Source organism: Nerophis lumbriciformis, linkage group LG03 (genome assembly GCF_033978685.3).
Source record: "Nerophis lumbriciformis linkage group LG03, RoL_Nlum_v2.1, whole genome shotgun sequence".
In the NCBI taxonomy this organism is placed as follows: Eukaryota; Metazoa; Chordata; class Actinopteri; order Syngnathiformes; family Syngnathidae; genus Nerophis; species Nerophis lumbriciformis.
The window spans coordinates 48,022,057-48,147,500 of NC_084550.2; the positions used below are offsets into that span (position 1 = coordinate 48,022,057).

Sequence of the window (125,444 nt, forward strand, 5' to 3'; positions counted from 1 at the left end):
TAGTCAAATGTAATATGTGTTTAGTCAAGTTGAATATTTGATTAGTCAAATGTAATATTTGTTTAGTCAAGTTGAATATTTGATTAGTCAAATTTAATATGTCTTAGTCAAGTTTAGTATTTGTTTGGTTTAATCACGTTTAATATTTGTTTAGTCAAGTTGAATATTTTTTAGCTAAGTATTTGATTCGTCAAATGTAATATTTGTCTAATCAAGTTGAATATTCCTTGCGTCAAGTTGTTCATTTGTTTAGTCAAATGTAATATTTTTGGTCAAGTTGAATATTTTTTAGCTAAGTATTTGATTCGTCAAATGTAATATTTGTCTAATCAAGTTGAATATTCCTTGCGTCAAGTTGTTCATTTGTTTAGTCATATGTAATATTTTTGGTCAAGTTGAATATTTTTTACTCAAATATGATATTTGTTTAGTCAAATTGATTATTTCCTTAGTCAAATTTACTATTTATTCAGTCAAATTTAATATTGGTTTGGTTAGGTTTAATATCTCTTTAGTCAAATGTAATATTTGTTTAGTCAAGTTGAATATTTGATTAGTCAAATGTAATATTTGTTTAGTCAAGTTGAATATTTGATTAGTCAAATGTAATATGTCTTAGTCAAGTTTAGTATTTGCTTGGTTTAATCACATTTAATATTTGTTTAGTCAAGTTGAATATTTTTTAGTTAAGTATTTGATTAGTCAAATGTAATATTTGTCTAATGAAGTTGAATATTCCTTGAGCCAAGTTGTTCATTTGTTTAGTCAAATGTAATATTTTTGGTCAAGTTGAATATTTTTTACTCAAATTTAATATTTGTTTAGTCAATTTTTTTTTTTTTTTTTAAGTCAAATTGACTATTTATTCAGTCAAATGTAATATTGGTTTGGTTAAGTTGAATATCTCTTTAGTCAAATGTAATATTTGTTTTTTTAGTCAAGTTGAATATTTGTTTCGTCAAATTTAACATTTCTTAAGTCATAGTCAACATTTATTTAATCAAGTTGAATATTTGTTTAGTCAAATCCAATATTTGTTTAGTCAAGTTGAATATTTATTTAGTCAAATTGAATATTTGTTTTGTCAAATGTAATATTTGTTTAATTAGTTTGAATATTTGATTAGTCAACTTTAATATTTGTTTCGTCAAATTGAATATTTGATTAGTCAAATCTAATACTTGTTTAGTCAAGTTGAATATTTATTTAGTCAAATTGAATATTTGATGAGTCAAATCTAATATTCGTTTTGTCAAGTTGAATAATTATTTAGTCAAATCGAATATTTGTTTTGTCAAATGTAATATTTGTTTATTTAGTTTGAATATTTGATTAGTCAACTTTAATATTTGTTTCGTCAAGTTAAATATTTGTTTAGAGTATGGATATCATGTCATAAATTCCACTCGAGCAGCTTTGGTTGAGGGCTGTCATCTTTATTTCTACCAATGTGTGTGTGTGTGTGTGTGTGTGTGCGTGTGTGTGTGTGTGTGTGTGTGTGTGTGTGTGTGTGTGTGTGTGTGTGTGTGTGTGTGTGTGTGTGTGTGTGTGTGTAAAAAAACACATCATGCTATCAAGAAAATGTTGAAGTACATGAAGATAATGCGTCGATGTTGCACCATGACAGCGTGAATGAGTGATTACAGTCATTTTTTTTGATAATATTGCTTTCAGAGGTCTTGTGCGACATGAAATAGTTTGGTATTTATTGAAATGCCATATTTCATCTTATCTGCCCCATAAACGCTCATAAAACGTATAATCTCCAACGTTAATGTTTACCACGCGATGACGCATTCTCTGTCAGAAATGTTATATTGCTCATTTTTCTCAAATACTCTGAATTCTACCATCTACTGTATGCCGGTTATATTGTTCTCTATCAGTTCAGTGTGTTGAGTTCAAGTATGGAGATAAGCTCCATGAGAACATGCAGTAATAAATAACTGTACTGAGGTTATAGTGTTAAAACAATGTATGGAAGACTTTTACATACATCAGTATCTTACAGTATGCATACATTATTTTACAGTATGCATACAGTAAGTACACAGCATCTTACTGTAAGTATATAGTATTTTACAGGATAGTATGTGAAGTTTTATAGTGTAGTTTTTTTTGACAGAAATGACTTCTTAAAGGCCTACTGAAACCCACTACTACCGACCACGCAGTCTGATAGTTTATATATCAATGATGAAATCTTAACATTGCAACACATGCCAATACGGCCGGGTTAGCTTACTAAAGTGCAATTTTAAATTTCGCACGAAATATCCTGCTGAAAACGTCTCGGTATGATGACATCTGCGCGTGACGTCACGGATTGTAGAGGACATTTTGGGACAGCATGGTGGCCAGCTATTAAGTCGTCTGTTTTCATCGCAAAATTCCACAGTATTCTGGACATCTGTGTTGGTGAATCTTTTGCAATTTGTTCAATGAACAATGGAGACAGCAAAGAACAAAGATGTAGGTGGGAAGCGGTGTATTGCGGCCGACTGCAGCAACACAAACGCAGCCGGTGTTTCATTGTTTACATTCCCGGAAGATGACAGTCAAGCTTTACCATTGGCCTGTGGAGAACTGGGACAACAGAGACTCTTACCAGGAGGACTTTGAGTTGGATGCGCAGACGCGGTACCGTGAGTACGCATGCAGCTGCGGCTTTCAAACATTTGATCGCTTGCTCGTACGTGCGTGCCGCTATGTGCATGTCACGTACGTAACTTTGGGGAAATATATGTGCTGTATGAACTTTGGGGAGGTGAACGGTACTTTGGGCTGTGGGATTGAGTGTGTTGTGCAGGTGTTTGAGTTGTATTGGCGGGTTATATGGACGGAAGGGGGGCGGTGTTTGTTATGCGGGATTAATTTGTGGCATATTAAATATAAGCCTTGTTGTGTTGTGGCTAATAGAGTATATATATGTCTTGTGTTTATTTACTGTTTTAGTCATTCCCAGCTGAATATCAGGTCCCACCCGCCTCTCACAGCATCTTCCCTATCTGAATCGCTCCCACTGCCCTCTAGTCCTTCACTCTCACTTTCCTCATCCACGAATCTTTCATCCTCGCTCAAATTAATGGGGAAATCGTTGCTTTCTCGGTCCGAATTGCTCTCGCTGCTGGTGGCCATGATTGTAAACAATGTGCAGATGTGAGGAGCTCCACAACCTGTGACGTCACGCTACTCGTCTGCTACTTCCGGTACAGGCAAGGCTTTTTTTATCAGCGACCAAAAGTTGCGAACTTTATCGTCGATGTTCTCTACTAAATCCTTTCAGCAAAAATATGGCAATATCGCAAAATGATCAAGTATGACACATAGAATGGACCTGCTATCCCTGTTTAAATAAGAAAATCGCATTTCAGTAGGCCTTTAAAAAACTGTTTCTATCCTACTCTGTAAAAAAAGTCAAAATGGTTGCTTCGGTTATCAGTAGACTACCATGGAAAATATGGTTGCACTGTAAAACTAAACATGATATACAGTAAAAACAATGATAATAATGATAATAATAATGGATTAGATTTATATAGCGCTTTTCTAGACACTCAAAGTATAGGCAGGGTCACTCCTGGCTAAATTGGGGCCCTAAACAGAATTTTATTTAGAGCCCCGTCCAGCCCCGATTAAAAAGAAGTGTGCAATTTTTTTTTTGCAATTCATGTGAAACGATTTTTATACATCAATCAAAGTTTACTTATATAGCCCTTAATCACAAATGTCTCAAAGGGCTGCACAAGCCACAACGAAATCCTCGGCTCAGATCCCACATCCTGCTCATGGGAACAACGAGAAGATGTGGGGTTTAACGATAAATCAATCACATTGCAGCTGATCAATGACTGTAGTAATTGTGGTGGCAATCACTTGGCAAACAGAAATAAAGACCCATCTTTTGGCCAACAATGCAATGCATGCAAGCAAATTAATCACTCCGGTAAATCCAAACTGCAATTTGTCAGGCAAATACTAAGAAAGACACTAAACCAAGTGGTTATGAGAAAAGAGGCGAGTGACATTGAAACCTACCATGTAAATAGAGTAACACTGGACTTAACAGTAGATTCAGCTTGCAAACAAACACAGGAAGAAGAAGAGACTTTCATTATCTTACAGATTAATGACAGTTGAAATAAAAGACGACACCCGTGCAAAGTCCTCTCAGCAAAGACTTTGGAAATAGGGAAAAGAAAAGAACAAATACAGCCATGCAGTGAGCCTACTAACCTTGTTGCATATGGTGGTAGTAAGATTCAGACTCTGGGATTTGTTGGCCAATGCTGTCCTCTAGGGGCCAAATGTACTTCCATTGCTTGGTCTTAATGCTTCATTATGGATGGGACTTGTATCTCTCAGCAAAGAAGTCCACCAAGTGAGTAGCGCTGCTATTCACTCAGCAAATTAAAAGTGAATGTAATGACCTTTTCACAGATGAGCTCGGAAATCTACCTGTCACATATTCAATGACTCTTGACCCGGAGATGAGACCTGTAGTTCGACCCGCACACCGAATTCCTGACGCAATGAAAGACCAAGTCAAAGTTGAACTAGACAGAATGCAGTAATTATGTGCCAGCACACCGATCTCAGAGCTCAAAGACTGATGATCTTCTGATATCAACAAAAAGGTAAACAGGATCCGCATCAATCCTAAGGGCCTACACACAGCTCTGAAAAGACCGCATCACCTAATGCGCACAGTGGCATCACAAATGACTAATGCCACAGTTTTCTCAGTTGTCGATGCAAAGAACTTATTCTGACAAATCCTCAATGCTAACAACTTTCAGCATATGTTTTGGTCGTTATTGCTTCATGCGGAGGCCATTTGGAATCAGCTTTGCCAGGGCTTTTTTTTTTAACGCTCTGTGGAGCAGATCTTCACTGGCTACTAATGTGCAATCTAGGGCTGCAACAACTAATCGATTAAATCGATTAAAATTGATTATAAAAATAGTTGGCGATTAATTTAGTCATCGATTCGTTGGATCTATACTATGCGCATGCGCAGAGGCTACGTTTTTTTTTTTTTAACCTTTATTTATAAACTGCAACATTTACAAACAGCTGAGAAACAATAATCAAAATAATAGGGGTGTAACGGTACGTGTATTTGCATACTTGCCAACCCTCCCGGATTTTCCGGGAGACTCCCGAAATTCAGCGCCTCTCCCGAAAACCTCCCGGGACGAATTTTCTCCCGAAAATCTCCCGAAATTCAGGCGGAGCTGGAGGCCACGCCCCCTCCAGCTCCATGCGGACCTGAGTGAGGACAGCCTGTTTTCACGTCCGATTTCCCACAATATAAACAGCATGCCTGCCCAATGACGTTATAACTGTAGAATGATGGAGGGCGAGTTCTTGGTTTCTTATGTGGGTTTATTGTTAGGCAGTTTCATTAACGTCCTCCCAGCTGGTAACAACACACAACAACAGCAGTCACGTTTTCGTCTACCGTAAAGCAGTTTGTCTGCCGTAAACAGCAATGTTGTGACACTCTTAAACAGGACAATACTGCCATCTACTGTACATGCATATGTGACAATGACATCTAGGGCGTTTAGAGAGTGCATTGCACAACTGCTCACACAACAAGGAGACGAAGCAGAATGCATCATCAGAGAGGGTGTTCAGCATGGTTAGAAAAATAGTGACAGAGAATAGAACAAGGATGGACAATTCAACCCTTAACTCAACAATGAGTAGATGAGTGTTATGCATGTGTATATGTGTAAATAAATGAACACTGAAATTCAAGTATTTCTCTTATTTATATATATATATATATATATATATATATATCCATCCATTTTCTACCGCTTATTCCCTTTTGGGGTCGCGGGGGGTGCTGGAGCCTATCTCAGCTACAATCGGGCGGAAGGCGGGGTACACCCTGGACAAGTCGCCACCTCATCGCATATATATATATATATATATATATATATATATATATATATATATATATATGTCTTAATAAGGTTATCCAAAAAATAGTGCTCGATACCGTAGTAGAGCGCAATATATGTATGTGTGGGAAAAAAATCACAAGACTATTTCATCTCTACAGGCCTGTTTCATGAGGGGGGTTCCTCAATCATCAGGAGAAAATCTCCTGATGATTGAGGAACCCCCCTCATGAAACAGGCCTGCAGAGATGAAATAGTCTTGTGATTTTTTTTCCCACACATACATATATATATATATATATATATATATATATATATATATATATATAGCTGAGATAGGCTCCAGCGCCCCCCGCGACCCCAAAGGGAATAAGCGGTAGAAAATGGATGGATGGATATATATATATATATATATATATATATATATATATATATATATATATATATATATATATATATATATATATATATATATATATATATATTAAAATAAATAAATTATATATATATATATATATATATATATATATACATATATATATTCGACCTGACCAATCTAAGTCTATGAGCCTGAACGGATGAAGCCTACTCGGATGAGAGGCGAAACGTCTTCTAAGACGAACACAGTCCAGTTGCGATCAATTGAATCAGGCCCGGCCCTAATCAATCTGGCGCCCTAGGCAAGATTTTAGGTGGCGCCCCCCCACATCGGCAGTGAAGTGTATATACTCACAAGAACCCGAATAGCTTTGTCTTTGACCTTTTTTTTTTTACTTACAACTATACCTAATATATAAAGGGGTGGAAAAGTGACTATTACCTGCAGGGCAAACATTAACTAACCAGAAGGCAATAATGTAAACAAAAAACACCTGCTTAAAAGATCTAATACAAATGTCCCTGAGGCAGGCCCGGCCCTAATCAATCTGGCGCCCTAGGCAAGATTTTAGGTGGCGCCCCCCCAGATCGGCAGTGAAGTGTATATACTCACAAGAACCCGAATAGCTTTGTCTTTGACCTTTTTTTTTTTACTTACAACTATACCTAATATATAAAGGGGTGGAAAAGTGACTATTACCTGCAGGGCAAACATTAGCTAACCAGAAGGCAATAATGTAAACAAAAAACACCTGCTTAAAAGATCTAATACAAATGTCCCTGAGGAATGTAAGGTGGGAGTACTGTAATTACCTAACGTTACATTATTATTTTCCATAACAATTTAGCCCCCTCCACAATATTAACCCGACGTTAAAACAGAACTAGCTATTTATTGATTAGCAATTGCCGAATCATGTAACATTAGCTTAATGCTAAAAAGCCAGGTTACTATCACATTCTGTAACAGACAAATAATTTCATGTAGGCTAACGTTACCTACCTGCTACCTCTGTCTTTTCTCGTTTCTCCTCTTCTTTTCTCTTTTTTCTTCCCTGGGCACCTGACAGTTTTGGCCGTTTTGACATCTTGTGTTGATTTTTTGATGTGGTGACGTCCAAAAAGAGTCATGATACGGGAAGGGAGGGGGCGCACCGTGCGTGGGGAGGAGGGGGGGCGTAATGTTGTAACAAATAATATTTCTATTAAATAGGCTTTACTTTGCATTTTAATTAACGTGAGATTATTTTTTGTATTTAGAAATAATAGTAACAACTTTTTTTTTCTTTTTTTTTTTCTCCAACATTTGTGGCACTGGCATGGCGCCCCCTGATGGACGGCGCCCTTAGCATTTGCCTATACGGCCTATGCCACGGGCCGGCCCTGGATTGAATGCCCTGAGAATTGGGGACTCACGTCGACTGTGTAGCTAAGAACAAACAAACATACAACACACATTAACAAAAAAGCCATTCCAGTTGGTATGTAGCGTAATTAGTCCGAAGTTCTATTGAGTGTCCTTATGGCAGAGAGGATGAAAGTGTTAGTGAATCTTGTAGACTTGGCTGGCAGTGATCTGTAGCGCCTCCCTGAGGGCGTGAGAGTGAACAGCAGGGGTAGTGGATGTGTGGGGTCAGAGGTGATCTTATGGGCTCTTTTAGTGATGCTGTGCTGGTACAGTGTGTCTATGGAAGGGAAGGGTTGACCTGTGATTGTATTTACATAATGTATTATTAACATTTTAAATGTATAGATTTTTTCTTAAATATATATTTGAATAATTGGAAGTTTTAAAGCAGTTATCTTCATTCAGTTTATATTAATCCATTTTTTTGTGTAGTTACATTTGGTTATCTAACATTTTAATTTTAATTAAATATTTTAAATTGTGCAATCATACTGATAATCAACTAACTGGCGACAAATTCACACAATTATTGAGTGATTATGACATTTCAACAAAACCCAAAACCAGTGAAGTTGGTACGTTGTGTAATTCGTAAATAAAAACAGAATACAATGATTTGCAAATCCTTTTCAACCTATTATTTCAACACGTTGCAAAAAAGTTGTCACAGGGGCATTGTTTACCACTGTGTTACATGGCCTTTCCTTTCAACAGCACTCAGTAAATGTTTGGGAACTGAGGAGACCAATTTTTTCAGCTTTTCAGGTTGAATTCTATCCCATTCTTGCTTGATGTACAGCTTAAGTTGTTCAACTCCGTTGTGGTATTTTAGGCTTCATAATGCGCCACACATTTTCAACGGGAGACAGGTCTGGACTACAGGCAGGCCAGTCTAGTACCCGCACTCTTTTACTACGAAGCCATGCTGTTGTAACACGTGGCTTGGCATTGTTTTGCTGAAATAAGCAGGGGCGTCCATGATAACATTGCTTGGATGGCAACATATGTTGCCCCAAAACCTGTATGTACCTTTCAGCATTAATGGTGCCTTCACAGATGTGTAAGTTACCCATGTCTTGGGCACTAATACACCCCCATACCATCACAGATGCTGACTTTTCAACTTTGCACCTGTAACAATCCGAATGGTTCTTTTCCTCTTTGTTCCGGAGGACACGACGTCCACAGTTTCCAAAAAAAATTTGAAATGTGGACTCGTCAGACCACAGAACACTTTTCCACTTTGCATCAGTCCATCTTAGATGAGCTTAGATGATCCTTTACACACTGATGTTGGTTTTTGATGCAGTACCGCCTGAGGGATCGAAGGTCTGTAATATCATCGCTTACGTGCAGTGATTTCTCCAGAACCTTTTGATGATATTACGGACCGTAGGTGGCGAAATCCCTAAATTCCTTTCAATAGCTTGTTGAGAAATGTTTTTAAACTGGTGGACAATTTTCTCACGCATTTGTTCACAAAGTGGAGACCCTCGCCCCATCCTTGTTTGTGAATGACTGAGCATTTCATGGAAGCTGCTTTTATACCCAATCATGGCACCCACCTGATCCCAATTAGCCTGTTCACATGTGGGATGTTCCAAATAAGTGTTTGATGAGCATTCCTCAACTTTCTAAATTTTTTTGCCACTTGTGCCAGCTTTTTTTGAACGTTTAGCAGTTTGAACGTTAAATTTCTTGTCTTTGCAGTCTATTCAATTGAATGTAAGTTGAAAAGGATTTGCAAATCATTGTATTCTGTTTTTATTTACAAATTACACAACATGCCAACTTCACTGGTTTTGGGGTTTGTATAATAGTACCAGTATCAGCGGTATTTCCTTGATATCAGGTCGATACCAAAATTCTTGGTACAATAATAAATCAAACATTACAGTTCTTTTGGTTTTTAAAAGAATGCATTTTATTGCGTTTTTGAAAGGCTGTGAAATGTTTTCCTACTTTTTAGTCAATACTAACAACATTGATGAGATCCATGAGTCAGCACTAAGAACACTGACGATATCAAGGCCAGTTGCAGCACTTGCAGGAGTCGTAGTAGATGAGGCCTGGCTGACAGCGGTGCAGGTACGTGTTGCCCTGGAAGCACTGGAAGTAGGTGCTCTTGTCAGCCGCGTTCACGTACAGGCCATCAGGACGGCCATAACAGAAGGCGGCCACAGGGTCCCTAGTGGTGGTGGGAGCCGGTGTGGTGGTCGGTTTAGGGGGGAAACCTGCACACATGGAAGATATTTAGAAATACCGAGAAAAACCTCTCTGGTTTTTACAAATTGGTTATTTTTTTATGATAATGATGATATTTTCAGTGCTGCTAAACTGTGATTTTGTTGTCTTAAAGAAAGCAATGACAAAGAACTTAATTCATTCATTCACTTTACTATCTTGCGTTTCAAATGATACATTTTTTTTAAGTATTTAGTTTCATTTGACATGTAATATCTTATATTTGTCGATATTGACCATGTCATTCATATCCGTCGGAACATGAACATAGACTATGATGACTGGAAAAAGGCGTTTTGGTAGAAATTGCGTGTGAATGTTGGAAAGCGGAATTGAAATGCTAAAAGTTACATAGCGTGAACAAAATATACAACTTAATTGTATACCTAAAAAAAGACATGCTAACAGTTAGCATATATGAAATAACATAATTCACCCTTATAGTGTATTCCTGCAAAATTAGCTAAAATGTGGTTAGCACGTGTAAGCTAACATAACAAAATATTTGACTCTAACTGTAAAATTAGCGAAAAAGCAATTAGCATGTACAAAATAAGATATTTGACTGAAATTAGCTTTAAAAATCTAACATGCTACCATTAACATGCTAACAGTGAGCATATATGAAATAAAATATTTCACCTTTATCGTGTATTCCTGCAAAATTAGCTAAAATGTGGTTAGCATGTATAAAATAACATAACATATTTGACTCTACCTGTAAAATTAGCAAAAATACAATTAGCATGTACTAAATAAGATATTTGACTGCAATTAGCTTAAAGAATTTCGCATGCTACCATTAACATGCTAACAGTTAGCAGATATGAAATAAAATATTTCACCCTTATAGTGTATTCCTGCAAAATTAGCTAAAATGTGGTTAGCATGTGTAAAATAACATAACAAAATATTTGACTCTACCTGTAAAATTAGCATGTACAAAATAAGATATTTGACTGAAATTAGCTTAAATAATCTCACATGCTACCATTAACATGCTAACAGTTAGCACATATGAAATAAAATATTTCACCCTTATAGTGTATTCCTACAAAATTAGCTAAAATGTGGTTAGCATGTGTAAAATAACATAAAATATTTGACTCTACCTGTAAAATTAACGAAAAGCAATTAGCATGTACAAAATAAATCTGACTGAAATCAGCTAAAAAAAAAATCTAGCATGCTACCATTAACCTGCTAATAGTTAGCATATATGAAATAAAATATTTCACCCTTATAGTGTATTCATGCAAAAATAGCTAAAATGTGGTTAGCATGTGTAAAATAACATAACAAATTATTTGACTCTACCTGTAAAATTAGCGAAACAGCAATTAGCATGTACAAAATAAGATTAATTGACTGAAATTAGCTAAAAAAAATCTAGCATGCTACCATTACATGCTAACAGTAAGCATGTCTGAAATAACAAAATTAGTCAAATCTAAAATGTATACCTGCAAAATTGGATAAAACACTAGCATGGTAGCAGTTAGCATGTATGAAATGTAAAATAATTGACTTGGGTCTATTCCTGCAAAATTTGCTAAAAAGTAGCTAGCATGCTAACAGTTAGCATGTGTGAAATAACCCAATATCTGACTCTTAGGTGTATACTGTACCTGCAGAATTAGCCAATAGCTTTTAAATGAGCTGAAAATTTGTTTTGTTTTTTAATTAGCTGGAATGTCCAGGATGGGTTGAATGTGTTGATGGTTTCAATTAATTTATTTTATATGGGAAAAATGTCCCGCAAAATGTGAATTTATGGAAATGTGGTAATTTTTGGAAAATGAAATTTTTTTCGTCGTGAACATTGGCTTTTCAGCATACACACAATAATAGTATAATCAATCATCCATCCATCCATCCATTTTCTACCGCTTATTCCCTTTGGGGTCGCGGGGGGCGCTGGAGCCTATCTCAGCTACAATCGGGCGGAAGGCGGGGTACACCCTGGACAAGTCGCCACCTCATCGCAGGGCCAACACAGATAGACAGACAACATTCACACTCACATCCACACACTAGGGCCAATTTTTTATTTTTTTTTGTGTTGCCAATCAACCTATCCCCAGGTGCATGTCTTTGGAGGTGGGAGGAAGCCGGAGTACCCGGAGGGAACCCACGCATTCACGGGGAGAACATGCAAACTCCACACAGAAAGATCCCGAGCCCGGGATTGAACCCAAGACTACTCAGGACCTTCGTATTGTGAGGCAGATGCACTAACCCCTCTGCCACCGTGAAGCCAGTATAATCAATCAGCACAATAATAATATAATCAATCAGCACAATAATAATATAATCAATGGCAATAATCACCCATTGAGATCCTGAGGTGGGAGATGAGAGGGTAGGCTCCAGCCGAACAGAAGGAGCCACTGAAGTCGTCCATGTCCAGAGTCCACACATGAGCACCTCCCATGTTGACGCCTGTCATAAACTGCACCTAAAGTACAGAAAATAAGACAAATGTGATACATATAAGACATATAATTCACTTCAATTCACAATTTCAGGCCCAAAATATGCAGAATATGGTTACATTTTTTCTCTCTGAGCTGCCACCTTAACGTGGTAGAGGAGTTTGCGTGTCCCAATGATCCTAGGAGCTATGTTGTCCGGGGGCTTTATGCCCCCTGGTAGGGTCTCCCAAGACAAACTGGTCCTAGGTGAGGGATCAGACAAAGAGCAGCTCGAAGACCTTTATGAAGAAAACAAACAAGGAACCCAGATTTCCCTTGCCCGGACGCGGGTCACCGGGGCCCCCCTCTGGAGCCAGGCCCGGAGGTGGGGCACGATGGCGAGCGCCTGGTGGCCGGGCCTGTCCCCATGGGGCCCGGCCGGGCACAGCCCGAAGAGGCAACGTGGGTCCCCCCTCTAATGGACTCACCACCCATAGCAGGGGTCATAGAGGTCGGGTGCGATGTGAGCTGGGCGGCAGCCGAGGGCAGGGCACTTGGCGGTCCGATCCTCGGCTACAGAAGCTAGCTCTTGGGACGTGGAACGTCACCTCGCTGGGGGGGAAGGAGCCTGAGCTAGTGCGCGAGGTGGAGAAGTTCCGGCTAGATATAGTCGGACTCACTTCGACGCACAGCAAGGGCTCTGGAACCAGTTCTCTCGAGAGGGGCTGGACTCTCTTCCACTCTGGCGTTGCCGGCAGTGAGAGGCGACGGGCTGGGGTGGCAATTCTTGTTTCCCCCCGGCTCAGAGCCTGTACGTTGGAGTTCAACCCGGTGGACGAGAGGGTAGCTTCCCTCCGCCTTCGGGTGGGGGAACGGGTCCTGACTGTGGTTTGCACTTACGCGCCAAACCGCAGCTCAGAGTACCCACCCTTTTTGGATTCACTCGAGGGAGTACTTGAGAGTGCTCCCCCGGGTGATTCCCTCGTGCTACTGGGGGACTTCAATGCTCATGTTGGCAGCGACAGTGAAACCTGGAGAGGCGTGATTGGGAAGAATGGCTGCCCGGATCTGAACCCGAGCGGTGTTTTGTTATTGGACTTTTGTGCCCGTCACAGATTGTCCATAACGAACACCATGTTCAAACATAAGGGTGTCCATATGTGCACTTGGCACCAGGACACCCTAGGCCGCAGTTCCATGATCGACTTTGTAGTTGTGTCATCGGATTTGCGGCCTCATGTTTTGGACACTCGGGTGAAGAGAGGGGCGGAGCTTTCTACCGATCACCACCTGGTGGTGAGTTGGCTGCGATGGTGGGGGAGGATGCCGGACAGACCTGGCAGGCCCAAACGCATAGTGAGGGTTTGCTGGGAACGTCTGGCAGAGTCTCCTGTCAGAGAGAGTTTCAATTCCCACCTCCGGAAGAACTTTGAACATGTCACGAGGGAGGTGCTGGACATTGAGTCCGAATGGACCATGTTCCGCGCCTCTATTGTCGAGGCGGCTGATTGGAGCTGTGGCCGCAAGGTAGTTGGTGCTTGTCGTGGCGGTAATCCTAGAACCCGTTGGTGGACACCGGCGGTGAGGGATGCCGTCAAGCTGAAGAAGGAGTCCTATCGGGTTCTTTTGGCTCATAGGACTCCTGAGGCAGCGGACAAGTACCGACAGGCCAAGCGGTGTGCGGCTTCAGCGGTCGCAGAGGCAAAAACTCGGACATGGGAGGAGTTCGGTGAGGCCATGGAAAACGACTTCCGGACGGCTTCGAAGCAATTCTGGTCCACCATCCGCCGCCTCAGGAAGGGGAAGCAGTGCACTATCAACACCGTGTATGGTGAGGATGGTGTTCTGCTGACCTCGACTGCGGATGTTGTGGATCGGTGGAGGGAATACTTCGAAGACCTCCTCAATCCCACCAACACGTCTTCCTATGAGGAAGCAGTGCCTGGGGAGTCTGTGGTGGGCTCTCCTATTTCTGGGGCTGAGGTTGCTGAGGTAGTTAAAAAGCTCCTCGGTGGCAAGGCCCCGGGGGTAGATGAGATCCGCCCGGAGTTCCTTAAGGCTCTGGATGCTGTGGGGCTGTCTTGGTTGACAAGACTCTGCAGCATCGCGTGGACGGTACCTCTGGATTGGCAGACCGGGGTGGTGGTTCCTCTCTTTAAGAAGGGGAACCGGAGGGTGTGTTCTATCGTGGGATCACACTCCTCAGCCTTCCCGGTAAGGTCTATTCAGGTGTACTGGAGAGGAGGCTACGCCGGATAGTCGAACCTCGGATTCAGGAGGAACAGTGTGGTTTTCGTCCTGGTCGTGGAACTGTGGACCAGCTCTATACTCTCGGCAGGGTCCTTGAGGGTGCATGGGAGTTTGCCCAACCAGTCTACATGTGTTTTGTGGACTTGGAGAAGGCATTCGACCGTGTCCCTCGGGAAGTCCTGTGGGGAGTGCTCAGAGAGTACGGGGTATCGGACTGTTTGATTGTGGCAGTCCGCTCCCTGTATGATCAGTGCCAGAGCTTGGTCCGCATTGCCGGTAGTAAGTCGGACACGTTTCCAGTGAGGGTTGGACTCCGCCAAGGCTGCCCTTTGTCACCGATTCTGTTCATAACTTTTATGGACAGAATTTCTAGGCGCAGTCAAGGCGTTGAGGGGATCTGGTTTGGTGGCTGCAGGATTAGGTCTCTGCTTTTTGCAGATGATGTGGTCCTGATGGCTTTATCTGGCCAGGATCTTCAGCTCTCACTGGATCGGTTCGCAGCTGAGTGTGAAGCGACTGGGATGAGAATCAGCACCTCCAAGTCCGAGTCCATGGTTCTCGCCCGGAAAAGGGTGGAGTGCCATCTCCGGGTTGGGGAGGAGATCTTGCCCCAAGTGGAGGAGTTCAAGTACCTCGGAGTCTTGTTCACGAGTGGGGGAAGAGTGGATCGTGAGATCGACAGGCGGATCGGTGCGGCGTCTTCAGTAATGCGGACGCTGTATCGATCCGTTGTGGTGAAGAAGGAGCTGAGCCGGAAGGCAAAGCTCTCGATTTACCGGTCGATCTACGTTCCCATCCTCACCTATGGTCATGAGCTTTGGGTCATGACCGAAAGGACAAGATCTCGGGTACAAGCGGCCGAAATTAGTTTCCTCCGCCGAGTGGCGGGGCTCTCCCTTAGAGATAGGGTGAGAAGCTCTGTCATTCGGGGGGAGCTCAAAGTAAAGCCGCTGCTCCTCCACATCGAGAGGAGCCAGATGAGGTGGTTCGGGCATCTGGTCAGGATGCCACCCGAACGCCTCCCTAGGAAGGTGTTTCGGGCACGTCCGACCGGTAGGAGGCCACGGGGAAGACCCAGGACACGCTGGGAAGACTATGTCTCCCGGCTGGCCTGGGAACGCCTCGGGATCCCCCGGGAGGAGCTGGACGAAGTGGCTGGGGAGAGGGAAGTCTGGGCTTCCCTGCTTAAGCTGCTGCCCCCGCGACCCGACCTCGGATAAGCGGAAGAAGATGGATGGATGGATGGATACATTTTTTTTTTTTTTGCACTTTCCATTCATTTTTTTTTGTACACGTTTGATTAAAAAAGTATATACATCGTTTCACATAAATAAAAAGTGTAAAAATGTGTGTGGGTGAAAAAATGGGTGAGAGTGTTTAAAATAAAATTCCCCTCAGGGCCCTAGTTTATTTATATTCAAGCCAAAGAAAAACAAGATTGGGGTAGGCTCCAGCCTCCCTGCGGCCCCCACCATGATGGATGATTGATGCTGTCATTACCTTGGAAGAGAAGCTGCGCAGGTCATCATAGCCCAGCCAAGCGCTGCCAAAAGTGGCGTAAGGAACGCTCTGCTGCTCGATCCATCCCGTGGTCGCGCTGGTGAGGAAGCTACACGCCTGGAACGTAACAAACATCAACATCACTCCCTTGTACGACAATCTGTTTGGACCACAGCATGTTCGTGTGCTGTTAGTTACGTTCATTATTTTTAGTTAGCGACCTATGTTACGTCATGTTATTTTATGTTACAATACGTTACATGACCTTACGTTTTGCTATGAATTGTTACGTTACCCCTAATCAGTAACTTTAGTTTGTTTCCATGCCATGTGACGTTACGTTATATTACAATACATTATTACGTATTACGTTACATTATATTTTGTTATATATTGTTACGTTACCTTACCCCTAGTTAGTAACTTTAGTTAATTTATATGCCACGTCATGTCAAGTTACGTTATGTTACAATATGGTACGCAATGTAATGTTGCAACATTATGTTTTGCAACATTACATTATGCAATGTTACGTTATGTTACCGTTTGACCTTGCATTACGTTGTTGCACCTTATGTTTACGTTATGTTACATTATGTTACATTACATTATGTTACGTTACATTATGTTACGTTACGTTACGTTACCTTACCATTTAACCTTGCATTACGTTGTCGCAGCTTATGTTTACGTAGTGTTATATACAATACGTTACATTATGTTACGTTACATTATGTTACGTTACGTTACATTATGCCACGTTGCGTTATGTTACCGTTTAACCTTGCATTACGTTGTCGCAGCTTATGTTTACGTTATATTACATTACGTTACATTACGTTACATTATGTTATGTTACATTATGTTATGTTACGTTATATCATGTTATGTTATATCATGTTATGTTATATCATGTTACGTTACATTTTGTTACATGACATGAAGTTACATTATGTTACCGTTAAACCTTGCATTAAGTTCTTGCAGCTTATATTTATGGTATGTTGCATTACATAATGTTGCATTATGTTATGTTACATTATGTTATGTTGCATCATGTTACGTTATATCATGTTACATTACGTTCTTACCATTTGACCTTGCATTACGTTGTCACAGCTTATGTTTACGTAATGTTATATTACAAAATGTTACATTACATTATGTTACGTTACATTATGTTACGTTACATTATGTCGTGTTGCGTCATGTTACCGTTTAACCTTGCATTACGTTGTCGCAGCTTATGTTTACGTTATGTTACATTACATGAAGTTACATTATGTTACGTTACATTATGTTACGTTACGTTATGTTACCGTTTAACCTTACATTAAGTTGTTGCAGCTTATGTTTATGGTACGTTACATTACATTACATTACATAATGTTACATTACATTGTGTTATGTTGTATCTTGTTACGTTATATCATGTTACATTACGTTGTTCCCATTTAACCTTGCATTACGTTGTCGCAGCTTATGTTTACGTAATGTTATACAACATTATGTTACATTACATTATGTTACGTTACATTATGTTACGTTATGTTATGTTACGTTATGTTATATTCTGTCACGTTACGTCATGTTACCGTTTAACCTTGCATTACGTTGTCGCATCTTACGTTTACGTTATGTTACATTACATGAAGTTACGTTACGTTATGTTACCATTTAACCTTGCATTACGTTGTTGCAGCTTATGTTTATGGTATGTTACATTACGTTACATTATGTTACGTTACATTATGTTACGTTATATCATGTTACGTTATATCATGTTACGTTATATCATGTTACGTTATATCATGTTACATTACGTTGTTACCATTTGACCTTGAATTAGATTGTCGCACCTTGTTTACGTTGTCGCACCTTGTGCTTACGTTATGTTACGTTGCATTACGTTACATTATATTACGTTGTATTATGTTACATTACGTTATGTTACATTACATTATGTTACCGTTTAACCTTGCATTACGATGTCGCACCTTATGCTTACGTTTTGTTACGTTGCATTACGTTACGTTATATTATGTTACATTACGTTATGTTACATTATGTTACCGTTTAACCTTGCATTACGTTACGTTATATTATGTTACATTACGTTATGTTACATTACATTATGTTACCGTTTAACCTTGCATTACGTTGTCGCAGCCTATAATTACGTTATGTTACATGATTTTACTTTACATGTCACATTACGTTATGAATTGTTACCTTTCCTTACCTTCGGTTTATGTTACACGCTTCAACTTCTATGTGTGTTTATGCTAGTGGCCCCGCCTCCACCCACAGCTCCACACTCCATTTCTTTTATGATTTTAATGAAACTTTCAGGAAATTTTAGAAATGGGAGGGGCTGATTCAGGATCCCCAAATTTGGATTTGTGACTTATTATTCTGCCACAACAAGCGCTAATCAAACGTAAACAGTACAATATCCAAGTGCAATAGGAGTGATGTGCACTAAATAATACATGATTTACATTTTGTCAGTGGAAGTCCACAACCTTTGAGCCCAAACTGACCTCATAGTAGGACCAAAAACCAGCAGTGCGAGTGTAAGGTCCGGCGTCGGCCGGTCCGTTGCTGGGTGCTCCCAGGCCGCTAGCAGCAGTGCTTAGGCGGTAAGTTCTGCCGTACGTTGGCAGACCCAGCAGCAGCTTCTCGGCTGGAGCTCCAAGGTCCAACCAGTGAGACACAGAGGAGTTCTAGCATTTTGGAAAATGACATACATTGTTCACGGTATGTTTCATGCTCTTCAAATAAAGCTACAACATGTCCAAAATGAATACGATTCTTAGCATAAACATGTTAACTAAACATGACCTGACTTAAAACATGAACATATACGGAACATTAACATATCATTATCAAAGTACAGTAAATCCTCATTCATCGCTGTTAATTGGGTCTGGACTCGCAAAGTAGTAATGAATAATTATGAATGGAATATTTTCATAGCAAGAGGATAATAAATACATGTTTACCACATTCTACTGTAAATACGGTTTTGTCTTTAACATTAGGAGAATCTTCCACTTAATTTAGGCCAAAGTAACCTATTAACATATAGCTAACTCATTAACATATATTTAACTATTAACATAAATGTAACCTATTAACACATACCTAACTATTAACATTCATGTAACCATCAACATAGACTCTACCCGTGACCACAAATGTGTTCAGATGAGAACTATGGAACCAATGGAATGACTCATTAATGTATTTATTAATTTATCATTCATTCATTCAAGCATTCAATTATTCATTGTTTATTCAATCATTCATTCATCATTCTTTTGTTCAAACAGTCAATCGTTTATTCATTCATTCATTCATTCATTCAAACATTCAATTATTTATCATTCATTAAATCATTCAAACAATTATCATTCATTGAATCACTCATCCTTTTATCATGCGTTGATTCATTCATTTATTCATTCAATTATTCACTCATCATTCTTTAATTAGTTCAATCATTCATTAATCATTCATTTATTCAAACATTCAATCAATCATTCAGTATACATTAAATTAGTCATGCATTCAATAATTAATTAATTATTCATTTATTCATCATTCAATCAATAATAATAATAATAATAATAATAATAATGGATCAGATTTTATATAGCGCTTTTCTATTAGATACTCAAAACACTCACAGAGAAGTGGGAACGCATCATTCATTCAGCAATCCTTCATCATTCATTCATCATTCCTTCATTCATTCAATCATTAATTAATTAAAACATTCAATTATTCATTCAATCATTTATTTATTCAAACAATTGTCATTCATTCAATCATTAATTCATCATTCCTTCATTCATTCAATTATTCGTTAATCATTAATTCATTCAAACGTTCAATAAATCATTCAGTATACATTCAATTATTCATTCATCATTCATTCATTCATTCAATAATTGATTAATTATTCATCTATTCATCATTCAATCAATCATCATTCATTCATCATTCCTTCATTCTTTCAATTATTAATTCATTCAAACTTTAAATTATTCTTTCAATCATTCATTCATTCAGTCAAACAATTGTCATTCATTCAATCACTCATTCATTTATTCATGCATTCAATTATTCATTCATCATTCCTTCATTCAATCATTCATTCATTCAAACGTTCAATTATCATTCAGTGATTCATTCATTCAATTATTCATTCATCATTCCTTAATTCATTCAATCATTCAGTAATCATTAATTCTTTCAAATGTTCAATCAATCATTCATCATCCATTCATTCAATCATTAATTCAAACATTAAATTATTCATTCAATCGTTCATCCATCCATCCATCCATCCATTTTCTACCGCTTATTCCCCTTTGGGGTCGCGGGGGGCGCTGGAGCCTATCTCAGCTACAATCGGGCGGAAGGCGGTTTACACCCTGGACAAGTCGCCACCTCATCGCAGGGCCAACACAGATAGACAGACAACATTCACACTCACATCCACACACTAGGGCCAATTTAGTGTTGCCAATCAACTTATCCCCAGGTGCATGTCTTTGGAAGTGGGAGGAAGCCGGAGTACCCGGAGGGAACCCACGCAGTCACGGGGAGAACATGCAAACTCCACACAGAAAGATCCCGAGCCCGGGATTGAACCCAAGACTACTCAGGACCTTCGTATTGTGAGGCAGATGCACTAACCCCTCTGCCACCGTGAAGCCCATTCATTCATTCATTCAAACAATTGTAATTCATTCAATCACTCATTCATTTATCATTAATTAATTAATCAATTATTAATTCATCATTCAATCATTCATTAATCATTAATTGATTAATTTATTATCATTAAATCAATCATTCATCATTCATTCATTTTTCATTCATCATGCATTCATCATTCATTCTCGTGGATTTTTTTCTTGTAAAAAAATGTTGCAATGTAATATTGTGAGTTGATATTATACAATTTCACACATTTGCTGTATCAAGTGAGATATAAGGGAATATGCCAGAGAAACATAATGTTATCTAATCTTATCAAATCCAATCCCAGTTTAACAAAGAACAAAAGCCCTGTGTAACTTCTCTTGGTTATTGAAATAATGAGAAATGTAGTAAATTGTGTGTTCCTTACGATATTGTGATGGATCTGAGATCCAGAGTCCATGGAGCTCTCATACAAAGGACTGTTGTGTCCGGTAGATTCCTCCCAGTGTCCGTGGTAGTCGTACGTCATCAGGTTGATGAAGTCCAAATATCTGTGGTGGAAAAATGTATTTTCTCTCAGTCCATTCCGCAGAAATGTTCAGTTTTATTCTACTTGTGTGCGAAGTGCGAAGTCAAGAAGTCCTGATTCCAACTTACGTCGCAATCTGGTCGACCTCATAGGCTTTGTCAATGTTGGTTCTGATGGACGCCACGTTGGCCGACAGCAACAGCTGAGTCTTCCTGGAGTCTACGGCATCCTTCTCAAAAGCTGCGGACAACTCCTACACAAAATGACCCAACGTTCGCTTAAGGGCGTATTTCCTCAACAACAGTTTATATCCAGAACACGGACTTTTTAAAATAACTTTCAATGCATGAGATGCATGATTTATAACCTAGCTCTTACAATAACAATGTTGCTATAGCTTGGCTAATATGGAGACCTCGACGGCGGAACAGGCGGAAGACGGTAGATTTTAAAGGGGAACATTATCACAATCTCAGAAGGGTTAAAACCATTAAAAATCAGGTCCCAGTGGCTTATTTTATTTTTCGAAGTTTTTTTCAAAATTTTACCCATCACACAATATCCCTAAAAAAAGCTTCAAAGTGCCTGATTTTAACCATCGTTATATACACCCGTCCATTTTCCTGTGACGTCACATAGTGATGCCGATACAAACAAACATGGCGGATAGAACAGCAAGGAATAGCGACATTAGCTCGGATTCAGACTCGGATTTCAGCGGCTTAAGCGATTCAACAGATTACGCATGTATTGAAACGGATGGTTGTAGTGTGGAGGCAGGTAGCGAAAACGAAATTGAAGAAGAAACTGAAGCTATTGAGCCATATCGGTTTGAACCGTATGCAAGCGAAACCGACGAAAACGACACAACAGCCAGCGACACGGGAGAAAGCGAGGACGAATTCGGCGATCGCCTTCTAACCAACGATTGGTATGTGTTTGTTTGGCATTGAAGGAAACTAACAAATATGAACTAGGTTTACAGCATATGAAATTCATTTGGCAACAACATGCACTTTGAGAGTGCAGACAGCCCAGTTTTCATCAATTAATATATTCTGTAGACATACCCTCATCCGCTCGCAGATTTCTTTGACTTTATCGTTGGAAATGCATCTGCTTTGAGTGTCGCAGGATATCCACACATTCTTGCCATCTCTGTTGTAGCATAGCTTTCGTCGGTAAAGTGTGCGGAACAAACGTCCAATTTCTTGCCACTTTCGCATCTTTGGGCCACTGGTGCAACTTGAATCCGCCCCTGTTCGTGTTGTTACACCCTCCGACAACACACCGACGAGGCATAATGTCTCCAAAGTACGAAAAAACGGAAAATAACAGAGCTGATTTGACTCGGTGTTTTAGAAAATGGCGGATTGCTTCCCAATGTGACGTCACGTTGTGACGTCATCGCTCCGAGAGCGAATAATAGAAAGGCGTTTAATTCGCCAAAATTCAACCATTTAGAGTTCGGAAATCTGTTAAAAAAATATATGGTCTTTTTTCTGCAACTTCAAGGTATATATTGACGCTTACATAGGTCTGGTGATAATGTTCCCCTTTAAGAACTACCACAACGGCTGCAATGACGGAAGAAGGCTGCAGCAGAAAAGGGTCCCCAGTCGTCTTGGACTCCATGCCACTGGACCCTGACCCGATTCTGTTAAGGACCGTGTGGTGACTGTCTGTGCACCAGTCTCCCCACGTTAAACTAAGTCACGCACAGGCATCCTCCATAAAAGGGATACACCCCTACCAGGAGGATTGTCATACTCGTTCGAGTGACCGCCGATGATGATGGTTAATATGTAGGTTACTGCATGTAAATAGAGCTTTGTTGGCAGTTTTTGGATGTTTTTTTTTAGAGCGCTTTATTGGCAGAATGGATTAATCCCATTACCTGCATTGTTAGCCGCATTCTACTAGCAGTTTTTCACTATTTAAATTAAAGGTTAAGATGTGTGTTCTGGACTCATATTGGGACTGTGGACGATGCAACATTTTTCCAAAAATGCACTTTTCCTTCAAGTTGCACATGCTAACTTATACCATGAATTGATTAACGTGGACCCCGACTTAAACAAGTTGAAAAACTTATTCGGGTGTTAATATTTAGTGGTCAGTTGTACGGAATATGTACTGTACTGTGCAATCTACTAATAAAAGTTTCAATCAATCAATCAATCAAACCTTGACCAGCAGCGTGAATCGTTGTTTGTCCTCCTGTGGGCTGCCGTTGTGCGCGGGATATTCCCAAGCCAGGTTCAGTCCGTCAAAGTTATGAGTTCGCAGGAAGTTAATGGCCGACTTGACGAAGACATCGCGGGTCTCGGGTCTGCCGACCATGGCGATGAATCTGGGGGGGAGACACACAAAAGTAGAGCGTGGGTCCGAACAGGATGAGAAGAATGTTGGACTGTTCGAACCAGACTTACGGACTCATTCCATTGACTGTTCCTCCAACGGACAACAGAGTCTTCAGTGCAGGGTTTCTAACCACATCCAAGACGAAAATAAACGTCAAAATCATCCTTGAGATGTTTAAGTACCTCCTCGTCGACTATAACTTACACATTTTTCAGGTTGTTGAGTCTGTTGAACTGCTGCACGTCGTTCCACTCGATGGTGTTGATCTGGTTAAAGCTGTTGATGGTGGCCAGAGCGTAGATGACGTGCGTGCACAGGAAGGGGTCGATGTTGTCTGGGGTGAACTTTCCATTGCCGGGCCTATACTGGGCCCAGTTGGTCATGTGACACACCAACTTGCTGGAAGTGGCTGACGAGAGACCAGACATGTTGTCTTTTATGTCTTATGTTCCAAGGCTACGAAGTGCTAAATGCAGCGTGTGCAAAGTAAAACATTGCAGGCACTACATGTTGCAGGTGATCTACTAAGACTGCATGCGCATATGGTAACGTGGTATATTCGTTCGTTGTGTGATGGGTGATGAGTCAGGAAGACGCCAACGAGGAATCGTCGAACAAAAAGCTTTATTTGTTTCAATGAGCCTCAGACTGGAATTGCAGCTTCCAGGAGAAAGAGAATGGGCCTGATTATTCTTCTCCTCTCGGACCACCTTTTACAATTTGTTGCTTAAATATATTTAAGCAGGTTTTCCTGCTCTTCAGGGGATTTTTTTTTTTAAATTGAAGGTAAAAAGGTCAAATCCCCTGAAGAGCAGGGAAACCTGTGAAACAGGCTTGTCGGGATGAAATAGCCTCTGTGTTTTTTCCTGACCTAACATATATTCCGCTTTACTGTATAACGGAAAAACCACAGAAAACTCGACTGCGTGTGTGTGTGTGTATATATATATATATATATATATATATATATATATATATATACACACACACACACATATACATTGACGATGCATATATAATAATGTACATCTCCTATGGTATATCCCTATGAACAAACTTTATTGCGCAGATTATTCCAATATTCTCAGGAGAACACCCATATTCTTGTATTTGTCCACAACCACATTATCTGTATAATCTGTAAATATCTGTTTAATATTTTTGATACTTAATAGGACTTACCGATGTGCAGCATCAGAAGAAGACCCAGACCTGTAGGAACACAACGTACAGCTCAGTATTATCGGGTATACATTCTAATACGCATCGATATTGATAACTACTCCTCTTGTTGTGTTGACTTCATTACTATGAGAAGTGAGTGACAGTGCATAGTAGAATCATACCTGTTAGCATTTTGGCCATGGTGCTGTTTGACAGAAACCTGCTGGGGCGATGAACCTTTCTTTACCTTTCCTGGAGAGGAGCGCAGGCACCAGTGCAAAATGTCACCACTTGGAGCAAATTTATATATTTCTCTTCAATGACTTCTAGACGGTGACAAAGTGCAACTGATAAAGAAGGAGTGCTTATTGAGTTAATATCAGCGCACGATGGAACGTCAACAAAGGAAACAACAATGGCTCATTGATAAAGGAGGTGTTGTAAAAGCATTATTATTAATCAATGAACACTTGTTCCTGTCATTGCAGTGCACTTTAGTACACGACCTGTGCACTTTGCACACTTCAAATACTTCATCAGCTGCACCTGTACTGTTTCATAACATCCATGTTCCTTTTTTTAACCATCAATAATCCTTTTCATACATTGCCACACATTGACATCAAATAAAAAAAATATACACTATATTGCCAAAAGTATTTGGCCACCCATCCAAATGATGAGAATCAGGTGTCCTAATCACAGGTGTATAAAATCAAGCACTTAGGCATGGAGACTGTTTCTATAAACATTTGTGAATGAATAATGATAGGATGCCACCTGTGCAACAAATCCAGTCGTGAAATTTTCTTCAACTGCCGGCTTTTATAAGAAAAGTGAAGTTTGGGAACAACAGCAACTCAGCCACGAAGTGGTAGGCCACGTAAACTGACTGAGAGGGGTCAGCGGATGCTGTAAGCACATAGTGCAAAGACAATCTGCACAGTCAGTTGCTACAGAGCTCCAAACTTCATGTGACCTTCCAATTAGCCCACGTGCAGTACGCAGAGTGCTTCATGGAATGGGTTTCCATGGCCGAGCAGCTGCATCTAAGTCATACATCACCAAGTCCAATGCAAAGCGTGGGATGCAGTGGTGTAAAGTACGTCACCACTGGACTCTAGAGCAGTGGAGACGCCTTCTCTGGAGTGATGAATCACGCTTTTCCATCTGGCAATCTGATGGACCAGTCTGGGTTTGGAGGTTGCCAGGAGAACGCTACATTTCGGACTGCATTGTGCCAAGTGTGAAATTTGGTGGAGGAGGATTTGTGGTATGGGGTTGCTTTTCAGGAGTTGGGCTTGGCCCCTTAGTTCCAGTGAAAGGAACTTTAAATGCTTCAAGATACCAAAACATTTTGGACAATTCCATGCTCCCAACCTTGTGGGAACAGTTTGGAGCGGGCCCCTTCCTCTTCCAACATGACTGTGCACAAAGCAAGGTCCATAAAGACATGGATGACAGAGTCTCATGTGGATGAACTTGACTGGCCTGCACAGAGTCCTGACCTGAACCCGATAGAACACCTTTGGGATGAATTAGAACGGAGACTGAGAGCCAGACCTTCTCGACCAACATCAGTGTGTGACCTCACCAATGCGCTTTTGGAAGAATGGTGGAAAATTCCTATAAACACACTCCGCAACCTTGTGGACAGCCTTCCCAGAAGAGTTGAAGCTGTAATAGCTGCAAAAGCTGGACTGACATCATATCGAACCCTATATGCGAGTCAAGGCTGGTGGCCAAATACTTTTGGCAATACAGTGTAATACCTGCAGCAAAATACTACACAAATATTCGCTTTGATTTAATTCCTCAACATTACAAAGTAGAAGCAAAAAGAAGTTAGATTACTTCAACTTGACTGAATACTGAAGAAGTATCATCAAATATGTGATTCATGACAGCATTATTGTATTCATGGTGTCATCTAGTGACCGTGTTCTACTATGTACAGTATACAGAGTAGCTGGTGTTGCATAAACATACACAGCATACTGTACAAGACACAGTATTTCTCAAATAAATTGCACACATACGTGCTTATTATTCAGTCATATTTACAAAGTTCACACTGTATATACAAAACCCAAAACCAGTAAAGTTGGCACGTTGTGTAAATGGTAAATAAAAACAGAATACAATGATTTGCAAATCCTTTTCAACTTATATTCAATTGAATAGACTGCAAAGACAAGATATTTAATGTTCGAACTGCTAAACTGTTATTTTTGCAAATATTAGCTCATTTGGAATTTGATGCCTGGAACATTTTTCAAAAAAGCTGGCACAAGTGGCAAAAAGAAACTGAGAAAGTTGAGGAATGCTCATGAAACACTTATTTGGAACATCCCACAGGTGAACAGGCCAATTGGGAACAGGTGGGTGCCATGATTGGGTAGAAAAGCAGCTTCCATGAAATGCTCAGTCATTCACAAACAAGGATGGGGCGAGGGTCACCACTTTGTGAACAAATGCGTGAGCAAATTGTTTAAGAACAACATTTCTCAACAAGCTATTGCAAGGAATTTCATCATCTACAGTCCGTAACATCATCAAGAGGTTGAGAGAATCTGGAGAAATCACTGCATGTAAGCAGCAAGCGTGAAAACCAACATTGAATGCCCGTAACTTTTGATTACTCAGGCGGTACTGCATCAAAAACTGACATGAGTGTGTAAAGGATATCACCACGTGGGCTCAGGAAGACTTCAGAAAACCACTGTCAGTAACTACAGTTTGTCGCTACATTTGTAAGTGCAAGTTAAAACTCTACTATGCAACGCGAAAGCCATTTATCAACAACACTCAGAAACGCTGCTGGCTTCGCTGGACCCGAGCTCATCTAAGATGGACTGATGAGTGTTCTGTGGTCTGACGAGTCCACATTTCAAATAGTTTATGGAAACTGAAGACGTCGTGTCCTCCGGACCAAAGAGGAAAAGAACCATCCGGATTGTTAGAGGCGCAAAGTTGAAAAGCCAGCATCTGTGATGGTATGGGGGTGTATTAGTGCCCAAGGCATGGGTAACTTACACATCTGTGAAGGCACCATTAATGCTGAAAGGTACATACAGGTTTTGGAGCAACATATGTTGCCATCCAAGCAACGATATCATGGACGCCCCTGCTTATTTCAGCAAGACAATGCCAAGTCACGTGTTACAACAGCGTGGCTTCATAGTAAAAGAGTGTGTGTACTAGACTGGCCTGCCTGAAGTCCAGACCTGTTTTCCGTTGAAAATCTGTGGCACATTATGACGCCTAAAATACCACAACAGAGACCGCGGACTGTTGGACATCAAGAAAGAATGGGAAAGAATTCCACTTAAAAAATTGGTCTTCTCAGTTCCCAAACATTTACTGAATGTTGTTAAAAGGAAAGGCCATGTAACACAGTGGCCATTAAATTCTAAGTTAATGATTATTTGCAGAAAAAAAAGATGTTTCTCAGTTGGAACATTAAATATCTTGTCTTTGCAGTCTATTCAATTGAAAATAAGTTGAAAAAGTATTTGCAAATCATTGTATTCTGTTTTTATTTACCATTTACACAACGTGCCAACTTCACTGGTTTTGGGTTTTGTACAAAAGTACACACTATGTTGAAAAACAAAACATGATAAGTGATCTATTTGTCTTTAATTTCCTATATAACTAACAAAGTGTCAACTGTTTTTTTAAAACAGTATAATAAATGTGTCATAAAATATAAGCTTAATGTCTGAACGAACACTCATAAAAACACTACAAGTTGAAGCAAATATTACTTAGTGAGTTCCTGGTACTGTGCCTCATTGGATACCTGTTGGTGACCCCTGACTTGTTATGGTGAGTCGTTCAAAACTGTCGTATAGCAGACCCTCCTATTTTCATATACTAATTATGTAAAAGTACAGTACAAACTATGCAGTGGTGCTAAAGTAGCAAAAATTGTTCTCAAGAAAGAGTACTGTTACTTTAGAGTAAAAAGTAGTCTTCCAAAAAAGCTACAATACTTGAGTAAGAGTAAATATTCAGGAAAAAATAATCAAGCACAGAATTCAAGTACTAGAAAACAGTCACTAAGGACGTTAAAACAGGGCTAATGTGCAGCTAAAATATTAAAAACATCGACAACTTACTGCAACATATTTTCTCTAATTGGAAGTGGAATTTTTGTAGGCTGAAATTTCTACTGACACAGATGACAGCGCATGATATCAATGTTCTTTTTCATACTTTCTAAGTAATCACTGGAGAGTTATGACTTCATGTCAATATTTACAGTGTATAGGATGAGTGCGGTCATGTGACTGCATGGCTCGGTTTGATTGGTGAAATAGAATCAAAAGGTCGCCAGTGCTATCGTTGAATTGGTGGAACAGAGTCATGTGACCGTGCCCGCTGGAAAAAGTCTCTCTGAAGAGCAAAAAGTACGTATTAGCAAGAAGTAAATCAATAGATTACTATAAATATCATAATAATATGAATAAATGTATCAATCAGAATGACACCAAAAGTAGTGTTTCTTCTTCACAAAAAGACTTACCACCACAAACAAAACAAAAGCTAATAGGTGTCAATAAGTGGTGGTGACGAACCCCAAGATGCAGCGATGGCACGCTTGATGCAGGACACAGCTTACAACACTCCAGCACTGACTGGAGGGCAAGGCAGGTATAAAAAGCAGCCGGCTGATTGACACCAGGTGTGGCCAGGTGCCAATCAGCCACAGCTGAGGGGAAACAGCGCTCAGTGAGACAAGCAGGAAACTGAACAAAAATAAGAGCGCTGACAGGAAATGAAACACACCGAGGAAAAACCAAAACATAACCAAACTGTCAGTGACAAGCCTAACAGTAGCCCCCCTTCCGACAACGGATACCAGACGTTCTAGATCAGGGGTCCCCAAACTACGGCCCGCGGGCTGGATACGGCCCCCCAGCGTCAAAAATCCGGCCCGCAAATATTGCATTTCCTTTGGAAATCGAGGTCCCAGAGTCTGGAGGAAGACAGGAGAGGCACAGGATCCACGTTGCCTGAAGTCTAGTGTAAAGTTTCCACCATCAGTGATGGTTTGGGGTGCCATGTCATCTGCTGGTGTCGGTCCACTCTGTTTCCTGAGATCCAGGGTCAACGCAGCCGTCTACCAGCAAGTTTTAGAGCACTTCATGCTTCCTGCTGCTGACCTGCTCTATGGAGATGGAGATTTCAAGTTCCAACAGGACTTGGCGCCTGCACACAGCGCAAAATCTACCCGTGCCTGGTTTACGGACCATGGTATTTCTGTTCTAAATTGGCCCGCCAACTCCCCTGACCTTAGCCCCATAGAAAATCTGTGGGGTATTGTGAAAAGGAAGATGCAGAATGCCAGATCCAAAAACGCAGAAGAGTTGAAGGCCACTATCAGAGCAACCTGGGCTCTCATAACACCTGAGCAGTGCCAGAAACTCATCGACTCCATGCCACGCCGCATTAACACAGTAATTGAGGCAAAAGGAGCTCCAACCAAGTATTGAGTATTGTACATGCTCATATTTTTCATTTTCATACTTTTCAGTTGGCCAACATTTCTAAAAATCCCTTTTTTGTATTAGCCTTAAGTAAAATTCTAATTTTGTGACACACGGAATTTTGGATTTTCATTTGTTGCCACTTCAAATCATCAAAATTAAATGAAATAAACATTTGAATGCATCAGTCTGTGTGCAATGAATAAATATAATGTACAAGTTACACCTTTTGAATGCAATTACTGAAATAAATCAAGTTTTTCAAAATATTCTAATTTACTGGCTTTTACCTGTATATATATATATATAGCGTGCGGCCCCCAGCCAAATTGTTTTACCCCAATGCGGCCCCGGAGTCAAAAAGTTTGGGGACCCCTGTTCTAGGTAAACAGGAGGAGGACAAGGACAAGGCGGTGGGCCGCCAGGCCAAGTGTCCCCGCAACCAGCGGGGAAGAGTCAGATGGCGACGGCGAGTTGAACGCCGCCGCAATTGGTGAGGCGGTCGCTCATGGAACGGCCACATCCGTGGCCGACGAGAGGGCTGCATGCCGGTGCCTGATGGCCGCCCGTGCGTCAGGCCAGCTGGAGGTCGCGGAAGAGACAATGCAGGAGACGCTGGCGAAGCCGTGGGACGGCCTGCCAGTGACGAGGAAGCTGGCGACACTGTGGCACGGTGTTCACAAACTGACTAAACATATCCTGTCAGATTTGCAGTCTGGGTTCAGAACTAGCCATCACCGCTACTCTTAAGGTCCTTGATGATATCATCACTTCCATGGACAATGAACAGGTCTGCACAGCTGCTCTCCAAGAACTTTGATTCAGTAACCACTTTATAAATATGGTATGGTATGGTAGAACATCTTCTTAAGTAGACTCTTTAGTATTGGTTTGTCCAAGAGGTTGCAGCAACGGTTCTGCCAGCTATCTCAAAAACCGCGTACAACGGGTGAAGTCTGAAAATATTGTGTGAGATCCACTCATCATTTCAAAAGGTGTGCCCCCAGGTTCCATCTTGGGCCCGACGTTATTCTCACCTTTTTCCAAAACACAATATAGAATGTGAGATATAACAGGATAATGCATACCTTATTTTTCGAACTATAAGTTGCAGTTTTTTTCATAGTTTGGCGACTTATACTCAGGAGCGACTTATGTGTGAAATTATTAACACATTACCGTAAAATATCAAATAATATTATTTAGCTCATTCACGTAAGAGACTAGACGTATAAGATTTCATGGGATTTAGCGATTAGGAGTGACAGATTATTTGGTAAACGTATAGCATGTTCTATATGTTATAGTTATTTGAATGACTCTTACCATAATATGTTACGTTAACATACCAGGCACGTTCTCAGTTGGTTATTTATGCCTCATATAACGTACACTTATTCAGCCTGTTGTTCACTATTCTTTATTTATTTTAAATTGCCTTTCAAATGTCTATTCTTGGTGTTGGCTTTTATCAAATACATTTCCCCAAAAAATGCGACTTATACTCCAGTGCGACTTATATGTGTTTTTTTCTTCTTCTTTATTGTGCATTTTCGGCAGGTGCGACTTATACTCCGAAAAATACAGTACATTTATCATTTGTTTTCAAAACGCTTACAAAAAAGTGGGACCCTAAAAATTTACTGTGGGACCCCATTTGTATGACTTGATGGGGTTGTTGGGACCCCATTTTGAAAATTCCTAGCACCAACACTGATGGGAGTATTCGTGCGTGCAAAACAGCAGCAGGCGGCTGTGGCCTGCGGGCCGCTTCTAATACTAATCAAATATCGTCCCGGGGGCCTTAGATCCTTCATTCATGGGCTGGATCTGGCCTGCGGGCCTTGGTTTTGACACCCCTATCTTATGGGGTTCACTGTGACAATCACTACGCCAACTAGTGGTGTGGAGGCTCATAACACCCATTTTTGGTCCACCTTAATGCATAACACTTAGCCGAGAGACGGCTTTTAAAAACCCCAAAAGAGACATAAGATAAGGTACTCGTAACCCAGGGTAACCGCTGTACTTGAGTCCTGTGTTGGACAAGTGACCGGTCCAGGGTGCCAGCTGGGGTGGGCTCCAGCTCACCACAAGCCTGAACAAGACACGTGTTTGAAAATAAATCAACGGATGACTACATGAACGAATAGTCCACAATGATTTGGACACTCTTGTCTTTATTTTCGTCTTTTGTGGGAACTTATTTTTCGTAACTTACAAAAACAATTGTGAAGAAAGAAAAGTTTAAACATTGACTTCATATATCCTAAACGAAAGAAAAAAAAAAAGAAAAAAAACCCCACCAACAATCTTTCTGCTGTCATAAATGTGACAAAGGTTTTATGTAAGAGTTGATAGATGACATGATTACAATGACAGGAAGATGTATTATCAAATGGTGTCACACCCAACGTAATAAAGCAGCAAACCCGTTTACAGCCGTGGTCAAAAGTTTACATACACTTGTAAAGAACATAATGCCAATCATTTCTACAACTCTTACCTTTTTGTGCTAGAGGGATTAGAGCACATACTTGTTGGTCACAAAAACATTCATGAAGTTTGGTTCTTTTATGAATTTATTATGGGTCTACTGAAAATGTGAGCAAATGTGCTGGGTCAAAAGTATACATACAGCAATGTTAATATTTGGTTACATGTCCCTTGGCAAGTTTCACTGCAATAAGGCGCTTTTGGTAGCCATCCACAAGCTTCTGCTTGAATTTTTGACCACTCCTCTTGACAAAATTGGTGCAGTTCAGCTAAATTTGTTGTTTTTCTGACATGGACTTGTTTCTTCAGCATTGTCAGGACTTTGGGAAGGCCATTCTAAAACCTTAATCCTAGCCTGATTTAGCCATTCCTTTACCACTTTTGATGTGTGTTTGGGGTCATTGTCCTGTTGGAACACCCAACTGCGCCCAAGACCCAACCTCCGGGCTGATGATTTTAGGTTGTCCTGAAGAATTTGGAGGTAATCCTCCTTTTTCATTGTCCCATTTACTCTCTGTAAAGCACCAGTTCCATTGGCAGCAAAACAGGCCCAGAGCATAATACTACCACCACCATGCTTGACGGTCGGGATGGTGTTCCTGGGATTAAAGGCCTCACCTTTTCTCCTCCAAACATATTGCTGGGTATTGTGGCCAAACAGCTCAATTTTTGTTTCCTCCAGAAGGTCTTATCTTTGTCCATGTGATCAGCAGCAAACTTTAGACGCTTCTGGAGCAAGGGCTTCCTTCTTTGATCATGTATGTTGCTGTATGTATACTTTTGACCCAGCAGATTTGGTCACATTTTCAGTAGATAAATTCATAAAAGAACCAAACTACATGAATGTTTTTTGAGACCAACAAGTATGTGCTCCAATCACTCTATCACTAAAAAATAAGAGTTGTAGAAATTATTGGAAACTCAAGACAGCCATGACATTATGTTCTTTACAAGTGTATGTCAACTTTTGACCACGACTGTATATAGTCACTAGTATTATTATTACTAGTCAGCAATATTACATAACACAGGAATACTTTCTCTATTTCAGATGTTGTGTAAAAAAACAAGACCCTTCCAATTAGTATTTTATATGTATAATCAAGCTTTAATCGTTAAAATTATGTTTTAAAATACTTTTTATAGTTATAATTGTTATGAGTAAATACTGTTATGTCATAAATGTTAAAATCATAATTGTTATTAGTAAATAGTATCAATAATGAAATTATAATGGTAAAAGTCATTGGTTAACAGTGTCAATAATCACGCTATAATTTTTAAAGTTATAATTGTGAGTAAATAATGTCAATAATCATGCTATGTTAAAATCATAATTATTAGTAAATAGTGTCAATAAATGATAATTGTTAAAATTATAGCCATCATTAGTAAATGTCAATAATAATAAGAATTATTAAAATTGCAATTAGTAAATTGAGTCAATAAAGACGTTATAGTTGTTAAAATGATCATTGTTATCAGTACATTATGTCAATTGTAAATTATAAATAATATAAAATATAAAGTTATGAATTATAATTTTTGTTGAAGTAATAACTGAGCATACAATGAATAATATTTAATTCTCAAAATCCTCGTAGAGCAACAATGTTTGTATACTTTGAAAACTTTACTTGTTGCTTTAGTGTGTTTGATGTTGACTTTTCCAAGTGTTTGTTTAGGTTATTAAACTTTTTGTTGGCTGCATTTATGTCTATGACAGCATATCAGAACCAATAAATCAGTGTCATACTTCACCCCAGTAGCAACAATTAGGATAATACTGTACTTATCAATTAATCTGTATTTAATCATTACCATTTCTAAATGGTCAGGTGTATATTTTGTGTAAATGTAAGATGAATAAATTAAATTAATAGTGACTACTGTAACGTTTTTCTTCTCCAAATACTATGTACACTGTAAATACTGTGGCTGGAAGTCCCATGTCATGTTTCTCATACGATCAACCAAATACAAAAGTAAAATGTGTTGACAAATGCATTTTCCCCTTTAAAAAAAAAAAGACTGTTTTCTTTAGTATCCTCGAAGAAAACTTTGCCAGCTGCCAAAAGCCACTCAAAAAGTGTCAACTCAGCGAAGAAAAAAAGTCAAAAAATCTGACGTCACAGTACTGACAATAAAAGAATGGCAGAAGTGAGGATTGAACAACTGCACGCTACTGCCTTGCTCTGCACCATCATGTCCGTTCCTGAAAAACACACCACAAAGCAGTCATCAATAACATACACAACAACATAACTACTCATTCTGGTGTATCCCCTCAATTTGACAACACCTCCACTTTTGTGAGTACTTTTGCTGGAGGATTTGTGTTAACAGTATGGAAGGGATGGAAGAATGCTTGGTAATGGATGACTCATCAACATCAACACATGCTTCGCTTCCTCCATGGGTATGGTTTGTTGTCTTCACTTTAGTATTCAATACCATATTTTCTGGACTATACAGCGGTATGGAAGCCATCAATCAATCCATCCATTCCTCTTCCTCTTATCCGAGGGTCGGGTCGCGGGGGCAGCAGCCTAAGCAGAGAAGCCGAGACTTCAATCGCCTTTGCATCCTTATTAGCACGTAGGAGAATTCTGCTGGAGTGGAAGTCACCAGTCTGCCCCAAAGCCTCCTTATGGCTTAAAGACCTTATGATGTATTTAGATCTGGAGAAAATAAAGTTCAATCTTAGGGGGGCACCTGGGAAGTTTTATTCTGTTTGGGGCTGTGTGGTTGACTACATAGCTAAATTAAAGACGCTACAGGACACATGAAAAGTTCACCTTTCATAAACCAGCTTCCTTTTTGGTAGTTTTTTTTTTTGTTTTGTTTTTTTTTATTTATATTTATTCTGGGTGTATATTTACTATCTGCCTATGTTGAGAAGAAAGTGATGTACTAATTATTTTCCATTTGTGACTGTACCTTTAACTTACTGTATGTAGGACCTGGGGGGGTGGGGGTTATGTGTGTATGGGGTATGTGTCGGGTTGTTGTTCTTGGAAGTGGGTGGGAAAAAAAGGGGAAAATGTGACTACTGTTCTATCGTATATTGTAATACCTGTCAAATTTAATAAAAACATTTATTAAAAAAAAAAAAAAAGAGAAGCCGAGACTTCCCTCTCCCCCAGCATACCTGCCAACCCTCCCGAATTTTCCGGGAGACTCACGAATTTCAGTGCCTCTCTCGAAAATCTCCCGGGACAACCATTCTCCCGAATTTCTCCCGATTTCCAGCCGGACTTAAGGCACGCCCCTTCCAGGTCCGTGCGGACCTGAGTGAGGACAGCCTGTCGTCACGTCCGCTCTTTACTTCACACAGTATGAAGTAAAGAGACGTAACTTCGTCACCTCGCCTGGTTATTGACTCCAACCCAGAATATTACACTGCCCATACCTACGCTCCTTCAAAGGCTGTGCTACTGGCTGCAAAGCATTGCACTTTCAAATACAACAATGAGTAGAGAGGAGTGTTATGTGTGTATACGTGTAAATAAATGAACACTGAAATTCAAGTATTTATTTTATTTATATGTATAAATATATAATAAAATACATATTTATATATACACACCGTATTTTTCGGAGTATAAGTTGCACCGGAGTATAAGTCGCACCTGCCGAAAATGCATAATAAAGAAAGAAAAAAACATATATAAGTCGCACTGGAGCCCGGCCAAACTATGAAAAAAACTGCGACTTATAGTCCGAAAAATACAGTAGCTAGAATTAACTGAAAGTCAAGTATTTATTTTATTTATATATACATATATAAGAAATACTTGAATTTAAGTGAATTCTAGCTATAAATATACTCCTCCCCCTTAACCGCGCCCCCTGGCCCCGCCCAATCCGACCCCGCCCCCCCAAATCTCCCGAATTCGGAGGTCTCAAGGTTGGCAAGTATGCTCCCCAGCCACTTCATCCAGCTCCTCCCGGGGGGTCCCGAGGCGTTCCCAGGACATGTTGGGGAGACATAGTCTCCCCAACATAGTCTTCCTATGGCCTCCTACCGGTCGGACGTGCCCTAAACACATCCCCAGGGAGGCGTTCGGGTGGCATCCTGACCAGATGCCTGAACCACCTCATCTGGCTCCTCTCGCAGTGGACTAACTTTGAGCTCCTCCCGAATGACAGAGCTTCTCACCCTATCTCTAAGGGAGAGCCCCGCCACCCGACGGAGGAAACTAATTTCGGCCGCTTGTACCCGTGATCTTGTCCTTTCGGTCATAACCCAAAGCTCATGACCATAGGTGAGGATGGGAACGTAGATCGACCAATAAATTGAGAGCTTCGCCTTCTGGCTCAGCTCCTTCTTCACCACGACGGATCGAGACAGGGTCCGCATTACTGAAGACGCCACACCGATCCGCCTGTCGATCTCACGATCCACTCTTCCCTCACTCGTGAACAAGACCCCGAGGTACTTGAACTCCTCCACTTGGGGCAGGATCTCCTCCCCAACCCGGAGATGGCACTCCACCCTTTTCCGGACGAGAACCATGCCATGTCACCATGCCAGTCGCTTCACACTCAGCTGCGAACAGATCCAGTGAGAGCGGAAGATTCTGGTCAGATGAAGCCATCAGGACCACATCATCTGCAAAAAGCAGAGACCTAATCCTGCATGCCCTCAATGCCCTGACTGCGCCTAGAAATTCTGTCCATAAAAGTTTTGAACAGGATTAGGTGACAAAGGGCAGCCTTGGCGGAGTCCAACCCTCACTGGAGAGGAATCTGACTTACTGGCTGCGGACCAAGATCTGACAAGCCGCACCCACTAAATTTTAGAAGGAAAAAGGTAGTTTCCATATATTAGCCGCGCTGGACTATAAGCCGCAGACATATACGTTGTGAGATGAGTGATTTACACTGAAAGATTTTGTAAATGTTTATTTACATACCTTAAATCAGTGGTTCTTAACCTTGTTGGAGGTAGCGAACCCCACCAGTTTCATATGCGCATTCACAGAACCCTTCTTTAGTGAAAAATAAAATGTTTTATTTTTCAAATTCAAGATAAAGTTATGTTTTATTACTGGTGCACAAAATGAACCGTGCATGAACATCACCTTGTTCAAAGAACAAAACCAACACAGTGCATGAACACACAACAAATTACACACCTGCAAATCAGATGGAAAATTAGAGGAGACATTCTTTGGGGGTATCCATAATACGCCGATAGGAAGATGTTTTTATTTACATTATGAGTCGCTCCGCCGAACCCCTGAGGCCGACTCACCTAACCCCTAGGGTTCGATCGAACCCAGGTTAAGAACCAATGCCTTAAATGTTTCCAAACGGTGTCTGTAACAAGGCAGTAAAACGGCTGACCAACCAAAACAGAAGTCATCATCATGGACCCACTAGCTGTGGGAGCTAGCTCTCTGATAAGCTAAACAGACTCAATAACGTTTTAAATGTTAAACTCTTTTGCCGCTGGCTTAGCTGGTACTGACTGTGACAATGCTGACACACCAACAGTTGTTGTTATATCATCCTCTCTCTAACGCTTATTAATGAACTTGTTCATTTCCTGTTAATATCTGCCTACTTTCTGCTGTAACGTGATTTCAAGTCGCGAAGCTCGGTAGCTACACTTCCCAGTAGTTTGGCAGTACCTTCGCTACTTTGCATCTCTATCCTCCTTCAAAACCCTCCCCCTTCCACATCCCACCTCCTCGGATTGTAAATAACCAAACGTATTTCTAATGTATATACTTGTTCTTATGCTATCTGAACTCACTATGTTCTCTGCTCGCTGTACATATCCTACCAAGTCAGACCTACACTGTTTCAATGTCCATTTCTCGGATGATGCAATTGTTGATGACTGAAGTGCTGATATCAACAAAACCCTCCTCATCCCACCCCCCGGATTGTACATAATGTAAATGATTCAATGTGTATACTCTGATGATTAACTTGTGTGATGACTGTATTATGATGATAGTATATATTTGTACCATGAATTGATTTAAGTGGACCCCGATTTAAACAAGTTGAAAAACTTATTGGGGTGTTACCATTTAGTGGTCAATTGTACGGAATATGTACTGTACTGTGCAATCTACTAATAAAAGTTTCAATCAATCAATCAAACAATTGTGAACGAGTAGCAATTTCCACGGCTTAGCTACTTTTAGACCCGTGTAGTGAGTTGTGTGACAAAAGTTTTGTACTTTTCCTTTGGCCAGGTTATTATTTTTGCCACTGTGGCTTCTGTTAAACTGGTAATTTTTCTTGTGCTGAAAAGTCTCTATTATTATTATTATTATTGTTTCATTTCATTTTTTTTATGAATTAGTTTCCTGTGTTTTTTCCCTCACTTTGTACATGGTACGCAACTTTAAAGAAACGTTAAAAAGCTTCTAGATTGTGTTTATTATTATAAACATTCAAACTGAGCATGTTTCTCTTGTTTGGTGAAAAGTTGTACATTAAGTTATATATTTACATGAAGTAGCTTTAATATCGCAAGCTACATTTGTCGTGTAGCTTGTTACAATTCTCTGGGGATAGCTTCCCCTGTGGATTAGCTACATTTAATCGAGAGTAACTTGTAGCTCAGTGTCAGAATAATTGTATATAAGTTATCACACAACTTGTTTGCTTGCAGTTCAGGTTGCTCTGCGTGGTTACTATCTACTAGTGCTCACAGAGCTGCCCTTGTTCTTATCAAGCAAAGGCGGACAGCTTGTAAATCTCCACTGTGTGCGCCTCGCCGTAGAAGTGTCTGTTTTGGACAGGGGCTGTCCATATTTCTGAATCCCGAAGTCTCCAAGAAGATAATGCGGACGAGCAGAGAGGGGGTGAACTCGACACCGCTCCAAGCACATTTTGTTTTGACTGTTTATGACCCAGTGCTGGGCTGCTGCATAATGTGACCTCTCCCCTTAGAAGCAGCTTCAGCTATGTAATCAGGGAATGCCCAAATAAATGGGGAGGCGCTGGAACTTTTTCCTCAGAGCGTGGGGTGACACTGTACGAGGGTACTAGGGATTCCTAGTCGACACTACTAGGATTCCAGTCGCACTAGACAGTGAAGCATGGACGGCAGAAACCAGCCTTTCGCTGACTGACACGATGTCGGCTCGCTACCAGACCATGGTAGCGAGAGCTACCATGGTCTGGTAGCAAGAATTGACGCGGAGCGAGGCGTTGATGCACTGCGTTGATGAACTGGAAGCACACTGGAAGATCCAGTGTGCTTCCAGTTCAAAGATGGCTCACCAAGTCATCTGACCTACTCTCGCTCGGCACACAGATATCAAAACTAATTATGTGATTATATTCAATGTCAATCAATTTATTTATATAGCCCTAAATCACAAGTGTTTCAAAGGGCCACAACGACATCCTCGGTACAAAGCCCACATAAGGGCAAGAAAAAACTCACCCCAGTGGGACGTCGATGTGAATGACTATGAGAAACCTTGGAGAGAACCGCATATGTGGGTAACCCCCCCCTCTAGGGGATATTATTACTATTATACCACTATTATTATTACTAATTATATGTTTTACCCAAACTGTATTTATTAAACAGTTATTAAGCAGTGGCACAAACATTAAATTTAGCTCTCCTCATGAGCTAAATTGAATGATGTCTCTCTTTGATTCCTTGCTTCTTGTCCTGTTTAATAGATAGTTCGGTGCTTGAACCTGACACTTAGCTTACTACATTTTCCAAGTAGCTTGCCCATCACTGGTGACACGTTGAGGCTCGTCCTCCAGTGGTAATGACATCTAAGATAAAGAGATGCAGTTTATTTGCAGTAATGGAGGTGATTATTATTATATTATACACTGTGTATGGAGACACATGATTAGCTGCCAGCCACTTGTCATCCATTATTTTTTAAACAAGAATATAAATTGGTGTATTACCTGATTCTGATGACTTGCATTGATTGGAATCTGACAGGATTCGCAGTAATGCTGATAACTTTCACATTTTTGAATTTACATTGTGGAGGAGAAAAAAAGTCCTCCTTTCCGTCCAAATACCGCATGAAAGTGGTTGGTTTTTGCCATCTTATTTGTCCAGCTCCCATACTCCTTTTTATACACTTTACAAGAAATACATTGACGGCAAAATCTGTAGCTTGCTAGCTTTCCGAGACTCTTTATTTTGTTAGCACAGGCAGGATGGACCGGCACTTTTATTGTGAAGACAGGAACTGTGCGGTCTGTCTTTAGGGTTTTGACAACAGATACGGCGCGGGAGTCTGTTGAAATAAAACGTGTTTCTTGCCTTCCTGTCGGTTGTTTTTTTCTAATACTGAGTTCGCAACAGCCAGCGTCATTCCACAAGATCCTCGGATAGTTAAAATTGATGAGCGCTAATTTTTAGGTCTATTTTTTTAATGCCTGGCTGGCGATGGACTGACACATCCTCCGCCATCCGCCGGTAGCTTGCGATCAACCTAGTAGGCACCCCTGGTTTAGCACATTTCTAATTAAAAGTGAAAGAGCTGTGTATTTATTCTCTAACCAAATACAAGCGGTCACAAAAGCATTTTTGAGTGAGAGCGTAGATCCGCTACCACAAGCCCAGGAAGTGTGCAACAATGCAGAAAACAAGACAAAAGCCTTTTTTGTAGGCTACAACATAGCACTTTGGTTGTGACGATGGTGGTGACTTACCTGAGTCGCGAGAAACAATAATCTCATGCGCAGGCCCGTCGCCTCCTTCACCCCAGGAGCGCACCTCCAGCACCACGTATTGGTCGTCTTGGGGCAGCGGCAGGTTCACTGATGTCTTCGTCTTGTCCACTACCTTCAGAACCGTCTGACTGTCATGCTTGTACAGAATCTGCCATCATGAAAAACATTCACCTTTAAACTTGTTTTGTCCTCATAAATAATAATATCTGATCTTGTATTTGCACTTTCGTGATACAATATGTAATATCGTGGAGATGAAATACAATGCATTTCAAGTGTAATGAAACGATCACTCGAGTGTGGATATGTGATAACGATAACAATAATGCATTCTTTCAAAAACACGTCAAACAAATTTCTAACATCAGCACATACTTCAAAGTTGACTTGAGCAAGGTGTGTAGTGCTTGTACTGCACACTTAAACATTTACACAACAGTTGTGTTGGTGTTTGCACGTTCGTTCTAACTTACTTTATGTAACAACTGCAGGGAAACTAAAGAAAGGATCTTGAACAAAACAGTCAGCAATTTTCATTTGAGCAGACTCTTTTTCCTGAGGAAGCTTAGGTCCTTTGATGTGTGCAGCAAGCTGTTGGGAGATCTTTTTTCAGTCTGTTGTGGCCAGTGCCCTGTACTTTGTAGTGCTTTGTTGGGGGAGCAGCACCAGAAAAAGGGACTTAAACCGGATTGACAAACTGATCTGGAAAGCCGGCCAAACTATTGGCACGCAGTTGGAGGCGTTTGTGTCAGTGAGGGACAGGAGGACACTGGACAAACTGCTGGCCATCATGGACAATCCTGCCCACCCACTCCACCTGACAATTGAGGGACAGTGGAGCTCATACTCCAACAGGCTCCTTCAGCTTCATTCCCACAGTGTTCCATTCAAGAACTCCTTCATTCCGCACTCCATCCAGCTGTATAATCACTCGCCATACAGCAATAGATGATATCTGTCTATTACATACTTGCCAACCTTGAGACCTCCGAATTCGGGAGATTGGGGGGGGGGGGGGGGGGGGGCGGAGTTGGGGGAGCGAGGTTTGGTGGTAGCAGGGGTGTATATTGTAGCCCGTAAGAGTTAGGGCTGCAAGGGATTCTGGGTATTTGTTCTGTTGTGTTTATGTTGTGTTATGGCGCGGATGTTCTCCCGAAATGTGTTTGTCACGCCTTTAATATTGTTGTCCGGGTGAAATTGGGAGAAATTTGGGAGAATGGTTGCCCCGCGAGATTTTTGGGAGGGGCACTGAAATTCGGGAGTCTCCCGGAAAAATCGGGAGGGTTGGCAAGTATGGTCTATTACCTGACACCTTCTATGTTAGCTACCTCTCTTTGTTTATAATGTATATTTTCTGCTGGATCTACTCTCTATTTTATGCTGCAGCTGTGACATGTACTGTAATATTGTTCATGGTAATTGGGATTTGTTATATATTATATACAAACATTATATAATATAATAATATAATATATCATTATATATTATATACTGTATATATAATATGTAAATATTACATATATGTTATAATTCATATTGCTACTATGGTACATTTTTAGTCTACTTTATACCTGCGTTACCCTTTCCATCCTTTGTAACTGAGCTACTGTGTGGAACAATTTTCCTTGTGGATCAATAAAGTTTGTCCAAGTCTAAGTCTAAGTCTTTTATGGCTGGAAATGACACATGCTAATGGAATATTAATAAGATATCTATTTTTTTTTTTTTTTTTAAATACAATATTTTTGAGTAAATGCAAACAACCTAGTAACTTGCAACATAAAGAAAAACTGCACTTTTTGAGGGGAATTTTGCCCATCATTCACAATCCTTATGAAAGACAAGAACGTACGTGTTTTGATTTTTTATGCTTTCTAGGTGGTTTAACACAGCAAGTACAAGATGGCTAACGATGTAGCTAATGGGAGTAAAATATTCCGCTTATTAAGCCCTCTAAACAACACCCAAAAATAGCCAATTTACATGACCTGAATATTAACCAAGTATTAGCAACATTGTTAATAAAACGCTAAGGCAGACAAACTATTTTAGCGGCGCCGTAATCACACAGTGCTAACTACATTATGCTGCTACATTGACATATTGAGCCGGTGAGCTGCTGCATTGGCTCTAAATTGATAAAAGTTCATTTTAGATGATTAATTATGCCTCTCACCTGGATAGTAGAAGGATGTGGCCATAAATCGAGAAGTTGGTCAACTTTGACATCCAACTTAGAGATGGTGAAAAAGACTTGAAAAGCTGCTAGTTTGCTGCACATTTTTTTAAATTAACCAACGTCATGATTATGATTAATTCTTCATCTAAACGGGAATATATGAACATCTCATAAGTGGGCGTTCCAGTGAGTGCAGACATTGTACAGTAAGTGGCATAGTCAAGATGGCGTCAGTATGTGCTGTGCCCTGCCTCTCGCTGTCAGCTGTTTGTTTTTGTGCTGTTCGCGTCTGTTGTCTTCTGTCAGCTCACTGCTCGTGTATGACCGCCAAACGCTGTTGGATCTTGGCCCCTCTCCAACGGATGTGGTTAATTTCGACAGTGGTTTTTTGACGTCCCAGTCGTCTCACTCATCCGGCTAGATTCCTGCCTTCCTTTCCCGCCCCCTGGCTCTTCTCCCCCGGCGGAAGCGTCGCCGGCGCCATGCCAAACGTGGCTGCCAGCTGGTGAAAGTTAGGGCCCTCTTGGCCCGGCTTCCTGAAGGAGGAATGGTGCGGTACCTTGTCTCTTCCTGCACCCGCGCTTGCTGGATCCCGTCGGTTCCTGGCTTGTTCCTGTCGTCGGTTTGTAGGTGGAGGCTCGCCCCCACCGCTCCAGCTCTCCCACCACCTGCGGGCTCTGTGTCGGGGCCCACCCGGATCAGCTGCGGTTTCGGACGTGCCGGCCCCCGTCAGGTTCGGTCTTGTTAACGCAAGATCTTTGACAAACAAAACGTTTATCCTGAAGGATTTCTTCAATCCCCGCGGACTGGACTTACTCTGTGTGAGTCCGCCCCTCTTAATGAACTTTCACCACCGGAGTGCCCCTACTTTAATTCTCCGCGGTCGTCCGGTCGAAAAGGAGGAGGATTAGCAGTCATTTTTAAAAGTGACTTTAAATGCCGTCAGATCCGCCTGCAATCCTCCTTTTCAAGCTTCGAACTGTGCATGTTTGACCTGGGTCTTTGTGATGTTGTCCTGTGTGCCGTCGTCTATCGACCACCCAGGTACCATAAATACTTTATAACTGACTTTTCTGAATTTCTGGCTGAAATCCTGCCTAAATATGATTGTGTCCTTATTGTTGGTGATTTTAATATTCACACCTGCTGTCCAGACGAGCCGCTCTCCAGGAGCTTCCTGAATGTTATTGACTCATTTAACTTTGTACAGTCTGTGTCTGTTTGGACACATGAACGCGGGCATACACTCGATTTAGTGCTCTAGTATGGTTTGTGTGTTTCTAATTTGGACATTTACGACGCTGTGTTCTCGGATCATATGCCGATCCTGTTTGATATCCCCACTCAGTGTCCGGTTAAACTGTGCGCTGCTCCTCAACGCTCTTGCATGTTTAATTCCTCGTCTCCTGCTCTGTTCTCCTCTACTTTTCTGACTCTCTGTGATGATAACGCTGCAGCCTCTGTGTGTCTGAATACTGAAGAGTTGGTTTCTGGGTTCAACTCTATTTGTTTCCAAACACTGGACACGATCGCTCCTTTGAAGTTCCGCCGCGCCAAACCCACGCCTGATCCCTGGTTGAATGACGTCACTCGTGCTGCCAGGCGCGAATGTAGGAGAGCAGAGAGAAAATGGAAAAAAGACAGGCTGCATGTGTCTTTTGCCATTTTTAAAGAGAGCCTGTTGTCCTTTCAGACGACTGTAAAAGCAGAGATGAATACATAGCTATCAGAGACTATAGTTTCTAACTGTAAAAACCCCAGCGCTCTGTTCAAAACCATTTACATTGTCATTGATGCTCCCAAATCTGTTGGTTTTGATGCTTCTTCTGAAATCTGTGAACATTTTCTCCACTTTTTCACTGACAAAATTGTGTCAACTAGAGCCAGTTTATCTCAGCCTTCCTATGACACTTCTATTCCTCTGCACTTCTATTCTGTTTTCCATCAGTTTGAGCCGGTGTCCTTTTCCTTTCTAAAGGACACAATTAGTCATATGAAGCCCTCTGGTTCTCCTGCAGATGCCCTCCTACCTTGCCTATTCAAGTAGGTACTTGCTACTATTGGATCAAGTGTCCTTAACATTATAAATAGTAGCCTCTCTTCTGGTACAGTACTAGCGGAGTTTAAACATGCAGTGGTACGTCCTTTACTTAAAAAACCAAGCCTCGATCCCTCTCTCCTCTGTAATTTAAGACCTATCTCTAATCTTCCATACATTTCCAAAATATTAGAGAAAGGTTGTCTACAGTCAGTTGTTGCCCTTAGTAGATATTGGTATCACTGAGCTGTTACAGTCCGGTTTCAAAGCCCTCAGCACTTCTAAAAGTATCTAACGATATCCTCCTGTCAACAGAGTCCGGTAAATATGTTGTCCTGGTGCTTTTAGATCTGTCTGCTGCGTTCGACACTGTCGACCACGCCACCTTAATCACTCGTCTTGAGAACTGTGTGGGCATTAAGGGCGCCACCCTCAACTGGTTCCGGTCGTACCTGACTGACAGGAGTTAAAGTGTAAAAATAGACAGCTTTGTGTCTTCCACAGCTCTTCTTCCACATGGGGCTCCCCAGGGGTCAATCCTTGGCCCTCTTTTATTTGCGCTTTACCTTCTCCCTCTTGGTTCTGTTTTCAGGAAGCACTGTATTGCATTTAATTTTTATGCCGATGACTGCCATATCAATTTTACCATAGCACAAAACAACACGGTCCAACGTCTCATTGACTGCCTGCACGACATCAAAGCCTGGCTTTCAGTTAGGTCACCTCAGCAGTCAAGAAGCAGATTAGCAACTCTCCGACAAGACAAACACTTATTGTATTCATTTGAACTTTGCTTTCTGTTTTTTTTATTGCTCACTAAAATGAAATCTAAATGAGGGTGGTTAATAATTATTATTAATAGTTAGCTAATTATACAATTATTATATTCCCCAGCAAAGATGTGTCATTATGATGCAATTGGAGTAATTCATTCTTATTAAGTGTGCATTTAAAGTACTTCCAAAGCTTAGATGTTTGTAGTGTCATATCAAACGAAACGTAATCAAGAATCATTAAGACCGGAATCCAAATGAAGAATCGGAATAGGAACCAGTATCGCTTGAATCCAAACCATGCCCAACTCCAGTGTTGCACGGATTATTTGTTTATTTTTCTCTGTCTTACTAAGAAGTTTGGAGCGTGTACGTGTAGATCTGATCGCATGTCCCGCAGCCCTTTTTAAATAATGGGGTGGGGTGCTTTTTTGCCTTACCAGAATAGAATGTTCCTCAGCATCTTTCTGCACTTCCTGTCTAAAGCCAACACTTTTGAACATTTCGTCCGCTATGGCGTCCAAAAACGGATGTAAGAAATACAAACATATTGTCTTACACGCGGGTCAGTACTGTTAATTGTACAGTTTGTGCGGTCCTTACGTCACGCCGGAAACGCCCCAGCCAGACCAGCGCAGCGAAAGACGCTCTTTTCAAAGACACCTGGGTTGTTGACTACAGGCTTATGGACAAAACACGCACTCGTGGACAAATATAAAACAGGCTTATAGACAAAACACGCACCCGTGGACGACTATAAACAGGCTTATGGACAAAACACACACCCGTGGACAAATATAAAACAGGCTTATGGACAAAATACGCACCCGTGGACGACTATAAACTGGCTTATGGAGAAAACACGCACCCGTGGACAAATATAAAACAGGCTTATGTACAAAACACGCACCCGTGGACAAATGTAAAACAGGCTTATGGACAAAACACACACCCGTGGACAAATATAAAACAGGCTTATGGACAAAACACGCACCCGTGGACGACTATAAACTGGCTTATGGAGAAAACACGCCCCCGTGGACAAATATAAAACAGGCTTATGGACAAAACACGCACCCGTGGACGACTATAAACAGGCTTATGGACAAAACACGTACCCGTGGACAAATATAAAACAGGCTTATGGACAAAACACGCACCCGTGGACAAATATAAAACAGGCTTATGGACAAAACACGCACCCGTGGACGACTAGAAACTGACTTATGGAGAAAACACGCACCCGTGGACAAATATAAAACAGGCTTATGGACAAAACACGCACCCGTGGACAAATGTAAAACAGGCTTATGGACAAAACACACACCTGTGGACAAATATAAAACAGGCTTATGGACAAAACACGCACCCGTGGACGACTATAAACTGGCTTATGGAGAAAACACGCACCCGTGGACAAATATAAAACAGGCTTATGGACAAAACACGCACCCGTGGACGACTATAAACAGGCTTATGGACAAAACACGCACCCGTGGACAAATATAAAACAGGCTTATGGACAAAACACGCACCCGTGGACAAATATAAAACAGGCTTATGGACAAAACACGCACCCGTGGACGACTATAAACAGGCTTATGGAACCAGAATAGTATGTCACACTTGGCTTCACTATAACCACGGTGGAAAACGAGGTGGGAGACGAGGAAACCCTGGTAGGTTGTTTCATTTCCATCCATCCATCCATTTTCTACCGCTTATTCCCTTCCGGGTCGCGGGGGGCGCTGGAGCCTATCTCAGTTACAATCGGGCGGAAGGCGGGGTACACCCTGGACAAGTCGCCACCTTATCGCAGGGCCAACACAGATAGACAGACAACATTCACACTCACATTCACACACTAGGGCCAATTTAGTGTTGCCAATCAACCTATCCCCAGGTGCATGTCTTTGGAGGTGGGAGGAAGCCGGAGTACCCGGAGGGAACCCACGCAGTCACGGGGAGAACATGCAAACTCCACACAGAAAGATCCCGAGGCCGGGATTGAACTCACGACTACTCAGGACGTTGTTTCATTTCATTTCATTTAATATTAATAAGCTTACACCGTTATGCAGAGGTACAGTTATAACAATTTTATAGACAAAATACACTATTTATAGTCACTGTGGAGAGTGGGGTGGCACTAAATATTTTCTTCTTCCTGGGGAAGAAGCACTGAACTACAGGTAGAAGAGTTGTAGAAGCGTTCGTGTTGTTGAAGTTTTAGACAAAGTAAAAGATTCAGTTTGAGCTATGACGACAGCGGTAAAAAAGTGGAGGATAACAATCAGTCAAATCTGTGGTGTTCATTTTTTCAAAAGACAGAAATACACAAATTCTGATGACATGTTGAACTGTATACTGAGTGGTCACTAGGTGTCAGTAATGTAACATGGATGTGGATCTGGCCGTTCCACTAGGATTCTTCCAAAGTTAAAAGAAATTCAGAAAAGAAGTAGAAGCATTTAAGTCCCATCTTAAAACTCATTTGTATATGCTAGCCTTTAAATAGACCCCCCTTTTAGACCAGTTGATCTGCCATTTCTTTTCTGCTCTGCCCTCCTGACCACAGATGAATCGCTAGCTGTTCAAACTAAGAACTCCGGCTTATTAGTGATTCCCAGAGCCCCAAAAAAGTCGGCGAGCTATCGACCGTTTTCTATTCGGGCTCCAGTACTCTGGAATGCCCTTCCGGTAACAGCTAGAGAGGCTACCTCAGTAGAAGCATTTAAGTCCCATCTTAAAACTCATTTGTATACTCTAGCCTTTAAATAGAACCCCTTTTTGTCCAGTTGATCTGCTGTCTCTTTTCTGCTCTGCCCCCCTCTCCTGCGTGGAGAAGTTATCAGGTGACCACAGATTAAGCGCTAGCTGTTCAAAGTCGGGACCCGGGGTGGACCACTCATCTGTGCATCAGTTGGGTACGTCTCTGCGCTGCTGACTTGTCTCCACTCAAGATGATCTCCTGCTGGCCCCACTATGGACTGGACTCTCACACTATTAACTAGATCCACTCGACATCCATTGCACCGGTCGCCCGGGGGGGGGTCCCCACATCTGCAGTCCCCTCCAAGGTTTCTCATTGTATCCCATTGGGTTGAGTCTTTTCTTGCCCTGATGTGGGATCTGAGCCGAGGATGTCGTTGTGGCCTGTGCAGCCCTTTGAGACACTTGTTATTAAGGGCGATATAAATAAACTTTGATTGAATGAAACTTTAAAAGGAATAGAGTTTTTCATTAAAGTGATTAAAACAGCGACTTTTTCCACCACAAAAAAGGCTAACCCGCGCTGATAAACAAAATGGAAAACGCAGAGATTGGATAGTTAAGAAAGGTTCTAAGCTCTGATGTAGCACTGAGAAGACATCAAACTTGACTAAAGGAAGTAAAAGTTGCGCTAAAGGATCATTGCTTTTGCCAGAGGAGAACAACAGCGTCATACCAAAAAGCCTCCTGTCCCCCCATCAGAGACGTCCGAATCGAATCGACAAAGTTTTGACTATTTGAAGACAGCCCAAACGTGCACTGTGCAACACCTAGTAGTGGCTGCACATTTCCTTCAAGGTTAGGGAACCTTGGAGGATTGCATTTCCAGTTCCTTGCTTTGATTCTGGTTCCCAACAATTCTCTATTGCGATTTTTTTAAGAGGCAGGGTCAAAAATTTACAATTAATTTCTTACAAGGCTATTTTCAAACAGTATAATATATCAATAAATCAATCAATCACATTTTATTTATATAGCCCTTAATCACAAATGCCTCAAAGGGCTTTACAAACCACGACATCAGATCACACAAAACCAAATGGGAACAATGAGAAACCTTACAAGGAACCGCAGATGTGACCGAAATTGATAATTATAGATTTAAGGGAGCAGCTCTACACAGTGTATGGAGCTACAGTTAGCTGCTTTGCTACCCCTGTGCCAGTTAATTCTTCAGGTCGGTGGACTGGGTTTTCAAAATAGGAATCGAAGTAAAAAAAACTTTGGACACTTCAGGGGGAATCGCTACATCCAGCTCTGGGTCACTTGGAAAGACTCTGGACGACTGCTACGCGCTTGACCTTGCCGTCTCGAGGGCCATGGACTAAGTGCTGAGACTGAGACATGACTGAACTCACTGAATCCAACTAAAAACCAGGACCACAAAACCGGGATATGATCTAAACTGGATTTTGTGAACCATTCCACCCAGAAACCCTCACCTTGTATCCCAGAATAGCAGACTCATTGTGCAGGGACTTCACATGGTCCCAGCGCACAATTACCCAGGAAGCATCAGTCCTCCAGGACACATTTCCAGGAGGACGATTAGGAGCTGGAAAACAAAACAGTGTATATGTCATATATTTAACTTCATTTAACAATCCAATTAAGATATACTGTGCTGTTAGTTAATTATCATGTCAACACTACGACAATTAAGCGTCAATAAACAATAGACAGTCTTTACTGTCAAAATTAGGGGTTTCCCGATCCGATATTGATATAGGATATCATCAATAAATCCAAAAATGATTTATATAATCTTTCTTATACTGCGGCAAGATGCAACACAAAGTACTTTAAACCAATTTAAAAGGAAAACACGCGTGCACGCGCACGCGCACACGCACACACACACACACACACTCTTGTATTTGTTACCTTCTTGAGACCTCCGAAAAATGCCTACCTCTTAAGGACCACCCTTTCTAGATATATAAAGATTTGTATTTACAACATTAATAATATATACATCCATCCATCCATTTTCTACTGCTTATTCCCTTTGGCTGGAGCCTATCTCAGCTACAATCGGGCGGAAGGCGGGGTACACCCTGGACAAGTCGCCACCTCATCGCAGGGCCAACACAGATAGACAGACAACATTCACACTCACATCCACACACTAGGGCCAATTTAGTGTTGCCAATCAACTTATCCCCAGGTGCATGTCTTTGGAGGTGGGAGGAAGCCGGAGTACCCAGAGGGAACCCACGCAGTCACGGGGAGGACATGCAAACTCCACACAGAAGGATCCCGAGCCCGGGATTGAACCCAAGACTACTCAGGACCTTCGTATTGTGAGGCAGATGCACTAACCCCTCTGCCACCGTGAAGCCCATAATATATACATACTATGCAAATATAAAAAAGCTTGTCGTGAAAAATGAGTTGGAATTTCTCAAGAAAAAGGTCACAATTTCACAAGAAAAACTTGGCAGTATTATAATAAAAGTCGGAATTTTACTCAACGCAAGTAAAAATTTTACAAGCAAAACTGAACATCTGTGCAATATTATGATACGAGTTGGAATTTTACTCAATAACAGTCAAAATTTTACAAGAAAAGCTTAACATTTTGACAATTTTATGAAAAGAGTGGTCATTTTACTCGACAAAAGTCACAATTTTATAAGAAAACTTAAAAGTTTTGGCGATATTATAATAATATTCTGAATTTTACTTGGCAAAATTATGACAAAAGTCATAATTTTACTCAAAAAATTTCACTATTTTACAAGAAGAACAAAAAATTGGCAATATTGGGATAAAAATCTGAATTTTATATGACAAATGTCATCATTTTGCATTAAAAAGTAATAATTTACATAAAAAAGTAATAAATTTACGAGAAAATATTGCAACTACAGAAAGAATATGAGAAATTGTTCCCGATTTTATAAGAAAAAAAGTTGACACATTGTGAGAAAAAGACTATTTTAGACTCTTTTTTTTTGGTTGTAATTGGTTTTTAATCTTCATTATTCACTTCAAGTTATTACAGTTTGTCTCTATATACATATTTATTTTATTTTTTAATAAATTGTGACCAAAGGGGGCGCATTTCAATTCCTTACACACACTTGTTATTACATATGTTGGCCAGAGGGGGGAACCATTTTTGAAGTGGAATTCTTTCCCATTCTTGCTTGATGTACAGCTTAAGTTGTTCAACAGTCCGGGGTCTCCGTTGTGGTATTTTAGGCTTCATATTGCGCCACCCATTTTCAATGGGAGACAGGTCTGGACTACAGGCAGGCCAGTCTAGTACCCGCACTCTTTTACTATGAAGCCACGCTGTTGTAACACGTGGCTTGGCATTGTCTTGGTAAAATAAGCAGGGGCGTCCATAATAACATTGCTTTGTTTTTATTTACGATTTACACAACGTGCCAACTTCACCGGTTTTGGAGTTTTTACATTCATCTAAGGAGAACAACAACAAAACTAACAAGGGTCATGTCCGGGGAAGACCGGTCATGACAACACTGTTAGTAATACAATACAATTCTGGCGATTAAGCTTACAGTTTTGTACTGTAAAATCTACTGACTTTTTTTTCCAGTGTAGGTCGCTGTGTGCGTGTGTGAGTATGGTAGACATACGTGGTTTCCTGGTGGTCACAGTGAAGCGTGGCGATGGCGGTCCTGTGCCTGCACTGTTATATGCCATAACTGCAACATGGTATCGAGTGCTAGGACGAAGTCCAGACACCCTGGCTGTTGTCTCGAGTCCCGCTGTCCGCACTCGGTCCGCCGCCGCCTCCCGTTCATGCTGGCGCCAGTATCGGATCTAAAGGAATGCCAAATGGACACACAATAAGTCTACAAAAAAATCCACAACATCCATCTTTACTCATCTTCAAAAACAACTATGTTTTGACGCTAATTGTCTGCTGTTTGAAATTTTTCAAGTTTTTCCATTACCTCGTATCCTCTAATGATGCCGTTGGTGTTGGGCTGCAGGACCGGCTCCCATGACACCTGGATATCGAAAGCTGTCAATGCCGTGACGTTGATACTCAAAGGGCCAACTGTTGGTTCTGTTCAAAGAGAAATAAGTACATTTTATATTCAAAGAACTTAAGAGAGTACATGAAAACACTAAAGGGGGCTCACTTTCCAATGTGTAATCATTGCATCTGTCCCTCCTGTGGTTTTTAGCACATAATGGCGTAACTTCACCCATATATTACACGTGTATTAGCATTGTATGTTGTCAACTATCCATCCATCCATCCATCCATCCATCCATTTTCTACCGCTTGTCCCGTTCGGGGTCGCTGGAGACTATCTTAGCTGCATTTGGGCGGAAGGCGGGGTACACTCTGGACAAGTCGCCACCTCATCGGAGGGCCAACACAGATAGACAGACAACATTCACACTCACATTCACACACTAGTGCCAATTTAGTGTTGCCAATCAACCTATCCCCAGGTGCGTAATGACAGCAATTTGAGTAGCTAACGTTGTCTATTACTGAGTGTATATTCTATCAAAACAACAACAAAACTGCAAATTGTTAGAAGGTTCCCTAGGACTGCTTTTGTGTAGGTGCATGTGCTCCCTGCATGTACGTGTAAACAAGACAGCACTGAGTAGCCCCCAAACTAATTCATCAGGCCAACAAGCAATTTTTATTCAATGTACTATAATTACACTGCAAAAAGTCAGTGTTCAAAAACAATAAAAAAAATAATAAAAAAATGAGGGGTATTTTATTTGAATTAAGCAAAATTATCTGCCAATAGAACAAGAACATTTGGCTTGTCAAGACTTTCCAAAACAAGTAAAATTAGCTAACCTCAATGAACCCAAAAATACCTTAAAATAAGTATATTCTCACTAATAACAAGTGCACTTTTATTGGTAGAAAAAAAAGAGACCTTTTTGCACAATATGTTGAAAAATATTCTTAAATCAAGTAAATGCTAGTGCAATTATCTTGACATAATGATATGCGCTCGGCATTACATTTCTTAAAACCAGCAAACTTATACTAAAAACTAATTTATTGTTCTTAATGGAAAGGCAACAAGGTAACCGCTTGTTACTCTTGTGGTCTCCTAGCCGCTCAGGCAAATCATATGGTCTAAGAATGCATTTTTCCATCGATAACATGACATCATCGCGCCACGTGCGTGCTCTTTCAGTAAATTAGTGGGCATATATACAGCCCGGCCCCCGGTCAAATTTTTTTTAATTGTAATTTTGAAGAATTTATCTGAATGTGCATGAACTATTTCTGTTCAAAATTGTTTGAAATGTCACATGTTAAATGTTTTTTTTTTCATGCTTGAAATAAATTATTACTTTAAAAAAGTAGTTTTATACTTGTGAGTGTTGATGACACAGCTTTGCAACAGTTTATATTCTAGTTTCAAGCATGTTTTTGTCACACCGTGAAGGAAGTCTTGTCTTGGTTTTTTCTGTCTTGTGATTTACATGTTTTATTTTGAAAAGCAACTCCTCTTGTTTCAGATCACGGGTCCTTCCTCTTGTGTCACCAGTCTGACGTCATTCCTGACCCTTGATTGTTTCCACCTGTTTCCCATTACCCTCATGTTCTTTATAAGCCCAAGCCTCCCCTTGTTCTGTGCCAGATTGTCTCGAGCTTTCGTGCCTGTCTTGCGTTCCATGTCCCTGTTCATGTCCATGCCTTGCCTTGTCTCATGTCTACGTCCTTGCTCCCAGAATATCCCACGCTGTAATTTTGAATTGACTTTTTTTCCTCCCTCAGAGCGACTTTTGTTATCCTACCTTTTTCTACCGCAGTGGTGAGTTATTTTTTTTCCTTAAAGATTTTTTCCTCAAAGTTTGTTGAGTGGTTTTTTGTTTACATTGATTAGAGTAGTTAAGTTTTATAGTCTTTATTTTCTTCCTCCTGTTTGGAGCGTTTTTTGTTAAAGTTTTTGATAACAGATACGGTGCTATTTATATCGTCCTTATTTTTGTATTCCTCCTTTTTTTTGGAGTGATTTTCGGTTTTTCCCTTTTGGAACATTTTGTCGATAGTATTTTTGTCTTTCATAGTAATTGAATTTACTCGGCTCTGGAGGCTTAAAGAGTATTTCAAAATAAAAGCTTTATTTGGAATCACCTCTCTGCATCTGAGTCCCTTCCTCCGTCCAAGCCTGACATTACAATCTGGCTAGTATGGACTCAGCAGAGAAAGGACATTTTTCCGCCGCCATACAGGATCAGGAAACACGCCTCTCACGCCAAGAGGGTTTCCAGACGGCTATGGCCGAGCATATGGCCCGACTAACCACCCAGCTGCAGGAGATGGCCATGCGGATTCCGCAATCCGCCGCATCGGCACCCGTACCTGTCCAACCACCGCCTACGTCATTCGCCGGAGCCGGAAGTAAATTGGCACCTCCAGCATCATATTCAGGTGAAACAGGACAAAGCAAATCATTTATGATAAACTGTTCAATTCATTTCGAATTTAATCCTCACGCCTTCCCCACTGAGAGAGCGAAGATTGCTTTTATGATGTCTCACTTGACGGGTAGAGCCAAGGCCTGGGCTTCCACCGAATGGGGCCGAGGTTCAGCGGTATGCAACTCACTCACGGATTTCCAGACTGCACTACGAATGACATTTGATCATGTCACCAACAACCGAGAGAAGGCACAGGAGCTGAGCAGACTGAGGCAAGGTCGAGACTCTGTTTGTGATTATGCCATCCGATTCCGCACGCTATCGGCAGAGAGCGGGTGGAACTCCGCTGCTCTTTATGACACTTTTTTGAAAGGACTGGCCATCCCTATTCAAGATCTACTTGTCCCACTAGACTTACCTGCTGGGTTGGACGAGCTTATTGCGCTCGCCGTCCGTACCGACAACAGACTCACGCAGCTCAGACGACATCGGAGCGCACGAACCTCCACCACGGGAGGAGCGGCACATTACCAGACGCAACACGGACCGGATTTCTACACCACTCCACCTGGGTCGAGTCGTTCCAGCCCCCTGATGGAAGGTGAGGATCCCATGCAGCTGGGGAGAGCGCGGCTGACACAGGAGGAACGCCAAAGACGACAGCTAGAAGGAAGGTGTTTCTACTGCGGGGAACCGGGTCACCTCGTCGCCACCTGTCCAATTAAATGACCCATAGGAGTGAGTCTACCAACTACTTCTACTCCTAATAAGCGTACCCTCACCAGGATTCAGGTAAAACATCACACAGTCACAAACATTGGGGCGCTCATTGACTCAGGGGCAGACGAGAGTTTGATGGACTGGTCTTTGGCTGCAAAATTAGGGATCAAAGCTGAACCATTAGCTCGACCAATTAGAGCTAAAGCTCTTGATGGGAAGGAACTGTTTGTAATTACTCATGCCACAGAACTCATCCGCATAAATATTAAAGACCATGAAGAAAAGATTCGCTTATCTATTCAAAGCCGCCTCACACACTTTGATTTTGGGACTACCTTGGCTTTTTCAACACAACCCCCAGATAGACTGGAGGACAGGTGAAATTAAAGCATGGGGAAAGGACTGTATTAATGACTGTTTTTTAGGCGCTACACACAAAAAAACCTGTTCTCTGCAAACCCCACCACAGAATCGGAGTACCCGGACTTGAAATCCGTACCCCCATGCTACCACCAGCTACAAGAAGTCTTCAGCAAAACCAAAGCCATGTCTCTTCCTCCACACCGTCCATACGACTGCGCCATTGACTTGATCTCAGGATCCAACATACCCAAAGGTCGTCTGTATTCTGTTTCCGGTCCAGAGAGGACGGCCATGAAGGAATACCTCACAGCCTCATTAAAAGCGGGGCTGATCCGTCCTTCCTCATCACCAGCGGGTGCCGGTTTCTTCTTTGTGGGCAAAAAGGATGGATCCTTGAGACCGTGCATCGATTACAGTCCACTCAACGACATCACCATAAAAAACCGGTACCCTCTTCCTCTCATGACATTAGTATTTGACCAAATCCAACAAGCTAAGGTATTTACCAAACTTGATCTACGTAATGCCTATCACCTGATTCGTATAAGGGAGGGGGATCAGTGGAAAACTGGATTTAATACTCCCAGTGGACATTATGAATATCTGGTCATGCCATTTGGACTCACCAATGCACCCGCTGTTTTTCAAACTATGATAAATGATGTACTCAGAGACTTCCTTGATCAATTTGTGTATGTATACCTAGATGACATTTTAATTTATTCACCAGACATTGATACCCACCAAGTGCACGTGACTAGGGTCCTTAAAAGACTACTAGAAAATCAACTATATGTCAAAGCTGAAAAGAGTGAATTTCATGTTAATACTATCTCCTTCTTGGGTTTTATAGTAGCTCCGGGAAAGGTCCAGATGGATCCGGCTAAGATTAGCGCAGTTACCGACTGGCCCACTCCTGATAGCCGCAAAAGGGTTCAGCAGTTCCTAGGATTTGCTAATTTCTACAGGAGGTTTATTAGAGGTTTTAGCACTATAACGGCCCCTCTCCATGCCCTCACTTCCACTCAGGTACAATTCCAATGGACTCCAGAAGCTGAAAAGGCATTCCAGAACCTAAAACAGCGTTTCACTTCGGCTCCTATTCTCACCATGCCAGACCCGCAACGCCAAATTGTGGTGGAGGTGGACGCCTCCAACGAAGGAGTCGGAGCCGTCTTATCACAACGATCTGAGAAGGATGGCAAGATGCATCCCTGTGCCTTCCTATCTAAACGTCTGTCCAAGGCAGAGAAGAACTATGATGTCGGCAACCATGAGTTGTTGGCGGTCAAACTCGCCCTTGAAGAATGGAGACACTGGCTTGAGGGGGCCGATCTTCCGTTCATTGTCTGGACAGACCATAAAAATCTAGAATACATAAAGAAGGCTAAAAGACTCAACTCTCGCCAGGCCAGGTGGGCACTTTTTTTAAACCGTTTTTCTCTCTCTCTTACAGGCCGGGGTCTCAAAACGTCAAGCCAGACATCCTGTCTCGACGCTTCGACCCCGAGCTTGTTGCCAAGGAACCAGAAACTATCCTTCCACTGTCCCGTGTGGTTGGAGTGGTTACCTGGCAAATAGAAGATGAGGTGAAGCAGGCAAATGGTGGAACCCCGCCACCTAGTGGGTGCCCAGGTAATCGCTTGTTTGTTCCGACTGGGTTGCGCTCACAGGTGATCCATTGGGCTCACACCTCCCCGCTTTCATGCCACCCGGGAGTGCGGAGAACGATGTTCGCCATCTCTCGGCGATTTTGGTGGCCATCCATGGAACCGGAGGTTCGGGAGTATGTGGAGACATGTTCGGTCCGCGCTCGGAACAAGACATCATCCGGGTCCCGTATGGGTTTGTTGCAGCCCCTACCTATTCCCTCCAGACCGTGGTCCGACATCTCCATGGACTTCGTCACGGGGCTCCCGGTCTCTCAAGGTAACACCACTATCCTAACTGTGGTGGACCGTTTCACCAAAATGGTGAGATTCATTGCTTTGCCTAAGTTGCCCTCCGCCAAGGAGACGGCAGAAATCATGATGGACAATGTTTTCAAGATTCACGGCTTCCCGAAAGACATTGTCTCTGACCGGGGCCCCCAGTTTGTATCACGGTTTTGGAGGGATTTCTGCAGACTCATCGGAGCTAAGGCCAGCCTGACCTCAGGCTATCACCCGGAGGCCAACGGCCAGACCGAACGCCTCAACCAGATACTGGAAACCAACCTCCGGTGCCTGGTGTCCCAGAATCCCTCTACATGGAGTAAACACCTGGTCTGGGTTGAGTATGCTCACAATGCACTACCTACATTTGCCACAGGGTTTTCTCCGTTTAAAACTGCTTATGGTTTCCAACCTCCAGTCTTTCCAGACAATGAGCCGGAAGTATCGGTCCCCTCGGCACATGCCCTGGTCCGACGCTGCCGACGCATCTGGGCAGCAGCTCGTCAGGTGCTGATCCGACAAAGAGACCGGATGAAGAAGACAGCGGATCGTAAAAGGAAACCCGCTCCTGCATATCAGCCAGGGCATAGAGTATGGCTCTCGACCAAAGACATGCGACTCAAAGTACCATCCAAGAAACTTGCACCACGATTCATAGGTCCATACTCTATCACCAAAGTCATCGGACCCTCTGCTGTACGACTCCGTCTGCCCCGATCCCTGCGTGTATACCCAACCTTCCACGTCAGCCGAGTGAAACCCGTCAAAGTAAGCCCGCTGGTTCCAGCCACCACATCCCCTCCACCACCCGAGATGATTGAGGGCGGTCCTGTTTACAAAGTAAAGAAGTTGTTAGCAGTTCGCAGCAGGGGCCGGGGCAGACAGTACCTGGTGGACTGGGAAAGGTACGGACCAGAGGAGAGACAGTGGGTGCCTTCTCGGCATATCGTGGACTCCACCCTCATTGAGGATTTCAATAGAAACCATCCCGGACAATCTGGGCCGTCAGGTGTCGGCCCTAAAGGGAGGGGTACTGTCACACCGCGGTGAGGGAAGTCTTGTCTTGGTTTTTTCTGTCTTGTGATTTACATGTTTTATTTTGAAAAGCAACTCCTCTTGTTTCAGATCACGGGTCCTTCCTCTTGTGTCACCAGTCTGACGTCGTTCCTGACCCTTGATTGTTTCCACCTGTTTCCCATTACCCTCATGTTCTTTATAAGCTCAAGCCTCCCCTTGTTCTGTGCCAGATTGTCTCGAGCTTTCGTGCCTGTCTTGCGTTCCATGTCCCTGTTCATGTCCATGCCTTGCCTTGTCTCACGTCTACGTCCTTGCTCCCAGAATATCCCACGCTGTAATTTTGAATTGACTTTTTTTCCTCCCTCAGAGCGACTTTTGTTACCCTACCTTTTTCTACCGCAGTGGTGAGTTATTATTTTTCCTTAAAGATTTTTTCCTCAAAGTTTGTTGAGTGATTTTTTGTTTACATTGATTAGAGTAGTTAAGTTTTATAGTCTTTATTTTCTTCCTCCTGTTTGGAGCGTTTTTTGTTAAAGTTTTTGATAACAGATACGGTGCTAATTATATCGTCCTTATTTTTGTATTCCTCCTTTTTTTTGGAGTGATTTTCGGTTTTTCCCTTTTGGAACATTTTGTCGATAGTATTTTTGTGTTTCATAGTAATTGAATTTACTCGGCTCTGGAGGCTTAAAGAGTATTTCAAAATAAAAGCTTTATTTGGAATCACCTCTCTGCATCTGAGTCCCTTCCTCCGTCCAAGCCTGACATTTTTACTCAATATAGCTCATCAAATCTCAGCAACAAGCTGTAATATCTTACTCAGATCATTTAGGACCAAAACCCTTAAAACAAGTAAAACACTCTAACATATAATCTGCTTAGTGAGAAGAATGATCTTATCAGACAGAAAATAAGCAAATATCACCCTTATTGTAAAAAAGAGACACTTTTAAACAGCAGTGGTGTGCCGTCAGGGCCAGCAAGACCTTCTCTGCTGGCCTAACAACCAGAAATCATGATCATAATTAAACATAAAGGTAATATTTTATTTACTTTCCCTAAATCTACCATTCATAAGTAAAATAATTGAGAAAGTTGTCCTCCAACAACTAAGTCACTTCTTGGCTTCTACTGGCTGCCACAACAACTTCCAGTCAGGATTTTGACCTCTTCATAGCACAGAGACGGCCCTTCTTAAAGTTATAAATGACATCCGTCTAAACACAGACTCTGGCAAAACTTCAGTATTAATGCTATTAGACCTCAGTGCTGCATTTGACACTGTCGACCACTCAATACTTTTGGACAGGTTGGAAAACTGGGTGGGGATCTCAGGCACAGTTTTAAGCTGGTTCAAGTCATATCTACAAGATAGGAACTATTTTGTTTCCATTGGTGACTTTGTATCAGAACCGTGTGGAGTCCCCCAAAGTTCAATCTTAGGGCCGACTTTATTTAACATCTATATGCTCCCACTAGGACAAATCATGCAAAATAATAACATTGACCATCATTGCTATGCCGATGACACCCAAATCTATGTAGCACTATCACCAAATGACTATCGCCCCATAGATCTTCTGTGAGTCAAACACTGGATGTGCCAAAATTTCCTACAACTAAATGAAGATAAAACTGAGATAATTGTTTTTGGTGCTAAAAAAGAAAGGTTTAAAGTCATCCAACACCTTCAATCAGTGTCCCTGAAAACCTCAAATAAAGCCAGAAATCTTGGGGTTATTTTAGATTCTGATTTACATTTCGACAGTCACATCAAATCAGTAACAAAATCAGCCTACTATCACCTCAAAAATGTAACAAGACTTAGAGGGCTCATGTCAGCTCAAGACTTAGAAAAACTTGTACATGCCTTTATTACCAGTAGGCTAGACTATTGTAATGGTCTCCTTGCAGGTCTTCCCAAAAAAACTGTCAGGCAGCTACAGCTTGTTCAGAACGCTGCTGCTAGATTTCTAACAAAGACCAAAAAATGTGAGCACATTACACCAATTCGTAAATCCTTACATTGACTCCCTGTACATCAGAGAATTGATTTCAAAATCCTCCTGCTCACATATAAATCACTACATGGTCTAGGGCCGAAGTATATCACCGATATGCTCCCACTATATAAGCCCTCTAGATCACTAAGATCTTCTGAGACCAATCTGTTAGCGGTTCCCAGAGTAAATTCAAATCAAGGGAGAGCATCATTCAGTCACTATGCAACAAATAGCTGGAATAAACTTCCTGAAGATGTCAGACTTTCCCCAACTCTGACTACTTTTAAAACTAGACTGAAAACTTTTATGTTCACCTTAGCTTTCAGCTAAATCTTTTAATCTTTTAACGTCCGCACTACTTTTATTTTTATTGTCTGCATTTTAATTTTGCTTTTATTTTCTTTCATTTCACTTTGTTGTCTTTGAAGCACTTTGAGTCTGCCTTGTGTATGAAAAGTGCTATACAAATAAAGTTGCCTTGCCTTGCCTAAATATCTAAAAGTATTCATATTCTCTTCATGTCATATTATGCTCATTCCAATGCTGTTGTTTTCAGGTTAGAGTTTCTGCTTGATTGATGTGGGATTTAGTTGGTTCTTTTCAATGTATGAAGAGTGTAGTTGTAGACCTGCACCATGTGACCCTTTTGTTGAAAAGATCCAGGTATGTTAAACAGTTTTACTGTATTTACACTTCTGGCATTCAATTGACTCCTATTTTTTTATGATCTGCTCTCAGCTTTATGTTGGCTGTTTAGGTAAAAATTGTTGACATCATATTCAGTGTTCTGGTCTGTTGGTGCAGTCAGCTTTCACACTACAGCAAACAGAGCAGTTTGTTTTGACTGGACCAACAAATAATGGGTGTGAATGCACATCGTGAAATATTTGAGATATACTGACCTTCCTCAGCTGAGTGGACAACAGCGATCTGGCTGAATGGACCTTGTCCCCTGCGGTTAAAAGCTTTGATCTTCACCTCAAAGGGCGTGTATGGCGTCAGGGTGACGTTGGAGTACACGTAGCGGGATGACTCCACCAAAGGAATGCGCACCTCAGTCCACGATGTCGTTTCTTCCTTCCTGAATTTCAGGATGTAACCAAAATCATCACCATTTTGGTATTCTCTGGCCATGGGCTGAAAGGTTGAGCAGAAGATGATGAATACATTAATAAAGGTTTTCATGTCACTTATCAATAAACTTTCAGGAATACATGTCAAATTGTGCAGAGTAATTAGAGTAGATTTTCCTGAGCCTTTGAGTAGAGAGCGAGGAAGCAGAGTAAATAACATTTCACATTTCATTGTCATGGACAAAAAAGATACAAAACCCAAAACCAGTGAAGTTGGCACGTTGTGTAAATCGTAAATAAAAACAGAATAAAATGATTTGGAAATATTTTTCAAGCTATATTCAATTGAATAGACCGCGAAGGTGCCGACCGAGATACTGGTGCAGTTCTACTCAGTCTTCATCGAGTCCATCCTCATCTCCTCTATCACCGTGTGGTTTCACGGCGCCACAGTACGGGACAAGCATCAACAGCAGCGCATCGTACGTGGTGCTGAGAAGTTTATTGGCTGCAAACTCCCATCCGTCCAGGACCTCTTCTCCTCCAGGACCAGGAGGCGTGTGGGTCTGATCACAGCTGACTCTTCTCACCCTTTACACAAACTATTCTCCCCTATCCCCTCAGGCAGGAGACTACGGTCCATCCGATCATACTTGCCAACCTTGAGACCTCCGATTTCGGGAGGTGGGGGGTGGGGTGGGGTGGCGTGGTCGGGGGGGGGCGTGGCTGGGGGCGGGGTCAAGAGAGGAGGAGTATATTTACAGCTAGAATTCACCAAGTCAAGTATTTCATATATATATATAAGAAATACTTGACTTTCAGTGAATTCTAGCTATATATATATATATATATATTTTATTATTTATATATATATATATATATATATATATATATATATATATATATATATATATATATATAAATAAAATAAATACTTGAATTTCAGTGTTCATTTATTTACACATATACACACACATAACACTCATCTACTCATTGTTGAGTTAAGGGTTGAATTGTCCATCCTTGTTCTATTCTCTGTCACTATTTTTCTAACCATGCTGAACACCCTTTCGCAGGTACCCAGAAAGGTTTCGAGTACCACCAAAAAAACTGAATCTCTGAAGACGGTATAAAAATCTGTTAAAGGTGTACAAATACTGTTTGTATAATAAGCATGTTATTTTTTTACAAATGAGGGTTAAGAGTTCAGTACTCAAAAAAAAGAAAATAATGTGGCTTAAGTACAGTTTTTTAATCGAGCTGCTGCATTTTTTGGTTGGGTTGTTTATTTATTTTGAGTAACTTCTATACATTTCTAAAAGGGGAGGAATGTAATAGTGATCTATGTTTGTCTGTTGCCATCTCCTGGTGAATGTTGGCTATAGCATACTGGGGTTACTTTTTGGTTGGCCAACGATTTACGTGGTGTTGCGCACCTGACGTCACTCAGGTCCGCATGGAGCTGGAGGGGGCGTGGCTTCCAGCTCCGCCTGAATTTCGGGAGATTTTCGGGAGAAAATTTGTCCCAGGAGGTTTTCGGGAGAGGCGCTGAATTTCGGGAGTCTCCCGGAAAATCCGGGAGGGTTGGCAAGTATGGTCCATCCAGACCCACACCTCACGCCACCTGAACAGTTTTTTCCCCTCGGCCATCAGACACATGAACAATAACAAGATCTGATAGCTCAGTTATAGCTCATGTTATTCTATTCTGTGTTATATGTGTTTTATGTTGCACGACCGTACCAAGTAAAACTCCTAGTTTGTGAACCCGTTCTCAAACAATGGCAATAAAAACTATTCTGATTCTGACAAGATATTTAACGTTCGAACTGGAAAACTTTGTTATTTTTTGCAAATATTAGCTCATTTGGAATTTGATGCCTGCAACATGTTTCAAAAAAGCTGGCACAAGTGGCAAAAAAGACTGAGAACGTTGAGGAATGCTCATCAAACACTTATTTGGAACATCCCACAGGTGAACAGGCTAATTGGGAACAGGTGGGTGCCATGATTGGGTATAAAATCAGTTTCCACGAAATGCTCAGTCATTCACAAACAAGGATGGGGCGAGGGTCACCACTTTGTGAACAAATGCGTGAGCAAATTGTCCAACAGTTTAAAAACATTTCTCAACGAGCTATTGCAAGGAATTTAGGGATTTCACCATCTACGGTCCGTAATATCATCAAAAGGTTCAGAGAATCTGGAGAAATCACTGCACGTAAGCGATGATATTACGGACCTTCGATCCCTCAAGCGACATCAGTGTGTAAAGGATATCACCACATGGGCTCAGGAACACCTCAGAAAACTACAGTTTGTCGGTACATCTGTAAGTGCAAGTTAAAACTCTACTATGCAAAGCGAATGCCATTTATCAACAACACCCAGAAACGCCGCCGGCTTAGCTGGGCCCGAGCTCCTCTAAGATGGACTGATGCAAATTGGAAAAGTGTTCTGTGGTCCGACGAGTCCACATTTCAATTTGTTTTTGGAAACTGTGGACGTCGTGTCCTCCGGAACAAAGAGGAAAAGAACCATCCGGATTGTTATAGGCGCAAAGTTCAAAAGCCAGCATCTGTGATGGTATGGGGGTGTATTAGTGCCCAAGGCATGGGTAACCATTAATGCTGAAAGGTACATACAAGTTTTGGAGCAACATATGTTGCCATCCAAGCAAGGTTATCATGGACGCCCCTGCTTATTTCAGCAAGACAATAACTTAGCCATTAAATTCTAAGTTAATGATCATTTGCCAAAAATAAATTAAGTTTCTCAGTTCGAACATTAAATATCTTGTTTTTGCAGTCTATTCAATTGAATATAGGTTGAAAAGGATTTGCAAATCAATGTATTCTGTTTTTATTTACAAATTACACGTGCTAACTTCGCTCGTTTTGGGTTTTGTAAATTAATCATTAATCTTTGCGTATATTGCTCATGTTTTGATGTAATTTCAAAGTCAAAAATAAGAACCTCGATTTAGGTCTTGATCGTTCGAGTAACTTTAATCCTTTTAAATCCATGCTTAAATCTACTTGTACTTTCTTTCCGTGTTGATTTGTGTCCTTTTTTATGTTGTTTAAAGACGGGAAATAGTTTAGGGTGATATGAAGCTGCCAATAAAGTGCATACATCTTAAACAACTCAAAACATAAACACCTTAAAGCATTCAAACAAATAAAACAAAACAAACAACTCAACCAATATGAATAAGTAAACCAACTCAAACAACTAAAACAAAACACCATAAAAAAGCCCTCAAAGAATTCAAACAAAAAAAAATTCAAATAATTCAAACATAAAATAACAAAAAGAACAATAAAAAATACATCAAACAATTCAAACAAAAAAATTAATAATTCAAAGAATTCAAACTAAGACAAACGAAACATTTTTACAAAACAAACAACTCAAATAAGTTAAACAACTATAGAAAGACAACAAATAAAGAAACAAAAAAAAACCACAACTCAAACAATAGCAAAATAAAATCAAATAACTCAAACAGCTGAAACAAAACATCCATCCATCCATTTTCTACCGCTTATTCCCTTTGGGGTCGCGGGGGGCGCTGGAGCCTATCTCAGCTACAATCGGGCGGAAGGCGGGGTACACCCTGGACAAGTCGCCACCTCATCACAGGGCTGAAACAAAACAAAATAACTCAAAAGACAAACAACTCATAACTAAATTAAAAAAAAACAACTCAAATGATTTATACTATAAAAACAACGAATTTCAAAACAAACAATAACAAAAACAATAAAAATAACTCAAATAATTCAAACAAAAAACAAAATATTTCAAAGAATTGAAACAACTAAGACAAGCTCACAAAACAACTCAAAGAACTTAAACAAAAAAAATCAACAATTAAAAAACAAACTTGGACAATGACACAAAAATAACAATAAAAAAAAAAGAAGTAATATTTCAAACAAAAAATTAAAAGTCCCAAAAATAAAAAACAACAACAAACAAATCAAACTGTTCAAAAAACCCAGACAAAAAAAGCAACAACATTTTAAAAACAAACAACTCCAACACGGTGTCGCGTACAGGTGTACAGGTGCGCTACTTACTGTCCATGTAATGATAAGTTCATTTCCATATCCTCCTCCTCCTCCCAGTCCACTTGGAGCCACTGAGGGAGCTGAAGACCAAGTGCATGACACGATGATGTACAATATAGAGTAAAAACTGTCATATATCAGGCACTTTTAATGTCAGGATGACATTTCTGTTTGAATGTGGATTTCAGAATTACAGATGGTAGTCAAATATTACATTTCCAAGAACATGAACTATTGAGCTCTTACATAGCGAATATATCCTCAACCCAATACAGTAGCGAAGTGAATTAATTAACTCATATTATGTTCAACACTTGGTGAATTTTTATATTCAACATGGACAAAGCGAACCACCAGGTTTAAGTAAATAATGGTTGAGCCCATAATAAATTATGGAGCCTTAGTTTGACATTCGCATGTGGACTGGGTTAACTCTCTCACGAGAAGAGGCAATAAATTCAGACTTCGGAATGCAAAAGTGATAGCTCTATCCTGGAGGAGAGACTCCTTGTCTATCTTCACATCAACTTCTAAGTTACAACACACAGAGGTTGTTTTCCGGTCACTTAAATATGAATAACTCCTTACATGGTGAGGTTGTACTCTCCTGAATGAACACACACCCAGACAGAGAAAGAAGGAATATAAAACTGTGGTTTGGCTCCTCCAAGTTAGGAGTGCCTCATTTTCTTTGACTTGACCTCCTCCAGGTACTGCATGCCTGTATAATGACGCTCGCTTGTAATAAAGCAACTTTTTTTTCAGAACAGCGTCTCAGATGTCTCTTTTTTACCCAGCCGCATTGCCGTGTCACCCTTCTGTCTGGACGAGGATGACAAGACCTGAAATACACATCAGTAGAAACCCGCATTTTCACGAGTCAGCATTTGTGACTATGCAAATTTGAAGATTTTTGATAAGTTATTTTTATCTTAAGGAAAACCCACCCACTTTTCCTTTACTAAAACTAAAGCAGACCTTTTTAGTGAGCAGAAAACCCATTTCCATTACGGTTTCATCAGTTATGATTCATAAATGTGTGTTGAGAACGCATGTCAGCATAGTACATAGCTGTAGTATAACAACTTGCCGTCGCACAGGAAGGCAAACCTCAATTTACTTCAAGACAATATTTCATTTGCTAATAGTAGCTTACAAAGCACTGACCCAAACAGTAAGAAAAAAGAGAGGGTCGTCAACTCCACCCACTCATCTCAGTCACGGTACGATAAACGCAAACACAAGGCATGCTGGGAATCCCACGACAGGAAACTCCCTTTTACTTCAACATGCAGTTTTTAAACTTGTGTTATTTTCCCAGATCGTGGTGTTATCTCCGTTCTTGTTTTCACTTTCTTTATGTCTTTCATTTCCTGCCACCTTTCCTCGGGCCTGAGCGCTGCCTCTCTCACCTTATGGAAATCAGGAAACACCTGTTCCTGGTTACCAATCGGGTTGCTTCATATACCAGGCTTGTTTTCTGGACTGGGCTCTCATAGCTTTTCTCTTTTTAGTGTTTGTTTAATGGTTAGCTTTCTGTGCACTTCCTGGCTGCACTAGCTTTTCATCAAATATACGTTTTACCTGCATTCCGCCTGCCGTCTCTGCCTGTGTGTTTTTGTCTGATTATAATTGTAATCCAAAATATAATCATTCACTGATGTTGAATTTGAATAATCAGTATCAGCATTGGTATGACCAATACTGCCCCTGCAACTACTTGGTATCGGGTCCATACCCGAATTTGTAATAGCACCCAAAACGAATGTTACATTTCAACAGAAGTATAGATAGAAACATGTTTCAACAAAAAGTAATCAGATATTAACAGTACATGAGCAAGTAGTTTAATAATAATTTTGAGAAAGTGATACAATAGGAAATTATGTAATGTTACTGCATGTCAGCAGCTAAATTAGGAGCCTTTGATACCCATTTTGAAATGGTTTTATTATCATTCACATAAATCATATTTTGTGTATATACTGTATATATCGTTATCGCAGGAGTCTGCAATAGATATCGTGATGTAGATTTTAGGCCTTATTGCCCATCCCTACAACAACATACAACACACCACATGTGACAGACAAGGCAAAATCCCAAAACACACACGTGTATGGGTGTGTGTTTATGTGTGTGTGTGTTCTTGTATTTCTACCCTTCCTGAGACATCAACAAGGAAAAGTACCTTTCATATGAGGACCGGTGAACAAGTTAGGACATAAATCATGGTCCTAATACGGAAAACCATTGCATCTAATAGAGAATGTCTCATTTGCACCCCTGGTGGTGAAATATATCAAAATTAGGGTGGTCCCGAAAAGGAAGGATTTTCCAAATGGACTGTGTGTTGGTTTTAAAAGTGCTTCCCCTCTGGTCAACATATGTAATAACAAGTGTGTGTAAGATTCGAAGTGCTCCCCCTCTGGCCAACATATGTAATAACAAGTGTGTGTAAGAAATTGAAATGCGCCCCCTTTGGCCAAAATTTGTTAAAAATAAATAAATAAATAAATAAATATAGAGACATACTGTAATAACTTGAAGTAAATAATGAAGATTAAAAACCAATTACAAACAAAAAAATAAATAAATTAACTAAAAGCTGTCTTTTTCTCACAATGTGTCGACTTTTTTCTTATAAAATTGGGAACAATTTCTCATATTCTTTCTGTATCTGTAATATTGCAATATTTTCTCGTAAAATTATTACTTTTTTATGTAAAATACATTTTTAATGCAAAATGGTGACATTTGTCATATAAAATGCTGACTTTTATCCCAATATTGCCAATGTTTTGGTTGTTCTTGTAAATTAGGGAAATTTTTTGAGTAAAATTATGACTTTGGTCATCATTTTGCCGGGTAAAATTTCCGATTATTAGTATAATATTGCCGAAATTTTAAAGTTTTCTTATAAAATTGTGACTTTTGTCGAGTGAAATTACGACTCCTTTCATAAAATTGCCAACATTTTAAGTTTTTCTTGTAAAATTGCGACTGTTATTGAGTAAAATTCCAACTTTTATCATTATATTGCAAAAATTTTCAGTTTTTCTTCAAAAATCGTTGAGTAAAATTACAACTTTTATTATAATACTGCCAAAATTCTAAGTTTTTCTTGTGAAATTACAACGTATTTTTTACAACAAGCTTTTTTTTATATATTTGCATAGTATGTGTATATTATTAATGTTGTAAATACAAATCTCTATATATCTAGAAAGGGTGATCCTCCAGAGGTAGGCATTTTTCGGAGGTCTCAGGAAGGTAACAAATACAATAACGTTTGTGTGTGTGTAAATGGTAAATGGGTTATACTTGTAGAGCGCTTTTCTACCTTCAAGGTAACCAAAGCACTTTTACACTATTTCCACATTCACACACATATTCACACACTGATGGCGGGAGCTGCCATGCAAGGCCCTAACCTCGACCCATTAGGAGCAAGGATGAAGTGTCTTGCTCAAGGACACAACGGACGTGACAAGGTTGGTAGAAGGTGGGGATTGAACCACCTGTGTGTGTGTGTGTGTGTGTGTGTGTGTGTGTGTGTGTGTGTGTGTGTGTGTGTGTGTGTGTGTGTGTGTGTGTGTGTGTGTGTGTGTGTGTGTGTGTGTGTGAGTGTGTGTGTGTGCATGTGTGTGCATGTGTCCGCATGTCTTTACCTGACTGCTGTGTGCGAATGGTTTGTGAGGGCACGCTTGGCTCTCCACTGCCCAGGATGTTGCTGGCGATGACCTGGAATTCATAATCCATCCAAGGTAACAACCCGACCACACTAGCAGACTCTGCATTTCCTTCTATATTCACTGGATCTGAATTCAAACGATAATAATCATAATAAATAAAATACAAGTGTTTATGTATCATTTAACAAATCCCTAAAGTCATTGGCATCAAACAAATCCAGCATGAGGGTTGTTGATTTTTGAGATGTATGTTAAAATGTATTGGTCCTCACAGAAACATTTTTACAACAACAGATTGACAGCGGATTTCACACACCCGTTCTCATCTGCTTCCACTGTGGTGAGAGAGAAGATCGTCCTAAGATCACATAGTTGCCGATAGGACTGTGGTTGTCATAACCACGACTCCACTTCAGTTCCACTGATGTCTCTGCAACATTCCTTACCAGTAAACCTCCAGGAGGTCCTGGGGGGCCTGAACACAACAAGAAACTTAATTACTGTCCACAAAGTAACTTTTCTAATAAAGTCTACACATCTCTAACCTTATATACAGTCGTGGTCAAAAGTCTATATACACTTGTAAAGAACATAATGTCATGGCTGTCTTGAGTTTCCAATAATTTCTACAACTCTTATTTTTTTGTGATAGAGTGATTGGAGCACATACTTGTTGGTCACAAAAAACATTCATGAAATGTGGTTCTTTTATGAATTTATTATGGGTCTACTGAAAATGTGAGCAAATCTGCTGGGTCAAAAGTATACATACAGCAATGTTAATATTTGGTTACATGTCCCTTGGCAAGTTTCACTGCAACAAGGCGCTTTCGGTAGCCATCCACAAGCTTCTGGCACATTTGAAAGTCAAAAAGACGACAACTGGCCAAGTTATACAAGTTGTGAGGTGGCAATTAAATTGTCTGGTTAAATTGACTTGAATTGGTGTATCTGGACAATGGCATACATATGGGCGTGTGTGGAAAAAATCAAAATCACGATGAATTCTTCTACCTCAATTTCGGTTAATGCACGATTATTCTAATCCCAACTATTGCTCTACTTATTGGTCTACGACATACTTATTGCACCACTGTGTGTCTACACAACTAAGGCAGAATTCCCTGTGGGTACAAACAGCTCACATTGACTGTTGGCTTGGTGTTTCAGTTTTCTTTCATGTTTCTGTGGTTTTTCTTTTGCTCTGGCTCCTGACGAAGGCGGTCGCACTCCCTCCCTCTCTGTATCTCCCCTGCCTGCTTCTTTGTCGTGTCTTAACTTTAAGAGCCTTTCTTTCAGCACTGTTCTCTGAAATATACGTAAACATGGATATGAGAAACTGGACCCTCAACTCAATTGACAAGATTTTCTCAAAAAGAAGCAAAGGTTCAGAGGAACCTCCCTTTCCTTCCAGTAAATTTTCTGCCGGATACATAAAGGGACTCTTGGGAGAAATGGCGAGTAATGTGCCTGTCAGTTCTTTCCGTTGAGGACGTGGGAGATATCTATCTATTTGGAACTGTGATATGTGCATTGCTTTTGTGTATCGACTAATTCAAAAGATGATGGCAGCCGTTCCAGGAGCCAATGACCGTCCACAGATCTACCCTTTCCGTCCATCACGACGGGCAAACAGACTGCAGCGATCTCAATCTAATCACAACTGGATTAACTGGATCTTGCAGAGGCTTTCTGAAATACAAAGATTGATCAACTTGAGGAACAGAATTGACAATTAAGATCAGACAAACCATTGGAATGTGTCCAATTCGACTCCCTCTGCAAATGGCCTTGGCCAGGCCGTGCGTAAACATCCCAGTGAGTCTAGCACAGGGATAGTCTGCACCATCCTCTCCTCTTCAAGAACAGCTGGGACTGACTCCAGGTTTATAGACATAACACACTAATGGACTGCTATACAACCTTGCAGTGTAAAGATTGACTTCAAACTGGAAACGACCACCCCCGTTGCAAGTCTTGTATTTTCTGTGTGTCGAAACATGTGTTTATATGTGCTAATGTGGCTAGAGGTTTTTTCTGGCCCCAAACTAAGCCCCCCCATAAAAGCTTAGTCTGGGGTTGACTTAATTGCTTGGTTAAAAGCTCTCAATGTTGGTTTTGATAATTTTTTGAGAATGGTCCAGCCCTATTACATATCCTCCATTTTATGCTACAATGACTATTTTGTGATTCCAAACTTACCTCGCACTACTAGCTTGGCTGTTACTGAAGCACTGTCCACCACCGTCTGAGCGCTACAGGTATAAGTACCTGCCTGACTCAGCTGAGCATTAACAATAAGAAGGTCTCCAATGGTTTCCTTCTACAAGAGTGCAGGAAAGAAGTAAAACAAAGCAAAGCTGTGTTAAATAAACAAATACATTTAATTTCAAAATCATACAAAAATCATTGTAAATTTACATTTGTACCTGATCGACAGCAATTCAGTTTATCTTCAAATACATGATGAAGTGTATTTCAAGGGGGACCTAACGTTATTCAAAACAAATGACTATGTTTTCTTATATTCAAAATAATTAAGAATAAAATAGTTGAGGTTTAGAACCACTTTGGTTGTATACAACACAAACTATGACTAACATAACTGTTTTTATCACACATTCAATCAATCGCAACAGGACTGTTCAGTTTGTCTTTGAGGACTTACATTGGGCAGTCTAGCCCAGGGGTGCCCATTAGGTCGATCACGAGCTACCGGTCGATGGCGGAGGGTGTGTCAGTCGATAGCCAGCCAGGCATTAAAAAAATAGTCCTAAAAATTTGCGATCATAAATCTTCACTATAACGTCACTTTTGTCACTTGATTGACATTCACGGCACCCGAGGGTCTTCTGAGAGGAAGCTGGCTGCTGCGAGCTCATTATTAGGAAAAAATGACCGACAGGAAGGTGAAAAACACTTTTTATTTCAACAGACTCTCCGCCGTACATGCCGTCAAAACTCTAAAGACCGACTGCACAGTTCCTGTCTTCACAATAAAAGCGCTGCTTCATCCTGCCTGCTCTAGCAAAATAAGTCTCAGAAAGCCAGCGCACACAAGCTAGCATGTATTTCTTGTAAAGCGTATAAAAAGGAGCAAGGAAGCTGGACAAATAAGATGCCAAAAACCAACCACTTTCATGTGGTTTCGGACAGAAAGGAGGACTTTTTTTCTCCTCCATTAGAAAATGTGGACGTTATCATCACTACTGTCTGATTCCAATCAATGCAAGTCATCAAAATCAGGTAATACAGCAACTTATATTCTTGTCTTCATGAAAGAAAGGAATCTATATGTGTTAAACATGCTTGTATTATCATTAAACACCTTTAACTTGTTAACAAAAACATCTCATTCTTAAATAAACAAATATAAATTATATATATGAATGAGGTAGATCCCCTCGACTTGGTCAATTGAAAAGTAGCTCGCCTGCAGAAAAAGTGTGGGCACCCCTGGTCTAGCCTAAAGCTCACCAATGGAAGTCCCAACTAAATCTGACCATTCTTAGTCTCGACTAGATCTGGCCAATCTAAGTCTATGAGCATAAACTGATGAAGCCAGCTCGGATAAGAGGTGAAACATCTTCTAAGACAAACGGATTAGTCCATTTGTGATTGATTGAATGCCCTGAGAATACAATGACCATATATAGATATATCCTGTCTCAGTGGCAGAAAGTTTGTTTTCATTGCGTTCCTTCTCTATGTCTTCTTCCACGACAACTAGTCCTCGCCTGTTCCGAGTTGTATTTATTGTAACCTTTTTTTGTTCTTTGCCACTCCTGCCTTCTCTGTTCTACCATCACAACCGCTGATCTTTCATTGACACTTAACCCAAAAACCTTGCTAGTTTTCCTCCAGAAAACCACAAACTCCACCAAATAATCAGTAAAGCTTTACAGTCACCACTCGTGCACTGAATTTTGCAGCTTCACTCTATCATGGTTGTATTTTTCGTAAAGCAAATTTTATGTATTTTTATGTTTGTTATAGTACAGTATTTGCCTCATTTTCTATTATGTTGTGGTGCTCACAATAGATATCCACCAAGGAGGACTTCTGTTTTTGAGTTAAAGGAAACTTGCGTTTCCATGCCGATGTATCCATTGTTTACGTGTCTGTTTTTGGTGGTGAGTAAAACTGTTAAATTTTTTACTACTGCCTCATCAATAACACATTTCCACATTGGTGAGCTTTTTGACGCGAGCGATATTAAAAGAGATGATGCAAGACTTACCAGTACTGGGGCGCTACTTAATGCTAACAACAATGCTTTTAGCAGTTGTCCAGGCAGTGCTACGTGGAGATGAACTCTGTTGATGCACTTTATCTTCAACATTATCAGCTCCAGGTGACATTGGTGAGCCTTTGGCTTAAGCAATGTGGAATGACAACATTGGAGACACAATGCCAACAACACGGAATTCTAACAACACAGCTAATGGTTGAAGTTGACCAACAACTTATGCCCTCGTTGGAAGCCTAGTGCTAACATCACTGGAATTACCCAGGATGTGATTAAGTATTTCCACGTAGTGGTTGTGTTTTAGTGGCTCGGCTACTCGTGTGTACTGTAATCTCCAGTACAACACACTAACGGTTACGGTTAAATTACTATATGGGTGTTATTTCATATTTAGATATAACTATGTTAGAGATGTCCGATAATATCGGCCTGCCGATATCATCGGCCGATAAATGTGTTAAAATGTAATATCAGAAATTATCGGTATCGTTTTTTTTTATTATCGGTATCGGGTTTTTTTTTGTTTCATTTTTTTAAATTAAATCAACATAAAAAACACAAGATACACTTACAATTAGTGCACCAACCCAAAAAACCTTCCTCTCCCATTCACACTCATTCACACAAAAGGGTTGTTTCTTTCTGTTATTAATATTCTGGTTCCTACATTATATATCAATATATATCAGTGCAGTCTGCAAGGGATACAGTCCGTAAGCACACATGATTGTGCGTGCTGCTGGTCCACTAATAGTACTAACCTTTAACAGTTAATTTTACTCATTTTCATTCATTACTAGTTTCTATGTAACTGTTTTTATATTGTTTTACTTTCTTTTTTACTCAAGGAAATGTTTTTAATTAATTTATCTTATTTTATTTTATTAATTTTTTTAAAAAGTACCATATCTTCACCATACCTAGTTGTCCAAATTAGGCATAATAATGTGTTGATTCCACAACTGTATATATCGTTCATATCGGTATCGGTTGATATTGGTATCGGTAATTAAAGAGTTGGACAATATCGGAATATCGGATATCGGCAAAAAGCCATTATCGGACATCGCTAAACTATGTTGAAAAAAAAAAATTATTTAGAAGGTTGTAAACCGTTTTGTATGCTCGAAAATATGAGATGTATTGATAATAATAATTTGTTTGCCACGGTCAGGCCTGGAACCAACCACGATAAGCGAGGGTCGACTGTTCTAATTATGTTTGTTTTATTAATGCACTTTGTGAATTAGGGTTTCAAAATAATGCTGCTGCAACTCTCTTGCAATCTGTCATGCACTTACGCCCTCCACTCGATGGTAGGGTCCAGTCGATTCCTCCAGGTCGAGCAGAGCCCCGTTGAGGGCCCAGGTGAAGGTCAGATCCATGGTAGGATCATGGGAGGCGTGACACTGCAGAGTTACATTCTCGCCCTGATTGATGTCAGCGTTGGAGGGAGCCAGTGTGATCTTGGTGGCGTCTGTTTGGGCAACATAACAAGTAACACTTATAGACGTTGAAGGAGACGAATAAAACAAACTTCAAGCGCGTAAAAAAACACTTTAACGCAAATGGGGGAATAATGAATAATTGTGATAATAATCGTTATTTTAATTTTGTAAAAAAATATATATATTTTGATTATTTTATGGGCATAATTTGCAGTCTTACTTCAAATATGTTGTATTGTCAATTCCTTCAAACATGCAAGACATAATCCACCTCTGCCTACTGGCAGACCTGCTCGCACCCGTATTGTCTTTCTCCTGGGTTCCATTTAGGAAAAAAAACAATTCTGTTGTTACCCTGACATCCTCTGTGTTTCCTGTGGCCGTTCTTATCACCACTCCCTTTTGTTACCATTTTTGCTGGTTTTAAACCGTCTAGCTTGCTTTTGGTTTGTGGACATTTTCTATTCAGTATGCTTTGTTTCAGACTTTTTGTCTGCTTTTGTGGCTTTTAGTTTGACTTTTGCACGATCTTCTTGCTACTCTTCTTGTTCAAATGAGCCTTGAATATATCTTAATGTTCACTTCATGGGGGCCTGTGATGATGTTCCTCTTATAAATGTTACAATGGTACATCTATGTGTCAAATCATAAATGTAATGCATTCGGGCATGAACTTGCACGCAGTTTTGAATGCCAGCTTACTCCCTCTCTGCTGAGCAGACTCTGCAGCATCACATGTCATTCCTTCTCATTTCATGCTGTACCGCCTGCTCTGATTGCTACTAAATAAGTACTTCCGTGTTTATTTGTAAGGACATTTTACACATGACGGTTTTATCAACTTGGATCAGCATGAAGATGGATGAGTATTATGTTCATCTAATCCTGGCATGCGTACAATAACGCCGACATGCGACATGCAGTGACATAAATGCTGGTAAAAGCAATTTTTTTCTAATATGCGGCACCAGGTGTACCTATTGTTTTGACTGATGAATCTATATAATGTTTATGAAATTTATTTTCAATGGTGTCTGAAAAAAAAAAATAGTGGGGATATTTTCTTCAAGATACAGTGCACATTTGCAAAAGATACATTGGATACTTTTGGAGAGGGTGGGGCGTGGAGGGCTTTATTTTCAAGATGAAGAGAACGTCTCCAAACACGAACTGCAGACTGACTCAAGAGAGGGTTATAAATATGACTGTGGAGCAAAATTTACCCCAAAGCATATCCAATACATTTTATCTAGACCACCAGCGTTTCTGGGTGTTGTTGATAAATGGATTTGCATAGTAGAGTTTTAACTTGCACTTACAGATGTAGCAACAAACTGTAGTTACTGACAGTGGTTTTCTGAAGTGTTCTTGAGCCCATGTGTTGATACCTTTACACACCGATGTCGGTTTTTGATGCAGTACCGCCTGAGGGATTGAAGGTTCGTAATATCATCGCTTGTAAAGTGATTTCTCCAGATTCTCTGAACCTTTTGATGATATTACGGACCGTAGATGGTGAAATCTCTAAATTCCTTGCAATAGCTCGCTGAGAAATGTTGTTCTAATCCTGTTGGACAATTTGCTCACGCATTTGTTAACAAAGTGGTGACCCTCACCCCATCCTTGTTTGTCAATGACAGCATTTCATGGAAGCTGCTTTTATACCCAATCATGGCACGCACCTATTCCCATTAGCCTGTTCACCTGTGGGATGTTCCAAATAAGTGTTTGATGAGCATTCCTCAACTTTCTCAGTCTTTTTTGCCACTTGTGCCAGCTTTTTTGAAACATGTTGCAGGCATCCAATTCCAAATGAGCTAATATTTGCAAAAAATATCAAAGTTTTCCAGTTCGAACGTTAAGTATCTTGTCTTTGCAGTCTATTCAATTGAATATAAGTTGAAAAGGATTTGCAAATCATTGTATTCTGTTTTTATTTACCATTTACACAACGTGCCAACTTCACTGGTTTTGGGTTTTGTAAATGAAGATTACTCTTTAATAAAGACCTGGTTATTTTTCGTCACACCAGTGCCTGGCATTCTGGGTTCCAACTTACACACCATGCACCAGTACCAATCATTTTACCTGCCACTTCTTCTGCCAACATGGCGATGAAACAAAATAGTCACGTGACATGCGAATTTCACGCCAAAACCAACCTGGATCAGTATTAAGATGGATGAGCCGCTAAATCCGAAAACGTGCAATTGCAACGTTACAATTTGGTTTGAGAAAACAAAGGAGAAAGGTAGGACAAAGTATTATGTTCATCTAACCTTGGCATGCCTACAATAACACCAACATGCGACATGCAATGACATAAATGCTGGTAAAAGCAATTTTTTTTAATGTGGCACCAGATGTACCTAATGTTTCGACTGGTGAATCTATATAATTTTTATGAAATTTATTTTCAACTGTGTCTGAAAAAAAAATAGCGACCACAAGGAAGTGTTTTAAATGTAGATTACGGTTTAATAAAGACCTGGTTATTTTTCATCACGCCAGTGCCTGGCATCCTGGGCTCCAACTTACACACCACGCAATAGTACCAATCATTTTACTTGCTACTACTTCTGCCAACATGGCAATGAAACAAAATAGTCACGTTACATACGAATTTCACACCAAAACCAAAAAAAACAGGAATGATAGCATCCCACTAATTAGATATATTACTGTGAAAATGGTTTGTTGTATACAAATGGGATTTGCTGAATATGACCATAATTAAAATATGTAAAAATTTACATATGCAAGCACATATGCATACATACACTCAAACATATAATCACAATTCATCAAACATGTCATGTCTGTGTAATCATGTTTTGTTTTAAGTCATGTTTTGTTTAGTTATAGGACTCTTTAGTTTCTGTCTTTTCACTCCCTTGTCTTGTTTCCATGGTTACCCCATTAGTTTCACCTGTTCCACGTTTGGACTCATTGTGCACTTTTGTTTGTCACCATAGCAACCATTAGTTTTCACCTGTCACGTCACGCACCTGTTTCACGTTTTGAGTCACGCACCTGTTTTCGTTAATCATGTCCATAGTTTTTAAGTTCATTCTTTTCAGTTTGTCGTTCTGACGACCTCACCACATTTATGCTCTGTCCATGCCTGGCACTTCTTCCCATGTCCATTCTTCATGCAACTATTTTTGTCTAAGCCAAGTAAGTTTTTGTTCCATGTTTATAGTCTTTTTGTTTTTCATAGTTTGTTCTCCGCCACTGTGCGTGCCTTTCATTTGTACTTTTTTGCTATAGTCTTTTGGTTTCATAGTTTATTCTCCGCCACTGTGCGCGCTTTCATTTATTCCTTTTTTTTGATAATAATAAATAAATCATGTACCTTCATTCCCGTCTCGCCCGAGCCAACTTTCCGTTGCACCCCGGAAAAGCACACACCCAAGACCCAGTCATGACAGTAGGTCGTCAGCAGACCCGCTTTTCCGCACGTAAGTTGGCCGAGTTGGACAATTTGGACGAGGCTTCTTGGGCGGTCCTGTGCGCGATGGAGGAGGAAACTCTGCGCTACTCCTCCGTGGAGTACAGAGACTCCATTTGGTCCCAGGAATGCGGGGACGCAGCGCAGTGCCGGAAGCGCCGCTCCCGACGAAGGACGTCAGGTAGAACTTCCGCGAGCCTGCAGGACACGCCGCTCCCACATGCCCCTCCCCCTCCGGGCGGAAGCAAGCAGCAGCCAGCCCGGCTTCGCCCTAATGACTTCAAAAACCAGGATTTTTTTTTTCTGAATTCTTTTTCTTTTGATTCCCCGCCCCCCAGGACTCAAGTCACGCCCAAGTCACAAAAAAAAATTTTTTCACCCACAATATCACAGGTAGAAAATAGACATTTTGGACAATTTAAAGGGGAAGTTTCTGCTTCCCTCCGCCCACCCCTAGAGAGAGTTCCAGACCGCAGGGAGCGCGTCTGGTATCCGCCCCTTGAGGGGGGGGCTAGGGCTGGGAATTGTTCAGGTGGGGTGGCTCAGCATGACCATGCCAAGCCACAGCCTCCAGCACGGCCGCCAGCACCAATCTTCCGACCTGCCAAGCCACAGCCTCCAGCACGGCCACCACCACCGGTCTTTTGCCATGCCAAGCCGCAACCCCCAGCTAGGCCACCTCCACCTGCACCAGTAGCAGCACCACGGCTAGAACCACGGCTAGCTGCTCCAAGGCTAGTACCACGGCTAGCTGCTCCAAGGCTAGCTCCACGGCTAGCACCTGTCGCAGCACCACGGCTAGCACCTGTCGCAGCTTTACGGCTAGCATCTGTAGCTGCTCCACGGCTAGCACCTGTCGCCGCACCAAGGCTAGCACCAGCTCCTCCACGCCAAGTCCAAGACCAAGACCCTCCATGCCAAGTCCAAGACCAAGACCCTCCACGCCAAGACCAAGACCCTCCACGCCAAGTCCAAGACCCTCCACGCCGAGACCAAGACCCTCCACGCCAAGTCCAAGACCCTCCACGCCAAGTCCAAGACCAAGACCCTCCACGCCAAGTCCAAGACCAAGACCCTCCACGCCAAGTCCAAGACCAAGACCCTCCACGCCAAGACCAAGACCCTCCACGCCAAGTCCAAGACCAAGACCCTCCACGCCAAGTCCAAGACCAAGACCCTCCACGCCAAGTCCAAGACCAAGACCCTCCACGCCAAGACCCACCATTCCAAGTGCCGCCAGTCGCAGCTCAACGACGCCAAGTGCCGCCAGTCGCAGCTCCACGACGCCAAGTGCCGCCAGTCGCAGCTCCACAACGCCAAGTGCCGCCAGTCGCAGCTCCACGACGCCAAGTGCCGCCAGTCGCAGCACCACGACGCCAAGTGCCGCCAGTCGCAGCTCCACGACGCCAAGTGCCGCCAGTCGCAGCACCACGACGCCAAGTGCCGCCAGTCGCAGCTCCACGACGCCAAGTGCCGCCAGTCGCAGCCCCACGACGCCAAGTGCCGCCAGTCGCAGCCCCACGACGCCAAGTGCCGCCAGTCGCAGCCCCACGACGCCAAGTGCCGCCAGTCGCAGCTCCACGACGCCAAGTGCCGCCAGTCGCAGCTCCACGACGCCAAGTGCCGCCAGTCGCAGCTCCACGACGCCAAGTGCCGCCAGTCGCAGCTCCACGACGCCAAGTGCCGCCAGTCGCAGCTCCACGACGCCAAGTGCCGCCAGTCGCAGCTCCACGACGCCAAGTGCCGCCAGTCGCAGCTCCACGACGCCAAGACCCGCCATGCCAAGACCAAGACCAAGACCCGCCATGCCAAGACCAAGACCAAGACCCGCCATGCCAAGACCAAGACCCGCCATGCCAAGACCAAGACTCGCCATGCCAAGACCAAGACCCGCCATGCCAAGACCAAGACCCGCCACTTGGGCTGGCGACCCACCGCCATGTCCCCCTCCCGCCCTCCCATGACTCTTGTTAATTTTTTTCTTGGACATCTGGGATCTGTCCGTAAGGGGGGGTTCTGTCATGTCTGTGTAATCATGTTTTGTTTTAAGTCATGTTTTGTTTAGTTATAGGACTCTTTAGTTTCTGTCTTTTCACTCCCTTGTCTTGTTTCCATGATTCACCTGTTCCACGTTTGGACTCATTGTGCACTCTTGTTTGTCACCATAGCAACCATTAGTTTTCACCTGTCACGTCACGCACCTGTTTCATGTTTTGAGTCACGCACCTGTTTTCGTTAATCATGTCCATAGTATTTAAGTTCATTCTTTTCAGTTTGTCGTTCTGACGACCTCACCACATTTATGCTCTGTCCATGCCTGGCACTTCTTCCCATGTCCATTCTTCATGCAACTATTTTTGTCTAAGCCAAGTAAGTTTTTGTTCCATGTTTATAGTCTTTTTGTTTTTCATAGTTTGTTCTCCGCCACTGTGCGTGCTTTTCATTTGTACTTTTTTGCTATAGTCTTTTGGTTTCATAGTTTATTCTCCGCCACTGTGCGCGCTTTCATTTATTCCTTTTTTTTGATAATAATAAATAAATCATGTACCTTCATTCCCGTCTCGCCCGAGCCAACTTTCCGTTGCACCCCGGAAAAGCACACACCCAAGACCCAGTCATGACAAAACACATATTAACGTTGTTGCCCTAGGGGAAACTGGGTAACACATGGCACACTGACAAAGCTAAGCCTATTTCTACTATAACAATCTACAAGGTTAATACAGTTCGCTTCTCTTTCTTCATCTCCATTTATCTGCATTCTTTTGTATTTCAAGTTATCATTACATATATGTATTGTTGCATTTGAAACAATTGCATTGTTGATAATAGAGGTAATTATTGTTATTATTCATAATCAATAGTGCTATTTCTATTGGTATTTGTATTCCTCCAATTTGTAGTGTAATAATGCTCATTGTCATTTCTGTGTTATTAATATTTATTTCACTAACTGTTTCTTTGCTATCACTTTTACCATCATATTTGTACATATCCTACTTTCTGATGCTGTTATGTTGTTGTTATTGTTGGGTTTGTTGTTTTGTCTTTGTCTTATCCCCTTCCTGTCCCCACAATTTCCCCCTCTGTCTTCCTTTTTTTTCTCTTTCTATCCCCTCCTGCTACGGCCCTGCTGCTACAAATAGTAACATAAATCCATGTAATAAAGTCAGATACAAATAAGGTAACAAAAGTTAATGCAACGAAATTTCGTTCTTATCTGTACTGCAAAGTTCAAATTTGAATGACAATAAAAGTAAGTCTAAGTCTAAGTCTAAGTCTAAGAGAAGTATCCCACACTTGTCTTTTTTAAAGTAAATCTGTACAGCTGATATGGGCATTTACATCAACTATATGATTTGCTCGAGTAGCTGGACAGGACCAAAAAAAAAAAAAAATTTAAAAATGTGCATTTTCGGCAGTGCGTATACTGTACCTCTGACAGACAGGTGTCCTGTGCTGTTTGCTTTGCCCAGGTAGTTCTCAGCGAAGCAAGTGTATTTGCCTTCATCTGCCCTGCTGATATTCGTAATCCACAAGATACCATCTGGAGTCACTGTCAGCCTGTGCAGACGTTGGACATGTGTCACAAACATAACAAATTATAAATGTAGTAGAATTGTTCAAACATAGTCTATATATCCATCCATCCATCCATCCATTTTCTACCGCTTATTCCCTTCGGGGTCGCGGGGGGCACTGGAGCCTATCTCAGCTACAATCGGGCAAGTCGCCACCTCATCGCAGGGCCAACACAGATAGACAGACAACATTCACACTCACATTCACACACTAGGGCCAATTTAGTGTTGCCAATCAACTTATCCCCAGGTGCATGTCTTTGGAGGTGGGAGGAAGCCGGAGTACCCGGAGGGAACCCACGCAGTCACGGGGAGAACATGCAAACTACACACAGAAAGATCCCGAGTCCAGGATTGAACTCACGACTACTCAGGACCTTCGTATTGTGAGGCAGACGCACTAACCCCTCTGCCACCGTGCTGCCCTAGTCTATATATATTTTGTATATTTAGTAGAATGGTGAATACTTAGTTTATAGATTGTTTTTACATTTTGTAGAACATACATTTATGGGGTCAAAATGAGTTTTAGAGAATGTTCCTGAAAGTGTGGTTCCTGCATGAATGTTAAATTCACACGTTATGAAAGTCAATCAGGGATTCCACAATGTCGCGATCGCACTACTTCACACAAATTCAACCAATCCCCGTAACTTTTTTGCCAATATTCGTCAATTTTGGCCAATCAAAGAACTCAGGACTCAAACGCAACATGTTGGCCTAACCCAGGGGTCGGCAACCCGCGGCTCCGGAGCCGCATGCGGCTCTTTGACCACTCTGATGCGGCTCAGCTGCATTCTTGCCAACCCTCCCGATTTTTCCGGAGACTTCCGGATTTCACTGCCTCTCCCAGGGCAAACATTCTCCGATTTTCACCCGGACAACAAAATTGAGGGCGTGCCGTGATGGCACTGCATTTTGCGTCCTCTACAACCTGTCGTCGCGTCCGCTTTTTCACCTAAGAAACAGCGTGCCGGCCCAGTCACATTTTGTATGCGGCGTCTGCTCACACACTAAGTGACAGCAAGGCATACTTGTTCAACAGCCATACAGATCACACTGACGGTGGCCGTATAAACAACAATAACACTCTTACTAATATGCGCCACACTGTGAACCCACACCAAACAAGAATGACAAACACATTTCGGGAGAACATCCACACCGTAACACAACATAAACACAACAGAACAAATACCCAGAATCCCATGCATCCCTAACTCTTCCGGGCTACATTACACACCCTGCTACCACCAAACCCCGCCCACCTCAATCTACGCACGGGGGTTGGGGGGTGTTGTTGATGTGTGGGGGGGCAGGGTTGGGGTGGCGGGCTTTGGTGGTAGCGGGGGTGTATAAAGTAGCCCGGAAGAGGTAGGGATGCATGGGATTCTGGGTATTTGTTCTGTTGTGTTACGGTGCGGATGTTCTCCCGAAATGTGTTTGTCATTCTTGTTTGGTGTGGGTTCACAGTGTGGCGCATATTAGTAAGAGTGTTAAAGTTGTTTATATCGCCACCCTCAGTGTGATCTGTATGGCTGTTAACCAAGTATGCATGCATTCACTTATGTGTGTACACGTGTACATGTAACTGGGCTGGCAAGCTGTTTGTTCAAGCCGTAGAGGGCGCTAAAGGTAGTGGCATCACGGCACGCCCTTATTATTGTTGTTTGGGTGAAAATCAGCATACATTCGAGAGAGTAGTTTCCCTGAAATTCGGGAGTCTACCGGAAAAATCGGGAGGGTTGGCAAGTGTGACGCTGTCAAGTGCCCTTCATATAAAACTCGCGGGCCGCACTAACATTACATTTCCATATTAAGGTGCGGGCCGCGTGTCTGAGACCCCTGGTTTATACATAGCACAAAGCAAAAAAAAACTTTGTATGTAGTGTTATTTCATTTTAAATTTCAAAAGAGTTTTGTGGCTCCCATTGTTTTCTTTAATTTGTGGAAACGGGTCAAAATGGCTCTTTGACTGGTAAAGGTTGCCGACCCCTGGCCTACCCAATTGAATGTCTCCTTTTACAGAGAACTTGGTGTGTACTGTAATGAGAATTGTATCATCGTCTCTCATTTACCAACAAACTCACAAATATCGAAAACACTCTGCACAGATATCCAATGTTCCCACCTGGTAAAGTGCAGGTAAACTACGTGAAATGGACTGGTCACATGAGTAAACCTGCCATCAGATAGAACACACTGTTGGTTTAGAGACATAGTGAAGTCTCTTGCTAGTCATCCACTCTTTTTGTCTCTGTGAGTGGCAACTTTTGTACTCACGTACAAAAGTTGAGGGTTGTAACATAAATGTAAGGTGACGGCCTACAATATTATCAGCTGTTCCTTATTCCATTTCTGACAATTCCTGAAAGTTTAATCAAAATACACCCAGTACTTTTTGAGTTATGTTGAAAACTGATTAGGTAACTGGCGACAACGATTACATGACCTACTGTCAGAAATAGTTTTTTATGAGGTTTTCAAAAATAAAGATTGTGTCTACTCCTGTGGAAAGAGACTTAATAGCGTTTTTATTCAATTTCAAACAGTGGTGTGCCGTTAGGGCCAGCAAGGCTTTCTCTGCTGGCCTAACATAACCAGAAATCATGATCATAATTAAAGATAAAAGTAATTTTTGATTTACTTTCCCTAAATATCTAAACTTATTCATATTCTCTTCATGTCATATTATTATTCTTCCAGTGCTGTTGTTTTTAGGTTAGAGTTTTTATCCAATCAGAATTCAGCCAGCTTATGTTGCCATGTTGTACGGAATCTGCCCGGGGCCATCAGAATCAACAATGCGGGCGTCTGTGCACTGTAAGTGAACGGGCACATACAGTTGATAGACAATTGCCATAGCCAATCAGATCACAAGTTGTTGTCAGTAAGGCCTTTTAGCTGGCCTCACATTGAACGTGACATTTGCGCGTCCTGTGATTGGATACTCTCTTGGGAGTCCCAGGTGAGTATCCAATCATAAGTTGCGAAAACAGGAAGTGGCACCGGAGCCATACGAGCCATAGATAGCCACAAAAAACTCACCGGTACTCACTTTTTTAACCCACAAAGAAGGAGAGCAAAATGTTGATTAGGTGGCAGATATATATGTGCAAGACCATTTTCAAGAAGGATACTTAAGAGACACTAGATCTTGTGAGACGAGGTCGGCCGACACCGGAAGCTGGTGAAATGGTTTGCCCGCCACTTTCCCACGAATCAACCGACTACGAGGGGTACCACTGGCTTATACGGCGTCGGATGGGTGCTATAAATTGTGAGTTCAAATATTTTATTTCATTTGTTTTATACAATTATTTTAATTATGACAGTACCACGTAAGATATGTTTTAAGTACCGAATGACGTTTATTGAATGTCAACTGCGCTGAAAAATAGACCATTTTGTACACTGTTGAGGGGATTCAATGCCAGTAGTGTGCAAGTGTGTTTCTGTATAGTATTTCCAGCCGTATTTATGTGGTGACAAATTACGGTATTTTGAGAGGTGAAGTCAGACTAAGTAGGACACCACTGAAGGCCTAGGTGAGAAACGCACGGCCAGTCACTGATTTCAAAGGTTCAATATTTATACTCTGGTTAAAAAAAAACAGTAAAGAAATTATATTAAAGTCTATAACTTTCACTAAAGAGTTAATTTAATTTAAAAAAGAATAATGGAGAAGATAATAATTTTACTACAAAAAGAGTGCCTTAATTTAAATCATGCAAACTTCCTGGAACCTGCCTAGGGAATTGGAATCAAAAATATTTAGCAACCGTAATTAAAATTAGTAATCAACATTTGAACCAGAATCCTTCCAATTCAACTGATACCCAACCCTTATAAGTACCTGCTACTGTTGGTGAGCAGCTCTGTCCCACGACTCCAGAACAGGCTGGGCTTTGGGGCAGCTCGAGGGCGACACTCGATCATCACTTGTCCCCCTCTAGCTGCAGGGATCAGTTTCCGCACAGGGTTTAACCTAAAGTCTGGGGCCTGAACTGAAGTAGGGACAAGGTGCAAAATGAAGTTAATCTTACATGTTTCTTTCTGACATTTGATTTGATTGACAGCTGACTTCATCCTACCTTGAACTCTGAGCTCAGCAGTGGAGTAGATGGTCCCATGCTTGTTCTCAGACACACACTGGTACATCCCGGAATCTTCCAGGGCGAGGTTGCTGATCTTGAGCTGAGCTCCATTCACTTGTACTCTTTCCTGGGGAGTTCACGGGTTCGAAGGTAGAGACACAGCGAGAGTGTTAAGGGGGCATACTTAGTGAAAAGAAACAATTATGTTCTTTCCACACATTGGAAATGCAAGTACAGTGGTATCTCAACAAGTATTTTTAGCAACCAACTATCTCTTGACTTGTTGTCAGGCTTGAAGTTGCGAAATTAATTTGAGTTACGGGTCTCTCCACTGTCAGTTGAACTAGTGACTGTCCAAGGATCGACACTATTCTCCCCTCCAACTAAGAAAGTTACTGCGAAGGAGAAGAAGCGGATGACTGGATCAGAGGAACAACAGGTCCTATCGTTTAGCCGACTCGGCGAGTCCCTGTAGCCACAACCTTTCAAAGGATGGACATTTATCCATGAAAATAAGGATAAGCTGCCAAGGCTGTTTGTCATGTTTCAGTTTTTTCGGTCTCCTGACTTTACAAACCGGACGATGAAGCATTACCAGTAACTTGAGGGTTGCAGGTTTGCTCCCCGCCTCTTGCCATCAAAATCATTGCCGTTGTGTCCTTGGGCAGGACACTTCACCCTTGCCCCGAGTGCCGCTCACACTGGTGAATGAATGATGGCCGGTGGTCGGAGGGGACGTAGGCGCAAACTGGCAGCCACGCTTCCGTCAGTCTACCCCAGGGCAGCTGGGGCTACAAATGTAGCTTACCACCAAAACCAGGTGTGAATGTGGAGTGAATGGTGGCTTCTCACTTCTCTGTGAGCGCTTTGAGTATCCAATAGCAAAGCGCTATATAAATCTAATTCATTATTATTACCTTAGGTACACAAACTTACTGTCAACTCTGCCCTCTCTGGTACATTACTAAAATGGTAGGACCGGTACTTTTCAGAGGCGGTATAGTACCGAATATGATTAATTAGTATCGTGATACTATACTAATACCGGTATATCGTACCACCCTAGTTCTAACTTATATCTGTCAGTAAACTCCATATGAAAGCACTAAAAAGTACACCATTGCTGACCGGGAGAAGACGCAGTTGAAGTGGAGGCACGTAAATAAGACCTACAAAACGGCGCATCCTAAAGAGACGATCAGGAAGCGGCTTAAAAACGGTCTGTAAAATATAATCTATGAAACATTTGACCAAAATGTTATGTAGACCACAAGTAAGTGTTTTAAATGTATGAAAAAGGTACCACTGTACTACTATTATTATTATTATTATCACTACAACTAGTGAGTGTGCCATACATATACTGAGGCATAATTTAGCCATCAGCAGTTACAGGACCAAAACACACCTGTGTAGTGAGAGGCTGCCCATTACGCAGCCAACCAATGGAAGGTCTTGGTTTACCAGATGCCACACAAACCCATTGAAGCTCTGAACTGATCTCCACTTCCGAGTCGCTCATCACCTGCAACCACTCTGGCTGAGCTGGAGAGAAAAACGTGACACGGACAATAGAGTTGCAAGAGGAAGAAAACAGAGCAAAACGTGAGTGCAAAGAAAAGCCGATTAAAAAGACCTTGCACGCTGATGCGGCCCTGGTACACATCAACTCCCTGCGAGTTGGAGGCTTCACACTCGTAGACGCCTTCATCGTCAAAAGAAAGGTCTGGCAGGATGAGAGTGGGACTAACAGCACTAGAACCTGCCTTGGACGGCATTAGTCCATCCACCTTTCGCCATCGCAGTTTTGGGACAGGACTACAAGAGGAAATATAAAAAGACTAAATGATTAATACTGTCACATGTTTTTCATTGATGCACACTGGTGTGACTTGTTACTGCTGTTGTACTGGATATTGAATATTAAGGTAAATCTAAGTATATAGGAATTATCTAGTCATGTATATTTATCTCCAAACCCCGAAAACCAGTGAAGTTGGCACGTTGTGTAGTTCGTAAATAAAAACAGAATACAATGATTTGCAAATCCCTTTCAACTTATATTCAACTGACTAGACAACAAAAACAAGATATTTAATGTTCGAACTGAGAAACTTAATTTTCTTTTGCAAATAATCATTAACTTAGAATTTAATGGCAGCAAAAGATTGCAAAAAAGTTGGCACATGGGCAGTTTTACCACTGTGTTACATGGCCTTTCCTATCATCGCTTACGTGCAGGGATTTCTTCAAATTCTCTGCACCTTTTGATGATATTACGGACCGTAGATGGTGAAATCCCTAAATTCCTTGTAATAGCTTGTTGAGAAATGTTTTTCTTAAACTGTTCGACAAATTGCTCACACATTTGTTGACAAAATGGTGACCCTCGCCACATCCTTATTTGTAAATGACTGAGCATTTAATGGAAGCTGCTTTTATACCCAATCATGGCACCCACCTGTTCCAAATTAGCCTGTTCATCTGTGGGATGTTCCAAATAAGTGTTTGATGAGCATTCCTCAACTTTCTCAGTCGTTTTTGCCACTTGTGCCAGCTTTTTTGAAACATGTTGCAGGCGTCAAATTCCAAATGAGCTAATATTTGCAAAAAATAACAAAGTTAACCAGTTCGAACGTTAAATATCTTGTCTTTGCAGTCTATTCAATTGAATATAGGTTGAAAAGGATTTGCAAATCACAGGCGGTAGAAAAGGGATGGATGGATGTATTCTGTTTTTATTTACGATTTACACAACGTGCCAACTTCACTGGTTTTGGGGTTTTGTATCTTTTGTATTCTGTGACATTCTTTTGTAGACAACCTTAGTTCATAAAAGATGGAGGATAAGGGTTTAAAAGACACTTACTTCCCATAGGCAAAGCACTCCAGCTGGGCGGTGTGCCCTGCTAGCACGTACGTCTCTGCAGGAAAGCGAACTTTGATGCTTGGAGCTGACTTCCTTTGATTGACTGAAAACAAACATTTTTACATGATGTTTGGCTTTTAGTAATTTATATAGAGTGCAGTGTAAAATTCAGCAAAATATGCTGCCTTACAAATATTTCTGATAATGCACACTATGATATGCATTCAAAAAAGAACAGCACTGTTCTACAGACTGCCTGTATATCAAAACAAACAATACTTTGCTCATAATTATGCTCATCAATAACAACAATAGTCGACTATTTTACGTTTTTAAAAAACAGCAGTGGCACGCAGCTTTCAAGTATAAAAAACAAACAATATTGTAACTATTATTCTTTCAGTATTTGTGTTGTTTATTTTATCCCTACAATGTACCATAAAAAAGAGGTGCAATAGGCAAATGACCCCCAGGTCACACTTTGACTTCCTGGAGAAATAAGTGGTGTTCAAAGTGTTGCTAAACGACAGAAGAGTGTCTCTAAGTTGTGTTTTCTACCGTAGCATTTATAAAAGTGATAAAGATAGGAATGCACGCTTCTGCAGGTTTTCTGCACACTCCCTGGGCTTGTGGTAGCGGATCTCTCCTCTCTCACGTGGCAATTACTTTTGTGATCGCTTGTAATTGATTAGCAATTAAATGCATGATGCACCTCTCTTTCACTTTTAATATGTTCCTCTACTTGCTAAATATAGCAACAAAGTGGCTAAAGTGCATCAAATATATTTTTTGCTACGTCTTCGACCCCTTCTACACTAAGGTTATCCAGGCTATATCCCAACTTGCCTTATCCTTGTCCACACACACACAATGCCACCGTTTAAGACCCCCTGCCCCCTTTGTCCGCCGGCGCAACGTGACCTAGTACGCATGCGCGAAAAAATATATGTCATAGTTACCTCTGACCTGGAAGTGTATCCTTACCCTGTGTTTCAATGTAGCATTTTGCCACATTTCTCTTAACAGTAAACCTTGCTTGCCTCACCATCAGCAGTTGTTAAACTGGCCCTATTGTAGTGAATCACACCTGAGCCATCATACATGAATCATATCTTTAATGGACATGTGAAAGTAAACAATGTAATAAAGAACAACAATCAATATAGGGATCTAGATATCTGGTCATGACACTGTGCTTGTAGGCTGGAATTGGTGGTCGTACTTGGCGGCTGCAACCACTTCATGGCTTCACAATAGTTATGGACTACAAAACTAAACCTTGAGTAATCGCTCGACATACATCGCAGACCATATCTGATTTGCCAGTCCAAATGCATTCGCTGTTTTCCATAGTACTCCCTCGTCCACGGGAGGCCGCATTCTCATTGTCTCCCTTTCGACAAATGGACAAAGTTTTTCGCTAAGTAGAATCACAGCTGACCTGGACATTCGAAAGTTCTCTTTGCCGTTGTTGTACAGAAATCTGTTACCCATCGGAATTTGTAACTCCAGGGGGCGATGTTCCCATGGCGTTTGTTTGATGGTTAAACGGCAAGCCCAAAGAGGAGGAGAAGAAGAACGCTTGCGTAAATGGCGTAAACTATCCTTAATGCTGAAACGTCAGTTGTCAGAATTTCAGCATTAATAAATTACACATATTCTGGAAATCAATTACTTACTTTCATTATAGTATGAGTCCATTGTATCAGCTGTTGATTCTCTCTCACACACATACATTTTCCAATATAGATAAGGCTATACATGCACATGCGGTTGTTCTGTTTGTTATGGCTGTATGTTCCCTATTCTTAAGCCAGGCACCTAAATTACCATTTCCTGCCCTTTTTACACCCCCCCTCCCTTCATCTCCATTCACTTTTTCTCATTTGGACACCCAGAATCAGGACGCACTTGGGTTACATTTTCCGATAAACTGTGACTTGGCCGTCAGATTTCGAGACCTTACTGTATGTTCCCTATATATAAGTCATTGATTTCCAGAATATGTGTAATTTATTAATGCTGAAATTCTGACAACTGACGTTTCAGCATTAAGGATAGTTTACGCCATTTACGCAAGCGTTCTTCTTCTCCTCCTCTTTGGGCTTGCCGTTTAACCATCAAACAAACGCCATGGGAACATCGCCCCCTGGAGTTACAAATTCCGATGGGTAACAGATTTCGGTACAACACCGTTCCTCTGGCACAACACACTCTTTGACAAACATATCCCACCAGGCTGGCGTTCTTCCAGGCCTTATCCAAAACCGTCGCTCAACATTGCTAAGTTGCCGTCTGAGATGTGTTGTATCCCAAATAGCTGCAATCGTGCGTTTCCTTCTCTTAAGACTTTCATGTGTGATTTCCACAAGCGTCTGTTATGAAGCTGGCTGTGACGCGTTCTTTCTGACGTCACTTCCTGCGTGGGGCACGGTCTTTCTGGCGTCACTTCCTCTCCGAACTCAGTTTGTAAACGATCGATGAGTCCATACAAAGCTAAGAGCCGGAGATTCAAGAAATACACGGCGCACTTAGCCGTGTAAAAAATTATCCAAGGAGGGGCACCTTAAACGATTGGTTTAGTGTGGCTGACACGGGGCTTAGGCTGAATAATTATTCATTTAAGGAGTTATCCTGCTTAATGTAGAAAGGGCCTATTCTCTGGCAAACCAGGCGCGTTTGAGGTGTGTTGGGAAGCAGAATAGCACCACACCTATGGTTATGCTACACTGACACACTTCCCATTATTTGTTTATGATAAAGGGTGAACCGAAAGTGCCAAATCTGCATTCGCTACAGGCTTTCACAATTAAATAAATATATACGGAAACACTGGATATTTTTTTTTAAGAACGCAGGCGTGTAGTATTCGGTACCAACGATACTAAAAAAATAAGGTTTTGATTAGGGATGTCCGATAATATCGGACTGCCGATATTATCGGCCGATAAATGCTTTAAAATGTAATATCGGAAATTATCGGTATCGGTTTCAAAAAGTGAAATGTATTACTTTTTAAAACGCAGCTTTGTACACGGACGTGGGAAGAAGCACAGAGCGCCAATAAACTTTGAAGGCACTGACTTTGCGTGCCGGCTTTTGACACACTCACAAGTGAATGCAAGGCATACATGGTCAACAGCCATACAGGTCACACTGAGGGTGACCGTATAAACAACTTTAACACTGTTAAAAATATGCGCCACACTGTGAACCCGCACCAAACAAGAATGACAAACACATTTCGGGAGAAGATCCGCACCGTAACACAACATAAACACAACAGAACAAATACTCAGAACCCCTTGTAGCACTAACTCTTCCGGGATGCTACAATATACTCCCCCCGCCACGCCCTACCCTCCTCCCCCTCAACCCCCCCCAACCCCGCCCACCTCAACCTCCTAATGCTGTCTCAGGGAGAGCATGTCTCAAATTCCAAGCTGCTGTTTTGAGGCATGTTAAAAAAAGTTATGCACTTTGTGACTTCAATAATAAATATGGCAGTGCCATGTTGGCATTTCTTTCCATAACTTGAGTTGAAGTTGTTCTCTTTTTTGGGAAAACCTTGTTACATTGTTTAATGCATCCAGCGGGGCATCACAACAAAACTAGGCATAATAATGTGTTAATTCCACAACTGTATATATCGGTATCGGTTGATATCGGAATCGGTAATTAAGAGTTGGACAATATCGGAATATCGGATATCGGCAAAAAAGCCATTATCGGACATCTCTAGTTTCGATGTATTTTTTGCGTGTTGGTATCGACTTATTATCAAAGTATCAACCCTACGAGCTCGTGTCTTACCATCAGGAAGCACATTCAGCTGGTTGGCTTTGCTGAACGTGCTCTTGGTGCTGATGTCCATGTTGATGGTCGTGAAACAGAAGTAGCTTCCAGTGTCGTTAGGCTCTGCTTTGGCCAGATACAGGTTCCCTGTTACCTGGGATACAAACCAGCGACCGTCATCTTTCTTGATAAAGTTGGGGAACTCATTGAGGAGCCAGCGGTAGGACAGAGCTATAAAGAGACATGGTTGGATCAAAAGAAAATATCCAAACACAAAAAGGAAGTATGCAAAGGATGGGCAACAGTGTAATGGGATACCTGGGTAATGCGGAGGTGGCTGGCATGCTAGGAAGGTGCCCTGGCCTTCATAAGCTGTTTGAGGACTCCTGCTGTCTGGGGGGAAGTCATGAAGGTCTAAGGTAAAGAAAGATGACAATGATTAAACATTGATGCAAGTTGATCAATCCGCCTGACTGTGACTTAGATCAGCGTTTCATTGTTGGGCCGCAAGCACCCCCTAGAGGGCCACCAAAGATATCTGTTTCTCAGCTGGGGTCCATATGGGCCGCAGCGGTTCTTACTTGTAATACACTTTTCTACCACTTGTGGCAGCGATGACAATATCAAGCAAACCGAAGAAGTCTGGACTAAAGTCATAGGGAAGTTTCTTAATTGCGAAAAATATGACTACATTGATGGAGTTATTTTAGCACTACATAATTGGATGTACATTTATTTTTAATCAGTTATTTATGAGTCCCATCTTATGCAGAATATTTTGGTTAGTTCTTATTTTTCAAATCAGCCTGACCTAAACCTAAGAATTATGTGTTAAATAAATACCGTATTTTCGGACCATAGGGCGCACCGGATTATAAGGCGCACTGCCGATGAATGCTCTATTTAAAAAAAATGTTTTTCCATATATAAGGCGCACCGGATTATAAGGCGTATTAAAGGGGTCATATTATTATGAATTTTTTCTAAATGTAAAAGACTTCCTTGTAGCCTACATAACATGTAATGGTGGTTCTTTGGTCAAAATGTTGCATCGATTATGTTTTACAGATCATCTTCAAGCCGCTTTCTGACAGTCGCTTCAGGATGCGCCGTTCTGTGGGCGGTCTTATTGACGTGGCTCACCTTCGGCAGCGTCTTCTCCCCGTCATCTTTGTTGTAGCGGTGTAGCGTGCAAGGACGGGAATGGAAGAAGGGTCAAAAGATGGAGCTAACTGTTTTAATGACATTCAGACTTTATTTCAATCAATAACAGAGCGGCATCTCCTCATCCGGAAACAACACCGGAAATGTGTCCCGTGAAAAAACGTCCGGAACTTTCTAATAACTAAAGTTCCTTGGGTGAATAATGTGAACTCACTACACCGGTATGTTTTAGCGCTTTCATGGTGAGTTTACTGACAGATATAAGTAAGAACTTTACACTACTTTATATTAGAAATGGCAACAGCGGAGGATGATGCCCCATAACAAGAAGATGGAGAAAAAGAAGAAGCTTATCGACTACGGTCTCGGCACGGACTACAAAGGCGGACGCGCGCAATTTTTCAGGACTTATGCAGATCCCAAATACAGATCAGCAGGTACCATAAGGTGGTTTTGCTAATTATTGCAGAACAAAACGTCAGATAATGTCTTACCTTATACATACACCATAATAATACTCGTATGTTGAAGCACATCAAGCGGTGTGGCTTCATCGCTTACCAAAATCGTACTAAAACATTTTGATAGATTTTCAGCGCCGTGTGTAATGTTCTATATTTTCAATGGAACATATAAAATGTTGGTGTTGTTTACTTGAGTCATATTGCCATAGAGTGCAGTCTACATGTATCTCTTTTGTTTGATTGCCATCTACTGGTCACACTTATCATTACACCATGTACCAAATAAAATAGCTTCGAGGTGGGTAAGCTCAACCAAACTTATTCCTTACATGAGGCGCACCAGGTTATAAGGCGCACTATCGAGTTTTGAAAGGAAAAAAATATGTTAAATGCGACTTATAGTCCGGAAAATACGGTCATAGTCTTTGTGATTAAAACATGGTTTCATATCATTTGACAAGGTTGTAACCTGTATTTAGGTTACATACAATTATTGAATATGATAAAATCAAGAGTAAGATAACTAATTCAGTTTGAGTGTGTCCCAGGCCGCTCTGTAATGGAAAAGTTGGGCCCTGAGGTCAAAAAAGTTAAGAATCCCTGACTTAGATCATATGAAGCAACAGAGCAGAACACATTTTTATTTTACTTACAGCCAAATTTAAGGATGGCTGCTCTGCTGATGATGGTTCCGCAGCGGTTGATGGCCAGACACTGATAAGAACCTGTGTCTCGACTCCATTCTGGCCTGTTGATCACCAAGTTGCCAGCGACCAGAGTGTAACGGAGGTCTAAACCAAACGGGACCTCGGTACCATTCACCAACCACCTGTATTTCAAAAATAACATACTGTATTTATATAGCAGAAACACTGTAATATGAAACTACAATATTACTAGTAGTACTGAAAAATTAATTATAAGTCCAGATGAGTGGATTAGTGGTTAGTACATCTGCCTCAGTCATGTTTTTTGGTCTATGGGTAAAAACATGCCATCGAATCATCCATTTTCTACTGCCTATCATGTTTTTGTACAGACAAGATGTACATCCTGTACTGGTCAGCAGTCAATCACAGTAGAGTATATGCACACACTCACTGACATTCATACTATCAATGATATGCAAACCATACACAAAAACCTGCACGTTATGTTAATTGTGCAAAAAAATAGGCATGCTAATTGTACAATAAAAACATGCATGTTATGGTGTAATTGTAAATTAAAACATGCATGTAATAGTGGTTGTATGATTGAAACACAAATGTTATAGTAATTGTATGAATAAAACATTGCATGTTATGGTAATTGTACAATAAAAACATGCATGTTATCGATTCACATCCAAATTACGAGTCTTATTCATCTTGATTCTAAATCGATTTATAATTTATTTATTTATTTTTCTTATAATAATAAAGTTAAAAAAATGCTTTTTATGGCTATCTCCATGTAACCAGAAGGAGCTTTACTAACCTTTAATCTGCCTTAAAAAAGTTTCATTATAACTATTATATCAAACACTGTGCACTTAAGATGCGACTTTGAGGTTTTACTACTTAACGTATAAAATACTAAACGGTCTAACTCCATCCTATCTTGCTGATTGTATTGTACAATATGTCGCGGCAAGAAATCTGTGTTCTAAGAACTCCGGCTTATTAGCGTTTCCCAGAGCCCCAAAAAAGTCTGCGGGCTATAGAGCGTTTTCTATTCGAGCTCCGGTAAGAGTTAGAGATGCTCTCAGTAGAAGCATTTAAGTCTTAAAACTCATTTGTATACTCTAGCCTTTAAATAGACTCCCCTTTTAGACCAGTTGATCTGCCGTCTCTTTTCTGCACTGCCCCCCTCTCCTGTGTGGCGAGGTTATCAGGTCACCACAGATGAGACGCTAGCTGTTCAAAGTCGGGACCCGGGTTGACCACTCCTCTGTGCATCAGTTGATGACGTCTCTGCACTGCTGACTTGTCTCCACTCAAGATGATCCCCTGCTGGCCCCACTATGGACTGCACTCTCACACTATTAACTAGATCCACTCAACATCCATTGCACCGGTCGACAGGGGGTGGGGGGGTTCCTCACATCTGAGGACCCCTGATGTGGGATCTGAGCCGAGGATGTCGTTGTGGCTTGTGCAGCCCTTTGAGACACTTGTGATTAAGGGTGATATTAATAAACTTTGATTGATTGATTGAAACAATACATTGCAAGAATCGGTTTGAATCGAAAATTGATTATAAATTGAGTCGTCACCCCATCGGATCAAACTGTTAGGTGCACAAAGATTCACACCGCTAGTAATTGTATATTGTAATAAAAACATGCATGTTATAGTAATTGTATAATTAAAAAAACACATGTTATAATATTTGTATAATAAAAACATACACTTTATGGAAACTATAATAAAAACATACCTTACGTTATGGTAATTAAAAGATAAAACATTCATATTTAAGTAATTGTATAATAAAAAACATGCATTTAAAAACATGTTATGGTAATTGTATAGGGTAAAATGCCCCACCTCTCATGAGGACAAACCATACAGCAAAAGGATGATAGACAGACAGTGTCATGTTTGTGTAATCATGTTTTGTTTTGGTTCTGTTTGGTCTGGTTTTTGGACTCTTTGTGCACTCTTGTTTGTTTTGTTTCCATGACAACCCATTAGTTTTCACCTGTCCTTATGTCACGCACCTGATTCATTTGGACTCACACACCTGTCATTAATCATGTTCAAGACTATTTAAGCCGATAGTTGCCAGGAAGTCAGCCTGTCGACATTAACTCTGTTTGACTTCTGCTACCCATGTTACCCATGCTACCATAGTTCCATGCCAAGTGAGTTTTGTCTATATTCTTGTCACAGTAAGTGTTTATTTGTTTCATGTTCATAGTTTTTTGCCCAAGTGCTAGTTTTTGTTTCATTAGTCAAGTTTGTTCTCCGCCTTTATGCGCGCCTTTAGTTTTGTACCTTTTGTTAGTGTTAAAAATAAATAATGTCTTTACCTCCAAGCCATGTCCGATCCAACTTTATTTGCATCTCGGGAAAACAAAACCCTCACAGTCCACGTTATGACAGACAGATCCATTCATCCATCTTCTAATACCTGTCCCTTAATTTCATGAAACTCTTCTCTGAACTATTTATCTTCAGGTGCAGTTACAATTATTACAGGAAGTGGTCAGTCAAGTAAGTATACTGTACTCTTCCTGTGGGAACTCAGGAAGTGATGCGATTAACTTTTATCGATTGTGTTACTTACCTATAGGAGGCAGCTGGACTGGCCCTGGCCTGACAGTTGAGAACCAGCTTCCCTTCACTCAGACCTTCTGGATAAATTACACTGTTTGGCTGCTCTTCAAACACTGGCCCACTGTCATGGCCCGACACACACACATCCCCACCTGAAAGAAATGCACTCCCTCTCAGAAACGCTGACAAGTCACACCACACAAAAAGTGCCCAGAATACTGTTCAGCAATCTGAGAATAATCCCAGTCAGCTCTGATCCATGATAGATGGCAACATAAACAAAACAACAAAAATCATTCACGATATAACATTTTCAGTTTAAAATACGTTATCTGTGTGTGCAAGCTAGCGGCCCTGGCTCTATCCACAGAGACTCTATTTTGATCTAGATACCGTATTTTCCGGACCATAGGGCGCACCAGATTATAAAGCGCACTGCCGATGAGCGGGTCTAGTCAGGTCTATTTTCATATAAAAGGCGCGCCGGATTATGAAGCGCATTAAAGGAGTCATATTATGATTTTTTTCTAAATGTAAAACACTTCCTTGTGGTCTATTCTACATAACATGTAATGGTGGTTCTTTGGTAAAAATGTTGCATAAATTATGTTTTACAGATCATCTTCAAGTCGCTTTCTGACAGTCGCTTCAGGATGCGCCGTTTTGTGGGCGGTCTTATTTACGTGGCTCACCTTCGACAGCGTTTTCTCCCCGTCATCTTTGTTGTAGCGGTGTAGCGTGCAAGGACAGGAGTGGAAGAAGTGTCAAAAGATGGAGCTAACTGTTTTAATGACATTCAGACTTTACTTCAATCAATAACAGAGCAACATCTCCTCATCCGTGGCTCACTAGTGCAACAACAACGCAGGAAATGTGTCCCGTGAAAAACCGTCCGACCGAAACTCTCTAATAACTAAAGTTCCTTGGGTGAATTATGTAAACTCACTACACTATATTTATATCATATTTATTTATTTATGTTATTATTTTGTTTGTTCCATATTACTTTGTTTATAATGCCTGGTTGCTTTAATATGTGCATTCAATTTCTATTTGATGGACTGTATTTATATTATTCACATGTGAATAATGCTGTATAATAGACTGTATTTATATTATTCACATGTGAATAATGCTGTATAATAGACTGTATTTATATTATTCACATGTGAATAATGCTGTATAATAGACTGTATTTATATTATTCACATGTGAAAAATACCTAAGTGTTTATTGTTTATTGTGAGCGAACTGTGGTGCTGAATTTCCCCCAGGGATCAATAAAGTACTTTCTATTCTATTCTATTCTATGTACATGAAACAGTGTTTTTATCTACGAGAATGTTTCTTCTACTAACAATCATACAAATCATCATCTGTTTTTAAATACAACTTGGTTGAAAGATTTCAGTGTAAGTAGCTGTTGAAAAATTTGAACACTTAATGTTCAAATATATATAATGATAACTGTGATAAAAAAAAAAATTGCATACCGTGACAACCCTGGATACAGGATGATCAAGGCATGATGTTGCAACAAAAGCCCTGTGTCAGAATTACGCTGGCATCCAGCAGTCATTATTAAACACGGCTGATAATGAGCACCAGAATAAGAGCACTAGAAAAGAGGCTAGGGTACTGTGCAAAAAAACGAATAAACTGGAATAATGTGCAAAATGTGGAATGTCATTTTCCAACGTTTCAAGGGTGTGAGTACTTTAGATTTTTATATGGATTGGATTTGATTCCCCCCAAGATCTGCTCAGCGGCATTAAACCTGCAGAGGAAATATAGCAGCGACTTGGGGTAGGATTTTGTAGAGGAGAATATGTACAGGAAGGAATGTTGAACAGCACATCTGTAGTGGAGTTATTTGAGTTTTTAAGATAAAGAAAACGTCATACAGTATTTCCCAACACAGACATAACTATGTGCTTGTACTGTACTTGACTGTGCCAGTGACCAATACAAGCGGATAGCGGGCTTTCTCTATACTGGGCTTGGTGGTAAAATAGACTCCACTCAAGCATGCAGCAAGACAGAGTAAGGAACCTAACACTAATGTCCATTGAGCACAACATCCTTCAACATTTGGATTTTAGGACCATAATCTCAGCCTTCTCTGCGAAGGAAACGAAGAGAAAGTGCTCATAATAGGACAGTACTGTTTTCTCTATCCATGGTGCTGAATGTATGAGATTGTGTAGGGCAGGGGTGTCAAACTCAAATACAGAGTGGGCCAAAATTTAAAACTGAACAAAGCCGCGGGCCAAGGTTGAACAAATTAACCTTTTAATAGGGACCCAAACAAGTTTTGCATTGAATATTGAACAAGCAAGGCTTATATAACTTTATAGTGAGTTTGAAATAATAATAATAGAAATAATAATAAAAAAATATCAATGCCATATCAAACACAATTTAAATAAAAATTGAATGCCTCTTTTCTATTTGCAGCCTTCTGAGGTAAATATCAACATTAACTTTTTCCACAGGCTAATACATTTTAAAATAAAATAACAATGAATAAATCAACCATTCAGGACTTTAAACTGCTCAGTTTGCAACACACTGATCTAATCTGATGTGCCCAAGACACACACACACACACACACACACACACACACACACACACACACACACACACACACACACACACACACACACACACACACCTTGTAGCGTCCCGGAAGAGTTAGTGCTGCAAAGGGTTCTGGGTATTTGTTCTGTTGTGTTTATGTTGTGTTACGGTGCGGAGAAGACGCTGCCGAAGGTGAGCAACGTAAATTAGACCGCCCACAAAACGGTGCATCCGGAAGAGACTGTCAGAAAGCGACTTGAAGATGATCTGTAAAACATAATCTATGCAACAGTTTGACCAAAGAACCACCATTACATGTTATGTAGACCACAAGGAAGTGTTTTACATTTAGAAAAAAATAAATAATAATATGACTCCTTTAATGCGCCCTATAATCCGGTGCATCTTTTATATGAAAAAAGATCGAAAATAGACCATTCATTGGCAGTGCGCCCTATGGTCCGGAAAATACAGTATATCAATTTCGGCCTATTTTTTTTTTACAACGACAACAAAGATACATCGGCAGATACAACATTTATACTCCATTCATCTATTTAATTTCTACCGCTTGTCTCTCTCGGGGTGGCGGTGGTGCTGGAGCCTATCCCAGCTTCACTCAGGCGGAAGGCGGGGTACACCCTGGACAAGTGGAACATATATACTGTACATATAAATTAAAAAATAGTTGTAAGTAGAGAGTAAGTTAGTAGTAATAACCAGGGCTCCTTTCTGCTAAGCTCAGCTGCACTGCAGTGCTCAGACGGCCCCATCTAGCAGCATGGGAGTGCTGCGAGTCTTTAACAGGACAGAGATGGATGGACTTGAAATGACAGAAAATATATCCCTGCCAAAACCACACTCTGTGTAAATTGACAAATAGGAGACTTAAAAGGGCTGTTTGCAACATTTACAGAGATGCCTGGAGGGCGCCAACTTTCCAATCTCAGGGCATTCTGTCAAACACAACTGGACTGTGACCAGAATGTTTCTAACTCCTGTTATTTGTTGGAGGCTAAATTGCAAAGTCTTTTAGGAATGGTTGAAAGGACAGTGTTGTATGTGAGAGACAGGTGGTGTTGCAGACCACCTCCTCTCTGTTCAGGGATGGTTTTTCAAGACAGTGAGGCAACCTCTACTAGGTGATCACACCATGCAGGATAAATCCACACTAAACCTAGAACATATTTTCCTTATGCTGGAATGTTGCCTTAACACTAAATACTTTAAATTCATGGGAACGTTTTACCGACAAAAACATGGTTGTGCCATGGGATCACCCAATGGTAGCAAACCTTTACGTAGAGGACATGGAAAAGAGAGCTCTGAGCTCTAAAGGGAACAGCACCAAGTATGGTACAGATATGTGGATGACACATGGGTGAAAATCAGTAACCATGAAGTGCAAGCTTTCACCGAGCATATTAACTCAGTGTACAAAAACATCAAGTTCACACGTGAGACTGTCAAAGACAGTAAGTTGCCTTCTTTGGACTGTGATGTCCACACTGGAGAAAACAGGGGCCTCCACCCAGACTTACCGATCAATACCAACTTTTTGACTCACACCACCCACTGGAACGCAAAAATATTATCATTCCATACGTATCAGGTCTATCTGAAAAACTCAGAAGAACAGAGGAGGTGCTCTGCGACACCACCTGTCTCCCACATACAACATTGTCCTTTTTACCATTCCTAAAAGACTCTGCAATTTAACCTCCAACTAGGGCTGGGCGATATGGCCTTATATTTATATCTCGATATTTTTAGGCCATGTCATGATACACAATATATATCTCGATATTTTGCCTTAGCCTTGAAATAACAATTGATGCATATAATCACACCAGTGTGATGATTCTATGTGTCTACATTAAAACATTCTTGTACATACTGCATTAATATATGCTAATTTTAAACTTTCATGCAGAGAGGAAAATCACAACTAAGTCAATTTACCAAAACTGTATTTATTAAACAGTGTGGGGGGGCGTGGCCTGCGGACCTGCAGCGAAGCGGGGTGTGTCAGGATTGGCTTCGAGATTAGTGACAGGTGCGTAGATGACACAGCTGTGAGTGTTTGTCTGATCACCTGTTGCTCTGTTAAAGGCAGCAGTCGGGAAAGAGAGGAGGTTGATAGTGGAGAACGAGCGAGAGAAACTTGAACATGGCTGAAAAGCACAACTTATTGCAAAAAAAAATCGTTGTTCGCAAAGATGAACACAGCTGTCATGTCCGTCATTGGTGGTCCAGAGAACCCAGAGGAGCAAGACCTCCACAAACAGTTATTAAGCAGTGGCACAAACATTCATGTAATTTCAAAACAGAAAGTGCAAGATTGTCAGAGACATTTTAAAACAAGCTATTAGTGCACTTTTGTGCATGATGTCACTAAGATGACATATCAAAACAACACTAAATTAAAGTGCACTTTTTGTACAGAACGCCACTACAATAGTTTAAAACAATTAAAGTGCACTTTTGTGCATGATGTCACACAAGATATTTCAATAAGTGTCAAATAAAAATGAGCTGCATAATAGTAAATCAAATAGTGTATGTCCTTCGCTATGTGGTAGGTTGCTGCGGACGTTATCTCCTTCTCTTTTTGACTATTGTTTTCATACAGTGTTGATCTGGAAATGGTTGCTTGGGCATTTTGTTGGTGTGGCACCGGCCGTAGATGTTGACATGCGGAGTTTCAAGCACTCTTCTTTCTCTAGCGGGTGACTTTCCAAATGATGCTACAAATTAGCAGTAATGCTACTTTTGTAGCAACGCTTTTGCCGCATACTTGACACATTACGGTTGTCTGTTTAACATATTCCCGCTTGAAGCCAAACCACCGCCAGACGATGGACCCTGTGCTGTTTTTCTTGGGAATTAATTCTTCTTCCTTCATTTGTTACCAGATTCGCACCTTCTTTCTCTCGTATTACCACCCACACCGCACCATCACAGCTAACGTTAGTCATGTCTCTATCTCTTTGACCGTGAGAGCGTATGACGTTGCACGTGCGACAGTATTATCCTGTTATATCTCACATTCTATATTGTGTTTTGGAAAAAGGTTGTCATAAACGTTAAAAAAAATAATACAAAAGAAAATACAAACGAAAACGCATTTGTATGCAGATGTAAATGTATTCAGTTATAAACATTCATTCACTTTCTTCTTTCATTCATGGATCTAAACTTTATCGCTGCCGGTATTTTTATTGTAATATTTTCAGAATGTGTTTGCTCTATTTTTGGCCAACGTAAGACAAAGAAAAAAATCTGAAGTTGTCTTTTTTTTAGTCCCTGAGCTAAAATGAGTTTGACACCCCTGATCTAGTGTCTCAAATCTGCAACTACCTTTAAATGTACTTTAATTATTTTATTACCTTAGCCGTGGTCATCCTACCTGCCTACCAGACACACTTTCTACTGATAAATAGCATCCTTGGTAAGTTGAAAAAAGTTTTACTGTACTTATTGGCAGGCTCATTAATAAATAAGTCATAAAATGTATCAATAATTATCGATCAATTAAAAAAAACGTATAACGTGATATCGTTTTTTACCATATTGCCCAGCCCTAACGCAAACTTTTAGTACATATGGCCCTTCGTGTCATACCTGCAAATGGTACTCAGAAATGTCATAATCAAACAAGATATAACAACTGGACAGCAGTTATCATAATTAGCACATTTTTAAATATCCCGAAAATGTTTTTGATTTTATGATCAAAAACAATTACTATTTACTATACACACACAAAAGTACTGAAATTGGTACAGTTGAGGAGCGACTTGAGTCAATTAGACAAAATATACAATGACATCATACTTAAACTGCCACGCCCCACCACCCCCCTGATTTCCCCCCTATCGCAGCAAATAGATTACCAAACTGGGGGGAAAGACTGGAACTTGCCTTGAGCCTTGAGAGAAACCCAGCTGAGGACCAGTAATGGTAGCAAACTCTCCATCTTCTCAGTCCTCCTCATGAAAGCTCAAACCTGACAAGATGTGTCCCCTTTGTAGCAAACAATAAAAAAAACACAGATTAGTTGAAAAGGAAAACCGATACAGTACGTATGGAGAAAATTAAACAAGACCAGAATCAATCAGGGCATGTTTGATTTTATTAATTATTCATGTGGAACTTATTTCCTTAGTTTGAAAATAATAATAAAATCGACACAAAAATCGTCTGCCCCTCTGTTTACATTCAAGAGCTCTAGCTTGGCAGTTAACATGGCTTCTTGTATAACGTCCTAAAGTCCACACACTAAAAAATGTTGAGTTAAAAAATAACCCAATTTCAAGCCAACCGCTGGTTCAGAAAAGGACGAACCCCTTATTTGAGTTATTTTAACTCAACATTTTGGGTTAATTTTTTCAACCCAACTTTTGCGTTGAATTATTTAACCAAAAAGTTGAGTTATGATAACTTAATGTTGGGTTATTCCCAACCAAACTATTGGGTTGAATTATTTAACCCAAAAGTTGAGTTATGCTAACTCAATGTTGGTTGATTCATAACCCAATTATTGGATTGAATTTATTTCACACAAAAGCTGAGTTATGCTCACTATAATGTTGGGTTATTCCAGACCCAACTATTGGGTGGCGCAATTGGTTAAAAATTGTACATTTTACTGCTGGTTTGTCCTACTCCTTCCCAACTACTGATCAAAATGATTTTTATTCCATTAAAATATACTCAAAAGCAAGTTATGAGTGACATTTTTTTTTACAAGAATTGCCGTGTATGGTCATAATGTGGGACACATGCAGACGGGACACCGGTGCAGGTAAGGAAATTATTTATTGTCCATAAATCATGCAGGATACAAACAAAACAGCACCAGCGTGCCGATAGCACGGGAAGCTAACGGAATAGCGAACAAGAAAAGCTTATTAACATAAACAGGCAAACAAAAAGGCGAAGCTTAGCTCAGGAATCAAATTAGTAGCCGTCATAACTGTTGCGTGAAAGCAAATAAGAAAGTGAGACTGAGTGTGGCGAAAAGCAGGGAATAAGTAGCTCTCTGATTAGTGCCCAGGAGCAGGTGAGCGTCCCGAACACTAATCAGAGGCAGGTGACAATCTGCAGTCATGGCAACCAAAACACAAACCTAGGGGTGCTCAAAAAAGGAACTGAGGGAGTCAAAAACTAAACAAACATGATGTAGGCAGCGAATCATGACAATAGTAGTTCTATACAGCATGCTCAAATATTGGCATTTACATAAGATGTGTGATTGTAAATAATGTTAATGAGATTAATCCTTAATAAAATTCCCTTCAAGAAAAAAGTACCTTTTTAATTAAAAAAAAAAGCCTTTTACCCATAAATGCGTTACTCATTGAAAAACAACCCAAAAATGGTTCATAGTTTTGAAATCCCAGAAATTTAGTTAAAATAATACCCTTATAACCCAAAAAATGGGTTGCTCTTCATAAAAATAACTCTAAAATGTAACCCAACACTTGCAACTCATAAAATGGGTTATCAAAATAACCCAGCATTTTTTAGTGTGCAGTAAACAATAGTAAAAAAAAAAACCAAATAAATTATTTTGTGAGAATTAAAATCATCAATCTTATCGCTGTAGTATCAACCGTATACTGATACTATACTTGGTATCATTACTGTCGATATTTGTGTCAATCCGCCCATCCCTGTTTACATTCAAGAGCTCTAATTTAGCAGTTAGCATGGCTCATTGTATCCCCCTATGGCAGTGGTTCTTAACCTTGTTGGAGGTACCGAACCCCACCAGTTTCATATGCGCATTCACCGAACCCTTCTTCAGTAAAAAATATATATCTTTTTTTTTTTTTAATTCAAGACAAAGTTATGTTGTTTTTTTACCGGTGCACAAAATGAACCATGCATGAACATCAACTTGTTCAAAGAACAAAACCAACACAGTGCATGAACTCACAACAATTTACACACCTGCAAATCAGTGTGACTTCTGCTGTTGCCGTATCCATAATACGGCGATATAGAGACGTTTTTATTTACATAATGAGTCAGGTGTGTCTCGACATCCGCGGCGGAGGGTCCGCCGAACCCCTGAGGCCGACTCACCGAACCCCTAGGGTTCGATCGAACCCAGGTTAAGAACCACTGCCCTATGGTGTGTAGTGTAGCATGTTTAGCTACAGTAGTCCCCCTCCTCCAGTGATAATGATACCTCACACCTTGGTTTGTAGCTGTCAAATTTGCGGAACACAAATTTGACAGTGTCATTAAAAAGCATCATCACAATATGATGAGAGTATTAGAAACTCCATCGTCGGCCAATTTTATATCAGTTATATTGTCCATAAAATGCAACCCTTACATCCACGCCATTTCAAATCGTCAAGAAGAATTGCAGTACATTCAGAAGGATTATAAAACACGCATACTTTTGTCTTTCACTTCTGTCAGTCTACTCTACCCCAAGGCAGCTGAAGTATGTGTCTGCAAATTTAGTTTACACTACCTCCACTTATGTGCGACTGTGGACTCAATGAATAACGCTCTCACTAGAAAGTGCTTTGAGTGTCTAGACAGGCTCTATATAAATCCCATCAATAATTATTATCATTATTATGTGTAGCTGGTACAAATAGTTACTGTATGTTGGAAGTATTTAACAGGCAAGAAACTGTAGTGTGAATCAAATATCCTCTGAAAGGTGGTGTTAAAAACATAGCATTATCATAAGATAATGATCCTATGGATAATTGCAAATCAATAATATTGAGCGTTTGACATTTTATGAATGGCAACATTTTCATGTTAAAAAAAAAAAAAATCAAAAACAGACAAACACAACTGCTGCCACAGTAAGATTATATAGTGTTACAATTATACAACAACTTGTAATTGTAATTGAAAATATACACAATCAATGGTTTATACCATTTTGCTTAACTTTTCCAAAAATATAAAGAATTATATAACTATAATATTAACGTTGTTGCGTGTAAAACGACTAATTACATAATAACTGAGTGAAATTGTCTTACACAAAGTTGGTCTGCACCACACTTTGGCGGCAGCTATCATTTATTTTATTCATCGGGTAATCTATCGATCACTTAGTTCGATTAATCGAGTAATCGAATAAAACACACTTTACAGCCTCAATGTGAATTTTGGGGAAAATACTGGAAATAAACAACAATATTTCTACTTTCCATAACCTTTATTATTTTTTCCTAATAAATGCACATCATTACCATTGAAATTGCACTTCTAACATGTGTGCATTAAATAATGAAAACAAAAAGTATATATTTTTCCATTTTCAATATTGTTCATCCACACACCACCGCTCTCATGTACGCTCCATTGTAGTGGCTGTGCGGAAACTACAGTATGTTCGCACATTCAAAGTTTCGGGATTTTATAACGTTTTATTAATTAATAAGTCATTAAACGATTAATTGAAGCAACAGAATATAATATAATGTTTGAATATAAATTAATAGATTAATCGTAGCAGCCTTACGTCATGCAAAAAATACATAGGAAATAATGAATAAAAACTATCTTGACTGGGATGACTGACTAGTGTTTATAAGCAATAATATACAAAACATGTCTCTACCATATAATATATAATCTATATATTTTAATTGGACTGATTGCTAGCAAGAACATACATATTTCTATATAATTGTTCATTATATTTGAATAATTATGTACCAATTTTAAGAAAACATGTCTCTACTATGACTATAATCCATATTATACACATGTCTCTATACTTACATAAGCAATGATGAACAGTGCATGAAGGTAGTAACGACTACACTTCCATCTTATTATTATTATTATCATTATTATTACTAGTATTACTTATGCAAAGATGTGAGTCATGGCATATCATATCATGTTGTTGTACACAAGCGCTACTGCGACCATTAACACACTTGGATGACAAATGCTGCTAAAAATGATGTCAATATTAGAAAAGGATGATACCTTGATGGGATGAGGGCAGTCCCTCCCTTCAAAACAACAAAGGCGAATCCGCTCAAAACGTTGTTAAATTCAACAATATTTCTGCTTTCCATAACCTTTATTCATTTTTCCTAATAAATGCTCATCATTAACCTTGAAATTGCACTTGTGTACATTAAATAATGGGGGAAAAAAAGTATATATTTTTCAATATTGTTTACCCACACACCACCGCTCTCATGTACTCTCTATTGTAGTGGCTGTGCGGACACTATGTTTGTGTATTCAAAGTTCCGGGATTTTATCACGTTTTATTAATTACACTCATTAAACAAATAATTGAAGCAACAGAATATATTATAATGTTGAATATAAATTAATAGATTAATCGTAGCAGCCTTACGTCATGCAAAAAATACATGGGAAATAATGAATAAAAACTCTTGATTGGGATGACTGACATATGTGTCTAACAAATATTATATAAATATATATCTAGTGTTTATAAACAATAATATACAAAACATGTCTCTACTATATAATATATAATCTATATATTTTAATTGGACTAACTGCTAGCAAAAACATAAATATTTTTGGAGTGATGACCCCACTATATAATCCTGCATTATATTTGAATAATTATGTAGTAATTTTAAGTAAACATGTCCCTACTATAACTATAATCCATATTATACACATGTCTCTATACTTATATAAGCAATAATGAACAGTGCATGAAGGTAGTAATGACTACACCTCCATTTTATTAATATTATGATTATTATTACTAGTATTACTTATGGAAATATGTGAGTCATGGCATATCATCCAAGTCATGTTGTCGTACAATATCTTTGATGACAAATGCTGCTAGAAATAATGTAAACATTAGAAAATGATGAATGGAAATGAATGTCCATACATACCTTGATGGGATGAGGGCAGTCCCTCCCTTCAAAAACAACGAAGAGGGGAATCCGCTCAAAATGTGCGCAGGAGTCCAAACGTTGTTCAATTCCGGAACTAAGACACGTTTTTAAGAAGAAGAAGACAAATGAGTTAATGTCCACGGTTTGTTTTTCGCGTCACCTTATTGTCTTCTACAACCTCCTTAACGTCCTGTGTGCTCCATTTCATCACCAACAAGCACGCGTCAATACGGTAAATAGCATCCGCTTGTTGTCTAACAAAATAAAAGCCAAGTTTATTCTTTTCATAAATGTAATGATGGAAACTCGTTATTCCTACTCTCAATAATATGATGTACTTCCGCTAATAATATGAACAACATTATTATTTTTTAAATACAAAAAACATACAAAATAAGAAAGAAATGACGTCACACAACGCGACATACACCAGGAGAAAACAAAACAACGCCATATACAAAAAAAAACGGAAGTTAGTTTCTTAGCATCATTGCCTGTTTAGAACCGAAACATTATTATTTTGTTTTTTCTTATCAATAGTGTAACACGTTAAGCGTTATGGGCCTAGTGAGTTCTGTGATATTCAGTACATTTAGCTTTGTAAATCTAAGTGTGTGCATAAAAGACACAATCAACAATACAAATACAGTTTAGGTACATATATAGACATTAAGAAATGATATATTATTAATATTTTACAAGTTATTTAAATATACTATAAAAAAATCAGATGTGAAAATAAACAAAAATCCTCAATTGACAATGTTAAGATTGATCTGCGCTCTTACTCTGTGTAGTACTGTGTATCTTTGTTCAAAGGTTGGATGTTATAGCGCATGTTCCCCACTTGGGGCGCTCTGGTGCAGTTGTATGTTACGAAGAATAATAAAGTCTCCTCGTGTGAGAGGACGTTGAACAGACTCGATGAAAGTGTCATTCATGTGCACGCAGAAAGAACTCCACGAAGCTCAAACACCTTAACAGGTTATGGTGCCCAGGAACCCCAGAGATTCCAGCCAACTCAAGCAAACAAGGCCAGGTAGCGTTGAGTCGACGCACGGACAGAGAAGCCAAGAAAGTTTGCAGGTGTGGACTTGAGCTAACAGAGGAGAACTGCTTGACCAAGGATAAAGGTATTGCAAACGTGAAGTATTACACGGAGCATAAAAGTGACTTTAGCCAATAAAGTAGCGTGTACCCTCGAAGAAGAAGTAACCGCGGTAAAGTTTGAGCTAATTAGCATAGCATAGTGCTAAAGTGCGGAGCTTAAACAAATATGGCGGCTCGTACTACTGGAGCAGTATCCCCGCAACTGTACTTTGATGGATCCGAAAGCAAGTATGACCTTTGGGAAGCAAGATTTTTGGGACACTTACATATTTTAAAGTTGAAAGACACTGTTCTAAATGAACCAGTAGGAGAAGAGCAAGCAGCAGCGGACAGAATAAAGAATCCAGACTGCTATGCAGAACTCATCAGGTTGATCGATGATAAAAGCTTGTCTTTAATAAGACATGATGCTGCATACGATGGCAGGAAAGCACTGAAAATACTGAGGGACCATTACTCAGGAAAAAGCAAGCCACGAATAATCAACCTGTACACGTCCTTGACAAAACTACGGAAAGCAGACAGAGAGTCAACTACGGACTACATCATCAGAGCAGAAAACCTGATTACAGCACTTCGTGATGCCGGTGAGACTCTCAGTGATAGTCTGATCATAGCCATGATTCTTGGAGGCCTACCTGACTCTTACAAGCCATTAGCTGTACATGTAACGCAAAATGAAGACAATGTGACATTTACAGATTTCAAAAGAAGATTACGTATTTACGAAGAGTCAGAGAAAATTAGTACTGCTGAGCCAACAGACAATGTGATGAAAACGTTCACAAAACAAGATAGAAATATCCAGAAGAAGTACACCAGCAGCACTAAAAGTAGAAGTGAAGATGGAGATCTGACATGTTTCAAATGTGGATTAAAAGGACACAGAGCAAGAATGTGTATCCGAAAAGTATGGTGCAACTTTTGTAAGAGCAACACACACCAAGAAACCATATGCAAAAAGAAAGATAAACGAGACAATGTCAGAAAGGTTACGGATGAACAATCCAATGATTACCTCTTCAAAGCAGCACAAGAAGAAAGTGAGTCAGCACCCAAAATAAAGATGAAAGGCATTATGGTGGATGCAGGAGCGACATCCCACATTGTAAATGATGTAAATAACTTTACAAGCTTTGACAACACTTTTCAACCAGAGACTCATTCAGTGGAACTAGCTGATGGGACAAGATGCAGTGGAATGGCCCAAGGAAGAGGAACAGCAACGATACATCTAGTGGACAGCGATGGACGACAGCACAGGGCACAACTACGAAATGCTCTGTACATGCCCTCATATTCCCACAACATCTTTTCAGTGGCGAGAGCAGCCGACGGAGGAGCAACCATAACTTTCAAGAAAGGAGAGAGCCACATGATGACTAAAGATGGTAACAGATTTAACATAAACGAAAATGAGAAGCTATATTATCTACCAACTGTTGATGCAAATGAAGATCAGTGTAAAGTTTGTCATGACGTACAAACATGGCACGAGATTCTAGGGCACTGCAACTATGATGATGTAATCAAACTCCAAATTGTGGTCAAAGGTATGGTAATTAAGGGAAATGTTGTTAAGCCAGATCAGATGTGTGAAATATGTACAAAAGGCACGTTTACCCAAACGAGAAATAGGGAGCTAGATGCTAAAGCAAATAAACCCCTGGAGTTAATCCATACAGACCTAGCAGGGCCAATGAAAACTGAAAGCATAGAAGGACACAAATACGCACAATGTTTCACAGATGACTATTCAGGTGCTGTATTAGTATATTTTCTTAAGTCAAAAAGTGATGCAGTAGCTGCAACAGAAAAGTTCTTAGCAGATGTAGCACCCTATGGAGATGTGAAGTGTATACGTTCAGACAACGGCACTGAGTTTACAAACAGAGAGTTCCAAATGTTACTAACAAAGAACAAAATAAGACATGAGACGTCAGCGCCTTATTCGCCACACCAAAATGGCACAGCAGAGAGAGAATGGCGAACACTGTTTGACATGGCTAGATGCTTACTGATAGAAAGCAAACTACCAAACTATTTGTGGAACTATGCCATTCAAACAGCAGCTCATGTTAGAAACAGGTGTTACAATAGACGGACAAAGAAAACAGCATATGAGTTACGTACAGGAAAAGTACCAAATGTGTCACAAATGCAAAAGTTTGGGTCTACATGTTTTAGTTACAAACAAGAAAAAGGAAAACTAGACTCCAAAAGTGAGCAGGGCATTTTCATAGGATATGATAAAAACAGCCCAGCCTTCCTTGTATATTATCCAGAAATGGAAAAGGTCCAAAAGATCAGATTGGTGAGATTCGCAACCAAAACAAGTGTAGAGAGAGAGACACAAACTTTGGAGCCATACGCAGGACATGACATTGGCAACAGAGACAATGCAGTCTGTGACAGTGACCAGAAGGATGAGGACAGAGTTCAACCTGAAAACAGAACTGAGGATTTAAATGAGCAGGAAGATGTGGAACAGTCAGCGGCAAATGCTGAAACAGAAATCAGAAAGAATCCATTCAGGATAAAACAAAAGCCACCTTATTTACAAGATTTTGAGACTGATGATTCATTGGACAGATTACAAACATGCGTTGATTTCTGTTATCGAGCAGTTTGTGACATTCCAGAAACTTATCAGGAAGCCGTGTTATCATCCAAGTCAATGCACTGGAAAAACGCCATGGATGAGGAGATGAACTCACTAGTGGAAAATGACACATTCCAGTTGACTGACTTACCACCAGGTAAGCGAGCTTTAAAAGCAAAGTGGGTTTATGCACTCAAAACAGACACAGATGGATCTAATAAATATAAGGCGAGATTTGTTGCCAAAGGATACGACCAGAAAGTAGGAACTGATTACGAAGAGACGTTTTCACCGACAGCTGACATGTTAAGTGTAAGAATTCTCATGCAGAAGGCGGCACAGGAGGACCTAATCTTACATCAGATGGACGTGAAGACCGCGTATCTGCACGCACCCATAGACTGTGAAATCTATTTAGAACAACCACAAGGATACGAGAAAAACTCTAACACTGGTGAAAAACTGGTATGTAAACTGAACAAATCATTGTATGGACTCAAACAGTCGGGCAGAAACTGGAATACAGTGTTACACACCCATTTATGTGAAAATGACTTTGTGCAAAATGAAGCAGATCATTGTGTGTACACAAGAGAAAAATATGGTCAAAAGGTAATACTTATTATTTGGGTAGATGACCTTATTTTAGCTGCTTCGAGTGAAAAATCAATGCAGGATGTAAAAAGAATGTTAACTCAGAGATTCAAAATGAAGGATTTGGGAATCCTAAAACATTTCTTAGGAATAGACTTTGCACAAACAAATGGACTAGTCAAAATGTCACAAGAGAGATATGTGAAAAAGGTTTTACAAAGGTTTGATATGGAAAATTGTAAACCAAGAGAAACTCCTTGTGAACCAAAACTTGATTACGCAGAAAATGCTGAAAAGTTGAAACAACCAAGACAGTACAGAGAAGCAGTGGGAAGTTTAATTTACTTATCAACATGCACTCGACCTGACATAAGCTTTGTTGTGAGTAAACTATCTCAACACTTTAATGAACCTACTATGGAACATTGGAATACAGTGAAACATGTATTCAGATACCTAAAAGGTACATCAGAACAGGGATCTTAACAAAACAGGATGATAGAAGATGTTCTTGAGGTATTGTTTAAAAATTGGTTTAACACAGTGAGCTAATAGCGAGTGGGGGTGTTAAGATTGATCTGCGCTCTTACTCTGTGTAGTACTGTGTATCTTTGTTCAAAGGTTGGATGTTATAGCGCATGTTCCCCACTTGGGGCGCTCTGGTGCAGTTGTATGTTACGAAGAATAATAAAGTCTCCTCGTGTGAGAGGACGTTGAACAGACTCGATGAAAGTGTCATTCATGTGCACGCAGAAAGAACTCCACGAAGCTCAAACACCTTAACAGACAACATTTCAGTTAAATCAATATCCATCCATCCCTCCATTTTCTACCGCTTGTCCCTTTTGAGGTCGCGGAGGGTGCTGGAGCCTATCTCAGCTGCATTCAGGTGGAAGGCGGGTACAGGAGGGAACCCACGCAGTCACAGGGAGAACATGCAAACTCCACACAGAAAGATCCCGAGCCCGTGATTGAACCCATGGCTGCTCAGGACCTTCGTATTGTGAGGCACATGCACTAACCCCTGTCCCACCGTGCTGCCCCCCTCTTGTTTTCATGTGGGTTTTTTGGGCTTTTGGTTCAGGACCTTTTGGGATTGTGTGACAAGGGGTGGCACTTTCGTGACTTTTTTTGTGAACTTCTGGATCTGCCACCCGGGAGCCTTTTGGCCATGGAGACCAGCTGCTGGGTCTCTGCCACACCAGAGTCCGTTTGGAGAGACTGGAGGAGATGCGGCTGAAGAGACAGGGCTGCGGAGCTGGCGCTGAGCAGACAAGCTTCACAGTGTCTTGGCTGAATGAGCAGGTATCAAACACCTCGGTCAAAGCAACCAAGATCACATCTCTCTTGGTTGCTTTGTTGTGTCTGCTCCTGTCTCTGGCCATGCTCCTCCCACCCCAGCAGACGATGGCGTGGAACACCGCAGAAGCCACCACAGTGTATGTTTTTTTCGTTTGTTTGTTTTTGGTTGTTTTGTTTTTGTGGCTGTGTCTGGTTGAATCAGCTCTGCTCTTTTAATGTATTTTAATGTCCTTTGTGTTATGGCTGCCATTGTAGGGTTGCTTATAACATTGAATATGTATGAATAATAATCTATTATATTACACAATTGCCTATGCATTCTATTTCTTTTTAGCAAACAATTGTATGCATAACTTGCTTTTAAATCAACAGTCAAGCAGATATTTGAGTATTTTTCAACAAAAACAATTTTTGAAAAAAGCTAACAAATGATTCGTTGCATTATTAGATACTATTAAAGTTTAAAATATATGCAATTGCATGCAGTACATGCATTTCATGTGTCAAAATAGAAATAATTAATACATTTAGTAAAATAAACCGGTGCAGCCCTTTGAGACAGTTGTGATTAAGGGCTATATAAATAAACTTTGATGGATTGACATGCACGACGAAATCCAAAAAGCATGTATATTATGTTGTTAATGCCGAAACAGTCAAATCAGAGACATTGCGTAAATCCACAATATGCTTCAGATGGTCAGTCAGTTGTCAAAATGTTCTTTAAAAATCATAAGGTGTATCACGGTAGGCAGTACCAATTTTCGTCCATATAGTGTAAAACCTTATTCTGCTTTGGACTTCTCACATGTGCTGTCCGCAGTGACTTGACGGCACAAGGTGATGACCGTTGGTGGGTCAAGCTGTCCCCTTGGAAGCTCTGACCTTCGTGGACGTCTCTTATTCTTTGTGAATTCGCTCCAACATGAAAAAAGACAAATATAAACTGTGTACAAGACCGTACAAGAGTTCTGTGTCCACATACAAAATCTAAATCAAAATAAAACCGCTCAGTCAGATCAAAAGATATCTAACGGATAACTCAAAACTAAATTTTCCTTCGTGTCTGTTTTTGTCCTAAACAAATGCCCACTGAACGTGAGGTCATATATCCAAAGTAGGGTTGTACGGTATACCGCGATACTAATGAATCATATTCGGTACTAAAAAGTACCGGTCCCCCACCCCCTGAAGCCCCGTCGTCGTCACGTCGTGTCATTGCTGGTTTACGAGCAGACGAGCATGTTTGGCAGCGCACAATCACAGAGTACTGACAATCAGACACAGTGTGTAGACAGAAAAGGGAGAACGGACGCATTTTGGCTTAAAAACTAAAGATAAAGGTGGAAATATAAAACTGAAATGCCCTCAGGAAGAGGTGCTTTAAGACATGGCTAGCTAGCTAGTGACTAAAGTCCATCTGCAGTCGGCAGCGTTTTAGCTACTTCTAAATCACTAATCATTGTCTCCATGGCAACAAATAAAGTAAGTTTCTTACAAGTATCATCCCTGCAGGACGAGGAATAGCTAAACATGCTTCACTACACACCGTGGCTCACCGGCGTCACAATGTAAACAAACGCCATGGGTGGATCTACACCTAACATCCACTGTAATGATACCAAGTACAAAAGCGTATCTAGTTGATACTACTATGATTACATCGATATTTTTTGGCATCACAACAACATCGTTTTTTTAAAAATTGATATTATGTTTATAAACTCAGGAAATATGTCCCTGGACACATGAGGACTTTGAATATGACCAATGTATGATCCTGTAACAACTTGGTATCGGATTGATACCCACATTTGTGGTATGATCCAAAACTAATGTAAAGTATCAAACAACAGAAGAATAAGTGATTATTACATTTTAACAGAAGTGTAGATAGAACATGTTAAAAAAGAAAGTAAGCAAATATTAACAATAAATGGACAAGTAGACTAATAATTAATTTTCTACCACTTGTTCTTAATAATTTTGACAAAATAATAGAATGAGAAATGACACAATATGTTACTGCATATGTCAGCAGACTAAATTAGGAGTCTTTGTTTGTTTACTTACTACTAAAAGACAAGTTGTCTAGTATGTTCACTATTTTATTTAAGGACAAACTTGCAATAAGAAACATATGTTTAATGTACCGTAAGATTGTTTGTTAAAACAAAGCCAATAATGGCATTTTTTGTGGTTCCCTTTATTTAGAAAAGTATTGAAAAGTATCAAAATACATTTGACAAAATATTGGTATCGGGACAACACTAGTCCAAAGTGACATTCGATGCAAGAAATAAAAAAGATTCCCCACTATAAACTATTAGTTATTGCCTTTGTAGAATTTCTTCAAAAAGCGAAAAAAATATCTTAAAATTGTTTTGTACTGTTTTTAAATCGCTTGCCTCACCTCAACATATTATCGACCTCTTAGTAACGCTGGTTTATTTCTACTTGTGGTCCCAAAGACTAGATTATGATCCAGAAGGGATTAAATGTACTTCTGCTGTTGTTCAGCGCTTCAGAACTTTCACCCTTTGGTGCGCTGCCACCTCTTATATTTGCATTTAAGTCCAATCACACATTTTACTCTTTGACTTTTAACCCCTCATGAAAGATGTGTAATCTCTTCTTTTATTTGGTAATACTTTTAAAGTGACACGACTGGTTCCGGTTCAATGTTGTGTCCGGTTTTATCAAGCTCTTAAATGTTTATACTTATTACTAGGGATGTCCGATAATATCAGACTGCCGATATTATCGGCCAATAAATGCTTTAAAATGTAATATCGGAAATTATCGGTATCGGTTTAAAAATTATCGGGATCGGTTTCAAAAAGTCAAATTTATGACTTTTTAAAACGCCGCTGTGTACACGGACGTAGGGAGAAGTACAGAGCGCCAATAAACCTTATAGGCACTGCCTTTGCGTGTCGGCCCAGTCACATAATATCTACGGCTTTTCACACACACAAGTGAATGCAAGCATACTTGGTCAACAGCCATACAGGTCACACTGAGGGTGGCCGTATAAACAACTTTAACACTGTTACAAATATGCGCCCCACTGTGAACTCACACCAAACAACGATGACAAACACATTTCGGAAGAACATGCGCACCGTAACACAACATAAACACAACAGAACAAATACCCAGAACCCCTTGCAGCATTAACTCTTCCGGGACGCTGCATTATACACCCCCCGCTACCCCCTACGCCCCCCACCTCAACCTCCTCATGCTCTTTTAGGGAGAGCATGTCCCAAATTCCAAGCTGCTGTTTTGAGGCATGTTAAAAAAAACAATGCACTTTGTGACTTCAATAATAAATATGGCAGTGCCATGTTGGCATTTTTTTTCCATAACTTGAGTTGATTTATTTTGGAAAACCTTGTTACATTGTTTAATGCATCCAGCGGGGCATCACAACAAAATTAGGCATAATAATGTGTTAATTCCACGACTGTATATATATCGGTATCGGTTGATATCGGAATCGGTAATTAAGAATTGGACAATATCGGAATATCGGATATGGGCAAAAAAGCCATTATCGGACATCTCTACTTATTACTATCCAGCACCCTGCAACCATTAAGATGTTTTAAATGGTGCTACATAAATAAAATGGATTAGATTGGATGTCACTTATTGGTTACCAGTAGTAGCAACGCTTCAACTTTTTCACATTACAGTTAAGGTAATGCTGTATTCCCAATTTGTCTTCGTGGCTCAGCTGGCTCTCAAGCCACACATTGAAGCCCACATCCCTCTCTGCATTCTTCAGGGCGGGAGTCGTAAATGCACACAGCACACACTCACCCTGAGGGAGCAAGACAAAAAATGCTTACTCCTTGTGCCTCTCTTTTTAATTTCTTTTCTTTAATGTCTTGATACAATTGTTATTCCTATACAAAGGATCCTTTTAGCAAACAGTCCTAATTCAAAGTAAGTAAAAGTAAGTTGTTTGGCACTGGTCAGGGATTGAACCCCTTTGTCCATCTTTCCCAAACCAACACTGAACCACCCGGCTTGGCAGCTGCTCCAAGACCATGAGCCCCCTGTCTCATTTAAATGATTTAACGCCTTTTTCGCCCCTTTTTTCTTCCGCCTGTGTTTTCAGAGTCCAATCCTGAAAAATCATCACCCCATTGTCATTCCCTGTGCAGCCTTTACATTTTACCCCTCGTATTTCTTCTCATCCTTTTTCTTCGACTCAATTAAGTATTGAACATGGCCAGGTTTTGACAAAACATAACATAACAAAACATAATATGAGTTAATTAATTCTAGAGATGTCCGATAATATCGGACTGCAGATATTATCGGAAATTATCGGTATCGGTTTCAAAAAGTAAAATGTATGACTTTTTAAAACGCCGCTGTGTACACGGACATAGGGAGAAGTACAGAGCGCCAATACACCTTAAAGGCACTGCCTTTGCGTGCCGGCCCGATCACATAATATCTACGGCTTTTCACACACACAAGTGAATGCCATTCATACTTGGTCAACAGCCATACAGGTCACACTGAGGGTGGCTGTATAAACAACTTTAGCATTGTTACAAATATGTGCCACACTGTGAACCCACACCAAACAAGAATGACAAAACACATTTCGGGAGAACATCCGCACCGTAACACAACATAACCACAACTTAACAAATACCCAGAACCCCTTGCAGCACTAACTCTTCCGGGACACTACAATATACACCCCCTGCTACCCCCCTACCGCAAATCCCCCCCAACCCCAACCTCCTCATGCTCTCTCAGGAAGAGCATGTCCCAAATTCTAAGCTGCTGTTTTGAGGCATGTTAAAAAAAATAATGCACTTTGTGGCTTCAATAATAAATATGGCAGTGCCATGTTGGCATTTTTTTCCATAACTTGAGTTGATTTATTTTGGAAAACCTTGTTGCATTGTTTAATGCATCCAGCGGGGCATCACAACAAAATTAGGCATAATATTGTGTTAATTCCACGACTGTATATATCGGTATCGGTTGATATCGGAATCGGTAATTAAGAGTTGGAATATATCGGATATCGGCAAAAAAGCCATTATCGGACATCTCTAATTAAATCACTTCAACTGTAAGTAGGTTGGATATAATTATTGAATATGATTAAACTTAAGAGTAAGACATTTAAGTGGAAACTTTTGGCCCCGAGGTCAAAAAGTTTAAGAACCCCTGGTATATAGTATAGTCTACCTGTTTGACACATGCCTACCACGTTACATTAAGGGACATCATGTTAAATTCAAATGTCAAACATTGAGAAGCTGATTAATTGCAATCATCCAAACCCATATGACATATATCCATCCATCCATCCATCTTCTTCCGCTTATCCGAGGTCGGGTCGCGGGGGCAGCAGCCTAAGCAGGGAAGCCCAGACTTCCCTCTCCCCAGCCACTTCGTCCAGCTCCTCCCGGGGGATCCCGAGGCGTTCCCAGGCCAGCTGGGAGACATAGTCTTCCCAACGTGTCCTGGGTCTTCCTCGTGGCCTCCTACCGGTCGGACATGCCCTAAACACCTCCTTAGGGAGGCGCTCGGGTGGCATCCTGACCAGATGCCCGAACCACCTCATCTGGCTCCTCTCGATGTGGAGGAGCAGCGGCTTTACTTTGAGCTCCCCCCGGATGACAGAGCTTCTCACTCTATCTCTAAGGGAGAGCCCCTTATATATGACATATATATATATATTTTTTTTTTTTCCTAAATTATTACGAAAACAAACAATTGTAAAATCATGCAGGTTGTTTGAAGGACGATATATTTTATGTTGACATCTTCCTGTGTTTGTCATGGTATTGCTAACGCAGCTTTCCTGCAGTCGGAGCATTTCTTTTGTTGTGGTCGGCCTGGAAGTGATGCAAAGAGCAGGTGTTGCATCCCCCGCACTCCCCCCTTCTCTCCCAGGGGATAGAGGGGAGACAGTAATTGAAGCCACATGGCCGCAACGTCCACATTGTAATTATCAGCTGATACAAAAGCATAAATTAGGTGATGTTAATGATTTTCTATTGGATGACTGTGGTGGACAAAATATATCATTTCTGTGTTTAAAACACAGGGTCTTATTAGAATCAGTGTTCATTTTGACAACCCTTTTTAATTTGGTTTTAGACATAGTCTTCTGAAGAAAATGTCATTTATCCCATACTTGCCAACCTTGAGACCTCCGATTTCGGGAGGTGGGGGACGTTGTTGGGGGCGTGGTTAAGAGGGGATGAGTATATTTACAGCTAGAATTCACTAAGTCAAGTATTTCATATTATATATATATATATATATATATATATATATATATATATATATATATATATATATATATATATATATATATATATATATATAATAAATACTTGAATTTCAGTGTTCATTTATTTACACATATACACACAGATAACACTCATCTACTCATTGTTGAGTTAAGGGTTGAATCGTCCATCCTTGTTCTATTCTCTGTCACTATTTTTCTAACCATGCTGATGATGCATTGCTGTGTGACACGCACAAAAGTGCTTTCATCAAATGCACTAGATGGCAGTATTGTCCTGTTTAAGAGTGTCACAACATTGCTGTTTACGGCAGACAAACTGCTTTACGGTAGACGTGACTGCTGTTGTTGTGTGTTGTTGCCGCGCTGGGTCTGGGAGGACGTTAATGAAACTGCCTAACAATAAACCCACATAAGAAACCAAGAACTCGCCCTCCATCATTCTACAGTTATAACGTGATTGGGCAGGTACGCTGTTTATTTTGTGGGAAAGCGGACTCAGGTCCGCATGGACCTGAGTCCGCCTGAATTTCGGGAGATTTTCGGGAGAAAATTTGTCCCGGGAGGTTTTCGGGAGAGGCGCTGAATTTCGGGAGTCTCCCGGAAAATCCGGGAGGGTTGGCAAGTATGCCAACCCTACCCTACCGCTTGTCCTTTTCGGGGTCAAGGGGGTTGCTGGAGCCTATCTCAGCTGCATTCGGGCAGAAGGCGGGGCATTTAATTTGATTCAAATATTAGTCATCTAAATGTATTTACCGTATTTTCTGGACGATAGGGCGCACCGGATTATAAGGCGCACTGCCGATGAGCGGGTCTATTCAGATCTTTTTTCACACAAAAGGCGCACCGGATTATAAGGCGCATTAAAAGGGGTCATATTAGAATTTTTTTTTCTAAATTTAAAACATTACCTTGTGGTCTACATAACATGTAATGGTGGTTCTTTGGTCAAAATGTTGCATAGATGATGTTTTACAGATCATCTTGAAGTCGTCTTCAAGTCTTATTTACGTGGCTCAGCTTCGTCAAAAGATGGAGATAACTGTTTGAATGACATTCAGACTTTACTTAAATCAACAACGGAGCAGAATCTTCTCGTCCGTGGCTCACTAGTGCAAAAACAACGCCGGAAATGTGTCCCGTGAAAAACCATACGTCCGGAACTCTCTAATAACTAAAGTTCCGTGGGTGAATAATGTAAACTCGCTACACCGGTAGTTTTTAGGGCTTCCATAGCGAGATATAAGTTAGAACTTTACACTACTTTATATTAGAAATGGCAACAGCAGAGGATGAATGTCCCATAACAAGAAGATCGTGAAAAAGAAGAAGCTTATCGACTACGGCATCGGCGCGGACTACAGTGGCGGACATGCGCACATTTTGAGGACTTATGCAGATCTCAAATACACATCAGCAGGTACCAGAAGGTAAGAAAAGTTGATTTTGCATATTATTGTGAAACAATACGTCAGATAATGTCTGCTAATGGGTGCCATTTTGCGGTCCTTATACACACACCATAATAAGACTTGTATCTCTGACTACGGTAGCCGTAATGGGCCGACAATACATCAAGCGGTGCGGCTTCAAAGTCATTCTAAAACATTTTGACAGATTTTTGAGTGACGTGTGTAATGATCTTTATTTTCAATGGGACATTTAAAGTTTTGGTGTTGTTTACTGGCGTTATATTGCAGTCTACACATATCTCTTATGTGTGACTGCCATCCACTCGTCACACTTATCATTACACCATGTTCCAAATAAAATTGCTTCAAAGTCGGTAAGCACATTCAGAATTATTCCGTACATTAGGCGCACCATGAATTGATTTACGTGGACCCCGACTTAAACAAGTTGAAAAACGTATTCGGGTGTTACCATTTAGTGGTCAATTGTACGGAATATGTACTGTACTGTGCAATCTACTAATAAAAGTTTCAACGGGACGGCGTGGCAAGGTTGGTAGAGTGGCTGTGCCAGCAATCAGAGGGTTGCTGGGTACTGGGGTTCAATCCCTACCTTCTACCATCCTAGTCACGTCCGTTGTGTCCTTGGGCAAGACACTTCACCCCTTGCTCTTGATGGCTGCTGGTTAGCGCCTTGCATGGCAGCTCCCGCCATCAGTGTGTGAATGTGTGTGTGAATGGGTGAATGTGGAAATACTGTCAAAGCACTTTGAGTACCTTGAAGGTAGAACAGCGCTATACAAGTATAACCCATTTATCAATCAATCAGAAACCGGGTTATAAGTCGATTTTTGAGAAAATTAAAGGATTTTAAGAGCGCCTTATAGTCAGAAACATACAATAGTTTAGTCGACTTATAGTTCAATACATTTCAGCTAAAATAACAGAACATTTAGTCGACTAAAATATATGTGACAAGAGATAAGGCCTCTTTAAAGTTTTCTTGAAAGCAATTTATATAGTCTACTTGCAAAGTATTTGTTATACCACAATAGTAGCATGATCTTATGGTCAGGAATGAAGCATTTTGTCTTTTTTTGCTCAATAAATATCTTTCAGGCATTTTTTCAATTTTTTTTATTTCTTCAAAAGTGAAAAAAACTCCTCTCACACACAGGCATACACATAATACGATGTGGAACTTGTTACAATGCAATGAAAGCATACAGTATTGTTTTGGGGGTGAAATATCTAACTCCCCTATCTCACAAAGTATATGACTGTAACTTCTTCGTAACTCGCTACCAGCTGCTCTCTCATACGCGGTTAACAAGCTGTGAATGGATATATTCAAAAGTTGTACCGCCCAATTGTGTCGTATCTTTGATCCCCTCCGTCCTATAGCTACTTGTTCCAGCAGTAGCTCCTCCACAGTATCATTAAATTCCAAACCCTTTACCGGTCTTCTTCGATTCTTCCGCTTGTCCAGGAAGTTTCGGTTTCTTGTTGTTGATGTAGCCACGGTCAGCTCGAAACTAGTTATTTTAATTAATTTGTACATCAAATTGGAAAGAGTTGAAGCTGAAAGTGTCAGCAAGACATCCTGTTCTTGATGTCTAAGCGGCAAAATAGTCCAAAATCTGATACGAGCAGTGTTGCTAAGTCTGCTTATAATA

The 125,444-nt window shown here is 40.6% G+C and overlaps 2 protein-coding genes across 5 annotated transcripts; both read right to left on the reverse strand.

Moving 5' to 3' along the window:
• Positions 1-9,594: 9,594 nt before the first annotated feature.
• chia.1 (chitinase, acidic.1) lies at positions 9,595-29,514 on the reverse strand. 3 transcript variants are annotated; one of them, XM_061938231.2, is made up of 12 exons: positions 29,466-29,514; positions 25,065-25,134; positions 24,901-24,930; positions 23,923-24,127; positions 23,787-23,843; positions 23,542-23,707; positions 21,483-21,607; positions 21,253-21,376; positions 18,653-18,835; positions 16,110-16,226; positions 12,277-12,403; positions 9,595-9,935 (listed from the first exon to the last, which is right to left on the reverse strand). In XM_061938231.2, the coding sequence occupies exons 2-12, from the start codon at positions 25,081-25,083 to the stop codon at positions 9,727-9,729; spliced, it is 1,362 nt and encodes a 453-aa protein (XP_061794215.1). In that variant the 5' UTR covers positions 25,084-25,134; positions 29,466-29,514; the 3' UTR covers positions 9,595-9,726. The 3 variants fall into 3 exon arrangements, with proteins under 3 accessions (XP_061794215.1, XP_061794223.1, XP_061794231.1); XM_061938239.2 differs by having other exon boundaries at positions 29,414-29,498; XM_061938247.2 differs by lacking the exon at positions 29,466-29,514 and adding an exon at positions 29,150-29,205.
• Positions 29,515-32,318: 2,804 nt separating this feature from the next.
• Positions 32,319-110,645, reverse strand: cntn2 (contactin 2). 2 transcript variants are annotated; one of them, XM_061938257.2, is made up of 23 exons: positions 110,448-110,645; positions 105,481-105,582; positions 98,986-99,127; positions 96,366-96,541; positions 94,403-94,498; positions 94,103-94,315; positions 90,290-90,392; positions 89,057-89,238; positions 88,829-88,965; positions 87,418-87,547; positions 87,180-87,330; positions 83,179-83,306; positions 76,145-76,320; positions 72,797-72,917; positions 70,911-71,069; positions 70,571-70,720; positions 66,909-66,979; positions 62,653-62,887; positions 53,253-53,368; positions 52,932-53,118; positions 50,766-50,878; positions 41,541-41,709; positions 32,319-35,088 (listed from the first exon to the last, which is right to left on the reverse strand). In XM_061938257.2, exons 2-23 carry the CDS (start codon positions 105,551-105,553, stop codon positions 35,003-35,005), a joined length of 3,114 nt encoding a protein of 1,037 aa, XP_061794241.1. In that variant the 5' UTR covers positions 105,554-105,582; positions 110,448-110,645; the 3' UTR covers positions 32,319-35,002. The 2 variants fall into 2 exon arrangements, with proteins under 2 accessions (XP_061794241.1, XP_061794250.1); XM_061938266.2 differs by lacking the exon at positions 110,448-110,645 and adding an exon at positions 109,540-109,566.
• Between the last annotated feature and the right edge of the window lie 14,799 nt (positions 110,646-125,444).

Excerpts from the sequence above, each read along its gene's own strand:
- chia.1 (XM_061938231.2), bottom strand. Across the intron at positions 18,836-21,252 it reads CTCAGATCCATCACAATATC|AACTCCTCTGTGTCTCACTG; the intron begins GTAAGGAACACA and ends CCAAAATGCTAG. Across the intron at positions 9,936-12,276 it reads CCACCTCAGGATCTCAATGG|GTTTCCCCCCTAAACCGACC; the intron begins GTGATTATTGCC and ends CCATGTGTGCAG.
- cntn2 (XM_061938257.2), bottom strand. The coding sequence starts at position 105,553 with ATGAGGAGGACTGAGAAGATGGAGAGTTTGCTACCATTACTGGTCCTC. Across the intron at positions 94,499-96,365 it reads AGCCATCCTTAAATTTGGCT|ACCTTCATGACTTCCCCCCA; the intron begins GTAAGTAAAATA and ends TCTTTACCTTAG. Across the intron at positions 71,070-72,796 it reads AGCCAAGCTAGTAGTGCGAG|GCCCCCCAGGACCTCCTGGA; the intron begins GTAAGTTTGGAA and ends TGTTGTGTTCAG.